This window comes from Scyliorhinus canicula, chromosome 12, assembly GCF_902713615.1.
Source record: "Scyliorhinus canicula chromosome 12, sScyCan1.1, whole genome shotgun sequence".
In the NCBI taxonomy this organism is placed as follows: domain Eukaryota; kingdom Metazoa; phylum Chordata; class Chondrichthyes; order Carcharhiniformes; family Scyliorhinidae; genus Scyliorhinus; species Scyliorhinus canicula.
Genome location: NC_052157.1, coordinates 8,299,464 through 8,442,210, shown reverse-complemented (window position 1 = coordinate 8,442,210; position 142,747 = coordinate 8,299,464). Strand labels below are relative to the sequence as shown.

Genomic DNA, 142,747 nt, shown 5'->3' with positions numbered 1-142,747 from the left:
CCCCCCTCCGTCTCATCAATGGCTCCGTAGTGGAGATGGTCGATAGCTTTAAGTTCCTGGGGTCACCATCAAACAGTGTGTCCTGGTCCACTCACATTGATGCAACAGTCAAGAAAGCCCAACAATGTCTCGACTTCCTACAGAAGTTAAAGAAATTTGGCTGTCTGCATCGACTCTCTCAAACCTCTACAGATGCGCCTTAGAGAGCATCCTATGCAGCTGCATCACAGCCTGGTATGGCAACTGCTCGGCCCAAGATCGCAAGAAACTCAGAATGTGGTGAACTCAGCCCAACGCATCACACAAGCTTGTCACCCTCCCATTGATTCTGTAAACCCCCGCTGCCTCAGACAGAATTGTCAGAGACCCTCCAACCCAGACTTTGCCTTCTTCCAGACCCTTCCATCTGGCAGAAGATACAGAAGTCTGAAGACTCGCACATCCAGACATAGGAACAGCTTCTTCCCCACAGCTACAAGACTCCTCAACGACTCCTCCTTGGACTGATCTGCTCCCTGTAAGAGCACTACTCACGACGCCCTATGCTGCTCTTGCTCATGTATTTGCTTTGTTTGGCCCCTTGTTCCGCACTGTAACCAATCACTGTTTGTCGATGTTCTCAGTTGATTATTCTTTTGTCTACTATGTAAATACTGTGTCTGTCCCCTTGACTGCAGAAAAATGCTTTTCACTGCACTTCGATGCCTGTGACAATAAATCAACCAATCAATGTATCAATCAATCCATCAATCAATATGTTCCGAGTGAAATTCTGTGGAACCCCAGGCCTCTCTTTGCCTCCTTTTCTCCCACGTTGTGTAAATATCATGGAGCAAAAATGAAAATAAAATGAAACATTTTTGAATTGATTGAAAATGAAATCATTTTCACTTCCTGTGGCGACCATGAGGGAGTAGGTCGCACATTTGGTGGCTCCCACTCTGGCTAGACATTCGGACCTTTCCCCCTGACTTTGTTTGCGCTTTTAAGCGCTGGATTTGAAGAAACAGTGAACAAGTGTTCGGTGTATATATTGGTTTATGGAACAGAGAGCCCGAAGAGATCGAAAGGGAAGAAACAAAAAGTCAGGCTCGAGCTGGATGTTGGCTGCAGCAGGGGAGAAGATGGCCGCTGACCAGACCCCTGGGGCTTCGGCCCAACCGTCACCGGAGGGGCTGATGCAGGTCATCCGGGAAGGCTTCGCCAGACAGAAACGGGAATGTCTGGACCCGATTAAGGAAACGGTGGAGAGGATGGAGCGGAGGCTAGATGCCCAGGCAGGGCAATCCAGAAACTGGAGAAGGCGCTAGCTGAGCAGGAGGAGCACCAGACGGCGGTGGAGATGGAGGTGGGGATGCTGAGGGACCGGCAATAAAGGCTGCTGGAACAGGTAGAGGATGTGGAGAACAGGTCCCGTAGGCCGAACCTAAGGATTGTCGGCCTCCCGGAGGGGGCGGAGGGGGCTGATCCCGGGGAGTTTGTGGCGAACATGTTCCAGAAGCTGCTGGGAGATGGGGCTTTGCCCCGACCGTTGGAGGTGGATCGGGCGTACAGAGCGCTGGCGAGGAAGCCGCGGCAGGGAGACCCCCTCGGCGATGGTGGTCAGGTTCCATAGGTACCTGGATAAGGAGCTATTCTCCAATGGGCCAAACGCACGCGGAGCTGTAAGTGGGCAACAGCATTTTGCGGGTGTACCAAGATCTAAGCGTGGAGGTGGCCAAGAGGAGGGCAGGCTTTAATCAAGTCAAGTCGATCCTGTTCAAGAAGCAGGTTAAGTTTGGTCTGTTGTATCCGGCATAACTTTGGGTTACGTATGAGAACCAACATCACTACCTTGAGTGGCTCGAGGACGCTATGGAGTTCGCCAGGAGGAAAGGACTGGTGCCAACTTGAGAACATTCTGCTCTAAGTTTGAGAAACTATTTCTCCTGTTCGTTTCAAATGCTGTTTGCACTGATTTATTCGTTGGTTCATTTTCGTTCTTGGCTTTTCTCTTCGATAATTGTGTTTTGTTTAAGAAGGGGAAAGTAGTTCTAAAATTATTCGATTTTGGTGGGTTTTCTGTGTTGTGAGGGGGATGGTGGTGGGGATTTTTGACTTTGTATTATTTTGGGTGGTATTACTTTGATCTGTATTATGGCGAGAGTTTGGCTTTGTTTTTCTTTATACTGACTTTGGGTGGCGTCTGTTTCTTAAAGGGGGCGGCGTCGAGGCTGGGTTGATGAGGGCGATGGTTTCGAGGGGCGGGGGGGAGGGCAGGTAGACAACAATAGGTGGGAGACATGCTGGCACCGGAGCCGTGGACCACCAGGCTAGCTGGGTGAGCTAGTCTGCGGGAGCGCAGTGGGGGTGTGTATACAATCAGATTAGGGATGGGGTTAGGTTACAGAGTGTTGTTGCTGGGGTGGGGGGGGGAGGGGTGCTTGGCTGACGAGGGAGGGATTTGATTTTAGAAGTGGAGCAGAGGTCGGGGACTGGCGCTGCCATGAGGCGGGGCTACAGAGGGGCGGGGCAGGGGCTGGGGCAGGCCCAGGAAAGGGGATGGCTGACCGGCAGGGGGGGGGGGGCGGTGCCCCCAACTAGGCTGGTCACGTGGAAGTTAGGGCTAATGGCCGGTGAAGAGGGCTAAAGTGTTCGCGCATCTTAGGACTTTAAAGGCGGCGTGATAATGTTGCAGGAGACGCACCTGAAGTTAGCGGACCAGATCAGGTTGAGGAAGAGCTGGGTGAGTCAGGTATTCCACTCGGGGCTAGACGCCAGGTCCAGGGGAGTCGCGATTCTGGTGAACAAGCGGGTGCAGTTTGAGGTGGGGAGTATTGTTTCGGATGGGGGAGGTGGCTACGTTATGGTTAGCGGTAGGCTGGAAGGGAGGAAAGTGGTCTTGATCAACATAGAAGCGCCAAATTGGGATGATGCGGATTTCATAAAGAGGGTGCTGGGGAAGATACCCGACCTGGATTCCCAGAAGCTGGTTATGGGAGGGGATTTCAATACAGTGATGGGTCCAGGCCTGGACCGGTCGTGCTATAGATCGGGCAGAGTGTCAGCAATGGGGAAAGAGCTGAGAGAGTTCATGGAGCAGATGGGGGGGGGGGGGGGGGGGGGGGGGGGTGCGATCCATGGAGGTTTGGTAGGCCGACAATGAAGGAGTTCTCCTTCTTCTCGCACGTTCATAGGGTCTACCCCCGGATCGAGTTTTTAATACTGAGTAGGGATCTACTGACAGGGGTGGTGGATGCGCAGTATTCGGCAACCACCATTTCCCACCATGCCCCGCATTGGGTTGAGCTACAGGTGAGTGAAGAGAGCTTCCAGCGCCCACAGTGGAGGCTGGATGTGGGACTGCTGGCGGATGAAGGGCTGTGCGAGAGGGTGAGGGAGTGTATACAAAACTACCGGCAAGTCAATGATCTGGGGAAAGTCTCAGCAGCGGTGGTGTGGGAGGCGCTCACGGCAGTGGTGAGAGGGGAGCTGATTTCAATCCGGGCTCACAGGGACAAGACGGACAGGGCAGAAACGGACCGACTGTTAGCGGAGATCCTGCAGATTGACAGGAGGTATGTGGGGACCCCGAGTGAGGAGCTATGGAGGGAGCGGAGGAGGCTGCAGGCGGAGTTTGGGGTGGTGTCCACGGGCAAGGCAGCAGAGCAGCTCAGAATGGCGAGGGGAGCGGTATATGAGCATGGAGAGAAAGCCAGTAGGATGGTGGCTCAGCAGCTCAGAAAGAGGGAGGCGGCTAGGGCAATAGGTAAAGTGGTGGATGGAGGTGGTAACTTGGTGGGGGATGCAGCAGGTGTGAACAGGGCTTTCGCGGGGCCGGAGGGGATGAGACGTTTCTTCGACGGCCTGACATTCCCAAAAGTGGGTAGGGAGCTGGTAGAAGGGCTGGGCGCCCCGATCAGAGTTGAGGAGAAACAGGGCTTAAAGGCCATGCAGTCAGGTAAGGCCCCGGGGCCGGATGGGTACCCGGTAGAATTTTATAAAAAGTTCTCCGGGATATTTGGGCCGCTGCTGGTCGAGGTTTTTAATGAAGCAAGGGACAGAGGGGTGCTTCCCCAGACGATGTCGCAGGCTACCATCTCTTTGATTTTAAAACGGGACACGAACCCGGAGTTGTGTGGGTCTGGTAGGCTGATCTCCCTTCTTAACGTGCATGCCAAACTGCTGGCAAAGCTTTTGGCAGCTAGGATTGAGGATTGTGTGCCGAGTGTTATTAGGGAGGACCAAACAGGGTTCATTAAAGGTAGGCAACTGGGGGCGAATATTAGAAGATTGCTGAATGTGATCATGGTGCCCCCGGAGGGAAAGGAGGTGGAGGTAGTGGTGGCTATGGATGCGGAGAAGGCCTTTGACCGGGTACATGGGACTACTTATGGGAGGGTAGCTGGGACGGTTTGGATTTGGGGTGGGTTTATCGACTGGGTCAGGCAGGGTATATCAGGCCCCGCAGGCGAGTGTGAGGACAAACAGGACGAATTCCGTCTATTTCAGACTGTAACCGTAGGGACGAGACCGGGATGCCCCCTCTCCCCACTGCTGTTTGCCCTAGCTATAGAGCCACTGGCAATTGCTCTGAGGGCTTCAGGGGTCGGAACAGGGGCTGGTTCGGCGAGGGGGGGGGGGGGGGGGGCGGGGGGGGTGGAGCATAGGGGTTTCACTGCATGCGATGACCTGCTTTTGTACGTATCGGACCCCGGTGGTGGGGATGGACGGAATCATGGCGACCCTGGGGGAATTCGGCCGGTTTTCATTCAGCGAAATGTTTGTAGTTCAGGAGAAGGGGCCCAGGGGGGTCCGGCTGAGGGAGCTGCCGATGCCGGCTTGTTGGGGACAGTTTCAGGTACCTGGGAATACAGGTGGGGGGGAATGGGGTAACAACTGCGCAAGCTGAACCTGTCCCGGCTGGTGGATCAAATGCAAGGGGCAGTTCCGGAGGTGGGATGCGGTCCCACTGGGCAAAAATGAAAATGGAATGAAAATCGATTATTGTCATGAGTAGGCTTCACATGAAGTTACTGTGAAAAGCCCCTAGTCACCACATTTCCGGCGCCTGTTCGGGGGAGGCTGGTACAGGAATGGAACCGTGCTCTGGCCTGCTTGGTCTGCTTTCAAAGCCAGCGATTTAGCCCTGTGCTAACCAGCCACTTGTCGTTAGCTGGGAGGTTCAGACAGTTAAAATGATGGTCCTCCCGTGTTCCAGTGTCTACCCATTTTCATCCACGTTTCCTTTTTTAAGAGGGTAACCAAGATCAATTTTGGGCTCTGTATGTGCGGACACGTCCCCTGCGAGTAAAGATGGTGATGCTCGAGCGGAACTGGGGGGAAGGGGGCTTGCACTGCCGAATTTCAGCAACTATTATTGGGCGGCTAACATAGCCATGATAAGGAAGTGGTTGGTGGGGGGGTTGACTTGGGAGTGGATGGAGGCAGCCTCATGTCGGGGCACCAGTCTGGGGGCGTTAGTGACGGCGCCTCTGCCGTTCCTGCAGGCGCGCTTCTCCACCAGTCCTGTTGTGGTGGCGGCCCTTCGGATCTGGGACAGTGGAGGAGGCACGTGGGAGCAACGGGAGCATCGGTCTGGTCCCCAATATGTGACAACCACCGGTTTGCTCCGGCGAGGTTGGACGGGGGATATCGGGTATAGCGGAGGGCGGGGATTAAGCGGACGGGAGATTTGTTTTTGGAAGGGAGCTTCCCTGGCTTGAGGGCGCTGGAGGCCAAGTTTGGGTTGACGAGGGGGAATGAATTCCGATGCAGATGTATATTCAGATGCGGGACTTTTTTGTGCAGGCAGGTCCCATCTTTTGCACTCTTGCCATTAAGGGGGATCCAAGATAGGGTAGTGTCTAGAGGATGGGGGGGGGCGGGGGAGGGAAGTGTCTCGGATATTTACAAGGAGCACATGGGGGCAGAGGAGATGCAGACCGAGGAACTGAGGTATAAATGGGAGGAGGGGTTGGGAGGGGAGATTGGGGAAGGCCTGTGGGCGGACACGCTGAGCAGGGACTGCAACACGTGCCAGGCTCAGCCTGATTCAGTTTAAGGTCGTCCACCAGGCCCACATGACAGTGTCCTGGATGAGCAGATTCTTCGGTGTAGAGGACAGGTGTATAAAGTATCTGAGAGGACCGGCAGACCGTGTCCACATGTTTTGGGCGTGTCCAAAACTTAGGAGATACTGGCAGGGGTTCGAGGACGTCATGTCTGGAGTATTGAACATAAGGGTTGCAATGGGTCCGGAGGTGGCGATTTGGGGGTTTCAGAGGCCCCGGAAGTCCGGGGGGGGAGAAAGAGGCCGATGTTTTGGCCTTTGCTTCCCTGGTAGCTCGGAGACGGATACTTCTAGCTTGGAGGGAGTCAAAGCCCCCGGAGGCGGAAGCCTGGCAGTCAGACTTGGCAAGTTTCCTGGGCCTGGAGACAATCACGTTCGCCTTGAGAGGGTCGTTGTTCGGGTTTGTCCGGAGGTGGCAACCATTCATTGATTTATTTGCAGAGAATTAATTGTCAGCAGGGGGGTGGGGGCGGGGGGCGGGGGGTTGGGGGAGGGGGGGGGGGGGGGGCTGGAGGGAGGGTTAGAGGACTGTAGTATAGGGGGTCAATTAGGCAGATCTGGGTCGGACAGGTTAGGGCAATTGCACTGTGTACTTTGTTTATTGTACAGTCCTTTTGTTTTCACGTTCTGTAATTTTACTGTCTACAGTGCCAAAAAATACCTCATTAAAATTGTTTATCAAAAAAAATTCAACAATTTTAATTGATTATTTTCATTAAATGTAAGAATATATCTTGAAAAATTTGGTACAGTTTTGATATTACCTGGAAATCGTGCGGAAGCCTTGCATTCTGGGAAACGCTGGCCAAGTTAGATTGTGACTGGAGTGAACCTCAGCTCCATTTAAAGCAGCACTTGGCCGCGTTCCACGGTACAAAGATCAACAATCTCAACGTCCAACTGACCACCAGCTCTTTTGGGGGTTGATGAAGGCAGTGGGGGTTGATAAGTGCGTTCCAGATTTCTATTAACCCTCATGTGAAAAATTGCTCCCTGATTTCGCTCCTCCAGGATGCATCACTCTATATCGGAACACCAAAAACCTGGGAATGCTTGACGTGGCCTGATTCCGGGAACCAGGAAACAACAGTGAGTAACAAAAAAAACACAGAAAGCAAAATTATTTCCACGTTCACATTGATTTACCCATTGGCCAACAGAAAAGTGACACCAAAAATAGTCTCTGATATACCCGGGTATTGGGGATTAACAGACATAAATAAATCTGGGTCTTAGGGTTGTGTTTTTTTTTTCCTTTATAAATTTAGAGTACACAATTATTTTTTCCAATTAAGGGGCCATTTAGCATGGCCAATCCACCTATTCTGCACATCTTTTGGGCTGTGGGGGTGAAACCCACGCAGGCACGGGTAGGACATGCAAACTCCACACGGACAGTGACCCAGGACCGGGATTCGAACCCAGGTTCTCAGTGCCGTAGGCAGCAATGCTAACCACTGTGCCACCGTGCTGCCCTCTTATAGGCTGTTTTAATGATGTGTGGAGAATTGCGCAGTAAGCGTTGTGACAAAACAGGTCTGGTTTGGTCTGTGTTAATAAACTATTAGCAAATACCGCAGAATGTTACCAAGCTTTTTAAACAGAAACTCAAACATTATTCTTTAGTGAGGCTGGTTTTAATGACACAGCTAACACACAAGCAAACTACACACACACATATATAAGGAGTGAGCTCAAGACTGTAATCTAATCATTGAATGCAGACTTTGGTTGCAAATAAGCTGAGGTTTCTGGGTTCCTTAATTCACTCCCTGGTATCTGATTCCAGTTTATAACACACTCCTGGAAATCAATTATTTTCTGAACATTAAACCAGCTGAATTCTTCAATTAGACGCCCAGCTATTCTCTGAATAAACATGGCCAAATCTACCCCTCAAATAACATCATTAAATCATGCATCACACAGCTGTTTGCGAAGCTTGCTGTGCGCAAAATGGCTGCCACATTTCCAATATAGCAACAGAGCGTGCACTTCAAAAACACCTCACTGACTATAAAGTCCTTTTGTGATGTCCTGAGGTCATGAAAGGCAATATGTAAACGCAAGGGGCTCGATTCTCTGTTCCTGAGACTAAGTGTTGACGCCGGGGCAGGATTCCATGGACTTTCACAACAGCAAAACCGCCGCCGAACCTGGATCGATTCAGCTACCATTGAGGGGCTCGCACCGGTGCCACGTGGAACAGAATCGATTCCAATGGAAAACGGGGCGGGATTCGCCGGGTCCGTGATTGACACTCGGGAGGCTGACAAGCTGCAGCCGCACATACACACTATACTCCCCACACACACTCATCCCAGCCAACATACTCCCCACACACACTCATCCCAGCCGCACACACACATTACACTCCCCACACACACTCATCCCAGCCTCACACACACATTACACTCCCCCACACACTCATCCCAGCTGCACACACACATTACACTCCCCACACACACTCATCCCAGCCGCACACACACATTACACTCCCCACACACACTCATCCCAGCCTCACACACACATTACACTCCCCCACACACTCATCCCAGCTGCACACACACATTACACTCCCCACACACACTCATCCCAGCCGCACGCACACATTACACTCCCCACACACACTCATCCCAGCCGCGCACACACATTACACTCCCCACACACACTCATCCCAGCCATACACACACATTACACTCCCCACACACACTCACCCCAACCGCACACACACATTACACTCCCCACACACACTCATCCCAGCCGCACACACACATTACACTCCCCACACACACTCATCCCAGCCGCACACACACATTACACTCCCCACACACACTCATCCCAGCCTCACACACACATTACACTCCCCACACACACTCATCCCAGCCGCACACACACATTACACTCCCCACACACACCCATCCCAGCCGCACACACACATTACACTCCCCACACACACTCATCCCAGCCACACACACACATTACACTCCCCACACACACCCATCCCAGACAACAAGATGGCGCTGGTCGTGCTGGAGCTGATGGGTCGGCTGAGGCCAGAGGGCACCCAGGGGGGGTGGTCTGGGGGACACCTATACGACCCGGGGCTCTAAGTTCAAAGTGGGCAGTCAGCAGCGTGCACAGCTGCATGGCTGCCTTTCCTGCTGCGGCAATGGTGCTCCATGCCCGTCCACCCCGACCCCAGAGCCCACCTCCTGGCCACCCCCACTACTCCCTCCCCAACCCTGGCAGAAGCCCCCCGGCCAGCGGCAGAACTGTCAGCAAACTCAGGCGATGTTGGACGCTTTCCGAACCCCCCTTTCTCTCCCTCAGCAGCCGCAACGCCTGTTTCACGATTTTTAAAAGCACAAGCGAACCGCACCGTCGGGAACTCAGCCCATCGTAGGCGGAGAATCGCGGAGGCCCCGGAGAATACCGGGTCAGGCCAGCTAATGATATGCAAATGGTGTTTACTGTAGGTGCGTTTCAGTACGCATTGACGCCACTGTCGGAGAATTGCGATTTGGCGTCAAATCAGCGCCCGCCGCGCTTTTGGCGTCAGAATCTATTCTCCGCCCAATCGCGTTTCTGGATTTCTGCATCAGCCAACGGAGAAACCCGCCCATGATCTTTTTTTCCACCAGAAATATTTAGATCTCTCAATTAGATTCCAATCTGCAACCTACACCCAGGTATTTGTTGATCTATACAAATATCATTAACCCATCAATTAGATTCCAGACTTTAGTTCGCCCTGGGTATCAATTATTTCAATATGTAAACTGTCTGAATCCCCTCAATTGGATTGCAATCTATATATCACTTCTGGATGGTCAGTGTTTTAAAAATAAACTATCTGAATGATTCAATTCGAGGTCAATCTGTAGTTCAATCCCGGGCATCAAATAATTTGTCTTTATAAACCATCCAAGTCCTTCAATTAGATTAGGTTTGTACCCAATTCCTGTGAATATATTAGAACAAAGAATAAACAAAGAAAAGTACAGCACAGGAACAGGTCCTTCGGCCCTCCAAGCCCGTGCTGACCATGCTGCCCAACTAAACTACAATCTTCTACACTTCCTGGGTGTGCGCAATCAATAACTACTGAAACGAAGATGTAGTCCGAATTGAAAGCTTTAATCAACAAGATGTTCCCCCAGCAGCTCGAGTAAGAAAGAGGCTGGCTGCTGGGAAATACTGGTTCTTATACCCCGCCTCACTGGGTGGGGCTACCTTACGTTCCGACCAATGAAATGCAAACACTTGGGCCAATGAGCAGCGAGCCTTCTCCACCAATGGTAGCTCACACTCCCAGGCACCGTAGTACCTCTAGTCATACTACCCCATTCACCCCTTGTTGAGAAAGGAATCAGGGGGGTGGGGGGACTGCTTGGGTGTCCAGCCATGACTGGTAGTCCGGTGCGGGTCTTGCCATTATTTAGTGTCATGTTTTAAAATCTGGTTTAAAGGGAGCATTGGTGGGCAACTTGCTTTTTCAAGATAAAAGAAGAGTCACCATTTTGTTTTTGGTTAGCCTTTTCCTAACACCCTCATGAATTCCTAAATGAATTGACGGGTACTGTGTGGGTATTTGCGTTGCTGACTCCACCTCCTGGGTTCAACCCTCAGCTTCTCTCTGGAGACGCATCCCACCTCCTCCCGATGTTACCCAGCTCCTCAGCTGAAGCTTCAAGTCTTCGGGTCCAGTTGCGTTGGAGTGGGGAGCCGGCCAGCGTCTTGCCCACGCAGCCGTCCTCCATGTCGGCAGCAGCAGGTTGTTGTGGTGGTGGAGGGGGATATGACTGCTTTGTCGTCACTCTCGAATGCACAGATCAGCGAGGGACAGTGATCAGGAATGAATATGCTCTAATCTCGTTCATATACACACAATCCTCAAATCCTGCCTTGGGTGAAAGCAGTAATCCCACCACAGGACAGGAATCAATCCTGGGATGGTCATTTTTAAATAAACAATGGATATATAAAACTATGCATGTATGTGACGAATATATCTCACTACATAAATACAATTTTTAAAAATGTACTCTTTCTGGGGTGTGAACGTCGCTGATAAGGTTAAGCCTATTCCTAATTGCCCTTGAACCAAGTGGCTGACTGTAACATAATAATAATAATAATCTTTTTATTGTCACAAGTAAGCTTACATTAACACTGCTGTGAAAGTTACCGTGAAAAGCCCCTAGTCGCCACAGTCCGGCGCCTGTTCGGGTACACCGAGGGAGAATTCCGAATTCTCAGCTGGTACAGGAATTAAACCCGCGCTGCTAGCCTTACTCTGCATCACAACCCATCTGTCCAGCCCACTGAGCTAAACCGGCCTGAACAATTAATTGGTGTTAGGATACCCTGACCTTGTGTGCAGTCAATTCCAACCCCACTTCACCCGAAGTCACAACACAATTGAATTAACCAATAATTCTTTCAGAAATATCTGGGGTGCAATCTAACAGCCACCCTATGCCCGGCGCGATCCCAGCATGCCGGTTAAATTGTGGGCGAGGCTGAAATCGGGCTCCTTGCCAGGCGCCGATCAGTTTGTGATCTAACCGGCCCGCTCCTCTTGGTGGGTTCCGGATCCCACCCAGTCATGGCAAGGCACCAATTGTCACCAATTGAGGGCAATTTCCATCTCATTAAAGGTTTGGACGCCCTATTTAACAGCCTCCAGGGAACCAACCAGCTCCCCAGCAAGAGGTCACGCTGGGTTCCTTTTAGCACTCCTATTTAAAACCGGGAACTGGCTACGGAAAGGATCGAGCAGCATGCAGCCCAGGGGCACTGGAGTTGCTGCTCAGGGAGGGAGGGCGTGGGGGTGGGGGAACCCGGGGTGGGGGGGGGGGGGGGTGGGGAGGGGTGGGGGGGATGAATCTGGTCGGGGGGACTTCGCGCCATCGGTCGGAGGTCAGCCCTGGGCTGAGGGGAGGGGGTGAGGGGCTCAACACCTGCGGGTCCTGCAGGCTACTCCCCTAATTCTGCATACGCATAACAGGGCCACCCCTACAGCTGCTGCCTGTCTGCCCTGTTTGTGGTTATATGGTGAAGGTCTCTTTAACTCCCTTTGACTGCGAGCAGCCTCTGGCTGCACAGCTGAAGCCTTTTGCTAATAAGGAATTGCCTTGTTAGTTGTGAGAGCACCTCACAGCTGCAGGTAGTGTTCGCTGCTTGCTCCTGCTGGTGGCTGCAGATGCCTGGAGGCTGGTGTTGCTGTTTCCTTCCTTTTCTGTAGCCAAGAAGAAGAACAATTTTCTCCACAATATCTGGGTTCTGGAACACCGGGCTCAGGGGGACCTGTGAGTCCAGACGGCAATCCGGTTTGAAGCAAGAAGACGCTGCGGGACCTGGTGCGCGACATTGATCTAAATGGGCCACCTGCTAACGGTGTTGAAGAAATGCTTTTGCAGATTGCTGATGCTTTTGTCCCGGCTTGGGTCACTGTCTGTGTGGAGTCTGCACGTCCTCCCCGTGTGTGCGTGGGTTTCCTCCGGGTGCTCCGGTTTCCTCCCACAGTCCAAAGATGTGCGGGTTAGGTGGATTGGCCGTGCTAAATTGCCCGTAGTGTAAGGTTAATGGGGGGTTGTTGGGTTACGGGTATAGGGTGGATACGTGGGTTTAAGTAGGGTGATCATTGCTCGGCACAACATCGAGGGCCGAAGGGCCTGTTCTGTGCTGTACTGTTCTATGGTCTATGGTCTATGGTGTGGTGAGTGCTGCGTGTAACTGGCACGTCACCGCGGGTTAAACACGCTGGAAGTCAATGTCAGGTAATTTGGACATTCTGAATTCTCCCTCTGTGTACCCGAACAGGCGCCGGAATGTGGCGACTAGGGGGTTTTCACAGTAACTTCATTGCAGTGTTAATGTAAGCCTACTTGTGACAATAATAAAGATTATTATTATTATATTCTCATGGGGACATGTGCCATGTCTCAGCTGAGTTTTATTGCACAGCAGTCCAATCAAACTGTGAGGCCTGGATACCTTTCCTGAACCCTGCTGGCATCAACATCACAGAGGCACCAGCCAACAATCAAACACCCAAGAGCCGGGCCCCAGCACTGGGGTTATCCCCGTGACCATGGGGTTTGTGCGTGGATCAGGGGACGGCCCCTGAGCTTGGTACCCCTAATGTTCCTGGCAGGGGTCTGGGGTCTTGCGGCTCGGGACCCCTGATGTGGCCGGGTGTGAGTGTCCAGGACAGGGTTTCCCCAGCACAGCTAGCTCGGTGGATGGCGCTCTGAGAGAAGGTGGGACACATAAGGGTGGGGGAGGCTTGGGGGATTTGAGGGTCCCAGGGTGGAAGCCCTAACTGATTGTCAGCCTCTCTCCTTCTCCAATTCTTTACAGATATAACAATATGGATGGTGTTGTTGATCCCACAGCAGCAAACTCATGGTGCTGGTGACAGCCCAGGTGGTCAGGTGCCGCAGAACGTGACAGCATCCACGCAATCTCAAGGAAGCACCTGAAGATCCGGCCACCCATCAGGCCGGGGAGAGACCCAGGGGAGACACCAGCAACGGCCCAAGGTACAGGTGCCGTTGGTCATTTGAGGAGATGATGGAGAGCACGTGCCACAGGAGGCTCCACCTCAACAAGGTGATGGTGCGGCACTTGGCACCCTGTGGAGGAGGAGGAGGACACCCACTCCCAGTGGCCATGAAGGTCAACACAGCCGTGACCTTTTATGCCATTAGTTCATTCCTGGGATCGAGCAGGGATTTGTGTGGCACTTAACAAGCTACATTCCACAAATATATCCGGGAAGTCATGGATGCCCTGTGTGCCTGGGCAGCTGACGGTATCAACTTTGAGCCGGTCTAAGCCCACCATGATGCCTGGGATGCAGGATTCTCCGCCGGTGCCGGGATGCCACAGCTCCAGGGGGTAATTGATGATTGCCTTGCACGCACCAGGGCATCAAGGAGTGCCCTTCGTTAACACGCAGGGGCTCCACTCCATTGCAGTACATCCCCAAGAGGCTGTCCCGCTTTGTCGTGGTCTGCTGTGCCCTCCACAACCTGGCACAGCAGTGGGGCGACTTGCTGGAGGAGGAGGAGGGAAATGCGGCCTCGTCTGAGGAGGATGAGGAGGGGCCGGACCAGGAGGGGCTGGAGGACAAGCCTGGGGAGGACCCGGGGGGAGCAGCCGGAGGATGGAGGAAGGGTTGGGGGGGGGGGGAGGGAGGGTCCGGCAAGCCTGGAGAGCCAGGGAGACCCTCAACCTCGCCCACGTCTTATAGGATGCAGCTTTACCCATCAGCTCACCCCCTCTCCCCCCCCCCCCCCCCCCCCCCCCCCCCACCCTCTCCATCACTGTCAGTGGGCCAATATACAAGGCAGGAGAGTGATGATTACTCGCTGTGAGGGACGCTCTGGTGCTCCGCATTTTAAGCCAAAGTTTGACTCCTGTTGTTCTGCTGGCAATGCCCCCGGCGGGTGTCCTCTGGAGGGCCTGGAGCAGGAGGGCCCCCACCCAGCTTACCATTGTCATTGGCATTGCCATGCCACCCTGTTCTGCCCGCTGATCTTGAGACGTGCCGGTGTCAGGGCGGGGGGAGGGGGATGGAATTCGGGTGAGGGGGAGACCGTCACTGTCTCCCCGGGGGAAGGCACCAAGTCGACCTCCAGCGCTCCCTCTTCCCAGACGGTGCCCATGGGGCCCTGGGGATCCCCATGGGAAGGAGAAGCAGCTGAGTGAGCTCCAGATGTCTCTGTGCCATCTGCACCTCATGCCTTCCTGTTGTCTGCACCATAGTGTTGGCACCCCCAGCGATGCTCCTCAGTGTCTGGGTCGTGGTCTGGAGTGCCTTGCAATGCCCACCTTCACCTGGAATATGGTCTGGAACGCCTTGGCAATGTCTCCCACCATCTGACACCTGTCTCCCAGTGACTGGGACATGTTGTCGAGGCCCTCAGCCATCGTCGTCACTGGCTGAGCCACACCTTGGACACCACCACTCAAGTTGCTTACCTCATGCTGCAGGCTCTCCACTGCGATTGCCTCCCTAGCCGTGTCGGCCTCCGTGCCACGCATCACCGATGCCATCACCGGTGCCATCACCTGAGCCTGTAGCCTTTGAGACTCTTCCAATCAGTTATGCACTCGCCCGAGAGTCGCTAACATCCCCTCCTGAATCTTGCGGGCGTGCCCTAGCATCTGGGGTAAGCTTATTCAGGGTCTCGGCATCTGACTGACATTCAGCTGAGTCCTGGGATCCAGAGGACCTCCGCCTGCTGACTCCCGTGGACGTTCCTGCCTCTTCCTGATGTGCAACTGTGTGGAGCGCACCAGATCGTACTCCAGAAGCCTGTCCACTAATGTCCGCCGAGCTGTGTGTCTCTGCGCTGCCAGAGAGTGGGGATGACAGCTGTACCAGGTACGCGGTACATACTCGTGCGACTCGGCCAATGTCTACTTCATACGCTGCAGGAAAGGATGTCCCGAAGCGTGGTACACTGGCGAGACCATGCAGACACTGCGACAACGGATGAACGGACATCGCGCAACTATCGCCAGGCCGGAATGTTCCCTTCCAGTGGGGGAACACTTCAGCAGTCAAGGGCATTCAGCCTCTGATCTCCGGGTAAGCATTCTCCAAGGCGGCCTTCAGAACGCACGGCAACTCAAAATCGCCGAGCAGAAACTTATAGCCAAATTCCACACACATGAGTACGGTCTCAACCGGGACCTGGGATTCATGTCGCATTACATTCACCCCCCACCATCTGGCCTGGGCTAGTGAAATCCTACCAACTGTCCTGGCTTGAGACAATTCACACCTGGGGTTTAACCTGGGGTTACCCCTACCTCTGGATCTGTAAAGACTTAATTACCTACAAATGCTCGCATTCAAAGTATCGTATTGCATTTTTGACTTTGTCTATATATATATATTTCTGGAACAACCTCTTCATTCACCTGAGGAAGGGGCAGTGCTCCGAAAGCTAGTGTTTGAAACAAGCCTGTTGGACTTGAACCTGGTGTTGTGAGACTTCTTACTGTGCTCACCCCAGTCCAACGCCGGCATCTCCACATTATGCTTGTCTGGACCTGTGCTAAACAGCTCCATGGGTGAGGTCCCCAGGCCTGGTCCTGGTTCTCCAGCGCTGGAATAATCTGGCGCAGACATATTTAAATATGTGGGGGGGAGGGGGGGCTGTGTATATTAAGGATGACTATGGGTGATCCCTGATTCCTTTTTGTCATTTGTTTATATAATCATGCGGGCTGATGTTTGGGGGTTGGTGGGAGGATGGGATTGTTTTTATTGTTAAGGGATTGACATATCTGTTGCTGATTATTGTTTATTGTTGGTGGGTGTAAATTCGGTAGAAAATGTGAAAAAGGAGAATAAAAATATTTATTTTAAAAAAATGTTAATCTGGATCTTGCCCAGCGAGGGCGAAATCCAGGTCGTGATGTCTCGCGTGACCCCATTACATCCCGCGAGGTGTGCCGAGTTGCAATCTCACAAGATTTAGCGGCCTTATTGCATCACAGAGTCGAGGGTGATGAGGCTGTTCGATTGGGCCTTTTATTGCAGATGGTGGTTTTTAAGCACCTTACTCCACTTCACACTTTGCTTTTCAGGTCGAAGCATTTCCTGTAAATTCATTCAGGTCTCTGTAGTTTCAGAAATGTAGCACCCACAGCCTTTCTAGAGAGAGAGAGAGAGATAAAGGGGGTTCTGGTCTTTGCTTGCAGCCTGTAATGGTTTTCCTGTAGATTCAGGTTCTGGATTACAGAACTCCCAGCCTTCCTGGAGAGGGAGGGAAAGCAGTACTCGGACTCAACTGATCCCTCAGGTCTCTGAGAACCATCCAGCTGGGATAGGATCCAATCACCTGTTACCGGGCAGGGTGCAGCCTTTTGGCCAATTCATCGGCCGCCAGCCAATGAATCAAACCGAGTCCCACGCCATCTCTATCTCTCTGGTGCCGAAAAATCTGAAGCTCCAGTTCAAAGTAGCGGAGAGGAGCAGAGGGTTCTCTCTTACAACTTCGGAATTCCTCAGTCTGCCGCTTGATACAAAGTAAGAAGTCTTACAACACCAGGTTAAAGTCCAACAGGTTTGTTTCAAAGACGAGCTTTCGGAGCGCTTTGAAACAAACCTGTTGGACTTTAACCTGGTGTTGTAAGACTTCTTACTGTGCTCACCCCAGTCCAACGCCGGCATCTCCACATCATGGCTTGATACAAAGACACATGTCCATTAATCACCCATGGATCAAAAATGATAGCAGCAAAACAAAAGAAAGGGGGAATGAGGGAATAAACGGGAAGGACCCTTGTGGAGGGTAGTTAAGATTCATCCACATTGCTGCTGGTGTGAGTCACATGCTGGCAGATTCTCCCCCTGATAGGACTTTGCCAGGTGGATTTTTACAATACTCGACACGTGCCCACCATTACTGAGACCAGCTTTTCAATTCCAAATTCAAATTTACCCGGCTGCTCTGGTGGGATTTGAACCAGTGACGTTACCATGACGCCACAATATTGCTATGAGATAGATGCTCAAGTGGACTGGGGAGGCCAAATGGTCCATTTCTGTGCTATTTACTCTGTCTAAATAGCTTTTCTACAGATCGAAAGGTTTTTAAAAAAAAACGTTCGCCGTAGTCCCAACGGGCCATAGGCTGCTCTCCCCTTTAATAGGGATTGGTGGTGATTTAACCTGAGGGACAAGGTTCAGAAGGCAGGGCCGTCATGCAAACATAGAACATAGAACGTTACAGCGCAGTACGGGCCCTTCGGCCCTCGATGTTGCACCGACCCGTGAAACCATCTGAAGCCTATCTGACCTACACTATTCCATTTTCATCCATATGTCTATCCAGTGACCACTTAAATGCCCTTAAATTTGGCGAGTCTACTACTGTTGCAGGCAGGGCGTTCCACACCCCTACTACTCTCTGAGTAAAGAAACTGCCTCTGACATCTGTCCTATATCTACCACCCCTCAGTTTAAAGCTATGTCCCCTCGTGTTGGTAATCACCATCCGAGGAAAAAGACTCTCACTGTCCACCCTATCTAACCCTCTGACTATCTTATATGTCTCTATTAAGTCACCTCTCAGCCTTCTCCTGTCTAACGAAAACAACCTCAAGTCCCTGAGCCTTTCCTCGTAAGACCTTCCCTCCATACCAGGCAACATCCTAGTAAATCTCCTCTGAACCCTTTCCAAAGCTTCCACATCCTTCCTATTATGTGGTGACCAGAACTGCACGCAGTACTCCAAGTGCGGCCGCACCAGAGTTTTGTACAGCTGCAGCATGACCTCGTGGCTCCGAAACTCAATCCCCCTACTGATAAAGGCTAGCACACCATATGACTTCTTAACAGCCCTATTAACCTGGGTGGCAACTTTCAGGGATTTATGCATTCCTGTTACTCCTTCCAAAGTGAACCACCTCACACTTTTCCGCATTAAACTCCATCTGCCTCCTCTCAGCCCAGCTCTGCAGCTTATCTATGTCCCTCTGTATCCTATAACATCCTTCAGCTCTATCCACAACTCCACCGACCTTCATGTCATCTGCAAATTTACTAACCCATCCTTCTCCACCCTCTTCCAGGGCATTTATAAAAATGACAAACAGCAGTGGCCCCAAAACAGATCCTTGCGGTACATCACTAGTAACTGAACTCCAGGATGAACATTTGCCATCAACCACCACCCTCTGTTCTTTCAGCTAGCTAATTACTGATCCAAACCGCTAAATCACCTTCAATCCCATACTTCCTTATTTTCTGCAATAGCCTACTGTGGGGAACCTTATCAAACGCCTTACTAAAATCCATATACACATCATCAACCACTTTACCCTCATCCACCTGTTTGGTCACCTTCTCAAAAAACTCAATAAGGTTTGTGAGGCATGACCTACCCTTCACAAAACCGTGTTGAGTATCGCTAATCAACTTGTTCTTTTCAAGGTGATTATAAACCCTATCTCTTATAACTTTTTCCAACATTTTACCCACAACCGAAGTAAGGCTCACAGGTCTATAATTACCAGGGTTGTCTCTACTCCCCTTCTTGAACAAGGGGACAACATTTGCTATTCTCCAGTCTTCCGGCACTATTCCTATACATAAAGATCAGGGACAAAGGCTCTGCAATCTCCTCCCTGGCTTCCCAGAGAATCGTAGGATTCTCCTCAGCCCTTCGGGAATTCAACCCACGCTGTTATCATCGCGGAATAGCCGCCCGGCCAACTGAGCTAACCGGCCTCCCAAGTGGGCACTTATATTAACTGTAGACTTAGCTCTCCAACAGTTAGAGATTTCCTGTATGCCACACCTATTGTATGCCAAGTTTTATTCCGCTTTTTACATATATCCCACCTGCAGCCTCCAAGTAAAAGAGACATTAACCCCAGCTTTTCAATCCCCCACCCATGGCACTGTGGTTCAAGTCATGCAGGCTTGCCACCTTTTCTCTGGTTACACCAAAACATTTCCTCTAATCACCCAGGGCCAACACTATAAGCATTGCATATGTTGGTCTTCACAGTTTTGACTGCTTTTTGCATCATTATAGATCCCTCAGCAAAACAGGAGCAGTGTAAAATTCAGCAAACACAGCGTCACAATTCAGGAGCCATTGGCCAGGAAGTGAATCTCACATGAAAATCCAACCGTGGTTCCTCCTCCTATTCACAGTCCAGTGGCCCTTGCTGGAAACTGTCCACGTGCACTCCAGAGGCTGCACAGGAGACCATTCAGCCCATCATAGAATCTACAGTGCCGACGAAAGCCATTCGGCCCATCGAGTCTGCACCGGCAAGCCGGGAATCAAACCTGGGACCCTGGAGCTGTGAAGCAACTGTGCTAACCACTGTGTGTTGCCATGCTGCCCCATCGTCCTCGTGTCAGAGCTATCCAATTAGTACTACACCACCCTCCCCCCCACCCCTTCCCCAGCCAACCCGGTTCCTCCATTGTTCAGCAAGTGGTCCAGTTTCAAAATTCCAGGTAAAAGTGTGTTTTGGTCCCTTCACATCACGCGACTCAAAGGAAGCATTTCTGCTGCTGATCAGTAAATGCTACAATGAATGACTGGATAGGCGACAGAGAACAAAATTAAATGTTGAGAAACAGCAGAAGATTATTAGTATATGTGGCGACCCCGTCCATTCACCAAACAGCCGGGATCTGACGATTAGGAGTTCCCCCCAAAATTTGTAAATTTTCTTTAAGAATTCCCCTCAGAATTTAAATACACAGAATTATTTTTGTTCTTCCTCTTTCTACCTTCGAGGGCTGTAATCCTACGATGAAAACTCAGGATGTTGGAGAACTACCTTTGAAACAGGGATGACCTGTAAACTGAGAAGGAGCAAGTTTGTTACAAATCAAATGACTAAAATCGTGGCTCGGGCCTTCAGTTACTGACTAATTCATGAATGCGTAGTCAGTGGCGGCGCGGTGGTTAGCACTGCTGCCTCACGCCGCCGAGGACCCGGGTTCGATCCCGGCCCTGGGTCACATGTGGAGTTTGCACATTCTCCCCGTGTCTGCGTGGGTTTCACCCCCACAACCCAAAGATGTGCAGGCTAGGTGGATTGGCCACGCTAAATTGCCCCTTAATCGGTAAAAAAAAGAGTTGGGTACTCTAAATTTATATTAAAAATATAAATAAATAAGTCACGTAAATCAGGCTTGAAATGTTTTTGTCTGAATATTTAAATGTTATGTTGGGGGGGGGGGGGGGGGGGTAGGGGTGGAGTCTAACTGACTTCCATAAATAAGGTAATATGCTCAGCTGACTTCCAAATACTCTCCAGCAGCAGTCAATCAGGATGACCTTCGCACCCGCTCTCGGGAGCCCATACTCTAGTCCTCCCCAGACACGCTGCCTCAAAATCAACAAACCCAAAATACACCACGGAATGGAACCAGGAATCTCTCCGTTTCTGTTGCTCAACTTGCCGATCGGCCAACTGTTAAGCAACGGCTTGCAAGTGAGGTTGACCACGTGCCACATGCAAATCCCACAAGAGTGCGGCAGACAGCTCTCACCTCCTCCTCTCCTGCATCTGCAGCCTGCCTCGCTGAAAAATGGGGTGGGTTCATGATGTCTAACATCGTACTGCAAGTCAATTCCAACAGGAGCCAAGGCTTTGATTAAGCTAGAGGCCCTGTTAACAAATAACTGGTTAATTGAACCATGGGCAGTACATGCAATTTTCAGCACAGGTACCTACTCTCCAGCCCAACTGGTCCATCCCGATATTTATGCTGCACACCAATCTGCTCCCAGTCTACTTCCTCTAACCCTATCAGCATATCATTCTATTCCTTTCTCCGCACATGTTTACTGAGCTTCCCCTTAAATAGTTATAGCTTTCACTTCACTACTCGCAAGTCGCAGTCCAACCACCCGCCAGGAAAAGCAGTTGCTCCTGAATTCCCTCTTGGATTTGTTGGTGTTTCTTTGTGGGAAGGTGTTTGGAAACTCCCTGCAATGATTCAATTGAAATCTAGGGCTGATCATTTGGTGGCGCAGATCTGCAGCCCACCTGGAGCATTGTGGGTAGTTTTGGTCTCCCTAAGAAAGGGTACACTTTTCACAGGGGGAGATTCGTCAAGAATGATATTGGGGTTGGCGGGCTCGCCCTATGACGCGATGTTGGTTGGACTGGGCCTATATTCACTGGAGCTTAGAAGGATGAGAGATCTGTTTGAAATGTATAAAATTCTAACTGGATAGGGGATGATGTTTTCCCTGGTTGGGAAATCTAGAACCAGGGGGCACAGTCTCAGCATACAAGGTAGACCATTTACAACTGAGATAAGTAAAGATTTCTTCACCCAAGGAGGATTCTCTACAACAGAAGGTTGTGGGGGCCAAGTTACTGAATTTGTTCAAGAAAGAGAGGTACATTTTTTCGGCTTTTAACGGCAACAAGGGCAATGGGGAGAAAGTGGGAATATGGCATTGAGATCTAAGATCAGCCATGCTCATATTGAATGGCAGAGGAGGCTCAAAGGGCCTACTCCTGCTCCTAGTTTCTATTCTACTCTGCACCACACCACAGTGGGAACTCCTAAAACCGCCTCTCTCACCACAGGAGACAGAGACGGAGAACAGTGTTTCCTTATAAAGTACCTTCGAATAAAAACATGGCTTCAGAGGCAGATTAACAAACTTTGACATTGAGTCAATTAAATAGCTGTTAGGGCAGATGACCATGAGATCTCCTCTCGTCCTTCTGGTTCAAAGGGGTAAGTTTTAAGGAATTTCCTGTAGAATTTACAGTGCAGGAGGCCATTCGGCTCATTGAGTCTGTGCCAGCCCTTTGGGAGAGCACCCTACGCAAGCCCACACCTCCACTCTATCCTCGTAACCCCACCTAAGTTTTTGGACACTAAGGGGCAATTTAGCATGGCCAATCCACCTAACCTGCACATCTTTGGACATCTATACGAAGTGGAGACGGAGAGATTTAGCGGAGGGATCCCAGAGCTCAAGGCCTCAGAGGCTGAAGGCACAGCCAACAATGGTGGGCTGCCAATCAAATCAAGAACGCTCAGCCAGTCAGGATTGAAGGAGAGCAGAGAACTCGGAGGGTTGTGAAGTCAGAAGGAGGTACAAAGATGGGGAGGGATTTGGATACAAGGACAGGAACTTTAAAATGGAGGTGTTGCTGAATGTAGCCAATATAGGGTACCGAGGACAGGGGTTTAATAAGGACACGGGAATCTACACCGAGTTAAATAAATAAATTGTTTTATTTACAGTCCACTGTGCACATAGCCCGGTAGATCCCTACCGGGTTCCTGCTCTGGTCGGTACCTTGTTGGCCGACCTTTCGTACAGAGGTTAACAGAGACCCCCCCCCACCCCTGGCCGTTAGCAGGGAAGCCCGTACTCCGCAAGGACCACCGAAAGATAATCAATCCCACCCCATCTGTCCCGAAGGGATGGTGGACGAATGGGACTCAAGGGCAGCAGACCACAGAATAGTCAAGTCTAGAGATAAGGAAAGCTAATGGGGGGGGGGGTTAGGGCTCAAGTATGTAACTGGCCTCTCGAAGGGGGGTTAATGAAACAAAGACTAAACAAATGATCTATAATGCAAATACTTTATTATCAATGAGTGACTCATTTTGTTGTTTTACTGGTAAGTTAGCTTTTTGTCAATGTACTAACAGTACGGCAGAACTATACACCAAAACTAGGATTTCTCCCTATTTCTTGCTGTGTAATTTAATCTGATGTTGAATGAGTATATATAAAGCAAAGTGCATTTTCCTGTTGTGTTCTGTATTCATACACATTGCACCATACATAAATAATTACAATGTAAAAATGACTCCATATTTACAAGTACAATATATATTTCATATAATATATAAAACTTTATATTAAATCTAGGTAGATGATATTTGGAATAGTCTTGTTTTTTTTTCTAATATAGGATTTCATTCCTGGAGGTTGACTGTTATCTGCTATTATTCAGCATTATTTCCAGCCAACAGGGGCAAGAGGTTATGAACTGTCTTGAATAGCAAGGTCCCCAGCCTTTAGCAAAGCTGATTCGAACACTGTTAGGATCGTATGGCCCGTCAGAATAGTCTGTATCTGTGGCTTGCTGTAGTAGGCAGGATTTTTCATAGTCGAAGACTTTTATTGAGTATCCTGGCATTACTTTCCGGACAATCAAAGTCCGAGAATTAGGAATGTCCAGCGTTGGGGAATTGACAAAGATTGGGTGCTCGCTTCGGTTGTACGCCCAGACCCCATCCGGCTCTCTGCTCAACAAGATCCCATAGCCAATTTTGCTTCGAGTCCTTTTGACGGTCTCGCTCCTGTTGTCCAGGGCCAACTGCCCGAGACAGAAGCCGTTCCCGTGAGGTAGGTCATAGAATATACTGACAGACTGCTCATAAACCGTGTACAGGCGGCCAACTCTGGTCCGGTGCTCCCAGTACGCCACGATGCACCAGTGGCTCTGCTTCATTGTGTCAGGCGAGAGGCTGGCATCTAGAAAATGGAAGAGAAACGAACATTAGGACAAATGAAGCTCACGTCGCCGACGCACATAAGAGGCTCAAGATCAATTTGAGAACCAAAGCGTTCCTTATTTCAAGTACCAAGTCCCTCCTTCCACATTACCCAGGTCAGCCCTTTTACAAATGGGCCCACCACCAGTGGCTCTGGACTCCCAGGTTGGTGGGTGGGAATGCACCATTTCACTTGGATAGTGGCCCAATGAAAGAGTCCGTCCTTCCAAACACGGCTTGTGTGTGGAGTGGGTTCATTGCGTTATAGATACGGTATTGATGGATATGGGAACGGTGGAGGGAACGACTGAAGCAAATCTATTAAGAGCATCACAGAATAGTACATCGTACAACGTTGAAGTGTATTTAAAGTCCATTTTCCCAAAGGCTATTGGTGCCCACCTGGACAACAATGCCACGGTGTCCCTCATGTTAATAATTGTTCATTGGATCATTGAATTTACAATGCAAAAGGGGGCCATTTGGCCCATCGAGTCTGCACCGGCCCTTGGAAAGAGCACCGTACCCAAGCCCACACCTCAACCCTATCCCAGTAACCCCACCTAACCTTTTTTTGGACACAACGGGCAATTTATCATGGCCAATCCACCTAACCTGCACATCTTTGGGCTGTGGGAGGAAACCGGAGCACCCGGAGGAAACCCACACACACACGGGGAGGACGTGCAGACTCCGCACAGACAGTGACCCAAGCCGGGAATCGAACCCGGGACCCTGGAGCTGTGAAACAACAGTACTAACCACTGCGCTACCGTGAAATATTTAAAAAGTCAATATACATAACTTATAGCACGTCATGGGGCCATTATGTCAACCATTGCTCCAGTGGGTATCCCTTTCGTCTGAGTCTGTGGGTTCAAGTCCCGCTCCCCCTGAATAACAAAATTGGGTGTTGGGCACGCCAGTGCAGTACGGAGGGGGCTGCAACCCTGCCACAGATGCTGTTTCTCATTGGAGAGTAAACTGTGGCCTGTCCGAAGGTAGATTTCAAAGAGCAGGAGAGTCCTAGCTGGTGTCCTGGCCAGTATTTATTGCTCAAATCAACATGACTAAAACGGCTATTTGGTCATTACCACAGACCTGTTTGTTGTGGGAGTTTGGTAAGAACCCCAACTACGCCGGAAAACTACTTAATAGACCGTAAAGCACTCTAGGATGTCCCGAGGTCCAGAAAGGTTCATCATATAAATACAAGCCATTCTTTACATTCGCTATTCAACTGGTGTTGTGCAATTAATACAAAAAGATTCAGGAAAATGCGTTGTTTTTCTCATGTCTATTAATTCAGTTTTAAATAATATTACAGTCCCTGCAGCAGAAACCTTTGTCATTTGTCACAGGCACAGATTATTACATCAAAAACCTGATTCCACATGGACTTCCTGTTGACCCGACACCATTTTTATGTCAATATTGGAAATACCCATGTAAACATTTAGAATGAGAATCCTGTATGTAAACAGTGGCTTGGAAAGTTGCAGGTGGCAGCCAGGAGGTGGTGCTGTGGAGTGAGATTCTCCCAATGACACCATCATCTGATCTCAGTCATCACTTGACCTGGGCAGTTTACCAATGTCATCCGCAAAAAGTAATCTAATCGTCTTCATTATTCTCCGTTTATAACTAAATTGAATTGTTTGTGATTATTATAAGTGTGGAGGGCAGGAGGATGGCTCAGTGGTCAGCACTGCTGCCTCACGGCGCCTGGCCCTGGGTCACTGCCCGCGTGGAGTTTGCACATTCTCCCCGTGTCTGCGTGGGTCTCACTCTCACCCCCCAATATCCAAAAAGATGTACAGGGTTGGTGAATTGGCTACACTAAATTGCCGCTTAATTGGGGGAAGGGGGGAAGAATTGGCTACTCTACATTTATTGAGCGGCACGGTGGCGCAGTGGTTAGCACTGTTGACTCACGGGGCTGAGGTCCCAGGTTCGATCCCGACTCTGGGTCACTGTCCGTGTGGAGTTTGCACATTCTCACCATGTCTGCGTGGGTTTCACCCCCACAACCCGAAGATGTGCAGGCTCAGTGGATTGGCTACGCTAAATTGCCCCTTCATTGGAAAAAATAATTGGGTCCTCTAAATCTATATATTAAAATTTATTATGTGTGTGGAATATCTGGTTACAGAACCATCCCTTTAGCACTGTGACTGTGAGTTGGGCCTTCAAACAGATTCATCATCAAATATTTGAAGCTATCTCAAGGAATTTCTGGTGACAGGATTGGATTTTGTAGGCCAGCGTCTATCTTTATATTCATTATGGGCTGTGGGCAACACTGGCATGGCCAGCATTTACTTCCCACCCCTAATCGTCTTCAAGAAGACGCTAGCTAGTGCTCCACCTTCTCGAACTACTGCAATCCATCAAAGCCACAAAGCCATTTCAAGCAGCAACATTGTCTGGGTCTGGAGTCACCTATAGGCCAGACCAGGTCAGGACATTTGCAAAACAGTTTAGTGGGCGGGATTCTCCCAGCAACGCGCCGGGCCGGAGAATCCCCGCAACCGCGCCACGGGCACGCGATTCTCCGGACAGAGGAGAATCGGAGCCATTGGCGCTGGCCCGTTTGGCACGGCGGCGGTTGTGGGCCGCTCAATGCGGCCGGGCTGCCGATTCTCCAGCCCGGATGGGCCGAACGGCTGCTCTAAAAAGGCAGAGTCCCGCCGGTGCCATCCACACCTGGGTCGCAGCCGGCGGGAACTCTGCGCGCAGGGTCGGGGGGGGGGGGGTGACCGATCGGCGGGTTGGCCTCGGTGGCTGGGGGCCTCCGTTCCCACTCTCCGGCCCCTGTAGCCCTGCGCCATGTTGCGTTGGGGCCGACGCGCTGAAGGAGGCCACTGCGCATGCGTGCGTTAGCACCGGCGCCACTGCGCATGCGTGGATCCCGCGCCGCACAGTTCCTGCCGGGATCGCTAGCTGGAGCGGCGCGAACCGCTCCAGCGCCGTGCTGGCCGGGGCCAGAATCGGTACTCCCCAGCCGCGCCCATTCACGCCGCCGTGAAACGCGACGCATTTCAGACGCCGTGGACACTCTGCCGCCGAATGGGAGAAACCCGCCCCAGTACCTTCATTGTCACCATTACTGACAATGGAAGATATCTGGAATTAAAATCTATTAATTGAATTGAAATTCCCCAGCTGGGATTTGAGCTCATCACTAATCTAAGATTCTGGATTGTTAGTCGAGCGGCATTACCATCATGCTCCCGCACCGGACTCCAACCTCAACACTGGGTTGGGCCTTCTCCCCTGGCTCAATCGGTCAGCATTGTGTGGGATGGAACTTGGCAGTAATCGTGCACGTGAAACCCAGGAGGCCCATTCCATCCCAGAATCCACCCCGCAGTGTAAACTCAGATCCCAGTGCAAGCACATCCACAATCTGGGTGGTCAGATCCACCTTTGCAAGTGAATGTAAGTCACCTCATGGAAGTTTCCCCCAATTTCTGAATCCCTGGTCAGTCTTACCCACTGCACCGAGCTTTGCGATCGAACGGCAACCTTGCAGAATTACATGCAATGTTCCCCATGCTGGCCTTAAATAATTCACATAATATTCCTGCAGAAATGCTCGCAATCAGGCCGTATCTTATCTTGCTTACGTGCAAAGCATTTCACAAGCTTTCGCTGTGCAGTCAATATCAGGAGGAAGTCTCAATGGGGCAATTGGACTGATTTAAGAAAATCTAAGAAGAAATGGGCCCCATATTCAAGTATATTCAATTAAGTGCATCATATTTATACTGATTAACTGTACGGGCGCTGTGACAAGACTGGAGAGTCTTATTAATATTCTCAATGATTAAAGTTCAGTTGCCAGCTCATCTTAACCTTACATTCTGACAATGTGGATGGATTGGATTGGTTTAGATTGTTTATTGTCACATGTACCAAGGTACAGTGAAAAGTATTTTTCTGCGAGCAGCTCAATCGATCATTAAGTACATGAAAATAAAATAAAAAGAAAATACATAATCGGGCAACACAAGGTACACAATGTAACTGCATAACACCAGCATCGGGTGAAGCATACAGGGTGTAGTGTTAATGAGGTCAGTCCATAAGAGGGTTGTTTAGGAGTCTGGTGACAGTGGGGAAGAAGCTGTTTTAGAGTCTGTTCGTGCGTGTTCTCAGACTTTTATATCTCCTGCCCGATGGAAGAAGTTGGAAGAGTGAGTAAGCCGGGTGGGAGGGGTCTTTGATTATGCTGCCCGCTTTCCCCAGGCAGCGGGAGGTGTAGATGGAGTGAATGGATGGGGGGCAGGTTTGTGTGATGGACTGGGCGGTATTCACGACTCTCTGAAGTTTCTTGCGGTCTTCGGTTGAGCAGTTGCCACACCACATGTGCTGTGTGGTATTACTGTGCTGCGGAGACAATACAAGGAGCAGGGTTAGGCCATTCGGCCCCTTGAGCCTATTCCGCCATTCAATAAGATCATGGCTTAACTCCACGGTCCAACCTCCCATTAACCCTCAACTCTCTAATGGATCAATTTCAATAAGATCACCTCCCATTCAGTTGCTGCAATTGGCTACAAGCTTTCCGACTGCAATCTCGCTCAATTTTTGTTACGATTTAAATCTTTTGTTTTCATTAAGGAGGCTACTTTGAATCATTGAATGCTGCAGCACAGGAGGAAGCCATTCAGCCCCTCTGCTTGTGCGGTTCATGCAGGGAAAGGCAAGATTTCCCCATTTCAGCACCCGGTCAAGCACACACAGGCCAAATACGACATGGACTACATGCAGTGTATAGTTCTCTCTACATTATCCCAACAACGCCACGGTCTCACACTGCATGGGTTACAAGCAGAACAACGTTCCTCGACAATGTTCCAACAATGTGCGCTCTTGGGATCGGTAGATTTTCGCCAGCCCATGATATTAGCAGATATGGCACCAAAGCGAGCAGATGGAACTGGTCAACCTGATTGAAGGGGGGGAAGAGGCTGGAGGGGCTGAATGGCCTCCCCCAACATGCCGATAAGAATTTTCCATTGCCATGATCACCGGTTACTACAACAGGTAATTTGTGAATGTGGGGGTTAGGGAGAGGTGACTCTCGTCTCTTCAAACTGGGTCAGGATGTTAGTTGACCCCCAAGTCAATAACTGAACGGGGTTTGTGGGCAGCATGGTAGCACAGTGGTTAGCACAATTGCTTCACAGCTCCAGGGTCCCAGGTTCGGCTCCCGGCTTGGGCCACTGTCTGTGTGGAGTCTGCACGTTCTCCCCGTGTCTGGGTGGGTTTCCTCCGGGTGCTCCGGTTTCCTCCCACAGTCCAAAGATGTGCAGGTTAGGTGGATTGGTCATGATAAATTGCCCCTTAGTGTACAAAAATGTGAGGTGGGGTTACTGGGTTATGGGGATAGGGTGGAGGTGTGGGCTTTCTTAAAAAAAAATGTTTAAAATAAATTTAGTGTACCCACTTCATTTTTTTCCAATTAAGGGGCAATTTAGCGTGGCCAATCCACCTACCCTGCACATCTTTGGGTTGTGGGGGTGAGACCCAGGGCAAACCCACTGCGCCACCGTGCTGCCCCTTTGGGTGTGGGCTTAAATGGGATGCTCATTCCAAGGGCCGGTGCAGACTTGATGGGCCGAATGGTCTTCTCCAGCACTGTAAATTCTATGATGTAGGTTAAAGCTGCAAAATGCCAGAACTCCTTTAGTGGACAGCAAGAACCCAAATGTCATCAAGAGGAAAGTCGGTCATGTGCAGAATAATACTGCCCTGGATAGGTTTATCACTCTGCTTTCTGAATAATGCTACGGAACAGGCAGGTGGGCTGTTGCCTTGGTCACCTCCGACAATCCAGCTCTCCCTCAGTACTCCCTGTAGTATCAGCCCGCATAACGTGCTCCTGTCCTGCAGGAGCCCACAACCTCCTGGGTCAAAGAGTGGCAGTGCCAAACCAACACGTAAAACTGTCGCCTAACAGATAATAGGCAAGCGCACAACATCGCCCTCCCCCCACCACCCAAATTCTAGTCTAGGCCTAGAACCGCATACAAAAACAAATGTTCAATAATGTTACAGAACGTCACAGGCGATGATATTAAGGACAGGATCATAATGCTTCAATGAAAGCTCGGTTCTGGAGGAGCTGTGTCTGTTCCAGGTCCATTAAGCACAATACAAACATGTAATTAATGAGTCAAACAGTTCCATGGAATTTTCCCCTCGTACAACACACCCACAAGTCATTAAAAAGCAGACTTAGTGCACTAAGAAAGGCCATATCCGCTTGTTTTAACTTTTTTTTTTAAAAAAGTTGCGATTGGTCACACTATGCACTCCTTTCCCAATCCAACACACAATTAAAAAAGAGAAATCTGTCCAATAGTCTGTATCTGGGCATTGGTCCCAGGTTTTCAAGCTGAGTGGGGGGCGGGGGGCTGTTCTGGGCCAGCTTGTCTCCGAGGCTGTGTTCAGCTCTCTGACAACTTATCAGCAGACAGAGCCCTCTCGACCTCCTGCCCCCCAGGCCATCAGCTCTAATTAACTCACTCACAGGGTGATGCCATTCTTTCCCTTTGATAAGCCCACTGCCACAACAGCTTTATGGCTGCCTCGTATTCTCAAACAGAGCTGCCTCCTAGGACCCCCTTCGAACCTTCTCTCCGACCGCCACTCCCCCCCCCCCCCCCCCCCCCCCCCCCCACATCCGACTTCCTTAAACCCTCTCTCCAAACCCCACCCGTGGGAATCACTCCCTCCCATCAAACCTTCCCCCTCCCATCAAGCACTCTCTCCACCCCCTCCCGTCAAATCAAACTTTCCCCACGCCGCCCCCCCCCTCCTTCCCCATCGTCAGTCCTTCCCTTCGCCCTCTCGTCATAGCATCATTGTCTACTAAAAACATGGTCGGACGGAACACAAACTGTAACCCACCCCCCCCCAGAGTCCAGGGTCTTCCCCACCATCCTTCCCAGTTTTCATTGTAGAATGAGCTTAAGAAGGGAAGACATGTTTTGTTGTCCCAGCTAATCATAACTTCCAGTACCTGGTAACCCTCCTACTAATTCTTCAATGGAAATTTAATACATTTCCCAGTTCCTAATCTGCCCATTCTCCTTTCCAATTGCAGACTCTGATATTTGAGGGGAATTTTTGATTAAACAAAAGATGCCACCCCGTCCTCTGTCCCCCACCCCTCGACATTGCGAACTCATGCACCGCCACATTTCTATGGAGCTGGTCCCTTCTCCTGTTCTTTGGTTTCTTCTCCCGTGTTTGCCGGAGGAGCCAGTCCCCTTGCTGATGTGTTTTATTGTGAGGAGGGTCCATTCCGGCTGACCTTTAACCTGTCCTCACCCAACACTTGATTTATTGCAGGGGTGTTGGAGACCAGAAAACACAGATGGCACACGTGGCTGGCAAAAGAATCAGAAGGGAGAGGAGGGAGCATTTTCTCCAGACAGAGTTTCTGCGATGGGGAAGGGCAGCGGAAACCGGTTCGATGGCTACTCTCGGAGGGGGAATGGGTAACTGCGAGAAGGGGGACATTTTGCATGATATATGGAGGAAAGAGCGTGGGAAGCGGGGACTAATTGGACAGGTTTTTCAAGGAGCCGGCACAGGCTCGATGTGCCGAATGGTCTCCTTCTGTGCTGTATCCTTGGGCAACTCTATATAGTCTCCCCTGCAGGGTTCTTGGGACAAAGTCAGCAGGGATTCACCACCCCCATTATCCGAAGGCCACAGAGGACAACTGCAGCTATCCCACTGGCTGGGAATTAAACCTGGGCTCCTCCAATGTGCTGGCTTCCATTCCTCATTCCCCTTCTTATCGGAGACTGGATCCCCCAACAGCTATGTTGCTGCTGATTGATGAGAACTCAATGGCTCCGTGCTCAAGTACATTTTATCAACAGATGCCAGTCTGCCGCAGTTCCTGACCGTCACTCAGGGGCATCACCTCATTCCACTGCAGACGAACAACAATGTGGCGTACCTGTCGCCTGTCGGCATTTTAAGCTTAGCTTTTCGTAAGGAAACCCAACTCTTCTTCCCACCAGAATGGCAGGCGGTTAGTAATGACCCATCGAGGGCAGCACGGTGGCGGTGGGACTGCGGCGCTGAGATCCCGGGTTCGAATCCCGGCTCTGGGTCACAGTCCGTGTGGAGTTTGCACATTCTCCCCGTGTCTGTGTGGGTGTCGCCCCCGCAACCCAAAGATGTGTTGGGTAGGTGGATTGGCCATGCTAAATTGCCCCTTCATTGGAAAAAATATAATTGGGTACTCTAAATCTATATATAAAAAAAGTAATGACCCATCGGATCGGTTAAAAGAAATCCGATGGGAGGGCAGGCATTGCATTTATGGAGCAGTTTTCAATTCTCCCTCTTGTGTACCCGGACATGCGCCGGAATGTGGCGACGAGGGGATTTTCACAGTAACTTCATTGCACTGTTAATGTAAGCCTACCTGTGACACTAATAAAGATTATTATTACGTCTCAATATAGAGCCATTGAAAGTTACTTGTTTTTTGGAAGTCTAGTCACTTATGTAATGCAGGAAATGCGGCAGCCAATCTGCGCACAGCAGGATCCCACAAACAGCAATATGATAACAATCAGGTCACTGGACGGGATTCTCCGGTCCCCCAGCCGTGCGTTTTCCGAAGGCGTGCCGTTCGCTGCCGGCGGCATTCTCTCTTCCCCCGCTGCCTGTCAATGGGATTTCCCACTGAAGCCGCCCCACACCATCGGGAAAACCCAGGAGGGGAAAAGGGAGAATTCCGGCCCAATATTTATTTCGCGGTGTTGATTGGCGGAATGAGTGTCAATCAGGACACCGGGGGAAAAAAATTTCCTCTGCGCTTAACGGAAACATTATGAAACAAAATGTGTCACCTAGTCCTGTGAGGAGGGGCTGTTAATAGGTCAGAGGGGGAAAGATTTTTTTAAACAATTGTCTTAAAGAAGGAAGAGAGAGGTTTAGGGAGGGAATTGTCGGGCTTTCAGAGTTCAGTCCTCCTCCTAAACCATGGAACTGAGCACAACGCAGCAATCACAGTGCGCGAGGCCGGTGTAGGTCATGGATTAAATAGGCCGCACTTTTACCCATGTCAGGGAGTTGTGTGCCCAGACATTTGTGCCCAAAATCTTAGCTACAGCCCAACTTGTAGATATTAATCTACATAATGGACTCAAATATTCCTTTAATAAGGCCAAAGGAAAGCAGCAGGTAGCAACCTGCACCCACTAACAAACCTTTACAAAGGCATTGCTATCAAAGTGTCAACTTCAATGGAAAGATGTTTCTACTTGTGGGCAAGACCAGAACCAGGGTTGTAAATGTAAGACGGTCCCTAAAAGAAAAATGCTATTGGGAATTCAGGAGTAACCGATTTACCCGGAGAGAGCGAGGCGAGATTGTAGAACTCCTTCCCACCCGGAGTTGTTGAGGTGAGTGGCTTAGATACATTTGAGAAGCTGGATCCGATGGAGAAAGGAATAGGAGGCTATGCGAATGGAGTTAGATGGAGAGCGGTGGGTTGAAGCTCGTGCAAAGCATAAACGGCGTTGGGGGGTGGGGGGGTTGTTTTCTGATCTTTCCCTGTGAATTCATCTCAGTAATTTATGAATAGGTTTTTTTTTGCATCTGTCTTCCATGTCCCTTTGCCCATTCCCATTCCCACCAAACATAGAGAGGGGGTCCCGAGCGGCGACAGTTCCCCGTGTATGTAAGTCTCCAGCCAGTTGCATTACAGTAAACAAGCGGGAGACCCCACTGGACTACTTGTCACTTGTTCTTCAGTTTCGCTTTCCCTGGGAACTGACACATTCCGCAACCGTACCTTTCTCCCGCACCTCAATCAGCACCTTCCATTAACACATCCTCTGTCTCGTGGCCGATACCTCTTTGTTACAATCCCTCCCAACTCCCACCTATCACTGACCATCTACTCTGCTCCGCCCTCTCTTAGACAGTATGTAATCCATACATCTCTCCCTCTCTTTAGCTCTGAAGAGGAGCCACGTGGACTCGAGAGATCAACTCTCTATCTCGCTCTACAGACGCTGGCAGATCTGATGCGTTTATCCAGCATTTATTTTGTGTTTCTTTCAGATTTCCAGCATCTGCAGTATTTTGCTTTTCTTTTAGCCACTGGGAGGGGGTGGGGTTGCGGCACCCCCCCCCCCCTCCCCCCCAGGAGGATGCCCCTCCCCTCCATACCTTTGGTTAAGGTTTTCCCCTCAATAACATGGACTGGAGGCACAAAATAAACAAGGATGACACCAGGACTGCTGTGAACACCAATGGATACTCGTCTACAGCTCTCTGATCACCAACCATTCACATGGGGCCCCGACTGAACATTTCAACATCCAGACTGAAATATTTTTCTTGGGCAACGGGGATTACGAGTCACAGAACCAAGGCAGGGAATTAAAATGCAGATCAGTCACGGTCTTAATGAACGGTGGAACAGAATCGAGGGGCCGAATGGCCTCCTCCGCTTCGCAAGACTGATGAGGCACTGAAAGGGTTAAAACGTGCGTGCGTGCGAGCAGACTCGCCGGTTTCAGATACGGACTGCAGCTTTGCAATCTCCGAAGTGAGTCAGCGATTATGTATCAGGGAGATAAGGGGATTGAAAGGGTTAAACTATCAAGGGTTCAGAGAGGTGAAAAAGGCTGCGTGGCGGGGAGAATCAGAGTTAATGAGAGCAAGAGGGCGAGAGAGTGATGGTAAAAGAGAGAGAGAGAGAGACAGTGAAAGAGAGACACGCAGAGACAGAGAGATGGTAAAAGATACAAACAAAGAGAGAGAGAGAGAGAGAGACGAGAGGCAATTAAAGGATTGCGCCTGAAGGAAACTATTACACAGCAAACACGGGCGGGGGGGGGGGGGGCTTTATTGTTTTGTCTGCCGTCTCCCGACTTGGGGCTTTCTGCACAATGGCTTTGCTGAAGTGGATTCATTTTATTTTTCCCCCTCAAATCTCCAAAGAGATACTCGAAATAAAATCTTTAAAAGGTTCTGATTCAACGACCAGAACCCGATGCGCTGCAAGCTTCCTCAGCCAGCCCCTAATTCAAGGGGCCTGTGCCCTGTCATCTGCTGCCAACTATTGGCTCTGCCTGCAGCCATTAGGTTATGCCATTATGGAGACAGCGGGAGGTCCTGAATGCTTTGAATGTCGAACAACGAATTGCCACATAAAATGGGAAGAAAATGCAATATTTGAACTCCAATCCCAACGCTGCGCCAATCAACCCTTTGACGGAGAGGTGATGGAAATGAGAAACGAGGTTTAATCGAGTGGCTTGCCCTCTTCCTCTCCCCCTCGAACAGAATGGTACGGGCCCCATGCTTTAAACAACTATTATTACAGCGACAACCAGAAATTATAACAGCAACATTCAGCTTGGCGACACAGCTATCTCTCCCATCAAAAACCAACTTATCAGTCAGACATATACACTGAAACACTGCCCTTGTTTATATATGGGGCTGTTTCAAACAGTCACCATTTCCCCTGTGCAAGAACTGTGCTTGTTGGCAGGCACACTGACACGGCTGAGCAACCAGAAAACACGTCTCCCAATAAGAAAATATTAAGTATGGATTCCAAAATAATTATTTTTAAAAACTATCAAGGAACGAAGGGAGAAGTGTTTTTTTTTTAAATAATAAAAATGAAACAAAGTTGGGTGGAGAAAAAAAGTCAAAGAAACTTGGAGTTTTACTTTGTACAAAACCCCACCGGGTCTTTTTTTAAAAAAAAAAATTTGCTGTGGTCTGCGAGCACGGGGACGGTGGACGCACAGGATTTGGCGAAGTTAGAATTCGGACAGCAGAGTTTCGAGTTCAGCTTCGTGTGCAGTTTAACTGCGCTCACGCTCGAATGTCAGGGGTAGCAGAGGGCATACATTGTGGAGGAAGTCAGGGAATTCTACAGAGGGGTAAATTGTGCGTGGATAGGGGGTGGGACATGGAGATATGCCCCCAACGGAAAATGCCTCAGTGGGCAAAAGCACTGCCAGTGTGGCACAGAGCCTCACAGGATAAATAACGGCCGGTACCACCCCCTGGTCTGGTTATAAGTGGTGGCTGGGAGGGTAGCAGCAGTTGACCTCAGTACCAACCAGCAAGAGGCGCCAACTATGGTCGGTCATCCACTGGGCCTTTCTGGGTCAGCGGGATTGAGGAAGCTCTGAGCTTTCCTGTGACCCTCGCCACAATTGAAAAACCCCCGTGCCATCGCACATGAAGTCTGGCAGTTCAGTAAAGAGAGACTTGCATTTATGGAACGTCTTTCGCAACCACAGGACTTTCACAAAGAGCTTTATAGCCAATGAAGCACTTTTCAAGTGCAGACATTGCTGTAACGTGAGGAAACACGGCACCCAATTTCTGCACAGTAAGCTTCCACAATCAGCAATGTGACGATGATCAGACAATGCGTTTTTTGTGGTGTTGATTGAGGGATTATTGACCAGGTTATGGGACAAACTCCCCTTGCGCTCCCTCCATTGAATCTTTCACATCCACTTCATAAAAATAATCTTTATTTGTGTCACAAGTAGGCTTACTTAGAATTTACCGTGCAGAAGGAGGCCATTCGGCCCATCCAGTCTGCACCGGCTCTTGGAAAGAGCACCCTACTTAACCCCACATCTCCTCCCGATCCCCATAACCCGACAACCCCATCTAACCCAAGGGCAATTTATCATGGCCAATCCACCTAACCTGCACATTTTTGGACTGTGGGAGGAAACCGGAGCACCCGGAAGAAACCCACGCAGACACAGGGGGAACGTGCAGACTCCGCACAGACTGTGACCCAAGCCGGGAATTGAACCCGGGTCCCTGGTGCTGTAATGCAACAGTGTTAACCACTGTGCTACTTGACAGGGCAACAGGGGCCTTGGTTTAATGCCTCATCAGAACGATGACGCCTATGACAGTGCTGCACTCCTGGAGTCCTGCATTGGCGTGTCGGCCTTGATTTCTGTACTCAACTCTTTGAAATGGGGGCGGCATGTGACGCAGTGGCTAGCATTGGGACTGCGGAGCCAAGGCCCGGGGTTCGAATCCCGGCCCTGGGTCACTGTCCATGTGGAATTTGCACATTCGCCTCATGTCTGCGTGGGTTTCGCCCCCACAACCCAAAGATCATAGAATTTACATGCGATCATAGAATTTACAGTGCAGAAGGAGGCCATTCGGCCCATCGAGTCTGCACCGGCTCTTGGAAAGAGCACCCTACCCAAGGTCCACACCTCCACCCTATCCCCATAACCCAGTAACCCCACCCAACACTAAGGGAAATTTTGGACACTAAGGGCAATTTAGCGTGGCCAATCCACCTAACCTGCACATCTTTGGACTGTGGGAGGAAACCGGAGCACCCGGAGGAAACCCACGCACACACGGGGAGGACGTGCAGACTCCGCACAGACAGTGACCCAAGCCGGGAATCGAACCTGGGACCCTGGAGCTGCGAAACAATTGCGCTAACCACAATGATACCGTGCTGCCCGAGGTGTGCAGGTTAGGTGTTTTGGCCACACTAAATTGCCCCTTAAATTGGAAAAAAAAATAATTGGGTACTCTAAATGTTTTTATAAACTCTTTGGAATGGGGCTTCGGACCCACAATCCTCTGACCTGGAGGAGGGCGGGTGCCTCCGCTGACCCCAGCAGTAGAATGGCAGCGGGATTCCAAGAATCCGATCCCATCGCCCGGCTGAACGCTGCCGAGAGTGGAAAGGGGGGGAAACCTGGATAAAAGCTCACAAGGCAAAATTTGCTCCCCCTTTCTCTGATAAATAAAGCGTCGACAAGGACACTTTTTTTTTTGGTCGGATGTCATTCTGCCAGACTGCTGAGCATGAATCAGATTGCCCAGTTTGTAAACTGCAATGTGGGTTTTGCAGGAGCGAATTCCTAATGAATAAAGGGGCCCCTGCCTCTGATGTGTTCTTTTTCCTCGCTGACCTCCTCCTCCTTATCGCAGTGTGGACTTAAGGATGGAATGAGATTACATCTCTGGGGCAATCAGCAAATAGCGAGCTTGGAGAGGCAAATAGCTAGAGATTTTCTCTCGCCCGCTTCATTTTTTTTTTGCTTTGTCAAAGCTCCACTTTATTATTCTTTCAGCTGCCAAAAAAGAAAAGGAGAAAAAAAAAATCACTGCACCAGGTTCAAGTTTCCATTCTCAGTGACTTCAACATTGTTGGGAGGGAGGTCGCTTTCTACAAATGCTCCGGTTTTAACCATGGCCGAGTTTTCTTTGGGAAAACAGGAAATTTCTGGTTTGCTGGCTGATAGCTGATGCGGTAACTTTTGAACACACTGCAGAAGCCCCCTGCGTCACAGGAAACATGCAATCTTCCCCACCCCCTCCCAGCATGCCTCTGAGCTAAAGGTCTTCATTAAGCAAAGTCCGAGATGTGCTTTGTTGCTAACCTTTGCTGACCCGCACAAAGCTCACTGCAGCAAGGCTGCCATTCATTCCAAGCTGCTGCCTATTACCCACGCTCTCCGCAGGCTGCATGGAACACGGGCCGGCCACTGGAAGGTGAGCTGGATAGAGCTCCTGCAAAAAAATAAACGCCTGAATTGACTGAAGAAGGAGAATGGACATATCCATCCTCCGCACTTGGTAAAGCAGAGAGGCTGCTGTGACACAAACGAGGTGTTAAGGGCAGAGAAAGATAAATATATGTTGTGACTGAGATCAAACAGAGTGAGTGCACGAGAACAAGAAAGGTGTTGGGCAGGATTCTCCGTTCCTTCCCAACAGCGGGATTCTCCGTCCATCCCTTCCCGGCAGCGGGATTCTCTGCCTGTCCCTTCCTGGCAGCGGGATTCTCTGCCTGTCCCTTCCTGGCAGCAGGATTCTCCGTCCCTTCCCGACAGCAGGATTCTCCGTCCCTTCCCGGCAGCGGGATTCTCCGTCCCTTCCCGGCAGCGGGATTCTCCGTCCGTCCCTTCCCGGCAGCGGGATTCTCCGTCCGTCCCTTCCCAGCAGCGGGATTCTCCGTCCGTCCCTTCCCGGCAGCGGGATTCTCCGTCCGTCCCTTCCCAGCAGCAGGATTCTCCGTCCCTTCCCAGCAGCAGGATTCTCCGTCCCTTCCCGGCAGCGGGATTCTCCGTCCGTCCCTTCCCAGCAGCAGGATTCTCCGTCCCTTCCCGGCAGCGGGATTCTCCGTCCCTTCCCAGCAGCAGGATTCTCCGTCCCATCCTGGCAGCGGGATTCTCCGTCCGTCCCTTCCCAGCAGCGGGATTCTCCGTCCCTTCCTGGCAGCGGGATTCTCCGTCCGTCCCTTCCCAGCAGCGGGATTCTCCGTCCCTTCCCGGCAGCGGGATTCTCCGTCCGTCCCTTCCCAGCAGCGGGATTCTCCGTCCCTTCCCAGCAGCAGGATTCTCTGTCCGTCCCTTCCCAGCAGCAGGATTCTCCGTCCCTTCCCGGCATCGGGATTCTCCGTCCCTTCCCAGCAGCGGGATTCTCCGTCCCTTCCCAGCAGCGGGATTCTCCGTCCCTTCCCGGCAGCGTGATTCTCCGTCCCTTCCCAGCAGCGGGATTCTCCGTCCCTTCCCAGCAGCGGGATTCTCCGTCCCTTCCCAGCAGCAGGATTCTCCGTCCCTTCCCGGCATCGGGATTCTCCGTCCCTTCCCAGCAGCGGGATTCTCCGTCGCTTCCCAGCAGCAGGATTCTCCGTCCCTTCCCAGCAGCAGGATTCTCCGTCCCTTCCCAGCAGCAGGATTCTCCGTCCCTTCCCAGCAGCAGGATTCTCCGTCCCTTCCCGGCATCGGGATTCTCCGTCCCTTCCCAGCAGCAGGATTCTCCGTCCCTTCCCAGTAGCGGGATTCTCCGTCCCTTCCCAGCAGCAGGATTCTCCGTCCCTTCCCAGCAGCAGGATTCTCCGTCCCTTCCCGGCAGCGGGATTCTCCGTCCCTTCCCAGCAGCAGGATTCTCCGTCCCTTCCCGGCAGCGGGATTCTCCATCCATCCCTTCCCAGTAGCGGGATTCTCCGTCCCTTCCCAGCAGCAGGATTCTCCGTCCCTTCCCGGCAGTGGGATTCTCCATCCATCCCTTCCTGGCAGCGGGATTCTCCGTCCCTTCCCAGCAGCAGGATTCTCCGTCCCTTCCCGGCAGCGGGATTCTCCATCCATCCCTTCCCAGTAGCGGGATTCTCCGTCCCTTCCCAGCAGCAGGATTCTCCGTCCCTTCCCGGCAGTGGGATTCTCCATCCATCCCTTCCTGGCAGCGGGATTCTCCGTCCCTTCCTGGCATCGGGATTCTCAGTCCCTTCCTGGCAGCGGGATTCTCCGTCCCTTCCCGACAGCAGGATTCTCCGTCCCTTCCCGGCAGCGGGATTCTCCATCCATCCCTTCCCAGTAGCGGGATTCTCCGTCCCTTCCCAGCAGCAGGATTCTCCGTCCCTTCCCGGCAGTGGGATTCTCCATCCATCCCTTCCTGGCAGCGGGATTCTCCGTCCCTTCCTGGCATCGGGATTCTCAGTCCCTTCCTGGCAGCGGGATTCTCCGTCCCTTCCCGACAGCAGGATTCTCCGTCCCTTCCCGGCAGCGGGATTCTCCATCCATCCCTTCCCAGTAGCGGGATTCTCCGTCCCTTCCTGGCAGCGGGATTCTCCGTCCCTTCCCGGCAGCGGGATTCTCTGTCCGTCCCTTCCCGGCATCGGGATTCTCCGTCCCTTCCCGGCAGCGGGATTCTCCGTCCCTTCCCGGCAGCGGGATTCTCCGATCCCGCTTCTGCGAAAGGGAGTTTTGGGTCAGCGCCAAATTCTCCGTCCTCGCCAGCAGCGGTAGCGAGGCGGACTAGCAACTGAGAATCTCGCCGGTTATTTCTTGTTGCTCTGAACCTCAGGATGTTCCAAAGTACTCTACAAACAAGAGGGGACTTGTTGAGATGTCGCGACGGTTGTCGGGGATGTGGTGGCCAATTTGCACGCAGCAAGCTCGGCAAAGAGCAGTGTGATCACCGAATCATTTGCTTTGGTAACATCTGTCAAGAGGTAAATACTGAGCAGGGCAGAGAGCGCACATGCAGTCATACCCCAGAACACGGGCAGGCAGGATATGCCTCCTGATTTCAGAGCTTTTGAAGGAGGTTTTAAACTCTGGGGCCTCGGGGTAAGTTTGATAAGTGTTCACCATTATTCCCATGCAGAGTTTACCTTGTCCTGTTGCTAGTCTCCTGTCCTGCAGGCTCGGGAGACATTGTGTAGTTTATACTAACAAGCCGAGCTCCCTCAGTGCTGCACAGTGAGTGTGAATCCCCTTCAGTAACGAGTGAGTACAGAGCACGGTGACTCTCAGAGAAGCACGGGTAATTTCTATTGCATTTATATGGCACCTTCCACAACTTCAGGACCTCCCAAAGAGATTTTACACCCAATTAAGTACTTTTCGAAGTGAATTACGTCATGTCAGAAACAGAAGTCAATGAGGTCCTACAAACAGCAACGTGATAATGACCAAATAATCTAGTTTTAAAGTGATGTTGGTTAAGGGGTAAATGTTAACCAGCCTCTTTGAATAATGCCTGGGGATCTTTTTATGCCCACCTTCGACAGCAGGCAAAGTCTCTACACCAAGAGGCTACATATTCAACCGTATAACATTTCCCCAGTGACACACAGGGACTGCCAGCCTAGAGAGGCAGAGAGAGAGAGAGGCAGAGAGTGATTGAGAGAGGGAGAGAGGCAAAGAGAGAGAGAGAGAGGCAGAGAGTGAGTGAGAGAGGGAGAGAGGCAAAGAGAAAGAGAGGGGTAGAGAGTGAGTGAGAGAGGCAGAGAGAGAGAGAGAGAGAAAGAGAGGGGCAGAGAGTGATTGAGAGAGGGAGAGAGGCAAAGCGAGAGAGAGGCAGAGAGTGAGTGAGAGAGGCAGAGAGAGAGAGAGAGAGAGAGAGGGGTAGAGAGTGAGTGAGAGAGGCAGAGAGAGAGAGAGAGGGGCAGAGAGTGATTGAGAGAGAGAGAGAGAGGGGGGTAGAGAGTGAGTGAGAGAGGCAGAGAGAGAGAGAGAGAGAGAGGGGTAGAGAGTGAGTGAGAGAGGCAGAGAGAGAGAGAGAGAGGGGGCAGAGACTGAGTGAGAGAGGGAGAGAGGCAAAGAGAGGGAGAGAGGCAAAGAGAGAGAGAGGGGGCAGAGAGAGAGAGAGAGAGGGGGGCAGAGAGTCAGTGAGAGAGGCAGAGAGAGAGAAAGAGAGACAGAGAGAGAGAGAGAGAGAGAGAGAGAGGCAGAGAGAGAGAGGGGCAGAGAGTGAGTGAGAGAGACAGACAGAAAGAGAAAGAGAGAACAAAGAAAAGTACAGCACAGGAACAGGCCCTCGGCCCTCCAAGCCCGTGCCGACCATGTTGCCCGTCTAAACTAAAATCTTCTACACTCCCTGGGTCCGTATCCCTCTATTCCCATCCTATTCATGTATTTGTCAAGATGCCCCTTAAATGTCACTATCGTCCCTGCTTCCACCACCTCCTCCGGCAGCGAGTTCCAGGCATCCACTACCCTCTGTATAAAAAACCTGCCTCGTACATCTCCTCTAAACCTTGCCCATCGCACCTTAAACCTATGCCCCCCAGTAATTGACCCCTCTACCCTGGGGAAAAGCCTCTGACTATCCACTCTGCCTATGCCCCTCATAATTTTGTAGACCTCTATCAGGTCGCCCCTCAACCTCCGTCGTTCCAGTGAGAACAAACCGAGTTTATTCAACCTCTTCTCATAGCTAATGCCCTCCATACCAGGCAACATCCTGGTAAATCTCTTCTGCACCCTCTCTAAAGCCTCCACATCCTTCTGATAGTGTGGCAACCAGAATTGAACACAATACTCCAAGTGTGGCCTAACTAAGGTTCCATACAGCTGCAACATGACTTGCCAATTCTTATACTCAATGCCCCGGCCAATGAAGGCAAGCATGCCGTATGCCTTCTTGACTACTTTCTCCACCTGTGTTGCCACTTTAAGTGAGAGAGAGAGGGAGGGGCAGAGAGTGAGGTGAGAGAGAGAGAGAGAGAGAGAGGCAGAGAGAGAGGAGAGGGGCAGAGAATGAGTGAGTGAGAGGGAGACAGAAAGAGAGAGAGACAGCGAAAGAGAGAGGCAGAGAGAACGAGAGTGTGTGGGGGCAGAGAGTGAGTGATAGAGAGAGAGAGAGACAGAGAAGGAGAGAGAGAGAGAGAGAGAGGCAGCGAGAGCGAGAGAGAGGTAGAGATTGAGGGGCAGAGAGTGAGTGAGAGAGAGAGAGGCAGAGAGAGAGGCAGTGAGAGAGAGAGGGGCAGAGAGTGCGTGAGAGTGAGTGAGAGAGAGAGAGAGAGAGAGGCAGCGAGAGAGAGAGGGGCAGAGTGTGAGTGAGAGAGTGAGAGTGGAAGAAAACCAAAGAGAAAATGCTGGAAAATCTCAGCAGGTCTGGCAGCATGTGTAGGGAGAGTAAAGAGCTAACGTTTCGAGTCCAGATGACCCTTTGTCTTTTCTCTCCCTACAGATGCTGCCAGACCTGCTGAGATTTTCCAGCATTTTCTCTTTGGTTTCAGATTCCAGCATCCACAGTAACTTGCTTTTATTAGTGAGCGAAAGAGAGACAGACTGAGAGAGAGAGAGAGACAGGCAGAGAGAGAGAGAGAGAGGCAGAGAGAGAGAGGCAGAGAGAGAAAGAGAGGCAGAGAGAGATAGAGAGAGGCAGAGAGAGAGAGGCAGAGAGAGAGGCAGCGAAAGAGAGACAGACAGGGAGAGAGAGAGGCAGCGAAAGAGAGAAAGAGAGAGGCAGAGAGAGAGAGAGGGAGAGAAAGAGAGAGAGAGGCAGAGAGAGAGAGGGAGAGAAAGAGAGCGAGAGGGAGAGAGGCAGAGAGAGAGAGAGGCAGAGAGAGAGAGAGAGGCAGCGAAAGAGAGAGAGAGAGAGAGGCAGAGAGAGAGAGAAAGAGAGACAGAGAGAGGCAGAGAGAGAGAGAGAGAGGCAAGAGAGAGAGAGGGAGAGAGAGGGAGAGAGAGAGAGAGAGAGAGGCAGAGAGAGAGAGAGAGAGAGGCAGAGAGAGAGGGAGAGAAAGAAAGAGAGAGAGGCAGAGAGAGAGAGAGAGAGAGGCAGAGAGAGAGAGAAAGAGAGACAGAGAGAGAGAGGCAGAGAGAGAGAGAGAGGCAGTGAGAGAGAGAGAGATAAACTGAGAGGGACGGACACAGACAGTGAGAGAGAGAGAAACAGACTGAGAGAGAGGGAGAGAGAGGCAGCGAAAGAGGGACAGAGAGAGAGGCAGAGCGAGAGAGAGGGAGAGAGAGCGAGAGAGGCAGCGAAAGAGAGATAAACTGAGAGGGACAGACACAGACAGTGAGAGGGAGAGGAACAGGCTGAGAGGCAGGGAGGGAGCGAGAGAGAGAGTGAGAGAGAGAGAGAGAAAGGCAGCAAGAGAAGGGCAGACGGAGAGAGAGGCAACAAGATAGAAAGAGGTAGAGAGAGAGAGAGAGGTGGAGGATGGTATTCCCCCATTGTGAGACCAAGTGGCTTCATGGGGACAGGAATGTGAAATGTTTCTCATTGCAGTGGGAAAACATGCCAAATCCTCCAGCCCGATCTCATTAATTATACACCCAGGTGTTTTACGCCATGTTCAGTGCTGGGGCAGACCTGGGCAGCGCCTAGTCTGCTATCGTGTCCGGGTGCCGTACAGAAAAGTCTCCCAACATCCACGATTGAAGAAAGACGGCGGACCTCCCGAAAACGAGGATGGATCTCCGGGAACACTCGGAGGCTGGTAATGGATCTCCTCCTGGACATCAAGTCTGGGGGGTTCCACCTTTAGATGCTCCCTCCACCCACTATTGAGGTGTCCCGGGGTCCTGGGTTGTGGGCGGCCCCATTAACAGGATCCCAATTAGTCTCACTCTGGCCTCTGGTGGGTTTCCCGATCTGCCACGGTGGACACCAGCGGAACGTCCGGCTGTAGATTTGCGGCGGCGTGAATCAGATTCCGCGGCCTCGCGCCATATTCAACCTCTCACCCACCCATTAAACACACCGGCGGGGATTTGGGAGAATTCTGCCCAGAGAACGAGGGACAGATGAAGACAGAGAGGGGGAGAGAGAGAGGAAGAGACAGAAAAAAAGACACACACACACAGATAGGAAATTTATCCCAATCCAGATTTTTTCAATTATGCCAAGTACTGAATTGAAAATGTGCACACTTTTTTTTTTAAAGCGCTACAATTTTGGCTTGAAGTGGTTTTTATTTAAATCTTATAAACTTTATGTCCTGTGTACTTTTTCCAGCTCCATTTGCCAGTATGTTTGGGGCATTTCTCTAGTAAATTAATGGATGCCAAGAACATACGTCTTCTGCAACAGGGTAATTCAGCTCAATAAATCATTGTGTAATTCCACCCCCCCACCTCCCCAACCCCAGTATCCAACAACCCCCACCCCCAACACTCGCTTTTATTTTGTCTCTTCGGTCTTTGCAATGGCCTCTATCCAGTCCTCATTAGGAATTAATCTCGGGGAGACAGTGCATTCCAAGCCATCAAAACCACTTCCTTTGGCTATCTCCCACCCATCAGCGCAGTGGAAAAAGACAGCCAGTTTGTCAATTGCAAGGCCTCACAGCCCTCCTGCCTGCCCCCTTTGCATGACCAACAGGAAGAAATGATTTACCCAATGCCAAAGCAACAATTGCATTTGTATAGCACCTTTAACATAGATTTTTTTAAAAACGCCTCAGGGCAACTTTGCAGAAGTTCTTGTCGAAGAAAATCCAACGCGATACACAGGGGGAATATTCTCCCACAGGTGACTAAAAGGTTGGTCAAAAAGGTCGGCTTTAAGGAACATGTTAAAAGGAGGTGGAGGAGGGGGTCGGGAGACGGAGAGGTTCAAGAATAGAGTTCCACAGCCTAGGCCACTGGCAGCCAAAAGCACGGCTACCAACGGTGGAGCGCTGGGAACGAGTGACGCGCAAGAACGGAGGGCAGTGGGGAATGGAGGAGACTACAGAGTTAGGGAGGGGTAGGTCTTGGAGGGATTCAATAAGAAAGGATGTTGCAAGACTGGAAACCAAAATGTAAATCGGTGAGCATCGAGGAGATGGTGAAAGAAATACATTAAATACGAAATATTAAATAGAGAAAAAAGATAATTGAACCTTAAGGCTGCTGTTCACTGCCCCCCCCCCCCCCCCCCCCAAACCAGGGGCTGTGACTCCTACCTCACCTCAAGGCCGAAGTTACCATGGTGACTAGCGTGGTCTGAGGGGGTGGTCAGCGAGATTTCATGACCGGTGTGCAGGTTATGAGGGAGGATTGGGTGTGACCACGTTAGCATGATTTGAATGAAATGAAATGAAATGAAAATCGCTTATTGTCACAAGTCGGCTTCAAATGAAGTTACTGCGAAAAGCCTCTAGTCGCCACATTCCTGCACCTGTTCGGGGAGGCCGGTACGGGAATTGAACCGTGCTGCTGGCCTGCCTTGGCCTGCTTTCAAAGCCAGCGATTTAGCCCTGTGCTAAACCAGAAAGAGGGCACACGAGTGTGACAACGTGTGCCAAGAGTGACAAGAGTCTTGTGCAGAGGACATGCACGCCCGCGCACGCAATAGCTGTTTTCCGTCTCCCAGCTACCTCCCAGTCTGCAGACTGAGTGAATATTATCACTGTCCCGTTTCCATGTTTACCAGGAGGCCACTCGCCACCCCCCCCCCCCCCCCCCCCCCTCAATGAGTTAGTCCAATATTAACTCTTCTCTACATTGCAGGCCCATCAAATTCCCACTGAAAATAATGAAAATTCCTGGAATTCCTCAGCACGTTAAGGGTGAAGGTTGAGGCTACGATTGGACAACGGGTTAGCTCTGCAGTGAAGGCCTCTAATTAAATCTCTCTGCAGGTCGACAAGCCGAGAGTCTCCCTCCACTTATTAGTATCTTAGTCGTTTATGACTTCCTGAGGAGGATAATTGTTTTTACTTAAAAATGTCGGCCAGTTTATAAATTCACGATTTTCATTTTTTTTTTAAAATGCTGGCGCATGAGTTTGGGTGAAGTGCACTGGTGGGTGTGAGAAATTTCTGTATGATCTTCAGTGGTACTGTGAACAGGAACCCACACAATGAGGGGTTGTTTTCCTGCCAGACCTGACTGGTGCCTGGAGGGGACGTTTTAAAAAGGGTCTAGGGAGGGATGCTGATGGGTACAGCTCAGATTCTGGTGATGGTCACTGTGGGGGAAACAATTTCAGGGGATAAATCAAGAATACCCTCCAAAAAAAAAAGACTCGGTCCGCAATGAAGCCGAGGTACGAGTTCTGCCAAATTCTTCGTGCCAACTCTGTGCAGTTCCACCTTTTCTCTCAAGTTTGCTTTTTACTGGCGTGGAGTTAGATGAAACGAAGAAGAAGAAAAAAAAGAGACCTTTCATGACCCACGGACATCCCAAAGCGTTTTACAGCCACTGTTTTTTTACTGCTTTTGAAATGCAGTGACTGCTGCAGAGTCGTAAATGCAGCAGCCAATTTCTGCACAGCAAGCTCCCACAAGCAGCAAGGAGAAAATCACTGGGTATTCTATATGGTGACCTGTTTTAGTAATATTGGTTATGGGGAATATTTACTAGGGCAACAGGAAGAACTCCCCTGCTTTTGGAAATAGCGCCAGGTGATCTTTTACATTCACCCGACAGGATAGAATTTCTTGGAACTAGAAGAGGCCATTCTGCTCCCAGAGACAGTTCCACCATCAGGCCGAGCTGTGGCCTGGGGCTGGTTTAGCACAGTGGGCCAAATCGCTGGCTTGTAACGCAGAACAATGCCAGCAGCGTGGGTTCAATTCCCTTATTGTCACGAGTAGGCTTCAAATGAAGTTACCGTGAAAAGCCCCTAGTCGCCACATTCCGGCGCCTGTCCGGGGAGGCTGGTACGGGAATCGAACCGTGCTGCTGGCCTGCTTGGTCTGCTTTCAAAGCCAGCGATTTAGCCCTGTGCTAAACAGCCCCTTGAAGCCTACTTGAAGCGATTAGTATTATTATTGTACCACAACTTCATCGACCCACTTTGGCCCCATAACCCTGAATACTGCTTTCCCGAACTAAAATCTACCAATCTCAGTCTTGACGTTTTCAATTGCCCTTTAGCTTCAAACACTATTGGGGGATTTGCTGACATCATCCCCATTGGTTTGGAGTCCCCCAACAGAGGAAATAGTTTAAAATCTCTCAACCCCATCAACTCTTTAGATCACATTCAACACCTCACCAAGATCACCCCTTAATCCTCCATCCTAACGTTAATACTAATCTAGTTTATACAGCCAGTCCTCATAATTTACCACTTTTAACCTCGGTATCATCTTGTGCTACACCCACTTCACATTGAATATGTCCTTCCCATTGTTTTGTTGTCTATAGTTTCATCACATACCCTGTGGCATGGGCCTCACCCTGTGGCATGGGCCTCATCAAAACCAGACCCGATTGGCCTTATCTAGACCAGGAGGACAATCAAAATGTAAATCAGGGTTCCCAGGATCCTTGCTGCCTATGAGTGGGTGGTAAGTAAAGTCATCATAGTCCCAAATGACCATAGGCTGCTTTCCCCTTTGAGGGGGGGGGGAGCTGACTGGTGGCGATTTAACCCGAGGGTCACCACACCTCGGATCGCCCGGGCAATGTTGAGAAGGCGGGGCCTTCATGAATAACCTCAGCTGGTACGGGACTTGAACCCACGCTGCTGGCCTCGCACTGCATCATGAACCAGCTGTCCAGCTGCCTGAGCTAAACCAGCCCCGCTCCAACAAGTGGATTTGTGCAGTAAATGCATGTTTGGTAATTGGGTACGGATGGGATTGGGTTCTGCTGTCAATCGAGCCCTTCCTCCCGCCGTCATAGTTCTCAGGAAAGGAATGAGGAATGGATAGAAATGGGGAGGGATGTTTATCTTCAGCACAGGTACAACGAGTCAACTATTTTCCCTCTGCGAAGTATCATTAATCCTATCAGATGTAAACCAGGCTGTCCGTTCACTGTTACATGGACATATAGAATGTACAGTGCAGAAGGAGGCCATTTGGCCCATTGAGTCTGCACCAGCCCTCGGAATGAGCACCCTACTTAAGCCCAGACCCCACTTAACTTTTTGTTTTGGGCACTAAGGGGCAATTTATCATGGCCAATCCACCTAACCTGCACATCTTTGGACTGTGGGAGGAAACCGGAACTCATGCAGACACGGGGAGAACGTGCAGACAGTGACCCAAGCCAGGAATTGAACCGGCGCTAACCACTGTGCTACCGTGTCGTGCGTTCTACAGTCACACCAAGTCAAAATCCACCGCATTGGCGGACTTCACCCCTGATTGATTGGATGAAGGAGCAGAGATGCCTTTGCAAACCATATTTGCCAACAGGGGGTAACGAAAACCTTTTGGTCAGAAGGGAGAGAAATTGGCTTTTAAAAAAACACAGAAAAAGTTGAAGAGAGCCAAATTGAGGCTTGTAAACTTGCCCTGATTTGACATTCTGGTACCTTTTTCAGTACCTGAAAATACGAACCAGCTTTCGACAATGGAAATCAAAGCCCTATACGCCCATTTAAACAGACGGCAGAGTCCAAATTCCACAGTCAGCAAAGATGTTCTGATTGCTGAAAAGCACAGGAAACCCAAAGGAGGAAGTCTGAATTTCAAAAAGTTACTGGTGTCATCTTCAATTAAGGGCTGCTTGGAACTCTGGGAGTCAATCCAAAATGGCCAACATAGCAACAACAGGCCCACATTCCTCCACTCCCTGTTAATTTGGAAATGGGAGTTTACAATGGGCCCTGAGGGTTGGTCACTGTTGCATTAAAGTCCCAATCATTGGGGAGCTTTGACCTGCTGCCATGTTAGCGTGTTTGCCGCGAAACAGCTCCCCCTTCACAAGGAAATAGAGGAACTGCTTCCTTGGGGCTGTCAGTGGACGGTTAACGGAACCTCTGGCATGAAAGTCCTGGTTGGAAGAGAGAGAGAGAGAGAGAGAGAGAGAGAGAGAATGTCAGGAGAATGCTCCCATATTTCAAACTGGATGACACGGCTTTCCCCAAGAGGTCAAATGTCACGACCCTGACAGAGAGGGCCTCCGATTGAAAGGAAACAGCCACTAACTGAAGCCTGAAGCAATTTATACAAAGCAAGCTGAACGCAAGGGTCACCACAGCATAATCAGCACTGCTCTCGAAGCAAAAGGAGTTCATTAAGGCTGTGGTAAGCCTTTTTTCTGCTGATGTTTGGGTGAGCTGTCCAGTCGAAGGGAGTAAGAAAGTGGAATGTATACACGCACACACACATACGCACACACACACACGCGCGCACACATACACACACAAATGCACACACACGCGCGCACACATACACACACAAATGCACACACACACACACACACACATGCATACAGACACATGCGCGCGCACACACACACACACATACACACACAAATGCACATACACACACCCTCACCCACAGCTGTTGCTTCAAAGTGGTCACTGTTGAGGTTCAGAGGTTCCCAGGTCCCACACACCATCAGCCTCAGTAACCATGATTTGGGCTCGAAGTCAGGCCCAAAGCCCACAGGACCCTGCACATAGTTTCCGCAAACTGACAAGGTATTTACAGCGTTTAAGCTTCACAAGAGCTTCCACCCACTTCTCCAGACATCCCATTCTGCTATTTTCTCCTCCCTGGTGTGATTATCCAGCTTCCACTTCAATGTATCTGCGCTACTCACGTTAATCATTCCTGGTGGGAGCAAGTTCCACATTCTCACCAGTCTCTGGGTAAAGACGTTACTCCTGAATTCCAGTTTGGATTTATTAGTGACTCTCTCACGTTTATGACTCCTTGCTCTGACCTCCATCATAAATGGAGGCACCTTCTCTACGTCAAACTCTTTTATAAATCCAAAGGTCTCAATTGGAATGCTACTAAAAAAAAAGGCTCGCTCAGTCAACACAATGGGTGCGATGGAACGGCCGCGTCACGCCCGGTCCGGTGATGCGATGATGCCGTTAAATATCGCGAGAGGCCTTGCGCGAGATCGGCGACGTTCGGAACAGCTCCCAAGATCTAATGAGACCTCGCGACGTGTCGCGATCTGGATCAAGCCCTCACTGGACGCAATCCAGATGAACATATTGAAGTTAGCCTCTAGTCACATTTAACCTTGTCTGAATTCTCCCAGGGCCCGGGAACTAATGGCTTTGCAGGCCTCGCCAGGGAGCCGTTTATCACTGATCTACACAAACGTGGGCCAGGTGTAATGGCACCTGGGGGGGGGGCCAGGCCATTGGAAGAGCCCGGTTGGTCGGGCTCTGAGCAGGGTGGTACCCTGGCACTCCCATTGGCACGTGGGCACCTTGACACTGCCAGCCTGGTACCATTGCACTGCCACCAGGCACCCTGTCAGTGCCACCCCGGCACTTCAAGGGTGCCAGGATAGCAGCTCCAAGGTGCCTGGGTATCAGGTTGCCCCTGCTGGGGATCAGGCCAGGGGGTGCCCTAGAAAGGTGGGGTGAGGGGGAGTTTGCGGACTTCCTAAGAGATCATTTGGGGCAATGCGGTCGGGTGGGGTTGGGGGGGTGGGAGATCTGGAGGCCACGGTGGAGGTGCAGAGGAGGGGGCGAAAGATCGGAGAGCCATTTAAAAATGGTGCCCGATCCACGAGCCATCTTCCTGCGCTGACAGGAGAGAGGTAAGCACAGCCTCGGTGGGGCAGAGTACCGTCAATAGCGGGTTCGTTCTCACCACTACAGGCCCCAAGCAACACCCTGCTGCATACGCTGAAAATGAGACTTGTTTTTTGCGCGTTAAACCAGGCCCAATATCTGGTGCCCTGATGGTCCAGGTACCTACTCTGTACAGAGTGCACAGATCACATTCTGATGGTCCAGGTACCTACTCTGTACAGAGTGCACAGGTCACATCCGGCTCAACTCGTGTAATGTTTGCTCACGTTTGCTCTAATTGGCAAAAGGTGGGGATGGGTGTGGGGGGAGGGAAGCAACAAAGTTAACAAGGCAAGGAATATACAATAAAGGGCAGGAGTGTAGAGGAAGAAAGGGACCTTGGAATGGCCACAGATCCCCGAAGGTGGAGGGACAGGCAGATAAGATGGTCAAGAAGGCCTACGGGATGCTCGCGATTATTAGCCGAGGTACAGCATGCACGAGCAGGGGGCGTGTAACAAAGTCTCTTGCTGGGGGTGATGGCAATCTCCTTGCAGACTGGAACTATAAAAAACCACGAGTTAGGCCCCAGCTGCAATACCGATCACGAGGAAAGACGTGATTACATTAGAGGGTACCGACCGAGGAGATTTACACAAAGGGTGATGCCCAGAGGGAAGAATGTTTGTTTGGAGGAAAGATTGGAGACGGTGGGGTTGGCTTCTATGGAACGGAGGGGACTGAGGGGAGAGGTAATTGAAACATGCAAAAACCATGAAGGGTCTAAATAAAATGGAGAGGAAGCTCCCATTCATCTTGGTTGAGGGGGTCAAGAACCAAGGGGGCAATCATTTTTTTTTACTATTCATTTACGGGACGTGGGTGTCGCTGGTTAGAACAGCATTTATTGCCCATCCCTAATTGCCCTTCAGAAGGTGGTGGCGAGCTGCCTTCTTGAACCGCTGCAGTCCTTGAGGTGTAGGTACACCCACAGTGCTGTTAGGGAGGGAGTTCCAGGATGTTGCCCCAGGGACAGTGAAGGAACGGCCGATATATTTCCAAGTCAGGGCAGTGAGTGACTTGGAGGGGAACCTCCAGGTGGTGGGGTTCCCAGGTACCCGCTGCTCTTGTCCTTCTAGATGGTAGTGTGGTCGTGGGATTGGAAGGTTCTGCCCAAGGAGCCTTCGTGCATCTTGTAGATGGTACACACGGCTGCCACTGTTCATCGGTGGTGGAGGGTTTGAATGTTTGTGGAAGGAGGAGCAATCAAGCGGGGCTGCTTTGTCCTGGATGGTGTTGAGCTTCTTAAGTGTTGTTGGAGCTGCACTCATCCAGGCAAGTGGAGAGTATTCCATCACACTCCTGACTTGTTCCTTGTAGATGGTGGACAGGCTTTGGTGGATCAGGCGGCGAGTTACTCACGGTAGGATTCTTAGTCTGTGACCTGCCGTGGTAGCCACAAAATCAATATGGCTAGTCCAGTTCAGTTTCTAACTTAAGAGTAAGAGGCAGGAGGTCGAGTGGGGATTTGAAGGAACTCTTTTTCACCCGGGAGTCAGCGGGAACCTTGAACCCACTGCCTGAAAGGGTGGTAGGGGTCGGTAGCATTTCAGAAGTACTTGGCCGTGTACTGGAAATGCCGTTAGCTACAGGACCAAGAATCAGAGAGGGGCAAAGGCTAGATAGCTCGTCAGCCACCACAGGTATGAAGGGCCAAATGCGCCCCCCCCCCCCCCCCCCCCCCCCCCCCCCAGGAACTCCTACTGATTCTGTGAAGCGAAAGGCCACAAGACCGTGAAAGAAAGGCCAGAAAACAAAAGTACTCGGGGCTTTGTGTGAACGCTGATGTGAAAGGAATGATCTATTACAGCATTGAGCAAATTCAAATCCCAGTTCACGGCATTCCCGATAGGTGGCCGATCCCATTGCTTTTTAAATTGTCAGCCAGAGGCCCCCGGTTTACTGGATTCCATCCAACGAACAACTGTCTTTGCAATTCTCCGCAGTAAGATGCCTGCCCAGCAACTGTCATCCATACTGTCCCCAGCTCTTTAAATAGTAATGCTGGGAAAACCCATCAGGCACCAAACTAGACTACCCTCGAGCGAGCGGCTTCAGCCAGACTTTCCGACTACTTTTTGTTCCGGTCATGGGGTGGGTGCCCGTCTGTCGAGCCCCAAGGGATCGCATCCGGAGGGAAAATGTCTCTGGCCGACAGCTTCCCAACCCGCTGCGTATCGAGTCACCGCAGGGCCGCGGGATCTTCAAAGGCTGAAGGAAGGTGTAGACCGTCACCCCCACCAAAGACAAACATCATTTTTATACACATTTTGGGAAAGGAGGAATAAACTTTACAATTTGGCTCCGCCAGGACAGAACTTAAGTGTGTTAGGGATTGGGACCCCATCCAATTTGAGGCTGACACCATTTCCTGGCCATTAATATTATTTATGGCAGTTAAAAACCGTAACGTTTACCCTGACGTTTACCCGGAAGGGGTAGAGGTAGGGGAGCAGCAACTGTCGCCACAGAGGTGGGGGGGGGGAGCGGCCAGCGACATGAGCCGCACAGCACCTGCCCGTGGGCTTCGCTGGGCTCAGCTGTGATGCCCCTGCAGTCAAATAGGCTGCCGGGGGTTGGGTGTAAAGAATGAGCGTCTGAGCAATGTGCCGTACGGAGGAGGAGCCTCATGCGCGTGGAATCTAACGTTCCTACCTGGGTTATCCCCTTTAAGAGGGCGGGAGAGAAACATGGGGAGACAGTGCAGGAGAGGATATATTTTATAGGCCGTTGGAAAAGCTGTGGCAAATCGTCGCTCCTGAACCTCCGTTTCATTTCCATTTCTGACTGACCACAGGATTTGTTTTCCGATTCTGGCAGTCAGATGGATGAGTGCTTAGCGCTGGACCTGTAAAATGCCCGGCATGCTCGGGATAACAGATAGTGCAGCATTCATTGTGGAGACAGCTAATACTATGCCCAGATCACAGCCCCGTGCTGAAGCAGGCTTCCCTTTCTTTGGGAGCACTGACATTCAATAGCGCATTTCTCCCTTGACAACGCGGAAAATCAGTTCAAACCGCAATTTATTAACACTGACACAGTAAATTAATCCCCATCACACCACCCCAGTAGATGGATGTGCGCGGCTGAACCGTACAACAACCACCTGCATTCATATAGGGACTTTAATTCAGCGAAACGCCCCACCATACTTCAGAGGGGCTGGCCACAAAGCGATTTGAGAGGACAGGGTGATGACGAGCTTGGCCCCCAAGAGGTAGATTTCAACGGGTAGGAGAGAGATATGGACAGGTTCAGGCGGAGAATTTCAAAGCTTGGGGCCCTGAAGACATGGCCCAACAGTGGCAGAACGATGGAGACCAGGGAAGGCCACAAGGGGCCAGATTTGGAGGAGCATTGGGGGTCTCAGAGGGTTGTACGGGCTGGGTACAGCCAGCAGGCTGCAGATCAGGAAACCCGACACTTCACTAACTTGCGAATTGTGCCTGAGCAGAGGGCCAATTATTCAGGAGAGGAAGGGGAAAAGTTGAAAGGGGTGGCCACCATTGTGACCTTTGACTTGTGGCATGTTTACTTGCGACCTCTTGTAAAACACAGCACCGAGCAGAAGGGTTCAGAGACAAAGATACCAGGGGTATCCTCAGGCATTATTCCAATTCAACGCCAAGTCCTTCACCAAGAAAAAGAACCAAACTATCAGATTAAAAGCTGGACTCGAAATCGGCCACTAACAGAAGGATGAGCTCCAAAGTGGGGAAACCATGGGCGGGATTCTCTCACCCCGGAGCCCGGCCGGAGAATCACCGGGACCGGCGCGATCCGCGCCACGCCGCCGATTCTCCGGAGCACGGACAACCGGCGCCATTGGCTCCGGCCCGACGCCAGTCGGGGGGCCACTCTATGGGCTCCCCCCCCCCCCCCCCCCCGGCGATACTCGGCCCGGGGTGGGCTGAGCGGCCCATGCAGAAAAATCCGAGCCCCACCCACGCCGTTCACACCAACTCTTACCCGGCGGGACCTCGGCGTGGATGCATCCGGGGGTGGCCTGGTGGAGGGGGAGGGGGCTCCGTTGTGGCTTGGCCCACGATCGGGACCTACCGATTGACGGGCCGGCCTCTCGGGCCGGGGGCCTCTTTTGCTCCGCGCCGGCCTCTGTAGCCCTACATGTTGTGGCGGGGCCGGCGCAGAGAAGGGAGCCACCGCGCATGCGCGGCAATTGCGCTGGTCCCACTGCGCATGCGCGGATCCTGCGGTGCCCATCTGACGCCGGGATCGGCAGCTGGAGCGGCGTGTGCCACTCCAGTGCCATGCTGGCTCCCTGTAGGGGTCAGAATTACTGCTCCTGAGGGCACGGTTGACACCGTCAGGAAACATGACGGCGTTCACGACGGCGTCAACACTTAGCCTCAGGATCACAGAATATCCCTCTTTTATCAGCTTTCAGTCATCATTACTGTTTGCACATTGTGGCCATGAAATCTATTTGATAAGCCTTCCTCTTCGTGTTCTTTAGAAGACTGCTTAAGGTGCTGTCTGGTTCTCCTTTCCAATTGGTTAAAGTGATTGCAGCCATCTTCATCCAGCAATGCAGAGTGGATGATCCATTTTGGTCCCCTCATGGGGTCCATGGCATCACCGATGCCAGTCTTCAACCAATTCAATTCACTCCCCGTGATATCAAGAAATGGCTGAAGGCACTGGATACTGTAAAGGCTATGGGCCAAAACAACATTCTGGCAATAGTACTGAAGGCTTGTGCTCCAGAACTTGCCGCACCCCTAGCCCAGCTGTTCCAGTACAGCTACAACACTGGCATCTAACCGGCAATGTGGAAAATTACCCAGGTATGTCCTGTACACAAAGAGCAGGATAAATCCAACCCGACAATAACCCCCCTGACAGTCTACTTTCAATCATCAGTAAAGTGATGGAAGGGGTCATCAATAGTGCTACCAAGAGGCATTTACTCAGCAATAACCTGTTCCCTGATGCTTATTTTGGATTCTGCCAGGGTCACTCGGCTCCTGACCTCATTACAGCCTTGGTTCAAATCTGGACAAAAGAGCTGAATGCCAGAGGTTAGGTGAGAGTGACTGCCCTTGACATCAAGGCAGCATTTGACCGAATATGGCCAACAAGGAGCCCTAGCTAAACTGGAGTCCATGGGAATCAAGGGGTAAGCTCACCACTGGGTGGAGTCATACCTTTCTTTTAAAAATAAATTTAGAGTGCCCAATTATTATTATTTATTTTTTTAAATTCCAATTAAGGGGCAATATAGCATGGCCAATCCACCTAACCTGCACATCTTTGGGTTGTGGGGGCGAAACCCACACAGACACGGGGGGAATGTACAAACTCCACACGGACAGTGACCCAGAGCCGGGATCGAACCCTGGCCGCAGTCCCAGTGCTAACCGCTGTGCCACACACCAGCCCTGGTTGGAGTCATACCTGGCACGAAGGAAGATGGTTGTGGAGTTGGAGGTCAATCATCTCAACTCCAGGGCATCACTGCAGGAGTTCCTCAGGATGGTGTCCGAGGCCCAACCACCTTCAGCTGCTTCACTGATGATCTGCCTTCCATCACAAGGTCTGAATCGGGGATGTTTGCTGATGATTACAAAATGTTCAGCACCATTCGCGACTCCTCAGATATTGTCTGTGTCCCATTGCAGCTAGACCGGGACACTATCCAGGCTTGGGCTGTCAAGTGGCAAGTAACATCCACACCACACAAGTGCCAGACAATGATAGCTTCAACAGGACAGAATCCAACCATCTCCCTTTGACGCTCAATGGCATTACCGTCACTGAATTCCCCCCACTGTCTGCATCCTGGGGGGGTTACCATTGATCAGAAATTGAATTGGACTAACCACGTTAATACTGTGGTAACACGAGCAGGTCAGAGGCTAGCAATCCTGCGGTGAGTAACGCCTGGTGAGTAAAGCCTGTCCACCATCTACAAGGCACAAGTCAGGAGTGTGATGGAACACTCTCCACTTGCCTGGATGAGTGCAGCTCCAACAACGCTCAAGAAGCTCAACACCATCCAGGAAAAAGCATCTCACTTGATCGGCACCCTACCCTCCAACTTAAACATTCACCCCCTCCGTAGCCAACGCAGAGTGGCAGTCGTGTGTGCCATCTACAAGATGTACTGAAGCAACTCATGGCTCCTTAGGCAGCACATTCTAAACCCACAACCACAACAATCTAGAAGGACAAGAGCAGCAGATATCTGAGACCATCACCACTTGGAGGGTCCCCTCCAAGTCAGTCACCATCCTGACTTGGAAATATATCGCCGTTCCTTCACTGTCGCTGGGTCAAAATCCAGAAACTGCCTCCCTAACAGCACAGTGAATAATCTGCACCACGTGGACCTCTGCGGACTGAGAAGGCAGCTCACCACCACCTTCGTAAGGGCAATTAGGGATGGGCATCAAATGCAGGCCCAGCTAATGACACCCACGTCCCATAAATCAATTTTAAACAATCAAATTGCAAAACCACTTTCTCCAGTTTTAATATGCTTCCCAATCACAGGCCAGCAGAGAAAGCTTCTGCCCCCATCACATTCCCAAGAGGGAAGATTAAGATATAACTGTCATCAGGGGGTGGCACGGTGGCACAGTGGTTAGCACTGCTGCCTCACAATGCCGGGGTCCCAGTTTCGATCCCGGCTCTGGGTCACTGTCCGTGTGGAGTTTGCACATTCTCCCCGTGTTTGCGTGGGTTTCGCCCCCACAACCCAAAGATGTGCAGGGTAGGCGAATTGGCCACACTAAATTGCCCCTTAATTGGAAATAATTAATTGGGTACTCTAAATTTTAAAAAAAAGATGTAACTCCCATCACTATATTCACAGAATCCATAAGAATCATAGAATCTCTACATTGCAGGAGTCCATTTGGCCCATTGATTCTGCATGGACCATCCGAAAGAGCATCCAACCTAGGCCCACTCCCTTGCTCTATTCCCATAGCCTGTGCGTTGATCAAGGCCAATCCATCTAACAGCACATCTTTGGATTGTGGGAGGAAACCGGAGCACCCGGAGGAAACCCACGCACACACGGGGAGAACGTGCAGATTCCGCACAAGACAGTGACCCAAGCCGGGAATCGAACCTAGGACCCTGGTGCTGTGAAGCAGCAGTGCTAACCACTGTGCTACCGCGCCGCCCCCATCACTGCAACTTGAATGGGAGGAGCAGGGCGGAGGGAGAGAGAGAGGGGGGAGCAGGAACCAGAGGCGAAATGTGAAACCAAAGCGAAAGAAAAGAGTGGGGTGGGCGGGGAGATCTCCTGTTTCAGGGGCAAAGGGAGAGAAAGCTTGTTGCAGGGAATGTGGAATGGGTGACCTTGCTAATGCAGGGGTGAGGGATTGGATTAATAAACATGTGTGGAGCATGCAAGGAGAAACGGTGGGAGGAATCCCCCCCTGCTCAGCTGAGAATGGGTCATTTGATGTGTGGGTTCCGCAGGCTCGTGTTCCAGTAATACACCCGGACCCACTCAGTACAAACAACGCCACAGGAGAGCCGCCAGTCCCATCAATTAGACGCTCTGCTCACGATCTGAGAGGCAGTTTACTCCTCTGTATTTTTATAGGTTTCAGTCTGCTCTGATCTTCTTTCCGTTACACGATCTTTACAGCGCGAGCACTTTTTATGTCAACTGGCTTGGGTTTCTTCATTGCTGCTGCCAATCTGAAATGCTGGAGCTGAGAGTGGAGGAAATATTCCCTGAATGCAAAATGCAGGGAGGCTCGCATTTCCCTGGATACTACAGGAAGCCTGCCGAGGTCGGAGTGAATGGATTGCAGTGAGCACAAGACACTTTGAACTTCAATAACTTCACCACACACACCACACGGTGAAAAGTCACGTCGGGGATTCATGGTTTAACATTCTCATTGTTGTTTTCTAATCACTCCTTCCCGTCTCTGTTATCTCCTCCAATTCTAAATCTCTCCGAGATCGCTGCACTCCGCCAATCCTTGCTCTCCTGTCCTCCCTCTTCTATCATATAATCTGATAATCTTAATTATTGTCACAAGTAGGCTTACATTAACACTGCTGTGAAGTTACTGTGAAAACCCCGACTCGCCACATTCCGGCGCCTGTTCGGGTAAACGGAGGGAGAATTCAGAATGTCCAAATTACCTAACAAGCACGTCTTTCGGGACTTGTGGGAGGAAACCGGAGCACCCCGGGGAAACCCACGCAGACACGGGGAGAACGTGCAGACTCCGCACAGTGACCCAAGCCAGGAATCGAACCTGCAACCCTGGCGCCGTGAAGCAACAGTGGTAACCACTGTGCTACCGGGCCACCCCTCCGTCACTGGCAGTCGTTTCTTCGTAAGAATCTTTGTGAGGACCACGAAGAATCCGTCACGAGTTTGCAGAATCGAAAGAAATAACTTTATTTACAATTAAACATATACAACAGCAGCAGCAGCCCCCCCCCCCCCCCCCCCCCCCCCCACCACTGCTCTCTCCCCTCTAGCTGGTTCCACACTGGCCAGCTCTGTTTATGCAGGGACTCTGCTAATGATTTTTTCGCCTTTCTCATTGGGGGAGATCATACTCACTAAGGATTGTGGGATAGGCAATAGACCCCAGCCAGTAGTAATCAGGCAGGTTAAAACAAAGAATCTAGACCCAAATTTCTAGAATTTCCTGGGTCTCTGTAACTCTTTCTCCTCCTTTAAGATCATCCTTAAAACTTCAATCTTTGACCAAGCATTTCCTCACCTGCCTTAACGCCTGCTTATGAGACTCAAAACCAAATTCCGTTTGATAGTCGCTCCTGTGATGTGTCTTGGGATATTTTACTATGTCAATGACGCTATGCCAATGCGAGTTGTTGGAAGTAACGTGAACTGCTCTCAGTTCAGTCCATGAGACAACCGTAAAAATATAATTTACTCACTCACAACTCTCACTATCACACACCGGTAACCATGACGCGGTTCCTTGTTACTAACTGCTCGGTTTTTGGCTGATGCTGGAAAAGTATTTGTTGCCCCCCAGGTATCAGCTGGCACGCTGCCGAAGTGACACCCTGCCGAAGTGACACCCTGCCGAAGTGACACCCTGCCGAAGTGACACCCTGCCTAAGTGACACCCTGCCTAAGTGACACCCTGCCTAAGTGACACCCTGCCTAAGTGACACCCTGCCTAAGTGACACCCTGCCTAAGTGACACCCTGCCTAAGTGATCATTATTCATGCCTGACCCCAGCGAAAATAGAGCAGCAGCCAAATACTGCAGTTGCTGAAAATCTGAGGTAAAAAACAAAATAAAAAGTGCTGAAAAACACTCAGCGGGTCGGGCAGCGTCAGTGTCGAGAAAGGCGATGACCGGTCTTCAGAGGTGAAAGTGCCAACCGATTATGTTATCCGTTGTGGTTCAGTGGTCAGCAGCCTGTGGGCTCCAGCCCCACTCGCTTCAGGGGCAGTGTGAAATCCAAACTGCCGCTGCCAATTCAGCGCCGAACCGAGGGAGGACTGCGCCGTTTGGAGACCTTACAACGAGGCTCTCTTGGGCGAATGCAAACAATCCCACAGCAATGTTTCCATGAACGGGGGAGCTAGCCACAGTGTCTGGGCCAAGCTCTGTCCCTCACCCAACATCAGATATCTGATCATTGTTGAATTGTGGTTTGCGGGAACTTGCTGCGTGTAAATTGGTTCCGCACTGCAAGCGAATGCACTTCAAAAAGCAGCTTGTTGGTTACAAACAGCTTTGGGACGCTCTTAGGAAATGAAAGATATAAAATGCGAGAACTTGCTTATTCACATTGTGGAGCTATTGCGGTGACCCCCCCCCCCACCCTCAAGATGGTCTTCACCCCAATTCCCACATGCACAATTAGGAGCCGGAACAGGGAGCAGAATGGGGGATTTCCCGCTGCTCCCCATCACTCTGCCAGCTCAACCACATTGCCACTTGGTTTGAGAGGTGGGCGTGAAAGCAGAGGCCCTTCCCGCTGAGGCCGACTCAGTGTAACACTTGGAGCAACGCGCCATTGGAGCCAGCCTCCCTGAGAGTGTGACGCTGCGGGGTACATCCCTTAGCGGGGAGGGAATCGCAGAGCTCCAGCAGCCTGAGAGTGTGACGCTGCGGGGTGCATCCCTTAGCGGGGAGGGAATCGCAGAGCTCCAGCAGTCTGAGAGTGTGACGCTGCGGGGTGCATCCCTTAGCGGGGAGGGAATCGCAGAGCTCCAGCAGTCTGAGAGTGTGACGCTGCGGGGTGCATCCCTTAGCGGGGAGGGAATCGCAGAGCTCCAGCAGTCACTCCGAGCCTTGGGAGTCTCACAGGCGGCCAAGAACAATGCGACTTTTGATCAGCAAGAGTTCAGAGAAAGGTTCCCAAACTGAATGTCACTAGCTACGTTTGAAGGAATGTTGCAAACAGGCACTGGAGTCAAACACACTGACCTGCACAGTACTAAGACCTCCTATTACAGAGACAGAATTTGCAGTTATACAGCACTTTTCAGAATCTCAGGGCATCCAAAAAGTTCATGAAGTACTTTCTGAAGTTTAGTCACTGTTGCAATGTAGGAAATGCCGCAGCCAAGCTGTGCACAGCAGTGATAAGGATCTTTTAGTGATGCCGGTTGAGAAAGAAAGACTTTTGCATTTGTATAGCACTTTTGTTGACAAAACATCTTAAAATTTGTACAGCCAACGATGTAATTTGTGAAGTGTAGTATTTTTAATTTGCACTCAGCACATTTCCATAAACCACCATCTGATAACGACCAGAAAATCCATTTTCATAAGTGCGCCACTTGGTTCGCGCCGCTGCCTCACAGCGTAGGGGACCCGGGTTCGATTCCCGGCTTGGGTCACTGTCTGTGTGGAGTCTGCACGTTCTCCCCGTGTCTGCGTGGGTTTCCTCCGGGTGCTCCGGTTTCCTCCCACAAGTCCCGAAAGACGTGCTTGTTAGGTGAATTGGACATTCTGAATTCTCCCTCCGTGTACCCGAACAGGCGCCGGAGTGTGGCGACGAGGGGCTTGTCGCAGTAACTTCATTGCAGTGTTAATGTAAGCCTACTTGTGACAATAAAGATTATTAAAATTAAGGACGGTATTTTGTACACAATTTCACCTCACATCGGTAGAAGAGCAAACAGTTGATTTTACAGGTTTATTAATTTGCTGGCCTATATATTATGGTTAGACGCAGATTCAACAATAAGCTGGGACTGCACGTGGATGATATATCCAGGAACAGGCGAACTCACTGAATCATATTGCGGTTCAACTCCAGTGCCCTTCCAGGAAGTGGGGAAATATATGGGAACAATATTTTCTGAGTATTGAGCTGGGACATCATTTCATTTCCTAGAAAGTCTCTTCTCGGCTGAATCCATGATTATGAAGTTGCTGCAATGGGGCAGGCACCAGTCGGTATTTGCAATGCTGCTTTGTGTCTGTTTCTGAAACTGTGTTCCTGTACTCAAGCCAACATCTTAAACCAGGCAGGGAGGGATAGGAGGCCTTGCAGTGACCTCTCGAGACACTCTACAGACTCACGGAGTGCAAACTTAAAAAAGAACCTTGATCAGTAGAAGCTGAAATGCAGCCAGACTCGCTGAAGCCACTTTGATGGCTATTACTGTGGGAACTCAGTGCGCAACTAACAACGGACCAGTTAATCATTAGGACGCCCCATCCCAGTGCAAGCTCCATAATTTCACAAACCTGAGCAACAGACCATTTTCCATTCAGTTGACCTTTCAGAAACAGAGGGCGTGATTCTCCGCACCCGCGAGAAATCGTAAGGCTGGTGTCAAAAACGGGCGGGTTTGACGCCAGCCTCCACCCCCCCGACCGGGAACCGATTCTGCTCCCCGGTCGGGGCTAGCATCGCGCAGCCGTGAACTCCGGCATCGCGGGCTTAACGAATTTCGTTAAGCCCGCTAGCCAGAGTTAGCGACGGCTGACGCGTCAGATGATGTCAGCCGTGCATGCGCGGATAGGACGACTCCAACCCGCGTATGGACGGATGACGTCATCACGCATTTGCGTGAATCCCGCGCATGCGCGGGCCGGTATGCCCCTCAGCCGCCCCGCGAATGGATACAGCGGGGCGGCGGAAGGATAAAGAGTGCGCGGGGTAAGTACCCGCTGCCCGCGATCGGTGGGCACCGATCGCGGGCCCATGGCACCCTTGGCACGGCCGTGGTACTGCCGTGCCAATCGGTGCCATGGTTCCCCAGATCGGGCCGTTTTTACGAACGATCAGACCAGGTGTGATTTACGTTCATAAAAACGGTCGTAAAGGCCTTGGAAATCGGCCCAACGGCCAGGGGTGAATCGCTGCTTGCCGTAAATAAACGGCGGGCAGCGATTCATGTCGGGAGGCGGGCGTGGGGGGGGGGGGGGGGGGAGAATAGCGGGAGGGCGTCGGACCAGCGTGGCCGTAAAATATACGCCGCCCGCTATTCTCCGCCCCGTCGTGAGTGCGGAGAATTCCACCCAGAACATTTCTGATTAAACTTGAGCCCATCCGGCGGAGCCTGGCTTCCAGACAGTGGGGCGACGCAGTGGTTAGCACTGCTGCCTCACAGCTCCAGGGACCCAGGTTCAATTATTCCGGCCTCGGGTGACTGTCTGTGTGGAGTTTGCACTTCCCCCCCCCCCCGTGTCTGCGGGGGTTTCCTCCGGGTGCTCCGGTTTCCTCCCACAGTCCTCCGACAGATGGTTAAGTGGATTGGCTGCGCTAACATTTGCCCGTTAGTGTCCAACGGTTAGGTTGCTGGGTTACGGGGATGGGGTGGAGACGTGGGCTTAGGTCGGATGCTCTTTCGGAGGTCCGGTGCAGACTCGATGGGCCGATTGGCCTCCTTCTGCACTGTAAATTCTATGTTATGTTATGTCTGCGTGGGTTTCTTCTGGGTGCTCCGGTTTCCTCCCACATTCCAAAGATGTGGGGCGAAATTCTCCCAATGGGGGACAAAGTTCTGACGCTGGAGTGAAACCCGGAGTGTTTCACTCCGGCATCGGAGGCCGCTCCTCACCCCCTATTCTCCCCCTCCCAGGGGGCTAGGAGCGGCGGCGTGTCAATCTCGCCGACGCTTGACATCTGGGTTTCCCTAGTAATTGAGGACCAGCCAGGCCAACATTGGGTCTCGTGTGGATAGACTCGACTTTCATTGAATCATGGAATGAAACGACCCCGGAAAAAGCCCCTCAGCTCACCGTGTCTGTGGCAGCACTTTGCCAAAACTATCCAAACAGTCCCACTATCCTAGCTTGTAAGGACACACGAGGGGAGAGGAGCTGGAGTAGACCATACTGGTGCTGAGCCTCCTCCGCCTTTCAATACAATCATGGCTTCTAATTCCACATTCCCTCCATTTTTCCCATATCCTTCAGTCAAAAATCTCTCTATCCCAGTCGGAAATATTTCCCACAGGCCTCTGGGGAAGATTCAGGAGCCATTGGCTGAGGAGATTTCTCCTCCTCTGATTGCTAAATGACCATTCCCTTATCCTGAGATTACACTGCCATGTTCCCGGGGCGGGACTCTCTGATTCTGAGGTTAAGCGTTGACGCCGTCACAAACAGCGTCGTGTTTCCCGACGGCGTCAACATGGCCTCAGGATCAGCAATTCTGGCCCCTAGCCCCAGCACGACACTGGAGCGACCCACGCCGCTCCGGCTGCTGATCCCGACGTCAACTGGGTGCCACGGGGTCCGCGCATGCGCAGTGGCTCCCTTCTCCGCGCCGGCCCCGGCGCAACATGGCGCAGGGCTAAAGGGGCCGGCGCAGAAGAAAGGAGGCCCCAAGCCCAAGAGGCTGGCCCGCCGATTGGTGGGCCCCAATCGCGGGCCAGGCCACACCACAGCCCCCCCTAGGGGTCGGACTCCCCCCCCCCCTCCCCCGCCCACAGGTCACCCCGGACCCTTACACGCTGAGGTCCCTCCGGCTAAGAGCTGGTTAGAACGGTGACGGGACTGGGGGTTTTTTCTTTCGGCCTCTCGGCCCATCCCGGGCGAAGAATCGTCGGGGGGGGGGGGTCCATAGAGAGGCCCCCGGCCGACACCGTGACGATTCTCTGTTCTGCGGAGAATCGCGTCCCGGCGTCGGGGTGTGATTCGCGCCGGTCGCGGCGATTCTCCGGCCCGGCCCCAGGCTGAGAGAATCCCGCCCTTGGTTTCCGTAACCAGCGGGAACAACCCCCTTCACCTCTTTCCTCCGAGTCCGGCATTTCCCCTATGTAGCCAATTCCCAAGTTTCTATTGAAGCTGATTCCACCGCCCCATCAGGCAGTGCATTCCGAATCTTAACCACGCTGCCTCGAATGGAAGCTTCGCCCTGTCCTTGCCTGCGGAGGAGGATAAATTGCCGACTCTCGCTCCCAGGTCATGTGTTCTAGGGAGGAGGTGCTCTGCCTGATTTCGCAATCCGGCTCTCGGTCTGTAACATTGTCGGTAGCAGAGGAGGAAAATATCAGCCATGATTGAATGGCAGAGCAGACTCGATGGCACGAATGGCCTAATTCTGCCCCTATATCTTGTGAGCCTATGAAGAGTGGGAAGGCAGGCGAACGGACTCCAGCACTGCCATCAAAGCCAGTTTCTCCACGATCATGTGAAATCAGCTGGTCGGGACACGGCGTCCGCAATGCCAAACAATCGGCTTCCAAAGCAGATCCTCTTTTCCCAATTCGGGATGGCATCCAATCTCAAGGAGGACAGAGCAAATGTGTGGTGGACACTCTGGAAGTCTCACTGAAGTAGGAACAAGCTGACATGGGAACAATTTGCTGCAAACCGTGCCAGGTCCGACGGACCAAGACACAGTCAGAAAGTAACCGCATAAAGCCTGCTGCAAAGTGACAGGAACGGGAGCAGATCCCAGGCTCAAGAACCTCCCCTTTCCTCAGGGCAACACATACCCCAAGATTGTGACTCCAGGACCAACCAGCTGAGTCGCCCAAAGACACACAAGTCATGACTTTGGCAGATGTTACCTGCATTTGAACGGACTGACAACATAAATTAATAACTTTTCAGGAACATCCCAAAGATCTTTACACTTCCTCGCACAGTCAATGCAGGGGTTTCTTCGTCTACTCTATATTATTGAGTTGACCCATGCCAAATATTTTGACCTTAATAACTGGGATGATATGATCTGCATACTCGTCTGCCATTGGGCCAGAACGTCGGCTTACCATTGGCCCTGGTCGGTCATGTGCCTCTCGACCGATTGGCCGAGAGGCTGAGTTAACCACGCCTCTAACAACGAGGTATAAATGCTCAGAAGCCTGACGATCGTCCCTTTCCACTGTAGACGATCGCCAGGCTGTGTTGTAGTTAATTAAAGCCTGACATTGGTAAATCACTCGCCTCACGTGCAATTGATGGTGCATCAATAACTTAACAAACAAAAAACAGCGTTCATGAGGACTGCGTTTGCTAATGACTGCTCTTGCAACAAGAGTCACCATCAGACGTCTGGGTCGAGAAGGAAAAGGAACCCGGACAAATCGGGTCAGCAATATACCCCAAAACACAATCTCTGTGCGGCAATGTTTGCTAAGTAGTGATCTACGAACTTACTCAAGACCAGGGAGTCCCAGCAACAGGTCAACTGCAATAGAAACCTTCTCACGACTATTCTGTCAAACTTTTGACCAGTTTTTGCACGCTGCTGTTGGGGCAAAGGAAAAGATTGGAAGAGAATGGGGGAGTGGAAAGAAAGGGAGAAGAGGAAGACGGGGGAATTGAAAGTGCAACAGAACGAGAGAGAGAGAAGTTAAAAGATGGAAGAAGGGCAATACGAGGGACGGGAAAGGGGACAGTATGAAGTGACGGGAGGCACACAAGTATATCCCAGCACACTGATGCTTGTGAGTGACGCAGACCCCAGCAAACCCAATACCTTCGAATTCGCCATTCTGCAAACTAGTTTAAAATGGAAACACTCTCCAGGTAGCAACGGGTTTTTAATACCTTAAGAGGCACAGCCACTGTTATTTATATCAGAAAGGAGTCTCTTGACAGTAACCACAACAACCCAGTCTGGTAAATAGGGGGAGGGGAACTGGAGAATTAAAGCTGTAATTAAACCACTGGAACCTCTCAAGCTCAGAAGCAAAGTCAGAATCCCAAGTAGTTTTAGAGTTGCCTCTGAGCAATGACATTCGATATTTACTCTCAACTCTGATTCCAAACGAAAGACTTTAGTCAATTCTAGAGCTTTCATGACAAACAACCTTTTGATAGTGACAGGGCTGAGAGATCGGCACTTCCTATTTTGGCTGACATTATACCTGGCTTTAGATCGCACACGGAACAGTGTTCGGATATCCAGTCCGAGTGGAATGCCACCACTTCGTTCTGCAATAACTGGGTTGGGGGAGGGAATGCGAGGGCCGAGAGGCAGGTCGGGTGACTTGTGTAAGGGCTCCCGAACAAAGTGGCTCCTGAACAGTATTGGGAGCTGCGACATGAATCCGAAGCAGCCCGGGTCAGGTGACCTATTCCCTTCAGCCGACGCCAACAACATTGGCTGAGAGGGTGCATGGGTATCGAGTTGAACTACATGCTGATGCCTTCGCAGTTGAACAGCCAGCAGCATGCTAGTTAGATGCACACAGATATCAAAGCTCAGCCACTACCTGCGTGACAGTACATGGCCCTTTGGGTGGGGGGGGGGGGGGGGGGGGGGGGGGGAGATAGACAACTGGCTTTGAAAAAAGTCAGAGGTAAAATACTATCCAGCTGCTTTAAGCCTGAACGACAGTGAGTTGAACTACTGCACGAGTGAAACAATAGCAGCAAGAACACAGGAAGCCTGATTGAGGCACACACTTCCCCACAGCAAACAATTCACAACCAATTCAGAGAGTGCAAGGCATCATAGTGGAAGTACTCAAGTTATTATTTTTCCATATCCCTTACCTTGATGGGCCCAGCTCGCCTGGGAGACGCTGTTTGGTCTGCCAGGAGGGAGCCTGGAAAAGCAAGAGCTGGAACACAAAGGAGCTCTTCGCACGTTGGCCGAGGGGTTGGCACTGCAGGGTAGGGAACCCCTGACACACACACACACGGGATCTTGGAGTGGCGGCTGCAGACTCAGTCGCCCAGGTGGGGGCGGGGGTATCAGTCACCTGGGGGGGGAGCTGTGAGGCCTACTCCGAGGACCCTGCGAGCCGCCTGCAAAACGGAGAATCAGCCTGGACTTTCTCCAGGGAAGTCTGGAGTGATTCGCTTCCGTTTTCAGTGGGAGTGCGGATATAGCCCCATTATGGGCAGCACGGTAGCATAGTGGTTAGCACTGTTGCTTCACAGCACCAAGATCCCGGGTTCGATTCCCGGCTTGGGTCACTGTCTGTGCGGAGTCTGCAAGTTCTCCCCGTGTCTGCGCGGGTTTCCTCCGGGTGCTCCGGTTCCCTCCCACAGTCCAAAGATGTGCAGGTTAGGTGGATTGGCCATGATAAATTGCCCCTTCGTGTCCAAAAAAGGTTAGGTGAGGTTACGGGGATAGGGTGGAGGTGTAGGGATAAGGTGGAGGTATGGGCTTAGATAGAGTGCTCTTTCCAAGGGCCAGTGCAGGTTCAATGGGCCGAATGGCCTCCTTCTGCACTGTAAATTCTATGGTATATCACAGAATTCCGCCCCACATGTCCATTGCAACTAATGGCTGTGCCATGAATGTGAACCCCATTTAATTCCGCTGCTCAGAATGATCATTCAAGAGTTACTTTCCCTCCCGACCACCCCAGTGGCTGGCTGGCCAGCTTCAGCAGCAAGAGTCAGCGAATTATTCAACTGTGGGGGGAATCACACTGAGCCTAGCCCATTGCTGATTGTGCGCACGCACAAGCATTTTTCCGGAAAAATTGCTGGGTCACTGGTCACTTGAATTTTAATCAGGCTTTCCAGGTGAATTGCCTTCATATTCGCTAACCAATCGGAGCTGGTTTAGCACACTGGGCTAAATAGCTGTCTTTTAAAGCAGACCCAGGCAGGCCAGCAGCACGGTTCAATTCCTGTACCAGCCTCCCCGCACAAGCGCCACAAAGTGGCGACTAGGGGCTTTTCACAGTAACTTCATTTGAAGCCTACTTGTGACAATAAGGGATTTTCATTCAAGTTAAATCGTAATACCTTCCAGTCAGAGTACATTGCCTGAAAGGTGACACAAACGACACCTTTATTTTTTGTTGTTTTTTTTAAATGAATTTTAGAGTACTCAGTTCTTTTTTCCCAATTGAGGGTCAATTTAGCGTGGCCAATCCACCTACCCTGCACAGCTTTGCATTGTGGGGGTGAGACCCACGCAAACACGGGGAGAATGTGCAAACTCCACACAGACAGTGACCCGGGGCCGGGATCGAACCTGGGTCCTAGGGGCCGTGAGGCAGCAGTGCTAACTACTGCTCCACCATACCGCCCGCTGTTTCTGCGCTCGATGGAAATGTGTATGGCCGTGTTATGTGCAAACAGAGAGAGCGAGGTTCAACACTAATGCGCACCAGGTATGGCTCCAAGTTCACGCATTAAGAATCTGGGTGCGATACCAGAGGCATTGAGCATCAATGGGCAGCACGGTAGCACAGTGGTTAGCACAGTTGCTTCACAGCTCCAGGGTCCCAGGTTCGATTCCCGGCTTGGGTCACTGTCTGCGCGGAGTCTGCACGTTCTCCCAGTGTGTGCGTGGGTTTCCTCCGGGTGCTCCGGTTTCCTCCCACAGTCCAAAGATGTGCAGGTTAGGTGGATTGGCCGTGCTAAATTGCCCTTTGTGTCTAAAAAGGTGGGGTGGGGTTACAGGAATAGGGTGGAGGTGTGGGCTTGGGTAGGGTGCTCTTTCCAAGGGGCCGGTGCAGACCTGATGGGCCAAATGGCCTCCTTCTGCACCGTAAATTCTATTCTATGAAATCAAGTGAACTCCAGGAGAGGTTGGTGCTTTCATGAAGTGGGGGGTGGGGGGGGGGAAGAAAATTGCTGGAGAGTGGCGGGGGGGGGAGGAAGATTGAAGTGTTGGGATTAATTTATTTTTACCTCTCAGAAAAGTAAAGCTAACAAAAGTAACAATGCACACATATTGTAATGGCTTGTAATCACTTCCACATGATAACTCTTCAGTGTATCTATAAACATTCACCCTAGGGAGTGGAAGAAGGCTACTCATTTCATGGAAGGCATTTTGTCGGCATGTTAAGGAGTTCATTGATTAAAAAGAAAATCTTGCAACATTCCACTTTAGGAATGCAAAAGGTAAAAAAAAAAATCCACATTGAGATCTAATCTTAATAAAAATGGCTTTCATGAATGAATTCAATAACCATTATCCTAACTGGCTCCAGTTTATTTCTGCATCTCATGGAGGTTACTGTGATGGATTAGCTCTAGTGGTTAGCATAAATCACGGCAGAAATTCAAGCTTCTCCTTTGAAGCTTACCATGGGCATAGAGTCAAAAAGCCTCTGTGCTGATAATATCACACAATAACTCATGCACCCAGAGTCCCAGTCTGCACTGTGCTCAGTCCCGATACTATCAATCCCACTTGTGCAAGAGGGAGAGAAATCACTTCAAAACAAAATGCCTAAAAAGCGATTGTGTGCTCGCGCATGGAGGCAGCCAGGCCTTGAGCTTGCCAATGTTGACTGGTGGGTCAGCCAGAACGTAACCTTGGGGCTAACAACTCTTGTGGTATTGTGGGGCTCGGAGGGGAAGGGGACAGAGTAGAAGGTAGAAGGGCTGGTTTTAAGGGGGACAGAGTATGGGGATCGAGCAGGGATGTACTTCTGAGGCTGTACAAGGCTCTGGTCAGACCCCATTTGGAGTACTGTGAACAGTTTTGGGCCCCGTATCTGAGGAAAGATGTGCTGGGCCTTCGAAAGGGTCCAGAGGAGGTTCACAAGATTGACCCCTGGAATGAAGAACGGTTGAGGACTCTGGGTCTGTACTCGTTGGGAGTTTAGAAGGATGAGGGAGGAATCCTATTGAAACTTACAGGATACTGTGAGGCCTGGATAGAGTGGACGTGGAGAGCATGCTTTCACTAGTAGGAAAAACTAGAAACAAGAGGGCACAATCTCAGACTAAAGGGACGATCCTTTAAAACAGAGCTGAGGAGGAATTTTTTCAGCCAGAGTGTGGTGAAGCTGTGGAACTCTTTGCCGCAGAAGGCTGTGGAGGCCAAATCACTGAGTGTCTTTAAGACAGACATAGATAGGTTCTTGATTAATAAGGGGATCAGGGGTTACGGGGAGACGGCAGGAGAATGGAGATGAGAAAAATATCAGCCATGATTGAATGGCAGAGCAGACTCGATGGGCCGAGTGGCCTAATTTTGCTCCTATGTCTTATAGAAGGGGACAAAGTGAGATATACAAGGATAGCACTGTAGTACAGAGAATGGAATGGTGAAAAATGAAAATCGCTTACTGTCACGAGTAGGTTTCAATTAAGTTACTGCGAAAAGCCCCTAGTCGCCACATTCCGGCGCCTGTCCAGGGAGGCTGGTACGGGAATCGAACCGTGCTGCTGGCCTGCTTGGTCTGCTTTAAAAGCCAGCGATTTAGCCTTGTGAGCCAAACCAGCCCCTTGGTGTGGCTGTGAGTGGATATGGTGACAGGACGATTGAAGAACAACAGGGAGTTATTGCTTCTGTGGCACACACAGTTAGAACAATCTTCAATAGACACAAAGCCTGGACCAGACACAATCTGCCCTACACTCTGCCGCGCTCCTATAACGGGATATCAATTTTGGTATTAAAAAAAAATGAAGTTGGAAAGTTGTGTGTGAAATTGGAAACTCATAATTCCAACAAAAAAAAAAGCCACTAAAATAATCCTGCAGAAGTTAGTATAATTGTGTTTAATCAGAGCCCGTTCCAAATGGAAAGCTTGAGTTTAATGCCAACCTGCTGTCTTGGAAAAGGTTCAGCCTTGGGCACTCCATCCTCGCCAAGGAGTGAATCCTCAGTGGAAGACTGAGCCTGGGAGAACAGGTAATATTCCAGGTTCAATAATAGATCTCTGTGTGGTTGCCAGTACCTCAGCTTATCTGGGAAGACCCTGAATTACGGGTGGAGGTACTGACTCCTGAGGTTAAAGATAAACCACCCCACCATAAAGCTGAAGACCCGGCAATGGAGGAATGAATACGTGTTCAGGGGGTCTTCCGAAATAATAGGAACCCAAACAAGGATTTGTGATGAGCCAAGGCTCCAGCTGGTGGTCACTATTCAATGCTCCAGGAACAGGGTGAGGCCATTTAGTCCTTCAAGCCTATTCCATCGTTCAACAAGATCATGGGCATCGGCCATAAGAACAGTTGCCACTTGCAGAAGAGAGTTCCAAACTTTCACCACCCTTCCTGAATAGAAGTGATTCCTAATTTCACTCCTGAAAGATCTAGTTCGAATCATTTTGGCCACGACCCCTCGTTCTCGACTCCCCAGCCAGCAGGAATTATTTCTCCTTATCTGCTGCATCAGTTCCACTTAATATTTTGAAAACTTTAATCGAGTCACCCATTAACCTTCCAAATTCCAGGGCATACAACCAAACCTTTCTTTTAACACGCAAGTACCCACGCAGGCTGCACAGACATTGTCCCTTTACATTAACGTGTGTGTGTACACAAATAACTTAAAGGGGCTGCGCACTTAAAGAGATCTCTTGCGCACTCAAAAATAAAATTAGATGGCATGCTGCATATAATCTTAGTTTGTGTAAAGCCTCCTTGTAATTTAACCCTCCAGTCAAATATAATTTTGAAAAGCTATACTACACTCCCTCGATGATCAATAAACGGTTCCTACGATGTGCGATTCAGGCTGAACACGGTACTCCAGGTGTGATCTTGATTGGCAGCAATCCACCACCTTAAACATTCACTCTCTTCCCCAGCAGTGCAGCAGTGTACACCATCTACTTGATGCACTGCAGCAAATCGCTCAAGTTTCTTCAAAAACACCAGCCGAACCCGTGACCTCTACCAGGGCAGCAGATACCTGGGAACCCCACCACCCGGACATTCCCCACCAACCCGATTTGGAAATATATCGGCCGTTCCTTCACCGTCACTGGATCAAAATCCTGGAACTCCCTCCCTAACAGCACTGTGGGGGTACCTACACCACATGGACTACAGCGGTTCAAGAGGGCAGCTTACCGCCATCTCCTCAAGGGACAATTAGGGATGGACAATAAATGTTGGACTAGACAGCGAAGCCCACATCACAAGAGCAAATGAAAAAAAATTCAATATGGCAAACGGTTGCCTCCCTGATTAGACGCACAAAACAGAAACAGCAATGAGAATTATATTCACTTCCCAACCTCAAGTGCCATGGAAAACATCTTCTGAAGACAAGCGCCAGCTTACAAATTCACCACCCCCGCACACTGCCAAAATCTCAACTGGAAGAACGGAATTTCAAATTAAAAATGGTCCAGGTCCTCAACTAAAAATCGGTATGTTGGTAGAGGGTGTCAGAAGACAAACTTAACTGTGCTAATTTCAGGGGGAAAAACACACTAATTAAGTCAAGTCTTGAACGTGGGGTGAGGGGGAGGAGGGAAAGAGAGAGAGAGGGGCACCTTATTGCTCGTTGCTCCAGCTCAATACAAGTGTGCACAAGCTATTATCAGCCTTACACAAAAGGGTTAATATGAGCCCCCCCGGGGCTAATGGACAGTATGGGTCAGTTTGAAAACTCGAAAACTCCCATCCTCTTGACCAAAAGTCAGTCCTTTGGGAGTACATTAATCACCTACTGCTACAGTCTGCTATTAGAAGTCTCAGTATCTGAATGTGCACAGTTGGGAGACAGCGTATCCCATTTCACAGAGACTGCACTCCATTTTATCGTTATATTGTTCTAGTTAAACTCATTCCCATTACGGAAAACCTCACAAATTTTCTCCTTTAAGATCATAACATATATAACAAGTCACATGCTATTTCCAGTCTGTAAAACGTAATAAATTCTACACAACCTGGACAGACTAAAAACACAAAAAAATACCAACCCAAAAAACTTGACTTGACTTCAAAGGACCAAAAGGGAAAACATTAAATGCTGTTCAGCTGTAATATAATTGCAAAGAAAAATGATTAAAGTTACAGCCAGTCCTGACAGCATTCTTTCTTTGTGTTTTTTTTTTCTCTCTTTGCAAATGTTTGTTACTAAACTTGGCCGAAAGATCAAGGGAAGTGTTAGCCAAACAGATATTTTATTAATATTTATTAAATTGGCTGATTCCTATCCCCAATATTAAAATCCACTGGCAGAGTCCTTTTACTGCTTTCTTTTAAGCAGAGGTATGGTTACATCTGCCCGTAGTTAATCAAATAAGAATGCTCTTTGCGTCTGGAATTTAGCTGCTGGCCACCTCTCAAGAACGTTCTACTACCCAGCACTGTGTAAAGCTTGGGGGGGGGGGGGGGGAGAGAGAGAGAGAGAGAGAGAGAGAGAGAGAGAGAGAGAGAGAGAGAGAGAGAGAGAGAGAGAGGGGGGAGGAGAGAGAAGAGAGAGGGGGGGGAGGAGAGAAGAGAGAGAGAGAGAGAGTGTGCATGTCTACCTTCACAATAAGCTTACATTTGTATGCAGCCTTTAACTTGAGGAAATGTCTAAAGGTGCTTCACAGGAGCATTTTAAAGATACCGGGCTATATAGGAGCAGGTAGTCATTCATAGAACATACATTACATCAAATTAGAGTGCAAACTCCACACAAAGTCACCCGAGGTCAAACCTGGGACCCTCGAGCTGAGAAGCAGCAGTGCTAACCACCGTGCCATTCAGCCCGTCAAGCCTGAAACAGAAATTTATATTAAGACAGATGGTCAAGGGTCTCTGGAAGGAGGAGACCGAGAGGTTTCGCGAGCGAATTCCAGAGCTTGGATTGTAGGCCACTGAAGTATAATTGCCACAATAATGGAAGCGCGGAAACTGGGGATGTACCGGGAAGCCAGGTTTGGAGATGTGCAGAGATCTTGGAGCTTTGTTTGGCTGAAGGAGGTCACGCTAGGGACGGATGGATGGATTTCAAAACACGGATAGGAATTTTGGAAGATGTGGACACTGCTGGACCAGGAGCCATTGTGAGTCAGCGAACACAGGATGAGATGACCAGAGGAGGAGTCCAGAATTGGAGGAGTGCAGAGGACCTCAGAGGGCGGGCGGCAAGGTTGGTGAGGTGAAGCCTTTTCCCTCCCCCAAATCCAGGGAGACACAGGCCAATGGCACATTCTTAACAGCGAGCCGGCTAAAATTGTTTAGTTAGTGGAACCTGGAATCTTCTGGTTCATGTCGCTCGGTACCTGTGTCAAGTGATGCAGTTTCCCCCATGATTCAATAGGAAGAGCGGAGGTCTTATAACATTGTCTGGTGTCGATAAGAGTTAATAGAACTCTCCTGATGGAGCAGGCTGAGGAACTGTTAATGTAACGTTAGCTTAGAGTTCCAGAACTGAAATCTGAGCCATGTTAATGGATCACGGTCGGGGTAGTAGTTAGGGTTCTAGAAAGACCTTGGGGCTGCGATGGTGAAAAGAGGGGGAAAATTAGCCCAGGGGTTCACTCTGCTGGAAGTAGTGCACATGTGGGTAAGAAGCAGATTGGAATAATGTGATACCCTCATGGTCAAAATGCCTGCCAACATTTTCCTGTTCCAGGTCCATGCACTGAGAATTTGGCCAAGGTTTATAAAGGCCATTGGTTCCTGCAATCTAACACAAGGAGATGAGAAGAGAAATGTTTTCTGCAAATGTGGTGCTACTTTGCTGAAGTTAGTCTGGCGCCTAGTCAATTATCAAGAATTTTTTTTATTTGGGGGGGAAAGACAGCACTGTTGTTACAGATCACTCACAGCCCAGTATTCTAGGCTGGAGGCACATATCCTGCCAAGAGATTTGGACAGGACCTAGGAGGGGAGGCTGTCGTCACACAAATCTACAGAGTGAACGCTCACCTTCGTCTCCTGACATTCCTGCCCTAGCAGAGCAATACTTGCACCTCTATGCCAGCACGGTCGTCAAAACCACATAACACACAAACAAATGAACTCGGCAAGAACTGCCGATAATCCTTTCATTTACATTGCAGAGCATGATAAAGAATTGGTCAACTGCGGTTAACGTGCAGATACCACAGAGCCCAAGTCCCCAGGATAACCACGTGGCGAACGCCAAGAAATGGAAAAGTAGCATCATGGATGATTCTCACGGAACTGACTCTGGTACACAATCACCTGGGCAAGAGCACTTGGTGAACCCCAATTCTCATTGCCCCATCAATGGCAGGCATGTCTTTAGTTGTCTGGGCCCCCATGCTCTGCAATTCTCTCCCTAAACCTCTGTCTTTGACCGTACTACTGAGCCACATAAAGAGATATCAGAACGGTGTGCAGTGTTGTTCGACAACGCTCCTCTAAAGCACCCTGGGATATTAAGGCCCTATATAAATGCAACTTGTTGCTGTTAAAACGGTGACCCCCCCCCTCCTCCCCCAAGTACATTCCACTGCACCAATGCCACAGGTGAGGGCGCCGATCTTTCTCACCCTCCCTCTCCCAGAGGTGCTAACTCACACTGACCAATGGTCTTTTGGTAGCTTTGTTATGTGGTTTACAGTGATTTAGCCACAGACCATTCAAGCATGGAGGTGTGTCACAGAGCCAAGTGCAGCACTGACCCGGCAACCAGCTACAAGCGAACTTGTACGCCTTGCGGCAGACACCCGGGGTCAAATTTATGTCTAACTGGCTTAACCCTGGGGCAGTAACTCCTCCAGTTCAGAGCAGTGAATGCAGCACCAACAACAGGAAGTCAAGTCTTCGACCTCGGTCCTCGTGGCGCAGTGCGCTACACAACTCTTCCCCAACTGAAGCATCGTGGATCAGTTAATTACATTTACAGAGAAACACTTCATCTCCCACCCAAAAGACACATTCGTTCTAAAATATTACCAGCAAATTCAGAATCGAGCATCAAAATTAACACTTGCCATCCTGATTTCAATATGATGTCTTATTTCTATTTGACAACCAATTTAGTCACTAGGAGTGGAATTCCTCTTATTGATCTCATTATCACTCCTTCGTTCTCTGAAGCTGCAGGCCCCGAAGGGATTCATTGATGCCAACATTGCCCGTCACCTCCTGTGGTCTGGGTGGGTGTGGTCAGATGTCCCTGCCAGAGGTAACTGGGAGATTAAAGAAGCATGCGGGAGACAACCATCCAGTAAACAGGTCTGACTCGACCACCGCCACTCCCTTGACAATATCTTTAGAAAATATTCTGTTCCGTACTCACATGGTCATTTGACAGGAAGAAACACAGTCTTGTTTTGACAAATTGAAAATCTTTTCTTTTCCTCAGCACCAACTTGACCAAATTGAGTCAACTAAAGTTGTTAACAACTTTGCCGCGTTTCCATTGTCACACCGCGTACTTTTTCTCATCCTTGGTCAGTCACTACTTCCCCACTCGACACGAATATTGTAGAAAGATTTGGGGGGGGGGGGTGATGTGTTGGGTCAATCCACAATGGTAGCAGGTTACCACAGATTTCCCATTCCACAGAAGCCTCGCTAACACCAGCCTTGAAATCAAAGGCATCCTACGCAGGAAACCCACCAGGTACAAGGCAACGCAGTTCTGACCCAGGGTGGTTGATCTGATATGTTAACTCTTGTTTCTCTCTCCACTGATGATGCCTGACCCTGCTGAGTATTTCCAGCATTTTCTGCTTATATTACCCAGAAACATAGCCTCTCTAAGGAAGCGATCCCACGTAACATCAGCACAGACTAATAGGAGGCAGCATCCCATAATATGCCTGGCATCACATCAACTCCTTTGGACGTTTTTCAGAAAGGTCCATTTTAAAAATCTGGCAACATTCAGCATTTGTCACAGTTACTGTGATATCCAGTATTGCAAACTAATTCCAGCCTCCCAAAACTCACTTCTTCATCAATCTCCACAATGCACTCGAGACATTCAAGAAGCTTACCCGAGAAGTCTCCAGGTGTGATATTTGGCGAACTGGTGGCTTCCGTTTCACTGTAGGACACCGTGCACTCTGGTGAATTGTGGAACAAGAAAGATTTTAAGGATGCAGGAATTGAGAAGCGAGTATCTGCACAGGGTGAATCCCCCCTGTATCTCCCAACCCACACTTCTATATTGAACAGCTGCGCCACAATGGAACACAGCCAAAACCCCACACATTACCCTACTTCTCAAGCATGCTGAAGTTACACAAGGAAGTGAGGTGTGGCGTAGAACATGTGCTGTACACCGCTGTGGGGCAGGAACATCACACGCCACAAATAAAGTTTGCAAAGTTTCAGAGAGAAGTTAATCGTGCCTAGAATAAAGACAAGGTGGAATTACAGAACTTCCATTCTCCCAAGCCATCAAAAACCCGGCCGGCAAAGACCCAGCTCTCAACAACTGAATATTTACAGATTTCCTCAACCAAATCTCAAACACTGGTGCAGAATATAATCATGGAAAATGCCCCTACACTCTTCACATCGCTTTCACCAAGTGTAGTTATTTTTAGTAAACTTTAATCAAAAGCGTTTGCGCAATTGATTTTATTTTTAATGGCATATAAAAATGCGCAATTATTACGTTTTAAATGGGGGAAGAATTTAATGCAGGCCAAACTGGAACTTGCCTGCCGACATCATCCTTTGCAACAGCAGCACCACCACCAACCACAGCCCGACTCACACTGAGGTGCTTGGCAGTGCATCATGTAAGGTCAGAGGATTGGGAACCGTTTTACTTCAGCGAAGATGGACCAGGGGTTTGAGTCAGATGGAGAAAATAGAGTACGAGCGTAAGCTTGCAGAGAACATAAAAGCTGACTGTAAAAGTTGCTATAGGTTCACGGAGAGAAAAAGATTGAAGACAGCGTTCAAAAACATGGGAATTTATAATGGGGGACAAAGAAATGGCTGAGTAACTAAGTACACACTTGGGTTCTGTCTACACAAATGAGGACAGAAATAAGATACCATGAATGTTGGGGAACACAGGGTTCAGTGAGAGGGAGGAACTGAAGATCAGTGTTAGAGAAATGGTGTTGTGGAAACTGATAGTTTTGAAGGCTAATAAATTCCCAGGGTCTTATAATCTACATCCCACAGTACTTAAGGATATAGCTCTAGAAATAGTGGATGCATTGGTGGTCATCTTTCAGGATTCTATAGACTCTGGAACAGTTCCTACAGATTGGAGGGTAGCTAATGTAACTCCACTATTAAAGCAGGGAATTATAGACCTGACATCGGTATCGGGGAAAATTTGAGAATCCACTGTCAACGGTTTTATAGCAAAGCACTTGGATAACAGTGGCAGGATCAGACAGAGTTAGCATGGATTTACAAAGGGGAAATCTACTGGAATCCTTTGAGGATGTAACTAATAGAGTTGATATGTGGCAACCAGTGGATGTGGTTTATTTGGACTTTGAGGTTTTTCACAAAGTCCCGCATAAGAGATCAGCGTATAAAATTAAATGCATGGGATTATTGAGGTTGATAGAAAACTGGTTGGCATGCAAGAAACAAAGAATAGGAATTAACAGGTCTTTTTTCAAATTGGCAGGCTATGACTAGTGGGCACCGCAGGGTTCGGTGCTGGGACCCCAGCTACTCCCAGTATATATTAATGATTTAGATGAGGGAACAAAATGTAATATTTCCAAATTTGCAGATGACACTAAGTTGGGTGGGTGGGTGAGCTGTGAGGAGGATGCGGATTTGGACAAGTTGAGTGAGTGGGCAAATGAATGGCAGATGCAGTTTAATTTGGATAAATGCGAGGTTACCCATTTTGGTAGCAAAAACGGGAAGGCAGATTATCATCTGAATGGCCTTAAATTAGGAGAGGAATGTGCAACAAGACGTGGGTGCAGCAAAGGTTTACCAGACTGATTACTGGGATGGTGGGACTGGCGTATGAGGAGAGATTGAGTTGGTTGGGATTGTATTCACTGGAGTTCAGAAGAATGAGGGGGGGAATCCCATAGAAACCTATAAAATTCTAACCGGGCTGGTCAGGGTAGATGCAAAAAGGATGTTCCTGATGGTGGGGGTGTCCAGAACCACGGGCCACAGTCTGAGGACACGGGTCAGATCATTTAAGCCAGAGAGGAGGAGAAATTTCTTCGCCCAGAGAGTGGTGAGTCTGTGGAATTCGTTACCACATGACGTAGTTGAGGCCAAAACATTGTATGTTTTTGAGAAGTAGTTAGATATAGCATTTAAGGTGAAGGGGGTCTAAGGATATGGAGGGGGGGGGGGGGGGAACAAGGGTATTGCATTGGATGAGTTGGGGCGGCACGGTAGCACAGTGGTTAGCACTGTTGCTTCACAGCTCCAGGGTCCCAGGGTTCGATTCCGGCTTGGGTCACTGTCTGTGCGGAATCTGCACGTTCTCCCCGTATCTGTGTGGGTTTCCTCCGGGTGCTCCGGTTTCATCACACAGTCCAAAAATGTGCAGGTTAGGTGGACTGGCCATGCTAAATTGCCCTTATTGTCCAAGAAGGTTAGGTGGGGTTGCTGGGTTACGGGGATGGGTGGAGGTGTGGGTTTAGGTAGGGTGCTCTTTCCAAGGGCCGGTGCAGACTCGATGGGCTGAATGGCCTCCTTTTGCACTGTAAATTCTATGATTCTATGATGATCTGCCTTGATCATAATGAATGGTGGAGCAGTCTAGATGGGCCGAAAGGCCTCCTCCTGCTCCTACTTTCTATATCAGCAGAATTCACTATCTTTCCTCTTGGTCGGGTAAAAGTGCCCAGCTGAACTGTACCCAATCACAATTAAAATTCTTCCAAGTTATTTTATTAATAACAAAGGCTGCTTCAACACACACAGCTCAAGAGAGAGAAAATAAATCTTTGGGAGCTTTCCCCACCCTCACCATCTCAGTTCCTCAGATGCGCCAAGTGCCCTGTGGTAACATGTAATGACAAATTCCTAACTTCAAATAAGACATTTTAAAAATGTTTCCTGGGAGAATGCTTTGTGCCAATCATTAAAAAAACGGAGATTTCGCTGAATTACTGCCGCACTAATGTACATGTTCAATTGTGATTCATCAGCCACCCCAAACTCATCCCAACTTCCAACCCCCCCCCAACAAAAAAAAGTATCAATTTTAAAAATGCATTGAAGAACTTACCCAGTGGCTTTTCCTCGTCATTTGTAGAGAATCTCGAATAAGGAGGAGGTGGAGAATCTGAAAAAGAGGACATGGGAGTTAAACAAAAAGTTGAGCCAGAGAGGAGTTAAAAAAAAAATCCTTTCTCTTGTCTTGGGAAAGGTTTAAGTGCAGGAGAGTGAGCTTGCAGTAATTGCCTGGATTTTCAGTCGTCAGATGAACGAGGGAGTCAGCTTGGCGCCACGAATATGCAAACTGCATATTATCGCCCCTCCTTCACCTAAATAGCTTTGGAACTTCTTAGGGAAAAGGAGGAGGGAAAAACACAGTTGAAATCGATCTCATTTCAAAGGGATAATTCCAGACCTCAATCCCCTCCCACTTAGAAGAGGAGGGTGGAGGAGGGGAGAACACTGGCTGGGTTCTGCGGAATTTTAAGAGGATTCCGACACCACTGCCGTTTCCTTAAGAGAGAAATAGCAGAAGTATTTCTGCGCACAGAGAGGGTGAAATGAACTCTCCCGAGAGATGCTGAAACATTTCAGCAGCAACAACAACAACAAAAATCCTCCCCAGCCACGCAGCTCTTCGGTGTCAGATTCAAACCTTCTTTGTACCAAATATATATCTGGGTGGGCGCTTTAGGGAGGGAAATACAGCCAGTGGCAACATTTGGCTTGAACAACAATTTAACAAAAAAGGACAATGCCAGGATAAAGCCAGAATCCGCATCAGTGACATTAAAAAAAAGTTATCATGTCACGCATCAGTGATCTTCAGCTATTTGCAAAATGCAACAGACCCCGAGACAAGACTTTTTTTTAAAGCGACAACGGATTCCCCTCCTTTTTTTAAAAAAAATCGGGGCTCCTGGAGTTTAATCCAACATTGATTTTTTTAAAAAGTCAAAATGAATGAATAACTCCCACTATCAGTTGCCCCAGTGTACATTATACACCCCCCCCCCCCCCAACCCCAGGATAGCAAGTCCTCTTGCACTATGGGCGAAGCTTAAAGTTATTTATGGTTCTTATTCACCCCCTCCCCACCTAACTCAGGGATGGGGGTCTGTCAAGTCTAGGGACCAGCTGCGCACCATTGAATGAAGTTACAGTGTTTCTGTTTGAGAAATAGCAGCAAGTTCAGTTGCCCAAAGAGAGTGTGGCACAGGCTGATGCCACCAGCGCGAGTTCAATCCCCACCCTGGCAGGGTGGTGCCACAGGGTGGGGCAAGCCTCTGCCCACAGACGCCTCGTGGACTCCGGCTAAATTACCCATTTACTCAGCTTCGTCCAAAGTCTGGGTCCCAAGTCTCTGACCTCCCCCCTTTTTGCACTACTGCCCAAAATTTGCAGCCAAAGACGGGCAAGCACCCCAGTGTTAATCCCGATTACTGGACTGCTATCTATCCCAGTGAATTGAATGCACAAAACACACACAAGGTGGGAGTCCCAAATTTCCTCTGTGAAACGGTTGCCTGAATAAAAAGGGGGCCGAGTTCGAGACGGGGAATTTGTAAAAGCAAAATGTAAAAGCCATCGCTTTCTAGAGGTTGAAATTCCATCCAATTACTTCTGCAAAAGGCAAAGAGGAGTAACTGGGACCAGAAAAAGGTTTGTCTGTTGGGATGTTTAACAGGAAGGTTAAGATAGGAAGGTTTTTTTTTAAAACACTGCACCGATTTCCCTTAAACCAGTGCCCATTAACAAAGCCATGTCAAAGCGTTTACACCCCCCATGCCTCCTCCTCTTGTGGCGTTGACACGGATTAAATTGGGTAACCCACCAGATCCAAGTCTGCTGGGACATTCTTGTAACATTTATTTATTAAGACGTGTTGTTGACAGTTTCATGGGTTCAGACTGAATGCCGTTTGCCCAGAACCAAAACAAAAAATAGAGAAATCACAAGACACGCATCTAAAAGCTGCCGGCAACAAACTGAAACTTCTACAAATCAAATTTTTCCATCCTCCCCTCCTGAAAATCGCTTATTGTCACAAGTAGGCTTCACATGAAGTTACTGTGAAAAGCCCCCTAGTCGCCACATTCCGGCGCCTGTTCGGGGAGGCTGGTACGGGAAAATGATTATCCTTATCCTCTCCTCTCCCCCCACACCACCAACAAGAAATAAACACCCCGATCTGAGCTCAGAACCTCGGATTTCACCTGTTCCGCAGCCCCGCGCCGTGAGCTGCATTTGTTACAACAGATATTTTGTGAATGGCTGGAGATTACAAATGGTTTGAAATGTTGCAACTGCTTCCAAATGAATGACTGGGGAGGGAAGGGGGGGGGGGGGGGGGTGTTCAGCTGGCATGAATGAAGCGCGCTGGGGCCTTACAAACTGCAACAATCTCCATTGCCAGCCGCTACTAAACAACAACAAAAAAAGGGACTGAAAACGACTGGGTGAAACTACATCCACTTTCTTCAGGGTTCTGAATGAGAAACATTCCCCAACTCCTCCTGCGCTGCAAAATCACTGGGTGAAATCCATTTCCCAAAAAACTGGAAGCTGCGTTTTGGGTTAGATTTGTGGGGGGGTCAGAATTGTTTCTGTTTTAAATGTGACATGTGGATTGAGACAGACAGGCTGCTGGTCAGTTCCCTCACAAAGCCCTCCATGATCAGTCAAATGAAATAAATCCTTCATGTGGGTGGAGGTGGGAGGGGGGGACCCTCCTATCTGGTCAGCTCACAGTCTCTAAAAACATCTCTAAAAGCCCCAATGCAAGCGAGGAGATTGCTGTCCCAATCTACCCCCCCTCATTCTCACCCCTGTTCTGCTCATTCTGGGATGCACAAAGGCACACACACACACACACACACACCTGAGATTGTTGCTCCATGTGGGAGAGAGATTTCACTCACCTGGCCCACACAGTCTGCTGAAGTGGTAGGGGTTGCAGCAGACGGTGGCGTTGTCAGTGCTCCTGGAGAAGCTCTCGCAGGAGTACAGCCGCTTGAGTTCGAAGAGGTGCTTGAGGTCAGGCCACCGAAAGAGCCTGCAGAGGAGGATCTGCGGGGCCAGCGTGTGCCTGCCCAGCCTCACCTCGTTCTTGGCCATGTAGACACAGGCGGTGTGCAAGCCCCCGCTGCTCTCCACCGCCTGGGCCAGCACTTCGAGCGGCTTCTCCTTCAGCCGCTTCAGCAGCCAGTGGGTGAGCGACTTGAGCTCGTTCAGCGAGGCGGCCAGGTCGCTCCAATCGTCCGCCTCCTGCCCATGTCCTGCCGCCACCCGACTTTGCCAAAGTCGCCGAACCAGGCCCGACCGTTTACACCTGAACATGCGACGGTTGTAACCCGGGGGGTGGGGAGAAAAGAAAGAGGGGGGGGGGGGTAAAAAAAAAGCTGCACTTTCCCCAATGTCAGTGGCTCTCTGGTCTTGTCTGGGGGGGGGGGGGGGGGAGAGGGGGGGATGGAGGGGGTGGGGAGGGAGGGGAGGGGAGGGAGGGAGGGGAAGGGGATTTATTAAAAAGGCACCAAATCACACGGCATCGGGCCGGGGCATTGCTCCGGGCTCAGATCACAGCCACACTGCCGGCAGGCAAGCTGCAACATTCGGCTGGGGGGTGAGGGTACAGAGCAAGGGGAGCAGGAGGGGGGAGGGAGGGGACATTCATTTACACCAGCCAATGCAGTGGGGGGGGGGGGGGGTCAGTTTTTCAAAACTTGGAAACAGCCAAATCCAGAGAGAGAACAAAATTTTTTTGTTTTAAAGGATCAAGATTTTCTTCTGAGTATGTGGGGGGGGGGGGGGGGGTGAGCAATATCCCAACTTCTCCAAACTGCACCCCTCCTCGTTTCCCCCCTCTCCAGTCTCTCCCTCCCCTATAGAGCCGCAATCTTCACACTTGAATGAAAGTCTTCGTTCCTTTTCCCCCCCTCTGCCTTAGATCCAAGCGAGATCTTCTCTGCGAATTCACACTGCAGCCTTCGCCAACTGCAGCACGCTGCTGTGTGTGTCTAATAGTTCCAGGCACAGAGGCACACACGGGTTGGAGAGTGAACTCTCTGGAGCTCCTGCATGGACAGTTAGTCTGCAGTGCGTTGCTTTCCTCTCCTCTGCTTCTCTCTCTCTCTCCTCTCTCTCTCTCTTTACAACACTCTGGGCCTCCTAAGGCACATCTCCAGCCATTGGCTGTCTGCAATCATGTGGTAGTCTAGACATTTTGGCGCGGCTCTGATCTGCACTGATTGTTGTGAAAGGTTTCTAGTTTCTTAACTCTTTGCCCACCGGAGCTGTGACTGCAAAATGTTCAATGGTCCTTTTTCCCAAATCCACACACTTGGCCACCGTTTCCTCCAGGTCTCTCCGCCCTCGTGTGGCTCACAGTGAAACAAAATTCATATTCCATCCAGTTGCCCCTTGTTGGGGGGGAGGAGGGGGAATGTCACAGTAGCAACATTTTTCAATCTTGAATGGGTTTGGGTATCGATGGGAGTACAAATGAGGGTGGCACGGTAGCATTGTGGATAGCACAATGGCTTCACAGCTCCAGGGTCCCAGGTTCGATTCCGGCTTGGGTCACTGTCTGTGCGGAGTCTGCACATCCTCCCCGTGTGTGCGTGGGTTTCCTCCGGGTGCTCCGGTTTCCTCCCACAGTCCAAAGATGGGCAGGTCAGGTGGATTGGCCATGATAAATTGCCCTTAGTGTCCAAAATTGCCCTTAGTGTTGGGTGGGGTTACTGGGTTGTGGGGATATGGTGGAGGTGTTGACCTTGGGTAGGGTGCTCTTTCCAAGAGCTGGTGCAGACTTGATGGACTGAATGGCCTCCTTCTGCACTGTAAATTCTATGAATACTATGATAAAATCTCGCCCACTGACTTGCGCTCGAGCGGCCCGGTCTCTGGCGGCGATTTCCCTGATTTTCAGAAATGGGAGTAGGATTAGACCATTCGGCCCCTCAAACCCGCTCTGCCATTCAATAAGCTCATGGCTGATCTGAATGTGGCGTCACCTCCACTTTCCTGTCTGACAACGCTTCCCCCTGAACCCGGCAAAAAAAATCTGTCTAACTCAACCTTGAATACTTTCAATGAGGTGGCACAGTGGTTAGCACTGGGACAGCGGGGCTGAGGACCCGGGTTCAGATCCTGGCCCTGGGTCACTGTCTGTGTGCAGTTTGCACATTGTCCCAATGTCTGTCTGGGTTTCACCCCCATAACCCAAAGATGTGCAGGTTAGGTAGATTGGCCACGCTAAATTGTCCCTTAATTGGAAAAAACATAATTGGGTACTCTAAATTAAAAAAAAAAGAATATATTCAATGATCCAACCTCCCATGCTCTCCGGGAAGATAAAGAATTCCAAAGAGTAACAATACTCCCAGGGCGGCAGGGTGGTACAGTGTTCAGCACTGCTGCCTCACAGGTTCGATTCCAGCCTTGGGTAACTGTGTGGAGTTTGCCCGTTCTCCCCGTGTCTGCGTGGGTTTCCTCCAGGTGCTCTGCTTTCCTCCCACTGTCCAAAGATTAGGTGGGGTTAGGGGATAGGGTGGGGGTGTGGGCATAGGTATGGGGCTCTTTCAGAGGATGGACTCGATAGACCTAACTGCCTCCCTCCTTCTGCACAATAGGGATTATGTGGAAGAAATTCGTCCTCATTTCGTCTTAAATTGGAGACCTCCTATTTTGAAACTGTGCCCCTGAGATCTAGATTCCCCCACAATGGAAAACATTCTCTCAGCATCTACCCCGTCAAGCCCGCTCAAAATCCTACATGCTTGAACAAGATCACCTCTCAATCTGCAACTGGATCCTCAGCGTTCTGACCCATAGACCACAATCAGTAAGGATAAACAACAACATCCCCATGATAGTCCTTAATATCGGGGTCCCGCAAGGCTGTGTACTTAGCCCCCTACTACATATCCTATACACACACGACTGTGTGGCAAAATTTGGTTCCAACTCCATCTCCAAGTTTGCTGATGACATGACCATAGTGGGCCGGATCTCGAACAGCGATGAGTCAGAGTACAGATGGGAGATAGTGAACTTAGTGGCGTGGTGTAACGACAACAATCTCTCCCTCAATATCAGCAAAATAAAGGAGCTGGTCATTGACTTCAGGAAGCAAAGTGTCGTACACACCCCTGTCTGCATCAATGGTGCCGAGGTGGAGATAGTTCAAATTCCTAGGGGTGCACATCACCAATAATCTGTGTTGGTCCACCCACGTCGACACTACAACAAAAAAAGCACAACAGGAAACTAAGGAAATTCAGCATGTCCACATTGACTCTTACCAATTTTTACAGATGCACCATAGAAAGCATCCTATCTGGCTGCATCACAGCCTGGTATGGCAACTGCTCAGCCCAAGACCGTAAGAAACTACAGAGAGTCGTGAACACAGCCCAGTCTATCACACGAACCTGCCTCCGTTCGTTGACTCCATCTACACCTCCCGCTGCCTGGGGAAAGCGGGCAGCACAATCAAAGACCACTCCTACAAGGTTTATTCTCTCTTCCAACTTCTTCCATCGGGCAGGAGGTACAAAAGTCTGAGAACACAGACTAACAGATTCAGAAACAGCTTCTTCCCCGCTGTTACCAAACTCCTGAATGACTCTCTTATGGACTGACCTGATATCTCCACACATCTTCTCTACTGAGTAGCATAACACAATGGGTGGCACAGTGGTTAGTACTGCTGTCTCACAGCTCCAGGGTCCCAGGTTTGACTCACTGCTGGGTCACTGTCTGTGTGGAGTCTGCACGTCCTCCCCGTGTCTGCGTGGGTTTCCTCCGGGTGCTCTGGTTTCCTCCCACAGTCCAAAGATGTGCAGGTTAGGTGGATTGGCCATGTTAAATTGTCCCTTAGTGCCCAATGGGTGAGGTTGGGGTGTGTAGTTAGGGTGGGGGTGTGGGCCTAGGTGCGGTGCTCTTTCAGAAGGTCGGTGCAGACTCGATGGGCCGAATGGCCTCCTTCTGCACTGAAGTCATTCTATGATTCCATGCTCCGTATGCTTCATCCGATGTCCGTGTCCATGTATTTACATTGTGTATTGATCGTATGTTCTATGTTTTCATGTATGGAACAATCTGCCTGGTCTGTATACAGAACAATACATTTTGCTGTACCTCGGTACACGCGACAATAAATCTAAATCTAACCTGCTCAGCAGCCCTTCAAATCCCCACATGCACAACTTTTCCGGTGTCGAGGAAAGGGAACTTTGCCTGAATTATTACATTGGGACAATGAATAAGACTTCAAAAGTATTTTATTGGCTGTAAAACACTTTGAAATGTCCAGTGGTCATGGAAAGTGCTGTATAAAGGCAAATCTTTTTCCTTTCTCATTTCAACACTCCCACCACCCCTAATTTAGGGTTGCCATCGATCCGGGATTGCACTGGAGTCTCCGGGAAAGGAAGATTAATCTCCAGGACAAGACTGGGAGCAAAATCCCAGGAGAATAAAATGAAAATCGCTTATTGTCACAAGTAGGCTCCAAATGAAGTTACTGTGAAAAGCCCCTAGTCGCCACATTCCGGCGCCTGTTCGGGGAGGCTGGTACGGGAATTGAACCGTGCTTGGTCTGCTTTAAAAGCCAGCTATTTAGCCCTGTGCTAAACCAGCCGTTGAAGAAGAAATGTGCCTCCTTTTAATTTTCGTTAAGCACTTTCATTCATTAGTTACAAAAGAATTAGAGCTGGAAAAACTGGTGGTTTGACAACGGCAGTCAAGAATTGGTCAACAAAATAGAATAGTGCAGAATTTTTCTCTTTACATTTGGCAGATGGTGCACTGCAAGGGTTTACGTCGGATGACTTACATTGTAGAGGCCGAGCTTCAGTGTTCGGAAGTGAAAGCTCAGAAGATGATATCTCCCGGAAATTGCCCCAGAGGAGTGAGTTGTCACGCACTCCCCATTCCCAATGCCCAGTTGAGTGGTGACGATGTTAATTGCAGCATTGCCAGAGTCAAACTTGTCAAATAACCCCGGCCGCAGCCAGCCCTGTGATCGGGCAACGTGTTGAACAAGTGAGCCAGAGGGGGGAGCCTTCAAAAAAAAGTTACTTCTTCACAAAAGCCTCTTTAATAAATGGTTGGTTTTGTTCATTCCCAGTGGATGCGAAACCGACACGAAATGACATTTATGACAAATGCACCACATCCTCCTTTGTGTGTTTCTTTTCAAATCAACAATTTAATAGCCTAGACAGTAAAGCAGCTAATTACATTCTGCAGAACGCGGTTGAAGTGTAATCATTAACAAGAACAACAACAACTTGCATTCGTATAGCAAAATAATGCTACAAGGTGCCTCACGGAACCATTATCAGACAAGACATTGCCAGGCAGTGCGGCGATGAAGGGGGCATGGGCTGGTTTGGCACAGGGCTAAAGAGCTGGCATTTAAAGTAGGCCAGCAGCACGGTTCAATTCCCGGACCAGCCTCCCTGAACAGGCGCCGGAATGTGGCGACTAGGGGCTTTTCACAGTAACTTCATTTGAAGCCAACTCGTGACAATAAGCGATTTTCATTTCATTAAGACAGGTGACCGATGTGAGAATAAGGTTTTAAGCAGTCTGAAATGAGGCGAATCAAATAGGAATTCAACTTATAACAAATCAATAGAACAAACAATTAATTGGGAAAGCAGTGAAATTACAGAATGGCAATGGATACATTTATCTCCAATTTTCGCTACGTATTGGAGTACGGTGACACCAACGATGGCTCTTCGACCATCCGAAACAGCCACAAAGACAGTGAGGACTGTTGGGTTATTCAACTTCATTCTCCTCACTAACCAGCCACATTGCAACATATTACAATGCACAATCACTGGGTAGATGGCTCTTATTAAAAAAATATTAAGTGCCCTAATCATTTTTTCCCTCCCAATTAAGAGGCACTTTCGCGTGGCCAATCCACCCACCCTGCACATCTTTGCGTTGTAGGGGGCGAGACCCACGCAGACACGGGGAGAATGTGCAAACTCCACACGGACAGTGACCCCGGGCCGGGATCGAACCCGGGTCCTCGGCGCCGTGAGGCAGCAGTGCTAACCGCCACGTCACCCTTGGGTAGATGGCTCATGTTGAGTCTTTCCCTCCCCAACCCATGGTTACTGAGTTTGATAGTTCTCCACCCCCCACCCAGGGCAGTCAACTCAGCCCCAAGATGGAAATGGAATGTTGTGTGTCAGTTACTCTGTATCTGTGATCACTGTGCTGCCATTTGGGGAACCAGCTACATGATGAAGAATTGTACAATATTTGCATTCTATGAGTGGGCTGATAGCACATCGTATAAGCCCATGTAACATATCATATAAGTCCATGTTTATATCCTATAGGTCCATGTCACATATTCTGTAGATTCATGTGTATATCCAATCGGCCCATGCCACATGTCCAACAGGTGCAGGTCACACCTGGTTTAGCTAAGGGCTGGTTTAGCTCAGTGCGCTAGACAGTTGGTTTGTGATGCAGAACAAGGCCAGCAATGCGGGTTCAATTCCCGTACCAGCTTACCCGAACAGGCGCCGGAACGTGGCGATTAGGGGCTTTTCACAGTAACTTCGTACTTGTGACAATAAAAGATTATTATTAATGAACATATCCTATAGGTACATGTCCATATCCATATCCTATAGGCCCATTTCACATAGCCTATAGGTAAATGCCTATGGGCGGCACAGTCGCACAGGGGTTAGCACTGCTGCTTCACAACTCCAGGGTTCCTGGTTTGATTCGCGGCTTGGGTCACTGTCTGTGCAGAGTCTGCGCGTTCTCCCCGTGTCTGCGTGGGTTTCCTCCGGGTGCCCGGTTTCCTCCCACAGTCCCGAAAGACATGCTTTTGGGTGAATTGGACATTCTGAGTTCTCCCTCAGACACCGGAGTGTGGCGACTAGGGGCTTTTCACAGTAACTTCATTGCAGTGTTAATGTAAGCCTACTTGTGACAATAGTAAATATTATTATATCCTATAGGTCCGTGTCACAAATCATATAGGTCACGTATCCTCGAGGCCAGGGGTGGGCAAACTACGGCCCGCGGGCCGCATGCGACCCGCCAAAGGTCTTTATGCGGCCCACCAAGATCAAATCATTAAAAAAAAGTGTTTTATTTTTTTATTTTTTATTTTTTTATTTAAAAAATATTTTTTTTATAAGGTTAATGGGGGGAGGGGGGCTGTTGGGTTACTGGTATAGGGTGGATACGTTGACTTGAGTAGGGTGATCATTGCTCGGCACAACATGTGTTTCATGTGAAGTTTCTTCTTTAAAATATTAATTAATACAAATTAATTGGTTTTTTTCTTTAAAAACTTTTTATTTTGGCTATTTGAAATATTAATTATTTTACTTATTAAACTATGCGGCCCTTTAAAATTGTGAATTTCTGAATGTGGCCCTTGCACGGAAAAGTTTGCCCACGCCTGCTCTAGGCACATGCCTATTTCCTATAAATCCATATTACATATCCTATAGGTCTATGTCCATATCCGCACAGTGACACAGTGGCTAGCACTGTGGCTTCACAGTGCCAGGGACCCAGGTTCGATTCCCGGCTTGGCTCACTGTCTGTGCGGAGTCTGCCCATTGTCCCCGTGTTTGCGTGGTTTTCCTCCGGGTGCTCCGGTTTCCTCCCACAAGTCCGAAAGGTGAATTGGACATTCTGAATTCTCCCTCTGTGTACCTGAACAGGCACCGGAATGTGGCGACTAGGGGCTTTTCGCAGTAACTTCATTGCGGTGTTAATGTAAGCCTACTTGTGAGAATAATAGAAATTATTATTATACCCTATCGGTAAATGTCACATATCTAACTAATGAGGTCTCATCAATTCTATAAAATCAACTTCCTGCTCTCTTGATCTCTTCTCACCCAAACATTTTGTCAAATAGCCACCATTTTGTTCTCCAATATTCCTGGATATCATTAATCATTCCCCTCGCACACTCTCTGAACCCTCACCATCAAAATTGCTATCGTCACCCTCTGCCAGAAAATCCTCTGTTGTCTCCAGTTATTTATCCACGCTCAAATCTCCCTTCCTCTCTAACATCCTTGCGTTTAATGTAACCGCCCAGCTCTCTGCTCATGTCTCCCACAGTTTCCTGTTTGGTTGCCATTAGTCCAGTTTCTGTCCTGCCTATAGGACTAGGCAGGATCAAAGTTATCAACTAAGTCCATTGTGAATGCTACTATTGTGTGTGTTACTCTTCCGTGTCCTCAACTCCTCTGTGACATTTGATGCAATCAACTACTATTCATCTTGCGCTAACCCTTCTCTATAGAACACAGGAGCACTGGAACTGAAAATGGAAAAAGACTATTGTCTATTTAATTCGCCTTTTACCAGTCACATGATGTGATAATGGAGTTATTGACTAATCAGAGCGATCGATCGTTACAACAGACCCAGTTATGATCTGTGGAAAACCCCAGCAGTGGAAAGCTTTTAGAATCACAGGTCCAAAGTCACCTGTTGCTTCCAAGCACACTGCACGTCTCAAATTACTCACATACGGGTCCTAAAATGTTATTAACTGAAACAGAATCTATTTAACTTGTATTTGAATGAATGAATACTAACTGCTTCCATTGTCTCCCGTGGGACCTGTTCCATAGAATGAGCACATGTTTCTTGAAATAATAATTCACTTAAAACCCATTCACAGTTAAATTCAGGTCCGATGGTTCCACAAATTAGCTTTGAATATACCCCTGGTCAAGCACAAGCCTCTCCAGGATGACCCCAATTTTGCTCCATTCCCACTTGTCCTGATGTAGCCAGCCTTTCTCAAGGAATGGTCACATCACTTGACCCCAGATGGTTGCCTTTGGAGAACCCCAGTATTTCTCACTGACTGTCACCTGTTTCTCGATTAAATGTGGCCCATGTACAATATTGGATTGGATTGGATTGGATATTGTTTATTGTCACGTGTGCCGAGGTACAGTGAAAAGTATTTTTCTGTGAGAAGCTCAACAGATCATTAAGTACATGAAAAGAAAAGGAAATAAAAGAAAATACGTAATAGGGCAACACAAGGTACACAATGTAACTACATAACACCGGTATTGGGTGAAGCATTCAGGGGTGTAGTGTTAATGAGGTCAGTCCATAAGAGGGCTGTTTCGGAGTCTGGTAACACTGGGGAAGAAGCTGTTTTTGAGTCCGTTCATGCGCATTTTCAGACTCTTGTATCTCCTGCCTGATGGAAGAAGTTGGGAGAGTGAGTAAACTGGGTGGGAGGCGTCTTTGATTATGCTGCCCGCTTTCCCCAGGCAGCGGGAGGTGTAGATGGAGTCAATGGATGGGAGGCAGGTTTGTGTGATGGACTGGGCTGTGTTCACGACTCTCTGAAGTTTCTTGCGGTCCTGGGCCGAGCAGTTGCCATGCCAGGCTGTGATGCAGCCAGGTAGGGTGTTAGCTATGGTGCATCTGTAAAAGTTGGTAAGCGTTAACGTGGACATGCCGAATTTCCTTAGTTTCCCAAGGAAGTACAGGATTGACCAAGGGCTTGTGATTGGCGTGCACGTAAACACGTGCAGTGCAATGCAGAACTAGCGAATCGGAGGTGCTGTCTTTCAGAGCGACATTAAGCAAAGGCCCCTTCTGCCCAATCAGGTGTATGTAAGATATCCTGAGGCACTATTTTCAAAAAGAGCAGGGTGTCCTCCCTGGTGTTCTGGCTAAAATGTATCTCCTCATACCTTCCAAGGCCCCTCCTTTCCCCAGTTGTTTACTTGATTGAGTCAGGTGACACACAATCTCCATCAGCCAAATCTCATCTGATGCCAAGTCTAGACCCATTTGCATGTTTCCTGCTTTTCCCTTTGCCTCAATCCCACTGTAGTCTGAAAGAATTATCTCCACTTCACTGATTCCAGACTTGATTCCTCCAATGTGCTCCTTGCAGGGCTTCTGCAATCCACTCTACTCAAACCCTAAATTCATTTGAAACTCCACCACCCACATCTGATCCCACAGGAACCAGGTGGCAATACCAAGCACCCCTTGGTCAGGACAGCATGGAATAGTAGGTTTTCATTCATTCCCATGATGTGGGTGTCAATGACAGGGACAGAATTTATTGCCCATCCCTAATTGCCCCTTGAGAAGGTGGTGGTGTGGGCAGCACGGTGGCGCAGTGGTTAGCACTGCAGCCTCACGGCGCCGAGGTCCCGGGTTCGATCCCGGCTCTGGGTCACTGTACGTGTGGAGTTTACACATTCTCCCCGTGTTCGTGTGGGTTTCCCCCCCCCCCCACAACCCAAAGATGTGCAGGGTAGGTGGATTGGCCACGCTAAATTGCTCCTTCATTGGAAAAAATTAATTGGGTACGCTAAATTTAAAAAAAAAGAATGTGGTGGTGAGCCGCCTTCTTGAAATGAAAATGAAAATCGCTTATTGTCATGAGTAGGCTTCAATGAAGTTACTGTGAAAAGCCCCTAGTCGCCACATTCCGGCGCCTGTTTGGGGAGGCTGCTACGGGAATTGAACCATGCTGCTGGCCTGCCTTGGTCTGCTTTAAAAGCCAGCGATTTAGCCCAGTGTGCTAAACCAGCCCCAAATGAAATGAAAATCACTTATTGTCACAAGTAGGCGTCAATGAAGCTACTGTGAAAAGCCCCTAGTCGCCACATTCCGGCACCTGTTCGGGGAGGCTGGTACGGGAATTGAACCGTGCTGCTGGCCTGCCTTGGTCTGCGTTAAAAGCCAGCGATTTAGCCAAGTGAGCTAAACCAGTCCCTAGTGAGCTAAACCAGCCCCTAGAACCGTTGCAGTCTCTGTGGTGTAGGTACATCCACAGTGCTGTTAGAGAGGGAGCTCCAGGAATCCTGAGCCAACGATAATGAAGGAATGATAACATATTTCAAACACAAGATGGTGTGTGACTCGGAGGAGAACTTGCAAGTGGTGGTGTTCCCATGTGTCCCCTGCCCATGTCCTTCTGGATGGTAGAAGTTACGGTATTGAAAGTTGGAGTCAAAAGAGGCTTGGGGAGATGGTGGGTGCAGTACAATTTGTAGATGATAAATAATGCTGTCACTGTGTGCTAGTGGTTGAAGGAGAGAATGCATAGTGTGGTAGATGGAATTCCTATAAAGTGAGCTGTTTTGTCCTGGATGGTGTCGAGCTTCTTGAGTGTTGTTGGAGCTGCATTCATCCAGGTGTCATGTGAGAGTACCTTTAAGAAATGGATGTTTAAGAAATGTACCTGTCTGTCAGCTTTTTACCTTCGTTTTAGGCTGTTTGTTGCAGGGTGTGTTTTAGTTTCATTTTCAGTGTTGGAGCTGAGGCCAGACACAGCAGCTGTACTGCTGTTCTCTCTGCCATGAAAAGACTATCTCTTGATCATTTGGTGAATTCAGAATTATAAATGTTCTCAGTAGTGACTTTAACCTGATGTGCTTCTGTTCAAGGTTTTGTTTTTAAGTTGTATGGATGTTAAAAGGAAAGCTTGAAGGATTACTTAGTGTTGCAGTCTTTGGGGTCTGTATTTGAATTAATGGTTGCCAAGATGTTCACTGTATGTTTTAAAAAGGTTAACTTGAGTTCATAGAATAAACATTGTTTTGCTTTTAAAAAATAGTTTTCCATTTCTGCTGTACCACACCTGTAGAGTGGGCCTTGTGCTCCCCATACCACAATCTATTAAAAGTTGTGGGTCAGGTGAACTCCATGATACACTTTGGGCTTCTCTAAACCCTGGAGCATAACACAGGCAAGTGGAGCGTATTCCATCACACTCTTGACTTGCGTCTTGTGGATAGTGGACAGGATTTGGGGAGGATACTCTGATCTGCTCTTGTAGCTACTGTATTTATGTGGCTGCTCCAGTTAAGTTTCTGATCAATGGTGTCTCCCAGGGTGTTGATGGGGATTCGACAATGGCAATCCGGTGTTGCTGAATAACAAGGGAAGATGGTTAGATTCTTTTTTTGTTGGAGAGGATCACGATCATGATCACGATATTGTCCAGGTCTTGCTGCAGGTGGGAACGGACTGAAAGATGGTGGGAATGGGCTGAAAGATGCTTCAAGGAGCTTTAGCTGCCTTAACTGCAATCTCCAAAGCATAGTTGCACCACTGTACCAGTTTATCCATTTCCCACACCTGTATGCTCAAGCTTCTTTGAGTGAGATTACACGCTGGTGCGAAACCAGCCAAAGCTATTCCCCAGTCGGAGCTGGGGTGAGTTGGAGTTGTCCATAGAGCCCTTACTCAGAATAGACAGAAGAGACTTCAATCTCATCAGCCAGGCTGGATTTGAATGTAGGTGCCAAAGGTGAAAGGCCAGAGTTGAATGTGCGGTGCCACCTCGCACCTGTATACCTGGTCAACAATTAGAAACCTAAGTCAGGCACAAACCTTGGTTTGAAATGGAAATCTCCACCATGGCAAAAAACGGAGACGAGGCCAGAAGCTGGAAGTCCCGCCTCTGAACGTGGCACCCACCATTCACATGGGGGTGGGAATGGTCCTGGGTAAGGATTTCCGCATGCCTGATTCGTGGAGGGAACTGCCCATAGGGATCAGCAGCTGCCTCCACTCATGTGATTTTGGTGTGAGACTGAAATCCGACATGTGCAGATTAGACGTGGTCGGAGCATGTTTGAATTTTGTGGATTCTTTTGGATAGCTAGGGTAATCTTTGAAGAGGTAAAGTACCCATTTGCATATGGTCCTGGGGCACCTTTGGGAGTGGTCAGGTGACCTTTGCGAGAGGAAGGTGTCCTTTTAAGAGGGTTCAAGTGCCCTTTGGGAGAGGTAAAGTACCCTTTGGGACTTCTAAAACTGTGCATGAATATGCCTAAAAAGTACAAAAACAATAACAATGGTCAAAAGTGTCAAGATGAACTGTAAAGAGCTGACAGGGTATTTAAAACCCCTGTCCTTTAACTCTGTGGAAAAAGTTATCTGAGGCATTAAAACAAAATCATTTCTTGCTATTTCACTGTTTGTTAACATGAGTCTTGGGGTTGCCATTACTGGATTAGTGCTGCATGATTGACATCACAACAGTTCATTATCACAGTAGGGTGCTTGCCATTTCAGTCTGATTGACAGCTCTAAGTAGTTTTGGAATTCTTGAAGTGGGACTGTGGGTGGGATTTTCTGACCCCAACACTGACAGGCATTGTCGCAGGTGAGATGGAAAAACCTGGAGAGCCGTTAAAAGTAATGGCTCATCCAAATTTTCCCGTCCTGCCTGTGATAATGCCCCCCCCCCCCCCACTGGGAAACTTATGAATGCCACTGCTTGTGGTTGAAGGAATGTAACCGTAGTAAATGGTTTTATATGAATTAGAGTGATTTAAAAAGAGATAACTTCTGCAATGGACACTCGGAACTTTATTTTATCTATCCTCAGCCTGGCTCCTGAGGTCTGCCCATGGTGAATATTGAGTGTGTTGGCATGCTAAGGTCAAAAGCTGGATGGGGGGGAGGGCATAGGTTGACCCTAACTTGGCATAAGGGCTATAAAGGACCACGGGGATAGGTGGGGAGCATAGGTTGGCATGGTGGGTATTTGGGACCATGGGGGCAGAGGTTGGCATGGAGGGTATGGAGATGGGCAGAGGGACATTGGTTGACACAAGGGGTATGAGGAGCCCTGGTGGGGTGGGTGATGGGCACAAGGTGACATGAGTTGGCATGGGAAGTGTGTGTGGAGAGGTGGGGAGGGGGCATTGAGGGTTTAAAAGAAATGTTTTTCTGCATTTTGAAGAAACTCCGATACAGTGCTCGTGCACCAAGACAGGTCTTCTGCCCAACCCACCTCCAGACCCGGCATCCTCTGTACTCAGTCTGGATTCACCCGCGTTGACTGTTGGTGAATCTCTCCTCCCCCCGACCCCCACTCCAGCCCGGGATGAAAATCCAACCTTCTGTGCCACTTTCATCCGGGTCGGGTGTGCGAATGGGGGAATACCCCAACTGTGCATTCCTGAACTGGGGGTGAAAATTCAGGCTGTCATGGAGATGCGAAGATCGAACAGGTTCGGAAACTTGCAACGGCGGGCCATTTATCTCACACTTTTGGTGTTGTCCCATCTTCCTCCGATATCAAAAATTACCAATGGGAAATTCCTGCGTCATTAATACACCTGGAACACTAAAACCCAATCAGGAATGGTTTAACATAAAGCAAATGGGAAGTTAGAATGGAAAATGTGCATACTGAGTCAGTACTGTTAGCCATTGTTCCTCAGGAACCACGACCTTCCAGAAGCAAACAACAATTTCTACCTTGTGATCTAACATTAATAACAATACATGAATAAAGTAACAGAGATTGGAAGGAATTAATACTCTAGTATTAACTCCAGACTATATAATAAACATTAAGAATGTAAGGGACAATGAAAGGGGTCCTCACCAAGTAGTAGAGAAAAAACAAACTTAGTTTCTTTAACACGTTAACTATTAAGTACAACTTCAATAGTTCCCTACTGGGTCTTCTCTAGTCGGTGCCTGACTGGCTGACTCTGTTTATACAAAGGGATATGAACCTTGTTAAGGGTTCCCCACCCCCTTATCGAAGAGTTTGTATTCTGCAAGCTCCACGGGACAGTGGATCATCTCTACCCCCAAGACCTGTGAGGGTCATAACAGCAAAATATTAAAAACTTCCTCTCAATTTATTTCAGCTCTTTCACTCATGATTTACCTCTCATTTATCTCTTCATCCTCCACTTCAAAATCCATGATCGATCCTTCAGTTTTCTTGGTCCTATTCTCTGGGAATCTCTCCCTATACCCCTTTGTCTCGCTGTTTTTCTCTCTGCCTTTTCAAAAAGTTGTTCTTGGAGATGTGGGCATCGGTGGCTAGGCCAACATTCATTGCCCATCCTTAATTGCCCCTGAGAAGGTGGTGATGAGCTGCCTTCTTGAACCGCTGTGGTCCATGTGGTGTAGGTACACCCACAGTGCTGTTAGGGATGGTGAAGGAATGCCGATATATTTCCATATCACGATGGTGTGTGATTTTGGGGAGAACTTGGTGATAATGATGTTCCTGTGAATTTGCTACCCTTTACAGGACTCCTCCCCTCAATTATATCTCATCACTCTTAACTGTGAACCGATTGGCATTCCTCTCCCCTTTGTGAAGCACTGTTTTGATGTTTTCTATGCTACAAAACTATTGTTGTTGCTTCCCGTTCTCACTTTAATCTTGCTTTATTTCCAAGTAGTGCGATATATTCCAACTCAAACATTTATCTTATTAAAATGTGAATACTTTACTCACCTTTATTTCTATGCTTCACTGCCCATGTTCAACCTTCCAATCAGATGGTAGATCCACTTAATTCAACGCGAACTGCATTATTTCCCAGCCAGTAGATGCTCAGCTCTTGAAAAATTGAAGGGGTTTGATCGGGAGGACACCGAGAGATTGTTTCCTCTGGGTGTGGAATCTAGAACACAGGGTCACGGTTAGGGGCCGATCTTTTAGGACTGAATGAGGAGAAAAGTCCTCACCCAGAAGGTTGTGAATCTTTGGAATTCTCTATCCCAGAGGTTGTGGATGCTCCATCATTGAATATATTCAAGACTGAGATGGATGTTTGATCTCCAGGGAGTCAAGTGGTGTTAGTGAGCGGACGGGAAAATGGAGTCGATGCATAAGATCAGCCATGATTGTATTGAATGGTAGAACTGGCTTGAAGGGCAGAATGGTCGCAGCTTTTATGTTCTTATATAACCAGGCCAATACCTCACGTGATTCAAGCTGAACAATAGCAGTCGCAGTTATATGCTAGTTTATTACATCAGCGCACTTTGGACAATGAATAACATGTAAATGCAGTGACAATTGTTCTGTAGTCAACCACAATTCTGTACTACGAACATCCCACTCAGAGCAATGACCAATTATTCCATTTTTCTTTTGGTGTTATTGTTTGCGAGAGGAACACTTCCTGTACATTGGGCCAGCTCCCTGTTCAGCCTATGGGACTGCGGTGCTGGCTTGAACACTGGAACAAGCAGCAGGTTTTGAAGATGATGAACGATACAGCACTCCCTCAGTTGCCAACTTGAATATTTGCTTCGACCTGTTACTCGAGCTGCGATGCGGGACTGGACTGCAGGGACAGTGAGAAAATTTAAGGAGGCGTTAGACAGATTTTCAATTGGTAACGGGTTGAAGGGTTATGGAGGACGGGCAGGCTGGTGGAGTTGAGGCCAGGATGGGAGCGGCCATGATCACATTGAGGGTGTTTAGGCTCGGGAGGCTAAATTGCCGACTCCTGCTCCTTGGTCATGTGTTCTCGGGAGGAGATGCTCTGGCTGATTTCGCAATCCAGCTCTTGGTCTGTAACATTGTAGGTAACAGATGAGGAACATGCCAGCCATGATAGAATGGCGGAGTAGACTCGATGGGCTGAATGTCCTAATTCTGTTCCTATATCTTATGAACTTATGAACCTTCTGACCATAAATCAGGGGCCCAACTAACGAAAACATGCCACATCACTCATTGGTTAGTATTATAAGGTGTAGGGCAACACGGTGGCGCACTGGTTAGCAATGCTGCCTCACGGCGCCGAGGTCCCAGGTTCGATCCCGGCTCTGGGTCACTGTCTGTGTGGAGTTTGCACATTCTCCCCGTGTTTGCGTGGGTTTCACCCCCCACAACCCAAAGATGTGCAGGGTAGGTGGATTGGCCACGCTAAAATTGCCCCTTAATTGGAAAAATGAATTGGGTACTCTAAATTTATTTTTTTTTTAATTATTATAAGGTGTAAGGTCCCCCCACTCCCTCCTCCCCCTCCCTTTACCACTTATTACAATTTCGCAATAGTGCAGCTGTAGGACCCTCACTAAATAGATTTTGACAAGCCCTCGTTATGAGATTAGGGGGGACTTTAAGCCACTCTGCATTACTCAAAGGAGATCAGGGTGTGCGTGCCCTCCTCAACTATTAACACCATAAAGAAATGAAAGATGTGGTTCTCAAAGTGTGGCCTGTGGATCGCTGGCGGTCCTTGAGGATACTCCAGCTCCTCCACTGGCTGAGCTACTGATGCGCAATGCCAAGGTGGAAGCCATACAGGAATACATTGCAGAACCCTCATCCCGCCACTCGCATGATATCACACAACCAGTCCAGCTCCTGTGTACACAGTACAAGTCATCATTAACGGGAGCAATAACAGTGTATAGAATTTACAGCGCAGAATGTCGTTTTATGAGAAAGATTTATGTACCTATTAATTTTGTTTGATTAATGTAGATCATAGAATCAATAGAATTTACAGTGCAGAAGGAGGCCATTCGGCCCATCGAGTCTGCACCGGCTCTTGGATGGGCGCTGATGAGGAAGCCACAGGGTAACGAGCCAACGAGGGCGATGGTGGTGTGGTCGCTCCGGTTCCTTGATAAAGAATGGATCTTGAGGTGGGCCAGGCAGACGAGGCGGTGTACCTGGGAGGGCAGCGAATTTCGGGTGTATCAGGACCTGGGTGCGGAGCTGGCCAAGAGGAGAGTGAGCTTTCGCAGAGTGAAGGCTGCCCCCTTTAAGAAAAGGGTGAAGTTCGGGATGCTGTACCCGGCCCGCCTCTGGGTGACCTACAATGATCGTGAATATTATTTTGGGACACTGGGGGAAGGAATGGAGTTTGTGAGAGACAATGGACTGGCAGGAGTGGGAGAACATTGAACTTTGAAGGAGGTGTTTGGGAAGATTGGTTCTCCCTGTCCTCCTGGCTGGGGAGGTCGGGGTTTGGGGATTTTTCATAGAACCATAGAATTTACAGTGCAGAAGGAGGCCATTTGGCCCATCGAGTCTGCACCAGCCCTTGGAAAGAGCACCCTGCTTAAGCCCCACACCTCCACCCTAACCCAGTAACCCCGCCTCACCTTTTTGGACACTAAGGGCAATTTAGCACGGCCAATCCACCTAACCCGTACATCTTTGGACTGTGGGAGGAAACCGGAACACCCGGAGGAAACCCACGCAGACACGGGGAGAACGTGCAGACTCCGCACAGACACTGACCCAAGCCGGGAGTCGAACCTGGGACCCTGGAGCTGTGAAGCAACAGTGCTAACCACTATGCTATCGTGTCGCCCGCGTGGGATATAGTTGTGGGTTAGGGTTTTTTTTGATAACACATACTGGAATGTTTCAAACTTGGTCTCTCCTCTCCTTAATATTGATAATACAAAAAAGTTTTCACTTCCATCTGAAATGAAAAATTAAAAAATGAAAATCGCTTATTGTCACGAGTAGGCTTCAATGAAGTGACTGTGAAAAGCCCCTAGTCGCCACATTCCGGCGCCTGTCCGGGGAGGCTGGTACGGGAATCGAACCGTGCTGCTGGCCTGCTTGGTCTGCTTTAAAAGCCAGCGATTTAGCCTTGTGAGCTAAACCAGCCTCTAACCAGCCATCTGTGGCATGAATTAATAATTTACTTACGATACTTAATTTTAAAAAGCCCACAAATTTCCTCTCGTTCTGATAAGTCTGTTTGTGGTTATAAATGACAGTGGGTGGGATAGTACCGATAGGGGGTCCGGGCTCTTTTGTCCCCTCTGAGTAGCCAGCGGATGGAAGAGTTTGAGAACCACTGGATTATGGGAAAATTCCAGCTGTTTCTGGGATCTTGCTGTCTGCCACAGTTGTCCAAACATGAAGTCACTGTGCTGTAAAACAACTCCGTGCAGTGCACAGAGGCATCAAGGAGCTAGATCAATGCAAGCGAGTGGGGCAGTAAATGCGGGCCTTGTCCATAACGCCAACATCCTGTGAGTGAATTAAAAAATGAAAAAATGAAAAATGAAATGAAAATCGCTTATTGTCACAAGTAGGCTTCAATGAAGTTACTGTGAAAAGCCCCTAGTCGCCACATTCCGGCGCCTGTTCGGGGAATCGAACCGTGCTGCTGGCCTGGTCTGCTTTAACAGCCAGCGATTTAGCCCAGTGAGCTAAACCAACCCTTCTGAGGATTCTTCTTCAGTGGAAGGATGCCAGGCCCCCAGACCTTGAGCCCTGGATCAATGACATGGCGGGGTTTATCAAATTGGAAAGGGTGAAATTTGCTTTGAGGGGGTCGGTACAGGGGGTTTTCAAGCGGTGGCAACCGTTCCTAGATTTCCTCTCAGAATGGTGGACAACGACCAGTGGCAGCAGCAACCCGGGGAGGGTTTATTTCAGTTTTGTTTCTATATAGAACATAGAACAGTACAGCACAGAACAGAACAGAACAGGCCCTTCGGCCCTCGATGTTGTGCCGAGCAATGCTCACCCTACTTAACCCACGTAACCCGTATACCCGTAACCCAACAATCCCCCCATTAACCTTACACTACGGGCAATTTAGCATGGCCAATCCACCTAACCCGCACATCTTTGGACTGTGGGAGGAAACCGGAGCACCCGGAGGAAACCCACGCACACACGGGGAGGGCGTGCAGACTCCACACAGACAGTGACCCAGCCGGGAATCGAACCTGGGACCCTGGAGCTGTGAAGCATTGATGCTAACCACCATGCTACCGTGAGGCCCCCTATATAGATTGGAGGTTTTGTCTGGGTGTATATATTTGCTATGTATTTGGGCGGGTGTTAATTTATTATTTTTGTTACTGAGTTCCTTTACATTTTTTGCATTTTTGTACTTTATATTTTTGTTGTTGATATTTTGTGAAAACTTTAGTAAAAATAATTTTTTTTTTTTAAATGCCCTTCTTACTGGAAATTCTTTTGTATATTCTCAATCAAATCAAATAGGATTTATTTTAAATATTTCATTTTTTTGCCTCCTTTTTGTGTCAGTTGCTGGCTGAATGTGGGCTGCAATTAACACGGTAGGTGACAGAAAAAGTAATAGATTATGGGGGAGAGGGGACAGAATTCATCAATTTTACAGGATATGATTCAAATGTCTACTTAACCCACTTAACTGCATGACCACTCCCCCCAAAATCCACATCCAGTTCTGCTTTTGTGATATATTTAAAGGAGTTTTGTAGTTAAGGGGTTAAAGATGCCACAGGCTTATTATGGGATGGGCTTTTGCAAGACCCCACCCCTGGCCTCTGCTGATTTGCTCTCAGGTAGCGACCATTTCTGCCCCACCTCCCTCCTCGGCGATTGGCTTAGGTTTAATGGGCACCAGCTCTCAAAGGCACTGATTGGCCCTGGGCTCTCTCTCTCCCCCATGCCCCCATTGGTTCCCAGTTCGAATACAATCATGGAATTGAACCCAGGAGGATTCCTGTAAACCAAAGGCAGAAGCAACATTGTTCCCACTGACAGAAAAGGCTGGGAATACATTGTCAGGACAATTCCAGATCCTACTTGTGGACCGCTCGCCGGATCTTTCAGCTCTGCTGTGCAGTTGCAACATTTCCTGTATTAATTTCAGCCTCCTTGGCTTTTAAAATAATCCCTGCAGCCTCCCATGGAAATGTTCCTGGCCAGTAATCCTTTTGTGAGTTTTAAGCGCAAACACAAGACTGCAATCTTGTCCATCCAGTGCAACAACCTGCATTTATAATCGTGCCTTGAACATGGTCAGGCAGATCACAAAGTGCTAAAGGAGTGTCACCACACACAGAGTGACAAGGTATTCGTTCATGTGGCAAAGATGTAGGTCTCAAAGGAGCAGAGTGAGGCAGAGGGGTTTAGCACAGTGGTTAGCACTGCTGCTTCACAGCTCCAGGGTCCCAGGTTTGATTCCCGGCTTGGGTCACTGTCTGTGTGGAGTCTGCACGTTCTCCCCGTGTCTGCGTGGGTTCCCTCCGGGTGCTCCGGTTTCCTCCCACAAGTCCCGAAAGACGTGCTGTTAGGTGAATTGGACATTCTGAATTCTCCCTCTGTGTACCCGAACAGGCGCCGGAGTGTGGCGACTAGGGGATTTTCACAGTAACTTCATTGCAGTGTTAATGTGACAATACTACTACTACAATTACAGCTAATACAACTACTTGTGACAATAAAGATGATTATTATTTTTTTAGGGGGTGGAGTTCCAGAGCTTAAATATATGCACTCTAAGGATAACTGATTCACATTTCCTGAGGTTTATATGAACTCACAGTGAAAAAGAGTAATGTTGTTGCGATCATTCCTGCATGATCTTTCTCCATCTCCATAACCGCCTCCTGTTTACACCCCTCCGGAATCTCTGCATTCCTCCAATTTGTGCCTCTCTTGCCCCCCCCCCCCCCCCATCCCCAAATATCACCTGAAAGGACAGGAAGGAGGGGTGGGGGGGGGTCCACATCTCACCTTCACCTTTGTTTTGCATAATTTCACCCGTGGTGGCTGTGTTTTAGTGATCTACCTCCCTAAACTCTGGAATTCCCTCCCTGTGGGATCTGCACAGAGCGTGAATACACATAGAACGGCCGGCTGGATGCACTAATACTGGTTTATCCTCTACACACAATAACTCTCCACTCCCTGAAGGGTCTCCCTCCTTGACCAGCACACAGGCCGGGGTTTTCATACTATGAGGGCTCTCCTCGTTCAAGGGGAGTCCGCGCCCCGATACCGGGGAAAGCTCGTATTCCGTGGAGATCACAGGGAATTGGATGGTCCACACCCCATGACCTCCGTGGGGGGTTGCTACACTCCCCACCCCCCCACCCCCCCACCCCAAATCCAGAGTGGCAGCTGTGGCGGTGTCTCAGGCGTGAAGGACGCCTCGTGCTCTTCCCCTGGGCATGACACTCAGGTGCCGTCTCTGCGTGTTCCGGAGACTGGAGACCAGTGCCTGCGCGTGGAGCAGGGCGTGGCATCAGGAATTGGCGCAGCGGTCTCCACCGGCCGCTGATTGTCCATGTCGGATTCAGAGCCTCCGGCATCGCCCCGTCCTGAGTCTCGACGACTGCAGGAGCTCGGGTCGACAGTGGCAGTCATGGTGGCAGTCGTGTCACTGGGGGCAGCGTCACACATGGGACCGGGGTATCTGGAGTCGGGTCCGGTACCTCTGGAACGTGGCTGTGGAGGTGGTCCACATGTCAGTTGGACTCCCGGCCTTGTGCCCACACCGTGTAGGAGACTGGCCCAGACTGTGGCAACACCACGCCTGGGACCCATGCTGCACCGTCGCCAAAATTGTGGAGGTAGACTAATCTCCTGGGGCCGATCCGCACAAAGGCATGTGTCGACCTGCGTCCGCCACGGTCCTCCCCTGTCCGCAGTGGGCGTTCTCAGCAATGTCCGGGGTGACCAGGCTCAGTTGGGTGCAGAGAAGGTGTCCCATCAGTAATTTGGCGGGCACAGCCTCATCAAGGCGTGCGTCATGGTCCGATAGCAAAACAAGAAGCATGCCAATTGAGTCTCCCAAGATCTGGAGGTCTGCTTCTTCATGCTTTGTTTGAACGTTTGGACCACCCGTTGGTCAATCCATTGGAGGCCGGGTGGTCTGGGACAGTGGGTACATGGGTACATGGGTACAGTGGGCACATGGCGAATGCCATTGGTGGTCACGGAACAGCCAAATACTGCGCTTGTGAATGTCATCCCATTGTCCGAGACCAACACCTCAGGGACGCTGCGCGTGCTGAAGGCTTGGCACAGTGGCTCAATGGTGGGCCTAACGGCGGTCGCTTGCATTCGGTGGACAACCATCCACTTGGAATGCGAACCCAAGACAACGGGAAACATCGCCCCCCTGGAAAAGACCCCAAGGTCAATGTGGAGGGAGGACCAGGGACAACCTGGCCATTCCCATAGGTGGAGCAGTGCCTCCGGGAGCAATCCTGATGCTCTTGGTAAGGCGCACAATGCTGGGCCAACTGCTCAGTGTTGGCGTCGATCCCAGGCCACCAGACATAGCTGTGGGCCAGAGTTTTCATCATCGACATCCCCGGATGGCCGTTGTTGAGGTCCTGCAGGAGAGGGCTGCGCCCGTGTTCCAGAAACACCACACTTGCTCCCCACAGAATAACGCCACCCTCGACACTTACTTCCTAGATTTTGCAAGTAAAGGCTTTCAAATCGTCCGGGAAAACCCGGTGCTGGGCTCCATACTGAACCATGCGGCGGACGCGGGATAATTGAGGGTCTGTCTGGGTCCAACCTTGGATACAAGACACTGTGACCAGCAAGGAGTCCACTAAATGGAGGGCGGCACCGACTTAGTTGGCCGATGCGGGCGTCGGTGGCCTGATGAGAGCGGGAGGTGGCTCAAAGCATCTGTGTGGGGAATCTTCGCCCCCGAACAGTGTTTGAGCGCGTACCCATATGCGGCCAGCGATAGGGTTCAACGCTGGATTCGACCGGACGCTATTAGGAGATTCGACCCATTCTCCTTGAACAGACCCAACAATAGCTTTTAGTCAGTGAATGCTGTAAAGATGTATGGGGCGGCATTCTCCCCTACCTGGCGTGACGGAGGGTCCCGGAGTAGGGGAGTGGCGCCAACCACTCAGGGATCGCGCCTCCCCAAAGGTGGGGAATTCTCCCCACCTTTGGGGGCCAGCCCCGCACCGGAGCGGTTGCCACCAGAAGACCGGCGCAAAAAACCGGCGCCCCCGGCAACGGGGCTGGCCGAAAGGCTTTCGCCGGTCCGCGCATGCGCCGGCAGTGACGTCAGCGGCCAGCTGCCGCTGACGTCACTGCCGGCGCATGCGCGATGTGGGGTTCTCTTCCGCTTCCGCCATGGCGGAGGCCGTGGCGGACGCGGAGGAATATAGTGCAGCCAGGGCACTGACCCGGAGTCTGAGCCGGGGGCCCCGGTCGTGGGCCAGGCCACCGTGGGCGCACCCCCCGGGGTTCGATCACCCCCTGCCCCCCCAGGACCCCGGGGGCCCGCTCGCGCCGCTGAGCCCGCCGTTCCAGAGGTGGTTTAAACCTCGGCGGCGGGAGAGGCCTCCCAGCGGTGGGACTTCGGCCCATCCGGGCCGGAGAATCACCGCAGGGGCCTCTCCGATCGGAGTGGCGAGGTTCCGCCGCCGCCACTTCCCGGGTGGCGGAGAATCTCTGCCACGGCGGGGGCGGGATTTTAGGCGCCTCCAGGCGATTCTCCGACCCTGCTGGGGGGTCGGAGAATTTCGCCCCTGGTATGTCACCAGACATACTGGTGAAATGTTTCTATTCCAAAGATGGCGGCCAAACATCTCGATCTGTGCGTAGCTTCGCTCCGCGTCAGCAAGTGTCCTGGGTGAGAATGAGATGGGGCGCACCAAACTATTGTCCATGCGATGGGCGAGGACAGCCTTTACCCCGTAAGGAGGTGCATCACACGTCAAAATGAGCGGTTATCGTACGGGTCAAAATGGGTCAACAACTTGGAGGACGAAAGTTGTTGTTGTTACACTTCAGAGAAAGCCGCCCGCTGTGGTAGGGCCCATTCCCATGGTTGGCCCTTTTTGAACAGTTGGTGGAGGAGGGCTAACAGGGTAGCCAGGTTTGGGATGAACTCCTCGTCGTAGGCCCAGAAAGGAACGGAGTTCTGCCGGTCCTCTTAGCATGGGGGCCTGTTGGATGGTCTGCACCTTGTCCTCAATGGGGTATTGGCCATGGTGGTGATGCGGTAACCTATATACGTGACCTTGGCCACTCGAAGACCCATTTCTCCCGTCAGGGACAGATGCCGGCTCCCCCGAAATGCCAATCAGGACATCGTCCAGGTACGCCGCCTCACGGGGCATGCCCCACAGGATGTTCTCCATTACTCTCTGGAAGATTGTACATGTCGCGGAGACCCCGGCAGGTAAACGGGTATATTCGTATAACCCTCGGTGCGTATTTATCATCACAAAATATCACCAGCCGGGATCCCAGACCAGCTGGAGGTCAGAGTGGCTCATGTCCAGCTTTGTAAAGGTGCGACCAGCACTCAGTTTCGCTGATAATTATATAATTATATTTCTAAATCATAGAATTTGATATCATAGAATTTACAGTGCAGAAGGAGGCCATTCGGCCCATCGCGTCTGCACCGGCTCTTGGAAAGAGCACCCTAGCCAAGGTCAACACCTCCACCCTATCCCCATAACCCAGTAACCCCACCCAACACTAAGGGCAATTTTGGACACTAAGGGCAATTTATCATGGCCAATCCACCTAACCTGCACATCTTTGGACTGTGGGAGGAAACCGGAGCACCCGGAGGAAACCCACACACACACGGGGAGGATGTGCAGACTCCGCACAGACAGTGACCCAAGCCGGAATCGAACCTGGGATACTGGAGCTGTGAAGCCATTGTACTTTGAGATGTCTGGCTGTAGTGAAGAGCGCTGCATAAAACACACACGTCTTTCTTTTTTTAAAAATTGACATACCAAGCAACCGACTAACCTGGTAATTATCCATTAACCAGGCTGTATTAGGTTTTGTGATGTTGGTTAATGATGAATATTAGCAAGGGTACAAATGTTGAAATTGTACACGACATTGGTAAGACCACACATGGAATACTGTGTTCAGTTCTGGTCACCCAATTGTCGGAAGGGTATTGTTAAACCTGAGGAAGGAGCAGTGCTCCGAAAGCTAGTGATTCAAAACAAACCTGTTGGACTTTAACCTGGTGTTCTAAGACTTCTTACTGGAAAGAGTACAGAAAAGATTTATGAGGATGCTCCAAGGACTTGAGTGATAAGGAGAGGCTGGATAGACTGGGACTTTTTCCCCTGGAGCGTAGCAAGCTTAGGGTTGATCTTATAGAGGTCTATAAAATAATGAGGAGCATAGATAAGGTAGATAGCTAACTTCTTTTTCCAAAAACTTTTCAGAGACTATTTCCTCGGGTGGATGTGTCTGTTACAAGGGGCCATAACTATAAGATTCAGGGAGGGAGATATAGGAGGGATGTCCGAGGTAGGTTCTTTACTCAGAGAGTGGTTAGGGTGTGGAATGGACTGCATGGTGTGATAGTGGAGTCAGACACTTTAGGAACTTTCAAGCGGTTATTGGATAGGCACACGGAGCACGCCAGAATGACAGGGAGTGGGATAGCTTGATCTTGGTTTTGGACAATGCTCGGCACAACATCGAGGGCCGAAGGGCCTGTTCTGTGCTGTACTGTTCTAAAGGTAGAGAAGTCTAGAACTAGAGGTTTAAGGTGAGAGGGGAGAGATACAAAAGAGACTAGAGGGGAAATGTTTTCACACAGAGGGTGGTGAGCATCTGGAACGGGCTGCCAGAGACACTGGTAGAGGCGGGTACAATTTTGTCTTTTAAAAAGCAGTTAGACATTTACATGGGCAGGGTGGGTACAAAGGGATATGGGCCAAATGTGCGGGCAAGTGGGGCTAGGTTAGTGATAGAAACTGGGCGGCAAGGACAAGCTGGGCCGAAGGGCCTGTTTCCGTGCTGTAAACATCTGAGACTCTGGAACCTCTGCTCATCAAAATAGTGCCATGGGATACTTGGTGTCCACCCAAGAGGGCAGATCTGGCCTCAGCTTAACACCTCACCCAAAAGATAGCCCCCCTAACAGTGCAGCCCTGGGAGTGTCAGCTACATTTCATGCCTGAGCCTCGGGAGTGGTAGTTAAATGTATCGCCTTGTTATGCAGACAGGTTAGAGAGCTACCCACTGCGCCAGAGTGGACACAGTTTAGAATACATGGTCGAGCTGCTGACTGAAGCTTTGAAGCTACAACCCTCTGATTCAGAAGCCAGAGCATTGTCAGTTCACCCGAGCTACCCGTTTCAATGAGGTAAACAGTTAAATTTCAAAGCCTAAAAAAAAAAGATGAAATAATTCTTGGAGGTTAACCACTGAACCTTTTACTGGCTCAATCTGCAAAGACTCCTTTAAACGGCTTCAGTATATCTGCATATTAAACTGTCGCTTCAGTTTACTGTCAGATGAACACAGGCTCCACAGCACAACCTGGTTTACATTTCCAGATCCGTACATGCTGATAATAGTTTTAATATCACACCTAAAGGTCCCAGAGTAAGTTTGGGTTATCCAGTCCCGCTAGTAAACCCTGAGCGAGTATGTTAGTGTCTGGAATTCCCACACCAGAGCTCCTAGCAAGATCTTCTGGCCCCTTAAATCCCTTGAATTTCAAATATTGATACTTGGAATTTCTCCAAATGGCATGTGAGAATCAGGAACATGATCTAAGCTGGATTGTTACAGGATCCATTGACTTTCACCCAACAAATTCTGTTTTTTAGGAGGCTGAAGATGTTTTTTAATATTTCTGTGTTAACTGTTTGCTGGCCAGGCACAAATTTACTGGTTGGCGGGAGAGAGATTTAACATTTTTGTTTAAAATTTAGAAGTACCCAATTAATTTTTTCCAATTAAGGGGAATTTAGCCTGGTCAATCCACCTAACCTGCCCATCTTTGGGTTGTGGGGGCGAAACCCACGCAGACACGGGGAGAATGTGCAAACTCCACACGTACAGTGACCCAGAGCCGGGATCGAACCTGGGACCTCGTGGCCGTGAGGCAGCAGGGCTAACCCACTGCGCCACCGTGCTGCCCTCATGAGGGAGATTTAACATAAGGGGGGGGCGAGAAGAGGCAACAGTGATTATATGGAGTTAGTTTGCAGATCGGCCATGACATCTGCGAATTGTGGAGCAGTCTCAAGGGGCTAAATGTTCCTGCGTTCCACGCTGTTGTGGGAGCGCGCGATGCTCAAATTGGTGACTACACTTCACTGTCTGTAAGGTACTCTGGGACCTGCTGAGGTTGTGAAATGCGTAATAGTAATTCAACTTCACTCTTCCCTACTTCACCTACCCAAATGACTGGGATGGGGGAGGGTGGGGTGGTACATATAATGAACATTTTGACATGAGACACGCCTGGTCGTCCTCTGAAATGTGTCTCCACCAACCAAATTGTCTCCTTGTATGACGCAACCTGTCATTGTAGCACATTATTTGGCGAGCTTTGCGTTATCCTATAAATACGATATACTTGCAGACTCTTGGGAACTGTAACTTTTAATTTGTATGCAAAACTTAAACACAGTAATTCTCTGCAGGGATGTCAAGAAGCTAGAGATTAGTGATATTTGTGCCATCTTCAAACATTATCATTGGCAAAACATCTAAATGGGAGTTGGTGAGAAAGAGGGAAAAGGGAAGTTGTAATTAACTTGTCCGTGAGCTGGGAAAGCAGTTTGTTGAAGGCAGCCGGATAGGATATTGTTGTTTCAGCTCTCTGAGTCCTGTGGTACATCATTTTCACATTTTCCAGAAATACACGAAGGATATAATTCTCAATTAACTCACGGAGATCTTGTCACACCGATGTGCTCTGTCGATTCTGGGCAGACAGGTTACTGAAACGAGTTTTGTGCCTGATAGGTAATCCTCCTTTTGGCTTCCAGCCAGTCTCGCTTGCTCCTTCTCTGTCACAAGCCTTTTCCTCCATTTATTTTATTGACACTGTTGCCGTTAATGTTTGTTTTCTCACATCACCTCCCTTAGGGCGTCCCACGGTAGCACAGGGGCTAGCACAGTTGCTTCACAGCTCCAGGGACCCAAGTTCGATTCCTTGCTTGGGCCACTGTCTGTGCGGAGTCTGCACGTTCTCCCTGTGTCGGCGTGGGCTTCCTCCGGGGGCTCCGGTTTCCTCCCACAAGTCCCGAAATACGTGCTTGTTGGGTGAATTGGACATTCTGAATTCTCCCTCTGTTTACCCGGACAGGCGCCAGAATGTGGCAGTGTTCTTCAAAGTCAGGGGTGTGACCCGCGAGTGGGTCGCGGGCGGTTGTCGGGAGGGTCGCAAATCCGCACGCAACAGCCGGCTTTTAATAACGCCGGCTGCAAGCAGCCTTTAAAATGGTCACGAACATGTAAAATAAATTCAGCCGCATTGCGTATGCGCGCACGATCATCGGCGCGCATGCACAAAACTATGCGCATGCGCACCCATGATCGGGCGCGCATGTGCAATGCGGCCGCTATTTTTTTTAACGGTCTCAGCTTAATCACTCACTTGTGCATGCACCATTTATCAATTCGCTTCCTTGTTCCTTGATTACCTGGAGTAATTTTAAAAGGTGCAATGAAGTAAGTAGTTTGTGTGTGTAATGTTCCTGTCTCCATCTATATTAGAATAAAAGGAATGCAAATCATGATTAGCCATACTCATTCTTGCTTTACCTTTTTCACAAAGGTATTTCCATGCTCATCGGTTCCTCTAACCGCTTTTTATTCATTTATTTTATTCATTTAATTGTTATTTTTTTCATTTTTTTTTACAAGTTCGGGGGGGTTGTTATTCATTTTATTCATTTATTTTATTCATTTAATTTTTATTTTTTTCATTTATTTTATTCATTTTTTTTACAAGTTCGGAGGTGGGGGCTTTATTTAATAAAATTTTACGGAAGAAATGCAGAACTTTGGACAGATGGAGACTCCATACTTTCCGACACCGGAAGGCTTCACCTTCATCCAACAGGTTCCATTGGAGGAGCGTGTACAAGGGCCAAAGGGACCCAAAACCATTTCCTCCATTTTTGTCAGCAGCAAACAAGGTAAGAGAAAATGGTGGGTCGCTCAGGTCGGCCGGCGTGGGTCGCGCAGGTCGGCCGGCGTGGGTCGCTCAGGTCGGCCGAGTTGGGTCCTGAAGGTTGGCCGGGTTGGGTCCTGAAGGTTGGCCGGGTTGCGTCCTGAAGGTTGGCCGGGCTGGGTCCTGAAGGTTGGCCGGGTTGCGTCCTGAAGGTTGGCCGGGTTGGGTCCTGAAGGTTGGCCGGGTTGCGTCCTGAAGGTTGGCCGGGTTGGGTCCTGAAGGTTGGCCTGTTGGTAAAAATGGATCTGGACTGGGGACTTTTCACGGTAACTTCATTGCAGTGTTAATGTAAGCCTACTTGTGACACTAATAAAGATACCCCCGGGTTGGAGAATCGCCTGGGGTTGGCATGAATCCCGCCCCCGCCAGCTGCCAAATTCTCCGGCGCCGGGGATTTGGCGGGGGTGGGAATCACGCTGTGCCGGTTGGCGGCCGCTGGCAGCAGCCCCCACCCGGCAATTCTCCGGCCCGCGATGGGCCGAGTGGCCGCCCGTTTTTTTGCCGGTCCCGCCAGCGTAAATTGGAATAGGTCCTTACCGGCGGGACCTGGCGGCGCGGGCGGCGTCTGGGGTTCTCGGGGGGGGGGGGAATCTGGCCCCGGGAGGTGCCCCCATGGTGGCCTGGCCAACGATCGGGGCCCACCGATCCGCGGGTGGACCTTTGCCGTGGGGGCACTCTATTCTTCCACACCGGCTGCTATAGAGGTCCGCCATGGACGGTGCGGAAATGAAGCCCTCTGCGCATGTGCAGGGATGGCGCCAGCACACGCTGGCACTCCCGCGCATGCACCAACTCGTGCCTGCCAGTCGGCGCGTGGCAAACCACTCCGGGGCTGGCCTAGCCCCTGAAGGAGCGGAGGATTCTGCATCTTTGGGGCGGCCCGACGCTGGAGTGGTTCACTCCTTTCCTCGGCGCCGGGACCCCCCGCCCCGCCGGGTAGGGGAAAATCCTGTCCAGGGTCTCCTGCTATACCTTATTCGTGCATCAAAACAAGAATACAGAGACAGGCCCACTGGTCTGTGCTGTTGTTTATGCTCCACACCAGCAACCTCCCACCTCACCTCATCGCCACACTATCAACATGTACTTCCATTCCTTTCTCCCTCATTTACTTATTTAGCTTCCCCTTAAAACCAATGGTGGACAGCCTGCGGCCCAGGGAGCTACACGTGACCCACCTGGGTTCTCAGTGTGGCCCACGAGACATTTTGTTGACCGTTTGTCCACGCGCGGTGTCACCAAATTCCGCTGATTTCCATCCGTGTATTTTTTTTCCTGCCGGTATGGCTGAAGTGATTCGCCCCGAAAGCGAGGGCGAGTGAGGTGCGTGCTGATTGCTCCCAACACTGACTGTGAGAGCCGTGCGCTCCCTCTGTGTCCAAAATGTAAATATTCATTTTGTTTTACCATTTGATGTAGATGACAGTTGTATCAATAAAAAATGATTCAGCATTTTCTACAGCCCGTCCTGAAATATTTGGCGTGCATTAAATGTATCCAATCTGCTTCTAGGGTTAGTGAAAATGCCCGATTTCAGTCTTGAGATGAAGGAAGGTCACTCACTACCCTAGGTTGTCCATCACTTGCCTTAAATGCTGTTCACTACAACTACTTTTTGCACTAATAAGTTTCACATTCTGCCCACTCTCTGGGTGACAAAGTTTCTCCTGCGTTTCGTGTCTCATTTATTATTCATAGTCTCTGGTTTTGGTCTTCTCCACAGTGGAAACATTTACTCTTCCTCTGCCAGACTCGACCCCTTCATTGTTTTAAAGGTTTCCACTCGGTAATCCCTTACAGCCATTTCTGGATAAAGGAACCTCAGTCTGTTCAGTCTTTTTTTTATTTTAATTTAGATTACCCAATTATTTTTTCCAATTAAGGGGCAATTTAGTGTGGCCAATCTGCCTATCCTGCACATCTTTGGGATGTGGGGGTGAAACCCACGCAGACACGGGGAGAATGTACAAACTCCACACAGACAGTGACCCAGGGCCGGGATTCGAACCCGGGTCCTCAGCGCCGTAGGCAGCAATGCTAACCACTGTGCCACCGTGCTGCCCCGTCTGTTCAGTCTTTTCGGACAATTTTAACAGCCCAGTTCTGGTATCATCCTTGCCTATTTTTAAACTTCGCCTCCCTCTCATTTCCCTGACCACTGACAAGCAACACAAACTTGGCATCAATGATTTCCCCCAACTGAGGATCTCAGTTTAACTTTCATTCTTTCCCCTCTTCATCCTCTTTTCTGTCTGTTCGACTATCTCTCCAACACCACCTCCCCTTCCACACTTTGCACTCCGCCGTCATCTTCTCACTTTGTTTTGCGATGTCGACTAAGGGATAAATATTGGCTCGACCACCAGGGAGAACAAAGAACAAAGAACAATACAGCACAGGAACAGGCCCTTCGGCCCTCCAAGCCTGTACCGGTCATGATACCACCCTTGGCCAAAACTCTAAAAAAAAACAAGAAATCCCTGGCTCTCCTTCAAAATGGTGCCAGTGATCTTTAACAATCACTCGAGGGGGAAGATGGTGCCTTGGTTTGATTTGTCAGAGTACAGCACCCCCGACAGTGCAGTACTCCATGAGAAGCTGCACTGCAGTGTCAACCTTGGCTTTGCTTGTGCTTGAGTGAGACTTGAACTCTTAACTCTCTCTGAGAGGTGAGAGTCCTCCCAACTGAGCCACAGCTGCTCATTGTTGGCGGTGCTATATAAAAGAAAATTGTGAGGGTGGTACGTGCCTCAGGGGATAGCACTGGGACGATGGCGCTGAGGACCCGGGTGATGTGTTGGGTAAGCTGGGTCTGCGAGGACTGCGTTTACTGCAGCAGTGAGAGAGACAGGCTTCCAACACTTGGAGAAATGCAACTCGATTTTATTGAACTCTTAACTATAATACATGCTATAACTGTGGGTTGACACTATGCTGACTTGACTGGAGACCTGAGGCTAACCTGACCAGAGTATCTTACTACCACATGGTGTATGTTCTAGTTGTTGCTCACGAGCTCTGACTGTCTCAGAGGCTGGATCCCGAGAGAACGTGAAAACTAGTGCCCTCTGGCTTTATAGTGGTCGTGTCCTGTCTGGTGATTGGCTGCTGTGTTCTGTGTGTTCACTGGTCATCCTGTGTGTCAATCACTGCCTGTCTGTGCACCATCAGATACCTGTGGGTATATAAAAATGAAAATCGCTTATTGTCACGAGTAGGCTTCAATGAAGTTACTGTGAAAAGCCCCTAGTTGCCACATTCCGGCGCCTGTTCGGGGAGGCTGGTACGGGAATCGAACCGTGCTGCTTGACCTGCTTTGAAAGCCAGCGAGTTAGCCCAGTGAGTTAAACCAGCCCCTCTTATGACACCGGGTTCAAATCCCAGCTCTGGGTCGCTGTCCGTGTGGAGTTTGTACATTCTCCCCATGTCTGCCCCCCCACAACCCAAAGATGTGCTGGGTTAGGTGGAATGACCACGCTAAATTGCCCTCTTAATTGGAAAAAAAAATAATTGTGTACTCTAAATTTATTTTTTAAAATATAAAGTTGTTGTGGGATCTTGCTGTGCGTGGGATGGCCGTCGCATTTGTCAGCGTAACGGGGTCATTGTACTTTACTGTGTGTGAAGAGATTTCAATCGTTTCTTTACAATAAGACGGTGCAAAAACAATCTCCCGGTCAATGCTGCTTGAGATTTGAGAAACACACTGGATCCTGCCTCGCTTATCTGATAGGAGGAAATGAAAGCCGAGAGAGGAAAGCTCTCTCACCCTCCTTTCAGAGAAGCAGATGGCTCCCGTGGCCCCACCTTCTCCGCACAGACAGTGCGGTGCCAGTCATTATATTGATTTCTTCATTAACCAGTTTTTCTGGGAACTTTCACATTATTCTGTGAAGGATGCATGAACTGCGAGTGGGGAATGTGTAGGTAGGCATTACTGAGCACAGCAGCGAGTCCTCGCAGCCACACTCCCTCTAAAGGGAAAGTATTTCAACGTCATTAACAAGTTTAACACAGTGCTATACAAATCTCTTCCTTCACTGTCTGATCCTGCCTTTACCTGTGTCAGGGGACATTCAACGTGATGTGTGTTCGGTTGGAATTATTTAGCATCAGGAGAAATCGGGGAGCACTTATGTCGCCCATGATTATCTTTGTTTATAGATTTAGAATACTCAATTAATTTTTTTCCAATTAAGGGGCAATTTATCGAGGCCAATCCAGCTAGCCTGCACATCTTTGGTTGTGGGGGTGAAACCCACGCAGACACGGGGAGAATGTGCAAACTTCACACGGGCAGCGACCCAGAGCCGGGATCGAACCCGGGTCCTCGGCACTGTGAGGCTGCAGTGCTAACCACTGTGCCACTGTGCTGCCCTCTGATGAAAATAATTCTAAGTAATTATTGAAGTAATTATTCTAGACTGGAGAGAAACTACCCAGGGCCCGAGAAAGTGACTGTGTGGTTGGATAGCGGTAGGGAACTCACCGTCAGAGCCAGGGAGAATCTCCCAGCAAAACCCTGCCTGAAATAACACTTAGTGGGCGCGATCTAATGGAACAGTTTCTAAGTGTGGTCATGAGTGGAAACTGCCGCGAGCCCCCGACCCTCGATCTGGGGGGGGGGCTGTTATTGGTATTAAATGTTAATCGGTCCATTTAACGAGGTCCCACGGGCTTCACACCACAAATGATGGTCCCGCTGGCTGATTCGCGCAACCGGCCCGCTATAACCCCGGCAAAAAGGGGGAGCAGCACTTAAACCAATCACACAGAGCAAACCGCACAAAGCACGCAGCCATGTCACAATTCTGGGATGCCGACCTGGACAGATTGTAGGACGCAGTCAAGTCCAGATGGGATGTAGTTTTAAAAAAAAATCAGAAATATATCAGTCTCCTCCTTGAAACGATTTAATGACTTAGATTCCACCGCATCACCCTCTGCGTGAAGTAGTTCCTCCTCAACTCAGTTCTAAAGGCCTTTCAACCTATATCTGTGGCCGCTCGTCCTAGATTGCCCTACAAGGGAGAACAATTGGTCTACGTTTACTTTATCAATCCCTTTTAGTATTTATACACCTCGATTAGGTCCCCTCTCATCCTTGTAAACTCCTGTGAGTATAAACCCTAACTGTTTAATCTCTCCTCATACGTCAACCCCTTCATTCCCGGAATCAATCTGGTGAACCTCCTCTGAACTGCCTCCAAGGCCACCACATCCTTCCTCAAATAAGGACACAATGCTCCAGATATGGTTGGGGCTGGTTTAGCTCACTGGGCTAAATCACTGGCTTTTAAAGCAGACCAAGGCAGGCCAGCAGCACGGTTCGATTCCCGTACCAGCCTCCCCAGCCAGGCGCCGGAATGTGGCGACTAGGGGCTTTTCACAGTAACTTCACTGAAGCCTACTCGTGATAATAAGCGATTTTCATTTCATTTCACCAACACCCTATACAATTGCAACAACACTTCCCTACTTTTACACTCCAGTCCTTTTGCAATAAATGCTGACATGCTGCTATTTGCCTTTTTGATTACATGCTGTACCTGAATACCGACTTTCTGCGATTTCGACACTACCACCAATAAAGTACAACAGCACCTATACTTCCTCAGGAAACTAAGGAAATTCGGCATGCCCACATTAACCCTTACCAACTTTTACAGATGCACCATAGAAAGCATCCTATCGGGCTGCATCACAGCCTGGTATGGCAACTGCTCGGCCCAGGACCGCAAGAAACTTCAGAGAGTCGTGAATACCGCCCAGTCCATCACACGAACCTGCCTCCCATCCATGGACTCCATCTACACCTCCCACTGCCTGGGGAAAGCGGGCAGCATAATCAAAGGTCCCTCCCACTCGGCTTACTCACTCTTCCAGCTTCTTCCATCGGGCAGGAGATACAGAAGTCTGAGAAAGCGCACGAACAGACTCAAAAACAGCTTCTTCCCCACTGTCGCCAGACTCCTAAATGACCCTCTTATGGACTGACCTCATTAACTCTACACCCCTGTATGCTTCACCCAATGCCGGTGTTATGTAGTTACATTGTATACCTTGTGTTGCCCTATTATGTATTTTATTTTATCCCATTTTCTTCCCATGTACTTCATGATCTGTTGAGCTGCTCGCAGAAAAATACTTTTGACTGTACCTCGGTACATGTGACAATAAAAAAATCCAATCCAATCCAACCCAATCATGGGCAAAGACACCCAGATCCCTCTGCGCAGACGCATCTTGAATCTGCTTTCCATTTAGATAATAATTTGTCTTTCTATTTTTTTGGGCCAAAATGGATTAGTCAGGTCCTCAGCGGATACCCCTTATCACCCACGAGCCAGCCATCCACCCTGGGGTGGGCCCCAAAGAGGCTGGGGATGTCTGACTTCCCCAGGATGTAGCTGTCGTGCACACTCCCCAGGAAGTGTGCCCCATGTGGGTGATCTTCATGTGGTGGTCACACTCAAGTCGGACATTTAGGGAGTGGACCCCCTTCCTGTTGAAGTAGGGGACTCCCAGACAGCCCGGATCGTGCAAGGCTACATCCGTGCTATCCATTACCCACAGGTCTGGGGCAGCCGGACGATGGCGGAGAATCCTGCTGCATGGGCATCTTGTTGGGCTTGATCCATGGCAAAGTTTATATCGTTTGCTGCCCGGGCAAACAGGGCATCCCTGGCCTCACAAATTCACTTGAGGGCTGCAGCTTGTGAGATGCCACGTACCGGGAGCAGATATCCTCCTCCTCCATATGGGGCCCAGTCCGCGAGAACAAGGCACAGGTGCCGCACCGTCTCCTTGTTGAGGCGGAGCCTCCTGCGGCATACGCTGTCCACCACCTGTTTTGAAAGATCAGCGACGCCTGTACACCGTGGACCGTCACCGGCCTGCCCCTCTGGGTCCTACCCTGGCCGGATGGTCAGCCGGGTCCTCAGGGTGTGGGGCGGGGCCCTGTACATGGGCCGCTGCCTCGAGCCTCGGCCGACACTTCCTTCTCCAACGTCTGGCCACCTGGACTGCCAGCAGCACCACAAGGGCAGCTTCCCCGGGATCCAAGATATTGTCCGTCCTGTGTAATATCTGTGAGGGGTTGGAGAGGGTGTGAGACTGGTGACCAGCCCAGGACCCCACAGTCCCTTGTGGCTCCCTCTGCACCTCCTCCTAAAATCTCCTGCCATTCCGCAGGGTCCCATCCAACATGCCCTGACCTTGCACCCCTGGCCGCAGCGGGGGACCCTGGTCACTGGACCGCAGACTCTGTACTCCAGACACCTGATCATAATGTTACCTGGACCAGGTGCTGGTCACCTCCCTGGTGAGCACACCGACCTCTGGTTTGCAAATGTCCCCGGTGCTGGGAGCCAGTCCCTGGCTGTTCGGATGTTGTCCGCTGCATCCGTGGTGTTGCTTCCTGCAGCGTTCAGGCACAGTGTACAGGCTTCACGGTCTGGTTGGGATTCTAGGCAATTTCTCCCACATGCAACGTGGCACGCTTACCCATGGGAATCGACTTGAGTTGTGTGAAGTGCCCACTGAATTACGATTGCCAATTTCCTATGAGGAATAGCCTTCAGCCACATGGCCAGAGGCCGCCACGGTTAGTGGTCGGTGGGACAGACAGGCAGGAGCTGGGGTTGCCCCGTATGGGCACACACAATCTGAGGGTGGATTGGTAGACCCGTGGGCATGGAGGCTCCTCCACCAGCCACCCGCAGCCCAGGGGCACCTCCCCCCCCCCACCAAGTGCCAGCAACCCTAATGCCTTTGGGCTCATTGCCCGGGAGTGAAGATGGCTGCTCATCTCCTCGGATCCCCATGTGAGCGCTCGCTGGGGGGGCAGTTAGATCACAGGAGGCCATTACATAGGGGGTCATTCCCCCTAATTGTATGGAGATAGTCTTTATTTGGTGATTATTGGTTTCTCGCCACACCACGGCGGGATTCTGACTTCGGCAATGGGGGCGTTAGCCATCGGTGCCTGACGCGGTTCTCGATTTTGGCTTCTCCCACGATCTAGCGACCGCGTTGCGCTTGAGCGAGAGAGCGGTGCGTCTCTTGAATCGCGCCCAGAAACCTTTCTGTGAGATCGCGCCTCTATCTTCCACAGTGGAAATATGGGGAATGATTGAACTCATTAGAATATCATATCATTGACTGGAATTGATTCGAAGATCTCGATTCTTCAGTTCCTTCGTTCCTCGTGGATTGCACCCCAAGTGCAAAGGCCACCTCCCCGTAGAAACACTGTTGATTATGCGCAATTGGGAGAACGTGGATGTTGACCCCCTGGGCTGTCACAGTTCTTTGAAAATAAATGGTTAGGCTGTGCAAGATTTGGCAGCTCGGACTCGGACGATCGGGGCTGGTTAACCTCGGTCAATGTTGCTCTGACCCAACTTCCAGCATGTGAAGGAAACGCTCTGGAGCGATAATGCTCGCTGTGATATTCTCGTCCCCTATGAGGCAATATTCAATTGAAACGCAATGTGAAATTTGAAACAGCACTCTCTGTCCTGTTTCAGCGACAGGGACATTGTGTAACTCTCCAGACACTGAAAGCAGATGTCTAAATTTCTGCCTCCATTTAATCACATCTCTTTCGATATGGCATAAATATGTCGCTTTGACATCTAGATCAGCTAACTAACCACATTCACCCACTTCATATCGTATTACATAATCCCTGACACCTTATAGGCTCTAACTGTGGTTAATTAATGGCCTCAGGAGATTAAACGAATTGGGAAATGTCTATAACACTGCATTTTGTGCACAGACTATTGAAAGGATTGTCGCGGATGGACGGAATGGCCTGTTTTTGCTGTCTGTGGTTTTTTTTTTAACCGTTCGCTACTTTCCTCCTCACTCCATTACAGTTGGCATTCATCACTGATAACGGACAGAGCCCACGGTTCAGAATGTAGCTTAGGATCTCTTCCAGTTCGAGTATTAAACCCAATCTCTCCCATTATGGTTGCATCGAAGGGTGCGGTGTTCCGACCCCACACGCCGCTTGGATTGTCCAGCTCCGCTGAGTGGGCTTTTGGCTGGGCAGCCGAATCTCCCACAGCGGGTCCCAGGAGGGCCTAACGACAGGGCCAGGAAAGCCTGGCCTAACTGTTCAATAAATAACGTTCTGGTCCTAATCACCTTCACTGGCAACCGATTTATCAGTCTCAGTGTAAAGGGATAGATCGTCCCTTCGCAAACCTGGACTCGTTCCATCCCATTTACCTTTCCCGAGGGAAATCCGTTTCCTTTGCAGCAAATCGACGTCAGGAACTCTATCGCAGGGAAAAGTGGATTTGCGAAGGTGCCTTTCTGACACTGAGGGCTGGTTCTTCTGCTCTCTCGGCGGGCGAGCTGGGAGTCGAAAAAGATGTCCGATTAGGGATGGTGGCATGCCGGAATCACCCCCCCCCCCCCCCTCCACCTTGGGTAGACCCATTGATTGACCATCCCATCCAGCAGCCAACTGGGACTGTTAAGTGGCCAATTAATGTACACCAATGGGCCTTATGCTGCCGCTGATGGCATTCACCCAGCTACAGGTGGGCTTCACACCTTGTGATGCGCCCTGCTTGTCACCTCTGGAATGGGAAGAGGGTGGAGGTCCCTCGAACAAAGGCAGTCAGTGTCCAATCGAGGGCTTGCAAATCGGGAAGGCTTGTGGGGGGGAGGGGGGGGAGGGGGGGGGGGGAAGACTGCTGAGAACCACCTTCCATCTCGCTGCTGACCTCACTGCACCCCCCTCCCTGCATCCCCCACCTCGCGAAAGCACCCTCCATCCCCCCCACTGCTTACCTGGGGCCTGGGCCGCTCTGCGATTCTGGGACTCCAGTGCCTGTCTGTCCGGTGGCACCTAATCTCTCTCGAGCTGTGTAGCCAAACCCCTGCCAGCCCCTGATTGGCCAGCACCTCTTGGCAGGTGAGACTTTCTCCCCTGGGGCGGGGGGGCATGATTCCAGGAGAGGTCAGCCACAGCACTGCCCGAGGGGGTTCGTGGCTCAACGGACCTACCGGAAAAGAGGCCGGGTGGGTCTCTCGCTGGCTCGCCAGACCCCCCGACACCTCCACAAGGTTCTGTGCGGAATCCCGCCCATTGGGCCCAGGCGCTGGGGGACTGCAGATCCACTCACCCCATCTGCCATCCTTCCTCATTTGGGTTTGGGCCTGAATTGTCTGATTCACGATCTGAGTGGTCGAGTTCCCAACATTTGTGACCTCTGACTCACTCTTTTGACCGTCGGAACTGGGAGGTGCACAACAGAATTCAGTTTATTTCTTACACTAGAAAAAAAGGCTTGCATTTATGTAGCTTCCATAACCACAGGACGCCAGAGCGCTTTACAGCCAATGAGGCACGTCACAAGGTGTAGTCACTGTCGTAACGTCGGAGAGGCGGCAATCCATTTGGATACGGCCACAAACAGCAAAGTAATAAGGACCAGATACTGGCTGAAGGAAAGGCCTCAGTCAGGACATCAGGGAGGACCCCCTACTTGTCTTCGAACCTGTACCTGTGGAATCTTCTATATCCGGCTCAGAGAGCCGACAGTGCCTCAGTTTAACATCTCATCCAGAAAACGGCACCTCCAACCGCACTCCCTCCGCACTGCACAGGGAGCGTCAGCCTGGATTAGGCGGTCAAATCCCCGGATACTAGTGGGCTGCTGGGATCCATGGAAATAAACCCGATTCTTGAGTCAGCTGCTCAGAGAGAGAGAGAGAGAGAAGGGCAGAAATCAGCACAGCAAAAACAGCACGGTGGCGCAGTGGGTTAGCCCTGCAGCCTCACGGTGCCGAGGTCCCAGGTTCGATCCCGGCTCTGGGTCACTGTCCGTGTGGAGTTTGTACATTCTCCCCGTGTTTGCGTGGGTTTCACCCCCACAACCCAAAGATGTGCAAGGTAGGTGGATTGGCCATGCTAAATTGCCCCTTAATTGGAAAAAATGAATTGGGTACTCTAAATTTATTTAAAAAAAGGAAAGAAATCAGCACAGCAAGGAAAGTTGCCGAATGTCATCTGCAAGCATCGAGCAGCATCCAGGCGCTTTCTCGCTGAACACAAGCACGGCTCCCTTGTGTGACTCTGTTAATCCCTTAAATCCTTTTCCTCGCGTTTCTCCTGCTCATATCCTATTTTTACTCTTCTTTCCCACATTTCAGTCTCTTTGACTCTAGCTGTCTGCTTATTATGGGCTGGATGGACTGCAGCAACAGCATTGACTTTGGATTTAAAAAGCAGCTAAGGTCTCAGTCGACAGAGTGGAGCTAAGAATAAAGTTCAAAGTCTGACTTACTGCGCTCTCAATGTCATGTTCCTCATCAAGTCTTCAGTCAACGCACCCACGGCACTTGCCTAACCTAGGGCCCTTAGCAGGACATTCATTCATGTCCTTGATTAATTCTCTTAATTCCATGATTCCCTCTTCCTGAAATGTGGATACATCGCTCGGGTACGTATCCCCAGGACTCCCTGCAGCGCCTTGCGGGATTGACCACCCAACTGTGGCGGGATTCACAGCTGACCGCTTCTCTTTTCCCACTCAACGTCTAAATGCTTTCCCAATGGGGGCAACCAGGAAGATAATGGGAAGCCGAGAGTTCCTCCTCGTCCTGGCCCAGGGTAAGGTCGTCGACTCTGGTCGGATGTTTGCCTGGGGGTTTCAGGGCATGACCACCAGTCTCCAAGGGATTTGGATTTTGGATTTTGTTTATTTTTTTTTTTAATAAACAATTTTATTGAGGTAGTTTTTGGCTTTATAAACAGTTACAGACATCATCAGAAAGGAAGCAAAAAAGGCAAAAATGTGCAAACATCCACGTTCTTTCAATACTTCCACCGTAACATATTGCACAAGCCCGCTCCCCTCCCATCGGTACTACCCGCCATATTTTCCCTCCTACTCTACTCTAACCCCCCCCCCCCCCCCCCTGCTGACGCTCACTCTCCCGCAAAGAAGTCAATAAATGGTTGCCACCTCCGGGTGAACCCCTGCACAGAACCCCTCAAGGCGAACTTGATTTTTTCCATCCCCAGGAAACTCGACATGTCCGCTAGCCACCACTCCGTCTTCGGGGGCTTTGAGTCCCTCCACGCCAATAGTATTCGTCGCCGGGCTATCAGGGAAGCAAAGGCCAGCACATCGGCCTCTTTCTCCCCCTGGACGCCCGGGTCTTCCGAAACCCCAAAAATTGCCACCCCTGGGCTCATCACCACTCTTTTAATAAAGTCCACATCATCCCAGTTCGGGGCATATATATTCACCAGCACCACCCTTCTCCCCTCCAGTCTGCCCCGTACCATCAGGTATCTGCCCCCCCTGTCTGCAGATATGCCCTCTGCCTCAAATTGCACGCGCTTGTTGATCATGATTGCCACCCCTCTGGACTTCGAGTCCAAGTCCGAGTGGAAGACCTGGCTAATCCAGCCCTTCCTTAGCCTGGTCTGGTTTGACACTTTCAGATGTGTCTCCTGCAACATAATTACGTCCGCCCTCAGGGCCCGCAAGTGCGCGAACACCCGCGCCCTCTTAACCGGCCCATTCAGTCCCTTGACGTTCCAGGTGATCAGCCTGGTCGGGGGGCACATCCCACCCCCCCCACCCCGCCGGTCAGCCATAGCCTTTCTCGGGCCGGCCCCTGACCCGTGCGTCGCGCCATTCCTGGCCCGCCCTTCGGCTGCCTCCACCCTCGACCTCCTTTCCAGTGCCTATTTCAAGTCCCTCTCCCGTCAGCAGAACCACCCCCCCCTCCCCTAACCCCATCCCCCGATACCCCCACCCCCGCCATCTACTGGCTGTTACTTCCCCCCCCATCTGACTTCCTTGACTAGCCAATCTGCTAGCCCGGTGACTCAACACTCCGGCGCCTTCCTGTCCCATTCCCCTTGTTTCCCCGCCCTCCTCCCCACCCACTGGGGCAAGCCAGTTCCAGTGTCTTCCACGAGCTGCACAAAAAGCCCAAACAGGAAAAAAAAAAAATAAAATAAAAAAAAAAAAAAAAATTAAAAAAAAAAAACCCCATAAAAAGGGAAAAAAACCACAGAAAAAAGAGAAAAAGCACATAAATGTCCATGAACAAAGGAAAGAGTCTCAAATGTTCCGCTTGGCCCCTTTGGCCCAGCAAACCGTTGAGCAGCGGTCCAGGCACATTCGGCGTTCCTTCCCACAGAAATCCTCGGGCCCTAACTCGCGTCCTTGGGGCCTCCTTTCGGGACCAGCCCCAGGTCCCTCACAAAATCCATCGCTTCTTCGGGCTCGGAGAAGTAGTGGTGTTGACCCTGGTGCGTGACCCATAACCGGGCTGGGAACAGCAGACCAAACTTCACGTGCTTCTTGAACAGCACCTCCTTGACATTCTTAAAGGCTGCTCGCCGCCGAGCCACCTCCTGGCTTAGATCCTGATAAATGCGGAGAACACTGTTGTTCCACGTGCTGCTCCTGGCGCTCTTTGCCCACTGCAGCACCCGCTCCTTGTCCACGAACCTGTGGAACCTAATCACCATCGGGCGGGGGGGTCCGCCCGGCCGCCCCTGCCTTGCCTGCACTCTGTGTGCCCCCTCCAGCTCCAACGGTCGTGGAAAGGCTTCGGCTCCCATCAGCTGCTTCAGCAGGTCTGCTACAAACGCTGCAGCATCAGCTCCCTCCGCCCCCTCCGGGAGGCCGACCATCCTCAGATTGTTCCTGCGGATTCTATTCTCCAGCTCCTCCACTCTGTCCAGCAGTCTTCTCTGCCGCTCTTTCAGGCCGTCCACTTCTACCGCTGCAACCGTTTGCGCATCCGCCTGCTCCTCCACCGCCTCTCCCAGCTCCTTAACTTTCACATCCTGGGCGTCCATCCTCTGGTTCAGCTGATCCACCGCTTTCTGGATTGGGTCCAAGCTGTCCCGCTTCAGCGCTTCAAAACTGGACTTCATTACCTGGAGCATGTTATCCAGCGCCAACTGGATTGCTGAGTCCGGGGTCCGTGTGTCCGCCATCTTAGGTCCCAGGTAATTTTCTTCAGGTCCTTGTCTCTGTCCCTTTTTCTCCTTCTTCTTCTGCCTTCTGGAATCCCGCTGTTCCATATGCCGCAGCCCGCTCCTCAGCGCCTTCGCTGCCGCTTTCCTTTGCCCAGCACCTTAAATTTTTACCCCCTCCTGGGCATCTGAAGTGGGTCCAAGCTGTCCCTCCTCAGCAACTCCAAACTTTTTTTTCCCTTTGTCCTGGAGGAAGGAAGGTCCGTGGGTCCGCCATCTTACCCTGCAGGTCAGCTTCCTCCTTGCCTCCGTCTCTCTCTCTTTCTTCCTCACCTGCTGGCCTCCCACACTTTCATTTTCTGCAGCCCGCTCTCCTCTTCTGTTCCCGGCAGCCTTTCTGCCGCCTCCGTGGTCCCGCTATCGCGGGGAAACAGCTGTTCAGTCCCGCCGGAGTGAGAGCCCACCGAATGTGCGGCTCACTCGGACATCGCCGCCACCGGAAGTCTCTGGATTTTGTTTATTGTCACGTGTACCGAGGTACAGTGAAAAGTATTTTTCTGCGAGCAGCTCAACAGATCATTAACTAAATGAAAAGCAAAGGAAATAAAAGAAAATACATAATAGGGCAACACAAGGTACACAATGTAACTACATAACACCGGCATTGGGTGAAGCATACAGGGTGTAGTGTTAATGAGGTCAGTCCATAGAGGGTCATTTAGGAGTCTGGTGACAGTAGAGAAGAAGCTGTTTTTGAGTCTGTTCGTGCATGGTCTCAGACCTCTGTCTCTCCTGCCCGATGGAAGAAGTTGGAAGAGTGAGTACGCCGGGTGGGAGGGATCTTTGATTATTGTGCACGCTTTCCCCAGGCAGCAGGAGTTGTAGATGGAGTCAATGGATGGGAGGCAGGTTCGTGTGATGGACTGGGCTGTGTTCACGACTCTCTGAAGTTCCTTGCGGTCCTGGGCTGAGCAGTTGCTATACCCAGGCTGTGCTGCAGCCAGATAGGATGCTTTCTATGGTGCATCTGTAAATGATGGTAAGAGTTAATGTGGACATGGCAAATTTCCTTAGTTTCCTGAGGAAGTATAGGCGCTGTTGTGCTTTCTCGGTGGTAGCGTTGATGTGGGTGGACCAGGGCTGATTTTTGGTGATGTGTAGCCCTAGGAATTTGAAGCTGCTAACCATCTCCACCTCGGCTCCGTTGATGCTGACAGGGGTGTGTACAGAACTTTGCTTCCTGAATTTAATGACCAGCTCTTTAGTTTTGCTGGCATTGAGGGAGAAATTGTTGTCGCTGCACCACTCGGTAAATATATCTAATAAATGAGAGTGTCAAAAAAAGCACATAGTTGGATATTTTGTTTAAAGGATGAAAACAGCTGCTACATAGATGCAGTGCTAATAAAACGCGCCTGCTTAAAAGTCTGGATTGAACACACAGTTTTGGTCGTAAATGCTGGTTCCAAGAATTTGAACTTGTTCTGGAGATGCAAAACCAGAAGGCTGCAGGTATTTCACACTAGTGCTGACCAGACACACTTTCCTGGGGCAGTGAATATCACGGAGTGTCTTTAAGACAGAGCTAGATAGGTTCTTGATTAATAAGGGGATCAGGGGTTATGGGGAGAAGGCAGGAGAATGGGGATGAGAAAAATATCAGCTATGATTGAATGGCGGAGCAGACTCAATGGGCCGAGTGACCTAATTCTGCTCCAAGTCTTGTGGTCTTATAGAAGGATAGCACTGTAGTACAGAGAATGGAATGGGGTGGGGGGTGAATGGACGGCGACAGGGCGATTGAAGAACAACAGGGAGTTGTTGCTTCTGTAGCACACACAGTTAGAACAATCTTCAATAGACACAAAGCCTGGACCAGACACAATCTGCCCTCCACTCTGCCGCGCTCCTATAACGGGATGTCACCCACTACTGGCTGGGTGCACAGTTCCTTACAAGGAGCACTGGAGGTCCAGAGGAGGGTGGATGCCCTATACCCTCAGAGGGAATAGAATATTGTCACCTCACCATTCTCATCTGCCAGTCCCTCTCCCCCACTGTGGCAGGTACGGTTCTGTCTTGCCTCATGACCCCCTCCTATTCCTCATCTGGACAATGGGGGGCTCTGAGCAGGATGTCCATGTCCCTTTATCTGGTGCTTGGAGGGGGGGGGGGGGGGGGGGGATTTTGCAGATGGCACACCCTCCCGTTGGCTCCATCAATCTCGGCAGTGCCAGGAAGGCATCGGGGCAGCTTCCCGAATTACGGGAGGGGAGGTCGAGGCCTCATGGATGCTTGGGGCAGGTAAATCCAGGGTCTTGGGCTGGGAGGGTTTTGGTAGGTTAAGTAAAGGGCCAAAGGAGGGTAGGGATTGGGTTTAAAGGAGGGTAGAAAGGAAGGGGGGGGGGGGGGGGTTGACATTATGGGGCCCCCTGCAATCAGCTAAAAGCAGCCCTGAACGGTGAGGCCCCTCCCCCTTCCATCTCACCTTAAACATTGAAGTTTCTCATTCATGTCCTGCTGCTCATACCAAACACTTTACGCCAGGGGCTCAACAGTATCAAGGCCAATTGGTAACAACCTTGATTCACCCTTAATTATTCATTTAAACATCGTGGTTGAGCTACCGTTTTCTTGCCTGTTTCCCGCCCCCTCCCCAATATTATGGGGGAGAGTTGGGGGGTGGGCAGGAAGCTGGTGGGATGGGCGTCCTGGCCAATCTGTTTCACTTGCCCCCCCCCCCTTCCCCGGCCCCATGTGTGCTCCCAGAAATCTGGTCGGTGTTAGGAAAGGGCTTTTGTTGAAACACCAGCTGCCAAAATGCCCTGCAAACCCTTCAGTGACCCCCTTGTGGCAACTTGAAGCAGCAATCAGCCTCCGTGTGGCTGGCTTCCACTCCCTTGCCAAGGTGATGGATGTCTTGTGGCTAATAGGAAGGGCCACTGCCAGAGGCCTTGATTGCTGGACACCGCTACAATGCGCAGGGACGAGTGACATCATGACGTATCGAAATCGTATGCTTTGAGATGTAAAAGTCCAAATATTGAGTGAGTGAGAGGTGAGAGGATGGGTGGGCTACAGGGGATCCGGCAGCACTATTGAAATAGGAAACCTAGCCTCTGTTTTCTGTCCTCCAGTTATATTGGGAACATAGGAAGAGGTGCAGGCCATTCAGCCCATTCGATCATGGCTGATTGGACACTTCAATGCCTTTTACATCCAGTATCCCCACATAGGATTGCAAAGATTCACCACCTCTGTGTAAGGAAATTTCTCCTCATCTGAGTTCTAAGTGGTATCCCCCTAACTTTGAAATTGTGCCCCCCCCCCGGTTCTAGACACCCCAACCAAGGGAAACATCTTTTGTGCGATTCAGCGGACTCTCGGGTGCCTTTATCATAGATATCATAGAATTTGCAGTGCAGAAGGAGGCCATTCGGCCCATCGAGTCTGCACCGGCTCTTGGAAAGAGCACCCTACCCAAGGTCAACACCTCCACCTTGTTACCATAATCCAGTAACCCCACCCAACACTAAGGGCTATTTTGGACACTAAGGGCAATTTATCATGGCCAATCCACCCAACCTGCACATCTTTGGACTGTAGGAGGAAACCGGAGCACCCGGAGGAAACCCACGCACACACGGGGAGGACGTGCAGACTCCGCACAGACAGTGACCCAAGCCGGAATCAAACCTGGGACCCTGGAGCTGTGAAGCAATTGTGCTATCCACAAGGCTACCGTGCTGCCCCCTACAGCGCTGAGACGCGCCCCGCTATTCACTTTGCCATTTTCTGGGGCCTCAGGAAGTTTCTCTCTGCCAGGGCCGCACTTCAGGCCACTCCCTGCTGGCGAGCTGAGTTCAGGTCGGGGCGCCACTTTGATCGGCAGCCCCGATCTTCCCCCCTTTCGTGCTGGCACTGCCAGGGTACCCAGTTGACACTGCCAGGGTGTCAGTTCCCAGATGCCAAGGGAGTGCCAGGGTACTACCCTGACCTGTCCCCGAGCACCCGGGGGTCTCAAATGGCCTGCAGACCCCCCCCCTCAAGGTGCCGTTATGCCTGGTCCACATGTGTGTGGACTAGTACTAAACAGCACCCTGGCGCGGCCCAGGGCGAGATCCAGATTGCGCCGAGCAGAGCGAGTCAGGTGACCCGCGATTGGGCCGGCGCCCGGCACCGAGCCCGATTTCGGGGCTCCCCTGGGATTCACCTGTTGAGCCCGATCCACGTCGGGTGCAACGGGATCTCTGAACCGCACCCCTTACCTGTAGCAATCCTGTCTATCCCTTGAAGTATTTTGCAAGCGTCAATGAGATCACCTCTCAGCCTTCGTAACTCTGGGGAACACAGGCCCGCTTTGCCCAATCTCCCTTCATAAGACACTCTCGCCATCCCCGGGAACACGTCTGGTGAACCTGCGTCACACTCCCTCTACGGCTATAATATTCCTTTCTGAGGTAAGGTGCCCGAAACTGCACACAGTACTCCAGGTGTGGTCTAACTGAGCTCCAATACAATTGAAGCGAGCCCTCACTACACCTGTTATTGCTGTTGCTGTTGAGTAGGAAATTCATGAATGAAAATGAAATGAATGAATATCGCTTATTGTCACGAGTAGGCTTCAAATGAAGTTGCTGTGAAAAGCCCCTAGTCGCCACATTCCAGCACCTGTTCGGGGAGGCTGGTACGGGAATTGAACCGTGCTGCTGGCCTGCCTTGGTCTACTTTAAAAGCCAGCGATTTAGCCCTGTGCTAAATCAGCCATTCTATCACCTGTTGGTGTAGTTATGGCACAAAATACTGGACATAAAGCCATCCAGGACTGGACAGACCGATTCAAGCCAACCTGCACAGGATAAAACTGGACAAATCACCATCCCACACTTACTCTATCTGTGACTGGCATTTCACCTCCGGACCTCAACTTGGCCCCCAAGCATTCAGCAAAAAATTGCCCCTATAGTTTAAAAAAAAAATCTTTGTCCTCAGTCGTGATGGAGATTAATCTTCAGTTCCCCCGGGGGACTCCAGGGGAATCCTGGAGGGTAGGCAATCTTCACCCCGAAGTCCCAATTGCAGGGACCGAATTACTAACTCAGGCTGGAAAGATTTCAGAGCAAGCCAGCAATCAAAGCTGAAGACTGGTGCTCCTTCCGATGAAGTGGTGCACTGGGCGGTGTCCTCAGCCAGCGAGACACTGGGGCGGCCGTGGAATCCTAATTTAGAGCAGGGAGACAGCACATTAAGATCCGCAGACACTGGCTATTTCCAGCCTCTCCTACTCCAACTGCATATCTGTGCTGACTTCAATAATTGTTCCTCAATTAGTCTCACCCCAAGTCAAAGCAATCTGACTAATCAAAGAAGTTGCAGTTTGAATGGAGCCAGAAGAGACAGTCTGCCTAAGTTGGCCTTTCTATCATTTCTCCCTTATTTTGCAATGCTTAGATAATTGCCTGTGCTAAAATATCAGAAGCTGATGCCTTAATTGCAGCTGCTTCCAAGATTATTTCAGTAAAGAAAAACACTCCCGCATTAGGCAACTTCGAAGATGCAGGACCGATATTTAAATTCCATTCCCCGCCTACTAATTACAGAGGTTGTATCCATTTGCAACACCTCACAGACTGACACACCTCTGACGGGCTGCGATGATCACAGGGGGCTTGGCTATCTCAGACATCAGATGGACAAGCCAGGGCCAACAGGAAGGGACGGGAGACAGACAAGATAGTTTCACAGACACAGTCAGTGGCCACTTCTTGCAGCCTGTGAACGGAAATAAATCTGATGGACTGGTCTACGTCGAGTGGTTAGTCTCCAATGAGTTTAATCTGCTCCTGCACTGAATGCACGCCAGCAAAACTGCGAGAAGGGTCTCAGAGCACTGCTGTAGCAAATGCGTTTATGCAGGCCTCCCCCTACCCCCCTTCACCCCCCACCACCAACATCTCCCCAAACTTTCACAAGCACAGTTGTGATTGAAACTTCAGTGCAACTAAGGGAGTGGGTAAAATTCATCAATGTGCTCCTATTAGGAACACAGGGACAGAAGGAGGCCATTCAGCCCCTCAAACCTGTTCCCTCCTTGAATCAAATCAGGGCTGATCTGTATCCTAACTCTCCTTAGCCCCCTGGCTTCCAGAATTATATGTTGACCTCCGATTTCAAATTGAAATGAAATGAAAATCGCTTATTGTCATGAGTAGGCTTCAAATGAAGTTACTGTGAAAAGCCCCTAGTCGCCACATTCCGGCGCCTGTCCGGGGAGGCTGGGACAGGGATTGTTCATTGAGGTGCTGCCCACTGCTTTTCGTGGCAGTTAGTCGGGTACTTGAAATGAAAATGAAATGAAAATCGCTTATTGTCACGAGTAGGCTTCAATGAAGTTACTGTGAAAAGCCCCTAGTCGCCACATTCCGGCGCCTGTCCGGGGAGGCTGGTACGGGAATCGAACCGTGCTGCTGGCCTGCTTGGTCTGCTTTAAAAGCCAGCGATTTAGCCCAGTGAGCTAAACCAGCCCCTTTTTATGCAGGAGAGTGTCCTGACTTCTCAATGGTCAGTTTCTGATGCTACCCAAGGTTAAGGCTCCTCGCCCTCCCACCAGAAGATTCCAAGTAACGGTTGCATCTCGCCGTTTCCAGCTGTGGGATGTTACTGCTTTGAATTGGCAGGTGGCGCAAAAGAGTTTGGCCTGTCACCAACCTGCCTCTTACCAGAACAGGTTGACAGCCCATGGCATCTATTGCCACCTTGAATACCTACCTGTGTTTGAGATGATGACACTGCAAGTGGTATAAGGGACGGAAGAAAGACCTTGGATTTATATCACACCTTTCACCGCCTCTGGACATCCCAAACGTTTGAGAGCCAGTGAAAGGGGGATGGCCACAGTTGTCATGTAGGAAATGCAGTAACCTTTTGGCACATTGCAGGCTCCCACACACAGCAATGCGATAACAACCAGGTCATCCCTTTTCAACAGTGTCCGTTGAGGAAGAAATATCAGTCAAGTCACCTGGAGAGAGTTTCCTGGATCCTCTTTAAATAGTGGTGATGTACCCAAATGGGGACAGGGTCCGATAATGAGCCCGTTTAGCCGGGACTTTCCCGCAGAAACCCCAAGCTATCGAATGGGATTCTGTTCCCATTCGGGTGGATTCGGGGCCTCAGCTGGGATCGCCCCGATAAGGCAGCGCATCGTCCTGTTTACAGCAGTGAGGAGCTCCTCTACCCACAACCCTTCAGTACAGAAGGAAATCGGGACCGAATTTAAAAATGGCGTCCCGATCTCTCGATCCCCCTCCTCCGACGCAACACCCGGATCCCCTCAAAGTCCCACCAAAGAATCCCCAGTGTGGGGCAGCACGGTAGCACAGTGATTAGCACTGTTGCTGCACAGTGCCAGGGTCCCAGGTTCGATTCCCGGCTTGGGTCACTGTCTGTGCGGAGTCTGCACGTTCTCCCCGTGTCTGCGTGGGTTTCCTCCGGGTGCTCCGGTTTCCTCCCACAAGTCCCGAAAGACGTGCTCGTTAGGTGAATTGGGCATTCTGAATTCTCCCTCAGTGTACCCGAACAGGCGCCGGAATGTGGCGACTAGGGGCTTTTCACAGTAACTTCATTGCAGTGTTAATGTAAGCCTACTTGTGACAATAAAGATTATTGTATCACGTACATAAGGTCCACAGGCCCTGCCGCACCCCCTGGACACAGGCAGGGCACCCCTGAGCCCAACCCCCATTGCGGGAAAGATGCCAGCTTGGCACTTTGGCAGTGCCCTTGCCAATTGGCAGTGTCACACGGACACCTTGGCAGTGCCAGCCTGGCACACATATGGCACTGTCAGGGCGCCAGAGGGTCACTCTGGCAGTGCCAAGGTGCCTGGGTGGCACCACTGCCAGACTGCCACCCTGCCCAGAGGGCAAGCACCTGGGGGCCTCGGATCCCCTGGGAGACCCCCACAGGTGCCGTTCTGTCTGGTCCCCATTGGTGGAGACCAGCACTGAACGGTGCCCGCCCGAGGTCTCCATGGTGAGGGGGAAAGAAGCCAACACCTTGGTTAGATCGCGGGAATGCATATTAAAGGGAGACGAGACTAGCTAAAAGGCGGGATTCACATTGCAACATCTCACGAGATCACGTTAGATCTCGCGAGGTGTGGCGAGCTGGGTTGGTCCCGGATGAGGGATCTCCCAGAGTCTACTGACTGCATGGTACCGCACCCTGCTGCCTTTCCTGGGCAGCGCTGCCAGTCGATCGTACCTGGGATCTAGTACATTTACTTAACAGGGCGCCAGTGTAACATCTTGGGCACTATTCTCTGTAGATCGGGAGTCCTAACTGAGCAGAGAATCCTGCACCAGTCCAAAACCAGCACCGGGCGGCAGACCCATCCCCAGTCTCCAATCCCACCCTGACGGCCATAGTGGGCTTTCCGCCCCGTGCTGGCGGGAAGTGCTATCGATGGGCTGGAAACCTGAACCTCCACCTCCTCATTATGTCCGACATCACCCCCCCCCCCATCCCCTCCCCACCCAGGAATTCTGCCAGGCGGCATTTGGAACAAGTATTGACGAGTGTAGTCCTGGTGCGATGAACCCGAGGGGGTGGGGGGTCAAGGGATGTTAGCCCACTGCTCATGTGTCCCTCCGTCACTGGGGACAAGGTCTTGAGGTTTGGGTGGTCTCAGGCTACGGGTGAGGGGTTGACCCTGAGGTCCTCCCCCCGGATTTGGGGGGGGGGGGTGAGGTCCTGGGTCTGTACTGCACCTTCCAGTCCTGGGCAATCTGAAGATCACTCTTGGCATTGTGATCTCAGGTCCTCTGTCGAAAATCATCATCCTTGTCGGACCTGTTTAAACTTCAAAGTGGCCTTCCCACTCTGAACTGCCCTGCCTGACAGCACATGAGCAGATCAGACAGTTCATTGGAGATTCCAGCCAGGAAGACTTTCGCTTTCCTCACATCTGTTCCCACAGCCCGATACATTTGAATCTATTGCTTTTTAAAGTCTCGGAGCCTTCCTTGAAAGCCCACAACAGGTAAAATGTCTCAAAACCCATTGATATCCTTTGAAATGCTTGGCATTCACTCAATTTCACAGAGCAGTACCTTTAACTAGCCTTTGATTGACAGATCAATGGTTTCCACACAACTGCCAGGAGGTTTGTTTATTGATTTTTCCCTTCACGCTTGAATGTATCTGAAGTACCTTCCATTGATCCCACCTGCAATGTTTACAAACAGTCTTGTTCTGATAGACAGCTGCTGGCCACTTCAAAAGTAGTAAGTGCATTCACTTCCTCTCTTCTAACTGGAGAAATCACTAGGATGGTGCGGCCTGTATACAGACTCCAATCCACTGGCAAAAGTTCCGAACAATCAGTGTTAGTCCAGAGGGCTAGAAAAGTTGCTGGACTCCCTGGTCACCCCCCCCCCCCCCCACCCCCCCACACTGGTTCTAGGTAGCCACCAGGACCTGGAGCTTTGACTCCCACTCATCCCCAGTCCTGACTTCAGTAAGTCACCCTTATTCAGAGTACCAACATTTTGTTGCCCTGACCAGGAGACCTGGCTCTACTGGTCTCACACATCTGAAGGCCTCTACTGCTGTCCACCTCCATGACCCAGAGCCCTAACTCTGATTGGCCAAGAAGTGAAGATACATTGGCAGTACATTCTGCAAATGCAGAGCATCCTGTTAAGCCAAGGACCAGAATTGGGTGGAAAGAATAATACAGCACAGCTAAGAACTCTCAACTATAAACTTAACTAGCTTAAGCAAAAAGAAATAAACTATCAGAAGAAGTACTGGAAGCAATTGAGAAAGCACAGCACACAGGGCAAGCAGGAGAGAAGACCGGGTTTCCCAGAAGTCAATTGAAGGTCACAGAGATCAGAAGAGGGAGGCCGACAGTGGTGATTGCAGACAGGAGCAAGGGGAAAGCCAGGACTCTTCATTATCTACTGCAGCAAGCGTGGTCTTAAAGCCCTCACAGAGCTGACGGGTGGATGTCTGTAGTATGGGAGAATCAGGAAATGGCAGATGTGTTAAATGAATTCTTCACAAGCGATGACTGTGGACAAACTCCAGATCCTGTTAAGTTGGCTCGGGAATCTGGAACACATGTGGAAGGCCAGAAAACCATGTGTTCAGAAGAGAGTCAAAGGATGGAGGGGATAGATGTTAGTTGTGTTAGGCACTGGGGAGCTGCTGCCATTTCTGTGTCACAAAGTGCCTTGCATCTGTCCCTCTGTGCATCCTTCGGCCCTCTGACACCACCAGGTTACTGTCCAATGTGCAGGTGAGATGGGGTTACGGGGATACGATAGGGGAGTGGGCCTGGTTAGGGTGCTCTTTGAGTGGGTCAGTATAGACATGAGGGGCCTGATAACCTCCTTCTGCACTGCAGCCAGTCTATGGCACATTACGACAATGACTCCACTTTAAAAGTATTTCTTCACTTGTGAAGCAATGTGGAGTGTCCAGGGTTTGTGGGCAAGGAGAGATGCGGAATAATTTCCCTCTTTTCCTACCTCCCGACGGACTGCAACAAAATTTATTTTAGAGAGGAAATGTTTTAACCCTTTTTAGTGTTGTGACTTTCAGGAAAAGATAGAAGACAGGTTTTCTCGTGGGTTTAAATTAAAAGAAGCAATACATTTTTATTTATCTGAACGCCCTAAATGTAAAAACAACAACACCCACTCACCCATTCACACAAGACCTACACACACAAGAAAAGATGGCTGCAGAAATGCTGCAGATGGCCTGGGGAAAGCGGGCAGCGTAATCAAGGATCCCTCCCACCCAGCTTACTCACTTTTCCAACTTCTTCCATCGGGCAGGAGATACAGAAGTCTGAGAACACGCACGAACAGACTCAAAAACAGCTTCTTCCCCACTGTCACCAGACTCCTAAATGACCCTCTTATTGACTGACCTCATTAACACTACACCCTGTATGCTTCATCCGATGCATACCGTGCGGGCAGCACGGTAGCATGTTGGTTAGCATCAATGCTTCACAGCTCCAGGGTCCCCGGTTCGATTCCCGGCTGGGTCACTGTCTGTGCGGAGTCTGCACGTCCTCCCCGTGTGTGCGTGGGTTTCCTCCGGGTGCTCCGGTTTCCTCCCACAGTCCAAAGATGTGCGGGTTAGGTGGATTGGCCAGGCTAAATTGCCCTTAGTGTCCTAAAAAATAATGTTAATGGGGGTTGTTGGGTTACTGGTATAGGGTGGATACGTGGGCTTGAGTAGGGTGATCATTGCTCGGCACAACATTGAGGGCTGAAGGGCCTGTTCTGCGCTGTACTGTTCTAATTCTAATTCTAATTGTATATCTTGTGTTGCCCTATTATGTATTTTCTTGAATTTTGTTTAATTCACATTTCTTCCCATGTACTGAATGATCTGTTGAGCTGCTTGCAGAAAAATACTTTTCACTGTACCTCGATACACGTGACAATAAACAAATTCAATCCAATCCAGAAGATGTAGCATGCACCTAGATTACTTAAAGAATCAAAAAGTGACTTCAATTATCAGTCCTCAAGCGGGTAGTTGGAAACGTTGCAGGCTGAGATTCTCTCCTGGTTTACTGAAACCAACGGAGGTTGGAAATTTATGATGATGAACTCAAAGTGGCTGACTCCAAGCAGCAACAGGGCGCACAGTTGAAGTTGTGGTTGAGCCTCTGTGGCGAAGATATCATTCTGCTGGGAAAACGACAGGGCGCCACGCGCTACCTCTCTACCTGTGGGTGGGTTTCTAGGCAGTGTTCTTCCTTTTGTTGCCTTCCCTCTACGATACTTGTTCCAGATTGCTTGCGCTGAGCTGCCCTTGTGAATTGATAAGTTATTTCCTAACGTGAGTCAGTTTCCATTATGGGACAACAGTATCGATGTTTGCACCATCCACACAAATAGTTTGATGGGTTCAGCAATTGTCACAAAATGGGCGAAGAATGTCAGCCATTTTCACCTTCTTGTGGCAAATTGGTTTTTTTCACAACTATCTTTGCAGACACAAGTCTGGATACCTATTGTATCAGTTTCTGAAGACATTTAGACAATAATAGCTATTAACTCCAAAAGTGATCTGCCACATTTTGATGTTTCTTCAATGTAATGTCCTCAAGAGTGTTATGGGCCAGGGCTTAGAGAACCCCAAAGTGTATCATGGAGTTCACCTGACCCACAACGTTTAATAGATTGTGGTATGGGGAGCACACGGCCCACTCTACAGGTGTGGTACAGCAGAAATGGAAAAGTATTTTTTAAAAGCAAAACAATGTTTATTCTATGAACTCAAGTTAACCTTTTAAAACATACAGTGAACATCTTAGCAACCATTTATTCAAATACAACCCCCAAAGAAAACAACACTAAGTAATCCTTTAAGCTTTCCTTTTAACATCCATATGTCTTAAAAAACAAAACCTTTAACAGAAGCACATCAGGTTAAAGTCACTACTGAAAACATTTATAATTCTGAATTCACCAAATGTTCAAGAGATAGTCTTTTCATGGCAGAGAGAACAGCAGTACACCTGCTTTGTCTGGCTTCAGCTCCAACACTGAAAACAAAACTAAAGCACACCCTGCAGCAAACAGCCTAAAACAAAAGTAAAAAGCTGACGGACAGCCCGGCTCCGCCCACTCTCTGACCTCACTGCAGTAGTAAACACCCAGTTCTTAAAAGTACTCTCACTACAGATATTTATATACACACCCATTTATAATCACCCATTTCTTAAAGGTACTTTCACATAACAAGAGGTTGATTACATTTTAATGAATTCCCAGAGTCATGCCCAGACATGAATTAGTCCCCATGTCTGTACAGTAACCACAAAAGAAGGTCACCTGAGCCTGGACTCCACCTTGTCAAGGTAAATTGTCTACATTCCATGCTACATTTGATTTTTTAAATAAATTTAGAACATCCAATTTTTTTTTCCCATGAAGGGGCAATTTAGAGTGCCCAATCCACCTAACCTGCACATCTTTGGGTTGTGGGGGTAAAACCCACGCAGACACGGGGAGAATGTGCAATCTCCACACGGGCAGTGACAGAGTGCCGGGATTCGAACCCAGGTCCTCAGCCCCGTAATCCTAGTGCTAACCACTGCGCCATATGCCATCCCCCATCTTCATAAGTTCATGGGCATGTGACACGGGGATAACATTATTTAAATGCTTGTCTTGTTTTCCTTTATAATTGTCCGAATGCTCTTTCTCCCGGCGTTCACTGTTCCCCATTTTCTGCTCAGTATTGAGCCTTCTCTTCCTTTTTTAAAAAATACTTTTTTATTCTTCTTTTTCACATTTTCTCCAAATTTACACCCAACAATAAACAATAATCAATAGCGAATGTAATGTCAATCCCCATATCAATAATAACAGTCCCATCCTCCAACCAAACCCCCAGACATTGGAACACATGTTAACATAAACAAATGACAAAAAGGAATCAGGGATCACCCATCGTCATCATCAACACACACAGTCCCCCTCCCCCGAACCCTGTTTGATGTGATCCAATTCTCGAAAGTGTATAATGAGTAATGCCCATGAATTGTAGAACCTCTCCATCCTTCTCCTCAGTTCAAATTTGACTTTCTCAAGAGTCAAGAATTCCAGCAGGTCCCCCCCGCCACGCCAGGGTACAGGGTGGAGAGGTTGATCTCCATCCCAACAGGATCCGCCTTCGGGCGATCAATGAGGCAAAGGCTACAACATCTGCCTCCGCGCCCGTTTCCAACCCCGGCTGGTCCCACACCCCGAATATGGCCTCCCGAGGGCCCGGGTCCTGTTTCACGTGCACCACTTTAGAGGTTACCCTAAAAACCTCCTCCCAGTAATCCTCCAGCTTTGGACAGGACCAAACCATATGAACGAGGTTAGCGGGCCCCCCTGGAACATTCACACACATCTTCTACCCCCTCAAAGAGCCGGCTCATCCTCGCCCTTGTGAGGTTTGCTCTATACACCACCTTCAGCTGTATCAGGCCAAACCTCGCACATGAGGTGGAGGCGTTCACCCTCCAGAGCACCTCACACCAGGACCCCTCCTCCATACCCTCTCCCAACTCTTCCTCCCACTTTGCCTTGATCCCTTCTAGCGGCGCCTTCTCCTCCTCCAAAATCGCTCTGTAAACTGCTGACACTACCCCCTTCTCCAGTCCCCCTGTCATCAGCGCCTCCTCCAATGTGGAAGCCGGCTCCACCGGGAAGCTCTGTATCTCCTTTCTGGCAAAGTCCCAAACCTGCATGTATCTAAATATTTCTCCCTGCTCCAGCCCATACTTCGCTCCCAGCTCCTTCAATCCCGCAAAACCGCCCCCAA

At 50.1% G+C, this 142,747-nt stretch overlaps 1 protein-coding gene across 1 annotated transcript; it reads right to left on the bottom strand.

Annotated features, from left to right (window-relative positions):
• Positions 1–23,152: 23,152 nt before the first annotated feature.
• On the bottom strand, positions 23,153–85,386 carry smad6b (SMAD family member 6b). The gene is made up of 4 exons (XM_038813526.1): positions 84,856–85,386; positions 82,005–82,061; positions 78,817–78,885; positions 23,153–24,072 (listed from the first exon to the last, which is right to left on the bottom strand). Exons 1-4 carry the CDS (start codon positions 85,271–85,273, stop codon positions 23,531–23,533), a joined length of 1,086 nt encoding a protein of 361 aa, XP_038669454.1. The 5' UTR covers positions 85,274–85,386; the 3' UTR covers positions 23,153–23,530.
• Between the last annotated feature and the right edge of the window lie 57,361 nt (positions 85,387–142,747).

Coding starts and splice junctions, on each gene's coding strand:
- smad6b (XM_038813526.1), bottom strand. CDS start 85,273: ATGTTCAGGTGTAAACGGTCGGGCCTGGTTCGGCGACTTTGGCAAAGT. Junction 82,062..84,855: donor CAGCAGACTGTGTGGGCCAG/GTGAGTGAAATC, acceptor CCTCTTTTTCAG/ATTCTCCACCTCCTCCTTAT. Junction 78,886..82,004: donor TGACGAGGAAAAGCCACTGG/GTAAGTTCTTCA, acceptor ACAATTCACCAG/AGTGCACGGTGTCCTACAGT.